The following is a 109,607-nucleotide window of genomic DNA, read 5'->3' on the forward strand; positions in this document are numbered from 1 at the left end:
GGAGCTAGCTATGACAGACTTATTTATTTTCTGTCTCATTGTGTTAGTTCTTATTTGATTTATTTTTCCATTAATACACCCTTCTTTCATTACTTATACCATACCCTTGTATTTGGGAAGTTTTCATCCAGCTGTTACTACTTATATCCACCTTAGTACCCACCAGGGCTAGTGTTAAGGACAGACTATTTCTATTTTATCCAATCCTACAATAGAGTAAAAGTAATCATTCTTAACCCAGCAATTCCTCCCAGAATAGACCGATTGAGAGTTATTCTTGCCTGTTTCCACTCTATGTAATTTTAAAATTCCCATCTGGCCACACAGAACGAGAAGCAGAGCGTAGATATGTTTGAAAGATTTCCCAGTTGCCTGATAAAATGTATGAACCGCCACCTCCAGAGCGCCTATGGGAACACGGTGCAAAAGGAGCTCTCAGGTTGTTTGATCAGAGGTAGACCATGGCAAACTTCCACCCCTACCAAGGCACCCACCACCCCTTGGCTTGCCATTGTCCCAGGCTCTGGGTGTCCAGCAGCATCTCCGCAAACCCACTTCTATACTGCTCCTTGAAAGGTAGACGGTTCCCATCAGGGCCAGTGTTTGAAATCATAATGTTATTGGTAATATCTATGAATGAGCTAAATTTCTTCCTTCCCATGTTTACAGTTCCGAGAAAATAAAGTGAATTGCTCAGACTATTACAGCAAATATTGCTGATTAATAACACTGACTGCGTACCCCCGTGCTGAAACTGGTTCTGTGATGTTTTTGGAGGGGGATGTCTCAGCTGAATCTGTACCGTGATGTCCATAGTGCAGTCTTGAGAGGAGAGGAGCTAAAAATGCCCTTGCCCTGTTGTATGAACGTACACAAAAGCGGCCTTTCCTCCAGAAAAGCTGCATCCCAACAAGCCAGTGTCCGCTTCAGGACTAGTTGACATAGTCACAGAGTGACTGTTGTCATCTGCTGCAGCTGGAAATGGGTGCTCCAGATTTCCCAGCTGAGCAACGTGCCTGTGTATGATAAAACTCTTCTCACATATTTGAACCAATGAATGTTTAATTATACTATGCAATATGAAAATTTCTTCAGCAAGAAATGTGACACTTTTCTTGATTCCAGAATGCACAAAAAACCAATGCTCAGGACAGGACACTTTCTTGAGGAAGTTAAAATCTTTAATCCAAATTGGATAAAGAGGGTTGAAACTGTTTTGTTTTGTTTTGTTTTTTCACATTCCTGGTGACCATGCTCACTGCTGAGCTCTGACGTCTAGAAGAGTGGTACTGCACAAATGTCCTTTTGTCCAGACTTTTTTGCTTGGTAGAGCGCTTCAGTATTTTGGTAGAGCTTTCACAACTTTAAATCCGGTGGCGGGGGAGGCATTTGTTGCTTCCCTGCCCTTAATTAATTTCCTGGAAGTGAGTGAAGTGACATAGCCTATAACCTTCCCAGCAATATTTTCTTTTGGATAATCGAGACACTCCACCCCTCAGCCCAATGGCTTCTGTGAATCCTGATTTTTGATCTTGTAGCCTCCCTGTGCCTCCAAAAAGGAAGCCTATTGTGATTCCTCAGGACAATGAGGTTCTTGATACACAGACTTTGTAAACCTTCATAAGGTGGCTGGAAACAAACATCAGTGTTGGGGGTATGGTTTTTCATTACATCCATTGCAGACGGCAGGCTATTTAGCAGCCTTTACCGTTGCACTAACTGTTGGATATCATGCTTGAAAAGAGACCTTGTGCTGTTCTGCTAGATGGTATATTCCTTTAGCTGGTAAAAAGGGGGCGTAAGGCAGTAAGGTGCCTTCCCTTGGTGAGAGTTCTCTGGTACAGAGTGCAAATCCCAGTTTGCTGAACACTCCCACTCTAAGCCAGTAAGTGTGAAGGGTAGAACAGGGACCTGACTTTATTCCCATGAGGAAACAATTGTTTCTGTACCAGGAACGCAGCAGCCTACCTAAGCCTCTGGGCAAAAGGGCAGCAAGGCGGGAATCCTCTCCAGTCTAAATTCCTCTTTAATAGTTCTGGCAGGTCAAGTTACTCCTGTTTAGCTATCAGACTATAGTTGCAGCTGAATTTCCGCCATCGACCATTGCTTTTTGTCATGCAGAATGACTTTAATTTCAGTAATGATGAGAACCAATTAGGTGTCCTTAAGGAACAGTATCACGGCCTTATGTTCTGTCCGAGTCTTTCTGCCTCAGTCAACAGCCCTGCGGTTTGCTTTCTGATGGGAAATCTCTGTCTTCCAGAAACAGTTCTGTGGAAATCAGTGGGGGTGACTTAGGGGGAGAGAGGCCTCTGGGTCCAGTGCACCTCCCTTCCCTGTCTGACAGGAGCCGGCAAGCGTTAGCAAATGCAGAAAATAAGCATCATGGCATCTCTGAGGCAGTGTGCTCTAAACGTACAGCTAGCCTGAGTCCGTGGAGCACATCCCTGCCTCAGAAGTGAGGGAAACTTGTTTGGATTCGTGCAACTGTAAGGGTTTGTGAAGTTTTGTGGTCGGTGGCAGGTTTGCACCAGAGTGGTTGTGGGCCAGGAGGCCACCATGCCGTGACGTCTAGTGGGGGCTGGTGGGAAGGGCCACCCAGGTGCCGTGGCCCTTTGGTCCCTCCTTGGCACTGGCTGAGGGCAGAAATCCCACTAAAGCCCTCTTTTGAAAAGCCTTGTGGGCTTTGGTGGGTTGCCAAAAATATTAAAAAAAAAAAAAAAAACAAAAAAGAAGTGAATAATCCTTGCTAATTTGGGTTAGAGTTTTCAGAGCTTGTCTCTGATCCCAGCGAGGAAACACGGGAATTAGAGCTGCCTCTGTGGAACACTTACCTCTCCCATACAGCACAGCCTCTAGGCAAAACTGCCCAAAAGGATTATTTTCCTAGGTAACCCATTCCCCATCGCCTGTGCAGAAGGGATCGTTCTCTCGCAGTGAGCACCGTTCTGCATTTGGGACTCTCAGCGCTGCTTGCTGTGCTGCTGCATGCTGAAAGCTAATCTGAAGACAGAATTGGGAGCTTAACTCAGAGGTCGGCCTCATCAGGTTGATTACCAGCAGTCCGCTATGACAGTGCTTCAGATGGATCTATTCACACAATTATCTAGCTTGATTCCTCCGAGGTGAGGGGTTGTCTCCATTTTACAGCTGAGCAACGAAACGTGTACCCAACCTAAAATGCTTACAAGTGGTTGTCACCGAGCATGTAGTATCTGGACCACACATTTGCCTTGTGGGAAATGCGTCTTCAATTCCTCAATGCAGAAGAGATGTAACTGGGACAAGTGGATTTTTGTGGGCATGGTAGGAGACATCTCCATGAGAGAAAGTTTTCCTTTTTGCTGTCAATGATATTCCTGAGCCAAAATCAAGTGAAGCACCTGAACTCCTCAAATAAAAGGTTCAGCATTCTTTAGGACAGGGTAAACATTATTTTTCCTGTGTTTTGCTTTCGGAAATGTAAAATAGTTTTGACTAAAATCTTCTGGGGATGAAAAGGAAAAAGGGGAAGAAGAAAGTGGGAACTGGCCTGAGGAAGTTTGGCGGGGAGCTTGGCTCAAAACATTTAACTTTGATAGTGTTCTATAGGCAAGTGGAAACACGCTTTAAATGGAAGATCTCTGTAAACAATAACAGACATTCCACCTGAAAACAAAACAAAACTTAATAAAAAAACCAGTCAGGGTGGGTTTATTTTCCAGTGAATTAAGATTACAATAAGGATTTTGTAGCAATTAAAAAAAAAAATCAAGCTAACAAGGAATAGGATGGCTATCGTGAGAAATCCAGGAAATTCAAGAGTTAAAGGTTAACGAAATCCAAATGTTTAAAAACACTGGAATGTGACAGTTAGGGTCACCCAACTTGTCACTTCTCCAAGGCCGTATGAGAGCAGGCTGGCCCCCAACAGTAGACTGGTGTCCTGAGGCTGGTCCTCTGTCACAGTGGGCTCATAAAGTACTTGCTAGGCCACCCTTTCTGTTACATATTTGTTATCAATTTTTCTATTATTTGATGTAAGACCTATTCCTCATATTAGCAGCCTTTTACAGCCCTCTGCTTTCATGGCCAGAAATTTCTGCTCAGATTGCTGTCCTTCCAATGAAAATGTTTGACTAAGGACTTGATTTGCTTTTTTTCATAAGTAAAGATCTTGTTCTCAAGAAATAAGTAGTTCTTTTATTTTTTTCCTTTGGGAAACAAGAATAACAAAAAAAATGTAATTCAGCAGAACTGGATAAACCATTTACATTATTTTGCGTTCTATTTATTAATCCAGGAAAACTGTGTTTGGCTGGAAGAGGCTATTTTAATTTATTTATTTGATAATTAGTCTAGCAAAATCTAATCCAAAATCTAAGGTGAAGGCAGAGATGGTCAAATGAGGATCTTCACCCAGGAACAATGTGGATATGGCTGCCTGAGGTAAGTCTTTGCTGCAGAAGTACTCTGAGCTGAGACTGGGGTTCAAAAGTCGTCAACTATTTAAGGGTGTTTGGATTTTGTTACCTCCTGTTGGCCCAATCCTCTATTTAACAAGACACTCAGGAGATTCCTGAGGCTAGGCTGTGGTGCCTGACTGAGGTCCTCTCCCAGCGAACTGCTCTCCTGGTCATGCGTGGAAATTACGGGAATGCCCCTGAGGACTACCAGGACGTGAGCTGTTAGGTGAGAGCCAACAAGTGACTTGACAGGGAGCTGAGATACTGGAATGAAACGTCTGAACACTCCAGAACTTGCTCAACTATTTCTTGATCTTGCTAGGTAGTTTTCTGCTAGACTTATTTCCTCAAACATTCGAGGCTGTGCTCCTTCGCTTGCTCTGTAAGTGATCTTGTCGGAGTATTTTGGTGGTCACCTTCATATCTGTGCCCAGTCTACAGGCAGGAGCTGAGTGTTTCTTTGTTGTTTTAATGTGATTTTTTTCTCAAAGACTCACACAGACTATGCATGAAAGGGTCTCTTGGCTCCCTTTATTTGAGATGTGGTGGTAGTGCAGTCTCTTGTATGCAGTAACTTATTACTTCAGTTAGTGCTAAAAAAACGCTGCAGTGAATCAGGCGAGCAACTACAATCTTGAATAACTTACTGGAGAGGACAGTAAAAGACATGTAGCAGAGGCACAAGCTGATAAAAAATAGATATTGGATTATATCCAAGACAGATGTAGGGTTTATTAGCTTGGATGTAATGCTGTGCAATGGTTGTTTTTCTGACAGTGAGTTAGTTTACACTGAGCAAATCCAGGTTCTTATGTGCTGCATTTGCTGGCCATTGTGGATGTCTGTGTGACTGTGCTGTAGGGACGCCTCATCTCCGTCTGGCCTCACTGCCTGGCATCTCTGTCTGGCCTCATCTTTAAGGAGCTCCTGTGAGGACTTGGGTGAAAAATGCAGGATAAAAGTTTACAGAAATGTTTAAGTGGACACTAGTGGAAAAACGTTCTCTCTAGCAAGCTAAGAAAAGCTTTCTGGTTCAGGCCAAATCTGGTATCTCTAAACCCTCCACTGCAGCTGTGTTTTGCTAATTGGATAACAGCCCTATTTTACAAAAACTGCAGCCATATCTGTCCTCAAAATGTCTTATCACACTCTTTTCATATCAAAGTACTTGTACCTTGTACTTATGTATATGATGACCTGAAACTTCCCTTTGGAAATAGCAGTCTATAGCCATGCTAGGTGTTTGGTTTAAGTTGCCAGGTTTCCTGTGACTCAATCCATTCAAATTTTGGCAATTCGAGGGTGAACAAGCATGCATGCACACACACGTGTTTTCCCTGAGATATTATTAACAAGAACGTAGAGGATTTATTACAGCATTCCTGCTTGATTGGTAAACGAGTTTGTTCTGGCTATAGGCTTGAATCCTATCCAACTTTTTTGTTTACAGAAATGATCTCCCAGCTTCCACTTAGGCAGTCATTTAACATTATTTTCCTTCAGCTATTGATATCTGTCATTGTATAAATGTCACGGTGTTTTCACTTGTCTTCCTAAAATACAATACACTGCTCTACATCAATTCTATCAAATCAAGTGAGATCCATAAAAACTTTGAGCAGTTGCTGAAACTGCCGGCCAACTCAGTGGGGTATGAACAGGTACCTCACTTCGCGTGATGGGGCCCGTGAAATGTTTGAAACCACGGATTCAGAAGGCCTTGCAAAACCTTACCACATCCTTCCTAATGCTCCTGTGGTCGCACTGAGCCACTCTTACCATGAGGAAAGCCTGGGATGATACCCACCAGTACAGTATAAGAACCAGTTGAACTTGCATGTGCCCAGTTACTGCAGAAAAACTACACTGTGACGTGACACCCACTGCACCGATATGGCCAGACTATGCCCTAGATCTTACCCAGCCTAGGCTTGCAGATTTTCTTTCCAGAAAACCAGGGAACAAGGAGAGACAATGGAGGATGTCTGGGTTCCATCCTAGACCTAAGTCATGAGTCTGGAGCGTGTGTCTCTACCTGTGAAGTGCTGGCTTTCTGAGTTACTGCTGGTGTGTGTTGTCTGCCACAACATCCACTGAAAACATGCCTGAATTTTAGAAGTAGCAGTCCAGAAAAAGGCTGATATCTTGCTCTCACTATATGTACTTGTCTCAGAGTGAAAAATGTGAAATACGAGTAAAGAAGGGTCACTTGGTACCAATACTGTAGGGTTTGCCTTTGTAATTGAAGCATGTTACCTCTGGGAGTTCTCTAGCAATTAGGCAGTGGCTGAAGAACTTAAGCCTTAAGCCTTAAGCATTGAGCGAGGTAATAGGCCACCTACTTCACTCTTCAGAAGTTAGTCCCAATGGCAGCCTCCCTCCTAGTCCCCTGGGATAACTATGAGTGGAGATGCGATCAGGGCATTAGAGACATCACTGAACCGTAGGATAATTGAGCTTGACCATAACAAAAGCAACGTGATTACCTTAAAGCTGGGCAGCTGACACACAGGGAAGAACTGGGTGTATTTTAAAATAAAACAGTACAATGTTAAAGAAAAGATTGACTTAAAAATAAATCTCTCAAACTTCCATCCTCTGAAATTTATTAAAGAAAATTGAATTGCATTGGAGTCTGTACCCTGCAGTAAATCAAATGTTAGCAACAAAGACTGAAGCTGACCATCTGGCTCATTTTGCCCAGTGCTTTGCTATCCCAGGCAATCACGTTATGTACGCCATTTAACATACTGACCAAGCATCGCTTTAAAACTGACCACATAGTTGCTCTGCTCTTGGTTCTGGAAAGAGGGTCTCCTGGAGCATCGCTGCTCAGTAGCAGCAGGAGCAGCAGCCTTCTAATTTCCAATTTCCAGTCCTGATGAGTTTACTTGGCTTTCTTCTTGAATCAAATGTAGTCTCTTGGCTTGTAGAAGCTGCCTAATCCCCTCCATGAACTACAGTCCTCCACAGAGATACGCTGTTCCTTCTTGTAGCCCTTCTCTGCACCTATTTAAGTTGGCTTTCATCTACATGAGCATAGCTGACCCAAATTGTGCAGAGTATTACTGTATTTGTGTTTATACATTGGTAGCTGGTGATTGAGACTAGGAAATATCAATCTGATATCTAACATAACTTTTATCCAAACTATTTATAGCAGTCACAATTATTTCTTATTATCACTTTCAAGTGAAAAAGCTCAGTTTCAGATTTGACTGTAGTGTATTTACTGCAGGAGGAATAAATAATTCAGTTGGTATTTCTAAAAATATAATTAGTTGATGAGTCAGAGAGGAATTTCATTTTCCTAAATGTTAAGGCTTGAAGATTGTGATCATCATGATCAACGTGTCTGACCTGTGACTCTGTCATGTCTTAGGACTCTGCCTGGTCATTCTTGCGTCAGTTTGTAACTAAGCTGGGATATTGTTCAGACAAAACTGAATAAAGGGCCCAAACCACATTCTTGCACTTTGCTGAATGTTATTTCACACAACACGAACAAAAGGTACACCCCACAGAGAAGCCTGCACCTGGTGAGTCATCATTTTTGTTTAAAAATTTAAGTTAATTAACATTTACTAATGGGCTAATTTCTGATAACTTGGTACACGTTTTTAGAACATCATACATAACTGTGAACCGCTATATGTGTGTGTGCGCGTATATATTTAAGGCAATGAAACATATTTCTATTTATGGGAATCCAAGTCTTACCAAGAACCTGTATCATCCATGTGAAATGTGAAAATAGAAATGGAGGCAGCTGGGATAAAATGAAAAGGCATAAACTAATCAAACTCCAGACTGCAATAAAAGCTGCCATGAAAGAAGAAACTGAAAAACAAAAATGAACACCATGTAGAGCAAAAGATCAATATTTTATTGACTAGAAAACAGACCGCTATGTACTTGTTGGTCAGTCATTATCCATTATTGATTTTATGCCACTGCAGTTCTGCAGTTCAGTTCTGGCTTAGCTATGCATGCATATTCTTTTTTTTTTTTTTTTTTTTTCTCTTTTTTTCATTTTTCTACCTAAAGTAATGGTTGGCTTCAGTATGAGTAAAGCCCGCTCAAGTCAACCAAATAACTATGCACTTAAGGTCAGAGTCTAAAGGAGAATGTACGACTTAAAGACATGCGAGATGAGGACTAAAACAGTTCTGAGTGGTGCAGAATCTGACGTCCTTCGTACCACTGCACCGCTCACAACAGCCTGGTACAGACACTGCAACACAAATCAGGTCGTTGTAGCATACAGTATGGAAGAAGTAAGAGAAATGCTTGTAACTCAGGTCCAGATGACCTTTAATAATAGACACTTGAGCACTGAAGCTCAGCAAACAGATATAAACTTCTCAAAGCCAGCTACCTAGAAATGAATACCTTGTACTACAAGCGAGGACTGCCTACCTTGCAGTGACAACATTACCAATTCTTGACATAATATCGGCAAATGTGTGTGGCATATGGCAAAACGCATGGGGTATTGATGCTGAAGAGCTTATAGCCTGCCATAGGCAAGCAGGCGTTTACAAGAAAAGTGATAGACTGTGGATCAAAAGACGTAGCAAGGTGGAAAAGATAAGGCCATTAACTGTGTTTTGATTGCTGGGAAATGGGCTCTGGGGGGAGGAAAGTACAAGGTTAAAGGGACAAGTATGAATTGGCGCTTGTCTGTACTAATAAAAATATATTTTATGCGTGTATTTGAAGGTCTAGTGAAGACAAAGGAGACAGAGTCTTAAGGTATACTAGCTATTGGAAAGTGTACATCAGCACTACCCAAGCTTGGGCAATCCTTACCTCTACAGTAGCTCAAAATATGGGTCTATTTATGTTTTAAAGCAGTTATGCCTGAAAAATTAAGTATAGTTAACCAATTGTGGGAAAGGACCTGTCACTCAGTTTGTTTGATGACTAAAGACTACGTTTCTGAGGAGCAATCTCAGTAAGGAGAGGAAAATAACCTTTTCTCCCTTTTTCTGTCCCTGGGATGGGCATCTCTGACTCAGTGGCCCTATGCATAAAAATATCTCCTCCTCCCGCTTTCTGCCTGCTTTGTCAGCAGCTTTTTTGCCCGAAATATGGAGGAAGTTGATATCTACAAGTCGTTCTCATCAATGTTACGAACCAATAGAAAAATGCACGTGCCCAGCTTTCCACACCAAGGTCTGCGTCTGTGAGGCAGTGCTAATGCCCCATCATTAGTCATATGCCATATAGACTTTTCACAATCTTCCTCTGTTCACGGGAGATGAGAGCTAAATTTTTAAGCTTCTAACAGCAGAGTGCAGTGTGTTACAGGGAGAAACATACCGTAGTTATGTTTAAAATACGAATCTTTTCTGTGTTATTTTCTTAGCCAGTTTGGGGCTGTTTAAAAATTTTTACAAGCACTTGAGAACTATGATAGAATTAAACTGCTGTTGGAAAGCTACTTGAATGGCTAAATAACTGTTATACTTTCTAGATTACTTTTTTACTGCAGAGTAATGAAGTACATGGTTACAGAGCGAGAATCGTGCAACTGTACAGCTCTCCACAGAACTACGAAGCAGAGCCACATTCATGACAAAGGACATCATCCTGCCGAGTGAGGAATCCTTGGCCCACCAGCGAGACAGAGCATTTTGCACAGTTAAAGCATTCCCCATGCCACTGGCGCTCTTCAAATGAGATAAATTTGGGACCTCCGAGAGCTGAAAGAGATTATGAGGAAGAAGATGTGAATCCAGTATTTCCGGTAATGGTTCAGAAATGCAACAGATGATTGTTTTCTGATGTGTGAGCAGGTTGTCAGCCATACAGCAACAAACAAATGAACAAAAATCCGTAGTCTGAAATATTGTTTGTTGGCTGAATTGTAAAACAGCTTTAAAATTAAATACAGTGAGAAATATTTTAAGCAAAGCCACAAGTCACTTGCTTGTTTTCATTTCCCATTATGAACTCTGAACAGAATAGCTTTATCAGAATGTCCATTCAGCTTTGCTGATCTTCCCAACAAACTCTAATGAAAAATATTTGCAATGCATATAGTTTTTATACGACACTGAGTGAAATGTAATTATTTCCACCTAAGTTTCTTAAAGATGGAGTCTTTTGGAAATCATCAGATCATGGAGTTCCTACCATGAGTATCTGAAATAAAACATTAGTGGGGGTTTGTTTTGTTTTCTTGGTTTTGTTTGTGGGGTTTTTTTTCCCCCTTTCTAAAATCGTGCCCAATTGATTGGGTATTCATCATTTTATTTGTCCACTTATATATGCAGCGAGCACCTGTAACCATCAGTACTCTTCAACAGTTGAGTCCACATGTAATAGAATTAGAGTGCAGATCACCAGCAAATGTTCTCAGAAAACTTCAGCTATCATAGACTAGTGACCTATGTATCTAATTATAAATCATCTAAGTACACAAGGATGCAGGCAACAGGGCTTTGTTGCATTTGGCAAGCTTTCTAATTTGACAGGTGTGCCTAACCAGCAGGCAGTTAATTCATGGCGAATTTGATCATATTTGCACTTAAAAACGAAGCTGAAGAAATTACAGACACGAGGGTCTTCTGTGCACTGTCCTGGCAAGAGCCAAAAAGTACCTTTTGATATATTCTTAGGGATGAATTTTGGTGCAGAAAGCACTAAATCAAACAATGGAGGAACTCCTTTTGGCAAATAAAACAGCTCCTCAGCGGTCAGGGAACACCTATGATCAGTGTGTCCTAGCAAGACACGTTACATGTGATGGAGAGAGGGTCTCTCTAGTAATTAAATCCCATGGTTTTTCATTATGATGGGACTACTTTTAATGCTGTTTTCTAAACTAAAGATCTGATTTGAGAGAAGACTCATAGTTCATCAGTGCCTAGCCCCTTCCAGAAGATGGGACTCACCTGTAATAGGTTTCTTGCAAGCAGCACACTTCTTAGCATACAATTTGCTGAAACAGTCTACACAGTATGGATATTCATCTTTGGAAATAAACCTTTGTCCAGACAGCTGGGTTTTACACCCAGCACACACAAAGCATTCTTTATGCCAAGGCTGATCATGGTAGGTCACTCCCCCGGAAGTTATTACCTAATGTATGGACGAAAAGGACAGAGCAGTGAAACAAAGGAGTTAATCTCAAAGGATTATCCAGTCCTTCGTAAGTCCTTCCACTTGTTTTTGCTCTTCCCATATGCACAAGAGAAGACAGTGTGGTCATATCAACTGTTTTTCATCTGGAATATCAACTTGACTAACTGCAGTTGAGCTGAACATGCCCCTGGTTTGTTATTCTATTTTCTATCATAGGATAACCTCATGGTTTGTAATAAACAGGTTAGCGTGTTATGAAATTTTTCTGTTACACATGTGGATAAGGCATACACATCAGGCATGCTCTCAGAAAAGCAATTCTCAGTGATGGACAGTGAAGGAAAGAACCAGTGCTGAGACTATGGCTAATCTCCAACTGGAACTGGTATTTTTCTGTCTCACAACTGAAACAGTATTTTAAGTAGGAAGGAAGAGACAGTAAAGAAGCAGAAGTGAGACAGAAATGAGATCTACAGTGCCAAAAGAAGAAATAAAATGGTGTTTATCAATCAGCACCATCAAACTTCTCCTTCCCTGAAACTCACTCACAGCTCTCTACTGGTTATTTCTGAAGAAGGAAATTTCCAGTTGCTCTACGGCTTCCATATGTGTGGTAAAGAGCTGGTTTCACAGAAGTTGTGAGAGACTGTATAGAGAAATTTCTCTAGAGATAAAGATGAGCTGTAAGATAGTGTTTCTACTGTCAAGTCACATGCAAGACAGTGAATGAATGAATGAATGAATGAATGAATGAATGAATGAATGAATGACTTGATGATCTTAAAGGTCCCTTCCAACCTCAGCAATTCTATGATTCTATGAATATAGTTGGAACATCAGGAGAAAAAGTTGGAGAAACTTAATTAAGTAAAAATAGCGGCACCATCAGATATCCCTGGGGAATACAGTTTCGGGGAAATAAAGAATAATAATGGGTGATGTCAGGAAATAAAAAAAACTTAAATAGTTCCTGATCCCCTTAGCATTCTAGTACTGGTCTACTTCTAACTTTTATTTGCTTTTCCATTAAAATATCAAAATCTCTGGCACAAAAATTCAAAACTCCAATTTGGCAAGTTAATTTCTTTGGGCTCAATTCCAATTTATGGGAACCGATGCAAGTTTAAGTAGTAAAATTGTTTTAGCTGTTATGTTTCTTTGTATTCCTAGAACTTTTAAGAAGAAAATCCCGATTATTTCACGTAAGTGCTGCTAACCTCAATGTCTCTAATAAACATAGAATAGTGTGAAACTTTGAGTATTTTCATCAGTCAGAGACAATTTTAAAACATGAGAAACTGAGCAAGGGATGAATTGATTTATTTGTATTTGGGGGAAAAAAGAAAAACTAATTTGAAATCAAGCTTTCTGGTACCCACAGGGGAAGCATTATGTATTGAAACAGTGTATTGGACTCTTGTCTAGTAGTATCACAACTGAATATTACTTAATCTGATTATTGCCTGATATATTTCAAGAGAGAAAAAGGCAAGACTGTGAATGCTTTGTTCAGCTTAGGTGGCTTATTATGCATATGAATATATTCTAAAAATGTTGGAAAGGCGGGCATGTTTATCAAGGCAAAGCAAAATCAGGTATTGTCAGGAAAGTAGAGTTTTACATGATTTTCAATGAGACAGTCAATCTTTGTTAAAAATCACAGTCAATAACAAAAGAATCCCAAAGTATTTGTTTTGGTCAATAAATTTATCTCAAATATAATCAGGGTTATATTAATATTAACTAGAAGGGGACAGCAGACACTGTCATAATTGGCTTTCACTGCCCAATGCCAAAAGGAAGACTCTGCTCTTACTCGTAGTTCAACAAACATTTTACATGATCCGCCCCCCTCCCCCACAAGCAATATTGCCTCATTAGGGCAATTTTTCCATTATATATTTAATTACCTTTTTGCAAGAGTAGCAATGGTGAGCAAATTGCTTCTCAAAACAGGGCACACAGTAATTCTCATTGTCTTTGGTGATCAGTGGTTTTGTTCCCAATGGTTGCCGGCAATATTGGCAAACGAAACAGGATTCATGCCAGGAACTTCCCTTAAATTCCATTTTACGGGAGCCTGCAAAAACCCAAAGTGAACATATATGTTATAGTGCTATATCCCCTCAGATATAGCATTGTAATGTAAGTTTTAAATGTTAGGAAGACTCATGGTTTTAATCTTGTATCTCAGTATTGTATTATCTAAGAAAGCACTTATTCTCAATTTAATAGAGTTTCTAAGTAAGTACTTGAAATTTCAAGAACACGTTCAGCGCCACATGATCACTTGGCAAAGGATGTGCTAAGTTGCCAAAGCTGTGATTTTTAGAGTCTGTCATGTGAATCTTTTAGGGTTATTTCTCTGTGATACGCTTCAGTTGCTCAGAGTTTCTCTCAGGCCAGTCAACTCTGATGATGTTCAGATACACAGGACTTCTATAAATTAAAGATGAATTTGCTTAGATGTTTTGTATATCTATTAATGTCCTGTCTTTTGTCTTCCTTAAACTAAGTCTCCTTTACTTATAAATGCATTATTTATCTTATTCAGCTTAAGCTGGCAACTTTTTTTTTAAAGTAAATATATTTTCTGTGATGAAGCACGCTACACAGTCTCTTCTTATAGCTCAACATTTCCGTCCTAGATCATCTGTTCTTTTTATTGTATTCAACTTTTTCTTTTGATCCAGTGCAAGGACAGATGGAATCACCAAAGAAAGGTACACAGTTATATGACTGCCAGAGGAGTTTCAGAGCCCTTAGCTCTGGGTGCGGGTGCCTTGTAACATGTAGGCCCTTTTCAGTGGTGCCCAGCAACAGGACAAGAGGTAACGGGCACAAACTTGAGCATAGGAAGTTCCACCTAAACATGAGGAGGAACTTCTTTCCTTTGAGGGTGGCAGAGCACTGGAACAGGCTGCCCAGAGAGGTGGTGGAGTCTCCAACTCTGGAGACATTCAAAACCCACCTGGACGTGTTCCTGTGCAACCTGCTCTGAGTGACCCTGTTTTGGCATGGGGGCTGGACTAGATGATCTCTAGAGGTCCCTTCCAACCCTACCATTCTGTGAATCTGTGTAAGTCTAAGATATGCACATATATCTGAGAACGATTTTTCCAGTGACTCTCCACCATAAATTCCTCCCCGTCTGGTACTATCTGGTGCCAGGTGCTTTACCATCCTTTCCACACAAAGAAGAAAATTGCTGATATAACTGATTAATCCTGCAATACCTGTTTCCTGGACTGTGGGGTTAGTGGAGAGAGAAACTGCTGATTGCATTTCAACATAACAGGGTTGCAGCTTCCTCCCAGTGAGCAGAAGGCTGACATCATTGTCTTTGCCCACTGGGTCTTTTCAACACAGAGCTAGCAAGCTGAAGACGAAGTTAATGGTTCAGAAACTGGTTGGCATCCCCATGCCACTTCAGTTCTCTTAATGCCCTGTTATTTCTACCCTCAGGACTTAGTGCAAAGATTTAGTGTCCTAGACTCTGGGGCAAAATCTGCAAGGTAGATATACGCTAGAGGACAGTAAGGCAAACTTCACTATATTTGGGTGCTATTCTCATCACATTGAGTAAAGGGTGCCTATCAGACAACATTCTTTTAACTATATCAAGCTTAAGCAGTATGTCATCCATAAACTGAACACAACTAAATTGCTACAACATTTATTTCCACTAATACAGCTTTTACCTGTCATGAAAAGGAAATAAACTGTAAAAGTACATAGTTGCATCAACACTACGGGTTGAACCATGACATCAGTGACCTACTACTTATACTAAGACAATAATTCTGTACAGCCCAGATCTTATTGTTTGGCATTAAGCTCTACTGAAAAATAAAATTCCAGTGTCACTGCCAAATGTACTGATTCCCTTGGCCAGAGGTTCCCAAACTAGTAGTCATGAGGCCATGGAAGATATTTTGCAGCTGGTATTTGGAGTTATACATGTCGCCTGTAAAACGGTTCAAGCATTGAGTGTACTTCGCCATTCCAAAAGTCAGTGACCCACTTTCCTGAGCAACCCACTTAATTTTGCCACATACAGTGCTGTTGCTTCTCTTAGATGTCTCTGCAGAGGCAGAGGATATCCTACGCAGACTTGATTAAAAGCTGGGAAGCAGTTTGTGGAAAGTGTAGAATTTTCAGGGTTGCTAACAGCAGGAAATAAACCCATTGTAAACACATCTGTACTTGTATTCTTTTTAATAAAAATGCTGGTAATGATTTGAACAGAGAATGTCATGTTTTGACAATTTAAGCAAAAAATATTTCTGGGTGAAAGAAGTGGTATAAAGAATGTGAGCCAGGTCTGATACTCAAGGTCTGGTCAACATGACAGACAAAATGCCGACGTCTTGTCTAATCTGGCACTCCTGCTAACGACAGCTCTGTTTGTCTACCTACACTCACAGCAGGATACGCTTCCTAAAAGCTGCAAGCAGAATCAAGGACTCAACATGAATACGTTTTATACTGTCTTGAACTCCAATATTTATAAGGATTCATAAGCCCTGTCACTGCTAGACCAGAGGTACCGGCCTGCCCTCTCTTCACTGCCGGGAGGGCACTACTCACAAAGGAGAAGTAGTCACCTGAAAGCTTTGCTGAAAGTCAAGGACCTTGTAACTCAGTTATTCAAGGACGTGGTTATAATTAAAAATGCAGTTCCATTTTTCACTGAAGGGTCCCTGCTGTCTTACCAGGCATAATGGTCTTCTGGCAGTGGAAACACTTAGATGAATACTCATCAGAGTAGCATTCAGTACACAGCAGGAGCTCGTCCTTGGCAGCAAACGGTTTCTCCACCAGCGAGCGACGGCATTTGGTGCACTTGAAGCACCGCTCATGCCAGTGGCGGCCTTTGTAGGCCAGATCCTTGGAGAAAGTAAGTCCATGTTAATGACAACATTTCTTTACAGCGTTTTTATCCCTCAGGTCCTCCAGAAATAAAGTGAAAAATGGAGAGCATTGCAATGGCGACTTGAAGAGATGACACGTGCATCTGCTCAGAGGTGATATAAGTGCCCAGCATCACTGTGTTGGGATCTTTTGTGGATCCCTTGAAGAGGCCATTAGGAGCTGCTTTGGCACAGGCAATAGTCCTTCCTTACGTAACATCAGAGATATGTTTTTATTGGAAGAACTGTTTTATATTTTACAGTTGGCCTTCAAGGGGAAACAAGTGATAAACATTTTAATGTGCACAGGACACCTGACAAGAAGTGCATTCTCTACAGACTTTGAAATGAACTTCAGGTATTTTTTAACGTCACTAATTTTTCTTCCAGCTGACAATACATAACAATAAAGAAAGTTCCTATTATTGCAGAAAAAAAGCAATTAAAATCTCATTGAGAACAAAATGATTCTTAGGAAGATTATTAAAAAATCATTGCTTTTGTTTACACCTAATATAACTCCTCCTAAAAACTTGGCAGAAAAATGTTTGTTTAAGACTCAGCAGGCTTAGGGAATGAAAAAGCTAACAGTATATGTACGAGACCTCCACTAAGAATTCAAAAAAAGAGCAAACAGCAGATTTATTTTTTCCAAGGTTAAAAAAACCAAGGGAATAATGCACACCCCCCCCCCCCCAAAAAAAATAAACCAGACCCTTCCAGGTCTCATTTATATGTATGAAGCACAAAAGGGCACAAAAGAACACAAATCCAATCTCGTTTTTCTCCTTTGTCAGATCCTCAACCTTTAAAGTGCTAAAAATGAACTATAGACCATGCCTTGTTTCAGGAGATGCTGAACGCTTACCACTTTCATTTGCTTTAGTTAGCACTCTGAACCTTTCAGAAAATAGGCTATTGCCCCAGAGCAGCCTGAGGCAAAGACTGGGTGAGATGGAGAGGAAGAGAGCCAAGCTCTAGCACTTTGGCAGAGGCAGGACAACCTGCTGTAGATCTCCGTGGGCCACTTTTCTAGCTGACTCTGGCCTGTTGCACCCCTTTCTTGTTACTCCTGTTTTGTATTTTTTCATCCCAATTTTTCTTTCCACTCAGCCCAAAGACATATTTTTTTGTTAATGATCTTTGGCACCAGTGGTCCTGCCGCTTACTTAATTTTAAATTTTAAAAGTGTAATTAGTGAGCTCAGAGCACATGTTCTCCAGGTGACTGACTGGAGCTACGTCTATAAATTTGCTGTTGAAAAATGCTGGTGAGAGCTTGAGAAGAGTCTTCATCCAAATCAGCATTTTCCGTGGATGATTCCTTTACAGCACTGAGATGTACTCAGACAATGTGCTTCGAAAACCATGAAGTGCTTTGGCCAGGGAGGCCTCCTGACAGGCTTATTTTAATAACTTTCTGACCTTTTATTTCAAAAGAACGTAGGCAAAGTGAGCATGGGGAGAAGGTAAGCACTACATACTGAACTTGGCAAAAAAAAGGCATTTTGGCAGGTTTAATCTGAACTTAAAATTCAAAGTGTACAGACTGTAAATTGAAGTATGGTGTACTGTAAACCCTGTCAAAGACCACAAATGAACTCATATTATTAATTAATATTCTAAAAAAGGGGAAAGGTGAAAGGAAATCCAAGCCCAGAAACACTGCCACTGACAGGCCTTCTGTGACATGAGCAAGGTAAGCACGGAATCAAGTTAAAATTAAAGTATACTTAATTTCCAAAAGACAGAGGGAATAATATACAAATTATAAACGGTTTCTTTTCAGCTTGATATTTGCGTGTCAAAACTCACAGTAAAAGTAATTATGCAATACTCAAAATACTGTTTTCAATGGATATCTCTCAGGAATTCTGAAGTTTCCTTTGACCTGACCCACTGAATTACACCAGTGCCCTACTGTCACTCAAGCACTGTGTAGTCTCTGCAGCCAGTGAGTGACAAGAAGTAAAGGATGGAGTCTAGCTGTGGTCCACACATACACCACAGCCTTGCCGTATGTCTGAAGTGTGTATTTGTGCAGATTTCCTAATCTTTGGCCTTGGAGCTTTCCTATTCTGGGAAAACAGTGCTGTTTCTCTCTGCACAGATGTACAGTGGCTATGCTTATGTCTCTTCTCCAGCACAGGGGTATGCAGAGGGTCAGGTACAGTCATTAAAGAAATGGGATTTGTGTGTAATTTAGCAAAAAACCAAGAAGTGAAAGCTAAATCTTTACCTTGGAATCGCACTCAATAGGTTGCTTGCACTCTTCACAGGGGTTGGCAAACAGGCTGTCATAACACGAAACACAATAAGCGTTTTCTTCTCTTAATGCATACTTCCTTCCACGAAGAGACTGCAGGCAGTAGTGGCAGTCTGTGTTACTGCTGGTCATTCTGGAGATGCTCTCCACGTGATCTGGAAAGATGGAAAAATCATGTCATTCAGTCAATGGCCGCTTGCTTGCCCAAATAATAAGTAATGCTGCTTTACCTGTGAAAGTTAGGACAGGCGTTTCTTGGTCTTTTGCAGTGCCCTGGATTTCTAATGCTGGGCTGTTCCGTACTAAACAGGTACCTTTTAACAACATATATGGTGTATTGTGTTACTTACGTAAAGGGCAGCAAGAAGGCTGCTTCAGCTTAATCTAATGGTACTAACATTTATAGGTCAGGTATGTTAAAATGAAGTTGTCTTCACACTCTCTATGTACAACTACTGACATTAGGAGCATTATGTGAGGCATGGTTTATCCAGAAATCAGGGAATGGAGATAGAAGCTACAGTGCAAAAATTAAACCAGCTGCGGAGGTAAAAGGCCAAAGAGGAGTGGCAAGCACTTTGTAGTGTGTTCCTGGCTTTCTCTTGCCATTCCTGCCTTCCTGCTCATTCCTTCCTTTTCAAAATACCCTGAAGCAGAAGGAAGACAAGGAACTCCAAGCTGTATGTCTTTTGCATAACCTCAGCTGTGCTGCTAATGTTTGGTGGCAGTGTAAGGTGGCACAAGTACCCCTGGATGGCAAAAGACCAAAATATAAAGAGAAATAAACTAAATAAAATCCAAACAAAATCATAACTCAAAGCAATTTCTTTTGTTGTTGTTGGAAAAGATTGTTTTTTCTTACATACTTCTGCATTGCCAGGTTCCATGTTGGCAGTGCCAAAATACTGTGAGATAGATTATATTTCTGTGCCAGACAAGTGCAGGAAATACCACAAATCTATTGAGAGACAATTGTATGAGTTTCCCATCCTTCATTTTTCCAGGCTAAAGAGGCTTGGATAAGCATCCAAACCTCAGCTTCTTATAGATATGCAATGCTGAACATTTTAAGGATTGTGGAGATGAAGACTTATTTCAGTCTTGTTGTTGCTGGTTGGATCATCAGCACTTTGCTAAAATTGGGTCTTGATTCCTGGGAAGGAAGAAAGAAGAGTCCAGAAAGTTCCCAGTGAAGCAAACCCAGAAACATCTGCTGGACTCATTGGACTGCACTCTTCATTAAACCCATGGAGTGTCGCTGAAGTCAGTGCCAGCAATCGTAAATTTTAGAGGATTTGAGAACAACCAAGGAAGGTCTCCTAAATATTTACATATCAGTGACTTTTGGCAGCTGAAATCCTTGCACTTCGAATAACAGTGCAAATTAGTTTATCTTAACCATGTGCAAAGCCCGAGACTAAGGAAGAGAAGCATTTGAAGAACAACATTTGAAGGACCACTTGCCATCACAGAGCTTACATCTAGTCCATTTGGAATTACTCCCTCATACTTGATTTTATACACTTACTGCCAGTCTTATACCCACGGTTCAGTTTTAAAAAGGTATTTCATCTTTTTCTGGGGTTCTGCTTTGTGAGATGTAATTCAAAATGATTGTTTGAACTATGAGAAAGAACAATCATGGCAGGTCTCCACTGGTACCAATGCATAAGGTCAGGCATTTATTCATCTGTTCCTGGAGGGATAGTAGTAAGACAGTGAAAAGGGAGCAGAAAGAGAGGCTATAACGTTTATCTCAGACCAAAAGTAATGACTTATTGATTTGGCACAAGCTATGGAAAACTTGTTCCTGTAAATCGAACGTCTTTTGAGTTCAATTGAGTTACTGTATTTTTGACTGCCCTAAATCTTTGTGTTAGCCAAGACAGTAGAGAAATCAAATAATCTATAACTCAGATCAGTGGGAAACATACTTGCTTAAAAATATTACAGATATGTTTTATGTGATATTTTTGGAATAACAGTATAACACAGCTTGAACCTGGACTTCCATTTCCTTAAGATCAAACAGAGATTTGAATGTGAAACGAATGAACCCATGAATATGAGAAAAAGACATCCATCAACCTGTACATTTACACAACATGACATTTAAAAATCAGACACAGTGTGGTAATCCAGTGCACGACCACTACATAGCCATCACCAAAATCAAGGTTAAGTTTTGCTCATTTTCTATATTGGGGAAGCAGCACAAATTGGTGGCTAGGGAGACAGTCAAGGAATGTTTGTGGTTAACTGGGCTCCATATTCAAGGTCATAGGACAGGCTTGAAACTGGGTTTCAGAGGAATTTTCATTCCTTTTTATGTGTGAGTTAGAGTTATGAACTGTCTCTGAGGATAACCCCGAGTAGATTACCTTTCTGATTTCCTCCCTGCTGAATCAGTACCCCAGATTCCTTACACAGTTTCATCTCAGCCTAAAAGTGTCGACAGGAAAATCCTAACAGAGAATGCACGGAGAGTTTATCTGTTATTTACAGTGGTTTTTGTTGTGCAAAGCTCACCCACAAATACCTTCAGATGTTTGCAGATACATCTCTCTTTTTTCATTCTCATTTTTCATTTTCAATGAATGGTGATACGTTTTTAAGCTACTGAAAACTCTGCATATACAACAATTTTCTTCAAAAAGTGGTTTTCTTGATTTTTTTTTTTTCTTCACAGGAAGCCAAGCTGTTCCAGGAAGCCTGGGTTATGTACACATACAAGACCTGCGATTGTAATACTCCAGAACATGTAAATTTGCAATGTAGTCATCCTCCTAAAAAACTATATGGATAGGGAAACAAAGTGCCATTACTCCTGTTTTACAGATGACAGTGGTTGCTTGAGAACATTAGAAGAGTACACCCAAAACCAGAGTCAAAGCCTGGGGGTGTCCTTGAGCTGCTCTTCTTGTAAAGTGCTCAAGTCACCCAAGGCTTTGTTTCAGAAGTCTTCAGGGTTTGACCACGATGATATAAAACCATATTTGGGAATGAAGCAATGATGGTATGAAAAAGAAGGATGATTTTTGCAAATCTCCTGGCAAAGGTCTGGGTAACCTTTGTGAACTACTTTTACCGTTAGACAATGCAACAAAAAAAGTGAATCTCGCCTCCCCCAGCACCACTTACCCTTGCTCTAATAAATAAGTAATGGTACGAGCACCACGTAGTTAAGTAGAATGTTTTTCTTGTGCTTTGATCCTAATCTCTAGAGAAATATGTTTACTTTAAGTTTGCTGGAAGCTAGACTTTGTGTTTTGAAGGTCAGTTAAGAAATCTCTGGAGGTCTGATGCTATTCACTCTCATGGAATGAAACGCTGACTCCAGCATTCCAGCTGCTAACTCATGTCCTAGGCACAGGGAAAGTCTGTGATGTCTTCATTCCTTGGGAAAAGAGGATTTTGTTATCTAAATTGGAACAAAGTTAATACCATTGATTTTTATGTATCTAGTAGGCACGGATACGTGATGCCATTTGTAGCCTTAGAATATGCCAAGGGGGAGCAGAGAGATGTTGCCAAAGATGCAAAGATATTGCAACTGGAGTCCCTGGGGTCAGATTCGAGAATGCATCAGTCTCATGGTATGAATTATAAAGCAGATGAAAATAAAACAACAGAGCTGGCTAGTCTGCCTGCTGTTCCAGCAGATTAAGATAGAATTTAGCTACAACAAATGAGGAGAGAGACTTTCTGTAGAGTCAAATGGTTTCCTATAAGATGCAGAGCACTAGACGACAGCCGTTAGAAAATGGTTGTGAAGTTGTGAACCTGATAAACGTGGAACCACCAGGAAAGGAATGCCCATTTTCCTCACTGGAGCTAAAAAGCACAGCCACAAGGTTAATATGTCATTCAATAATTTATCTTGATAATTTCTATAAGTGTATGTTAATCTCCCATAGGTTATATAAGTATAAAAACCCCAGAAATATTAATCCTACATAGATGGAAATGAATATATGTAGGCATGTAGGTATATACATAGGTGTAAAAATATTGTACCTTTTGCTTTATGGTAATTCTAATAGACTATTTCCCGATCTAAATAAGGCTGACATTGAACTGCATCATCTTTTTCCTTAAGAATACATAATGAATGGAACAAGGCTCTCTATTAGGGAGGCATAAAGAAAGAAAAATGATTGCAAAATAAATCATTGCAACAACACTGAAGGATAAGAAAAACAAATTAATCTATTAAGAGGGGGACACTCCTTCAACCTGTCCCAGACACCTGTTTATTTTCAGCTAAGTACTTTTTTATTGTCTTGGAACGCAGTTTTGCACAAGTTTGCTGATTTCATTTTCTCTATTTTGTTTCTTTTGGTGAGAACTGCTGAACAATTAATCACATAAATTTGCAAAATACATTAGCGACCCAAGGTTACAACTGCATTGTAAAGCTAACAGTATTATTATAAGGAAAAATGTCTAACAATATCATTATTTTATAAATAAAAGTTTCTAACAAGGTTCTACAAGGAAATCTTACCTCATTGCAGAGATCAGAGTTTCTTGATTTCTCTGGATGCCTGCTACCCTCTGGAAATCTCATATTTTGTTATTGTGACTAGACTTAATAAAAGTCCTGACCCTTTGACCAAAATGAACTCACAAGACATTTAAACACATGCCGTATTTTCAAAACACTGGCAATACTCTTGCTTTGTCTCTTCCTTCCCTCAGAGTAACTGCAATTTTCCCAGTGATGCCTTTAAGTTATGCTTGAGTGTTTAAAGATACTAGAATTTTTGCTTTTCTAAAAATGAAAGAGAGAGAAGCAATAGGAATGGAGGGCATATGTCACAGAAGGCAAAAGCAAGTACCTACAGGAAAGTAGAGACACAGGTGTTAGCTTTTAACAAGCTGTTTTATCTCCGTGGCACAGCAGAGTAATACAAAGTCAGGTCCTGGGAGCTTCTGAGTGGGTGCAGAGCTCTTGGTGATGAAGTTCTGCTTTAAGCAGCCAGGATGGATGCCAACCAGGACTGTGCTGTAAGAATACAACTATACTGCTTCAAGGTCCAAAAGTGACATGGTTTTGGTGGACCGCCTAGGCAAAGCAGCTCATTTAGAGGCTGATCTGGTAACTGCACCACACTGCGTTGTACTGTGTTTACACACCCCATGACCGCGAGCAAAAAGGGCAAGAGCTCTGGCTTAACTACGGGATCGAGCATCCCAGGAATTCTGTTTCGCCTTAATTGGTATTGCTGTCTGCTTTGTTTACACCACGCAAACTCAAACATTGGTGCCGTCATCTAAATTTTTCCCTTATCCCAGTACAGCATAATTCGCTACTTACCTAAACTTCAAACTAGGACAAATTAAAGCAGTGAAAGTACCTCAACTAAGCGTTCACAGTGGTGCAGACATACAGAAATGCTTTTGTGGGAGAGACCTGTCTAGACTATGTCCCTCAAACACTTTTTACTAGCTACAGAGTGGGTTGGCATAGCCTAGCCCCATTGCCTCTACGGCAAGCTAGGTATTTTCTTCAATTCACCCACAGGACTTTTACCAGAAGCATCCAGCTTGTCCAATACAACTTGTACTTGCTACTGAGGTCAGCCTGAGCAATTTAGTTGGCAAAATTCAAATTAATGGCTCTGTATGCATCTCTTTTAATGGATACCCTTCCTCTATTGCGAGCCTGGCTAGCAAAGCTCAAGAATTACCATCGCAGTAAAAACACTGTACTGTGAAATTAGAGGCCGTAAGTAAGCATGTCAAATGTAGTAGCTGAAAGCTACTAAAAGTTTTTCAGAAAGTTTTTCAGAAAGTTTTTCAGAAGAGGTAGACAGAAAAGTTGCTAACTGGCTACAGAATTAAACCTAGATTATTTGCTGGATTTTTATTTTTTTTTTTTTTTTAAATTTATTTTAACTAATCAACACGTGAGAGTCAGGGAGTGCAATTCATCATTTAATACAAGTAACACACTGGTGCCCAGAGATTCTAGTCCAGATTAACCGGCCCTGTAATTCTGAACACAAGAAGCTCGAGTGATGAGCAGTATTGCTGGTCAGAAACGCAGCTCCATGGTTAAGTAGAGACAAACTGTCTGTGGGGTGCTCGGTATTGATTCAGGTCTCTCCCAAGCTATCACCCAGGACCTTTTCACCTGCTCAGATTCCTGGGTGCTGTTAATATCTTCACCAGCAGCAGTACATGAAAAAAGTAGGTTAATGCTAGGGTTTAGCATTTGATTTCTTTTCTTTTTTTCTGAAATTGTTCTTACCCACATTTTTTTACAGGTTTTCACATAGTCTGGTAGAGCCAGAATTTTCTCCTGTCTTCATTATTGAGCTCATTCCTTTCTGACTACTGTCAGATTTACAGAATAAAATGAAGCCATGATATATTTCAGCTGTGCATTGGTGTACCTTTTCATGTAAAATCCTGGCAGTATTCTCAGTGGTACTCTCTATATTCAACCATAAAACAGGTTTGAGGATGGCATCTGGTAAAAAAGGGCCACGTGATAAAGTATACCTGAATTAGCTGGTGACTTACATGCTTAGAAGACATTTAGACAGTTTTAAATTGATTAGTTTCAGCTGACCGACTTCCAAAAGCAAAGCAGCCATGAGCCTAAGACGTGGATGAGAAATCATTAGTGAATCCTAGGTACAATATTAAAGGAGGCAATTTAAAGTAATGACACTAGTGAGGTACTGCCGGAGTTGAAATTGGGACCAATACTGATCAACATCTTCATTAATGACCTGGACAGTGGGACAGTGTGAACCCATAGCAAATTGACAGATGACACAAAACTGGGAGGAGTGGCTGATACACCCGGTGGGTGTGCTGCCATCCAGCGCAACCTCGCTGGGAGAACTGGGATGAGAGAAATCTCATGAAATTCAGCAAGGGGAGATGCAAAGTCTTGCCTCTGGGGAGGAATAACTGCAGGTACCAGCACATGCTGAGGGCCAACCAGACGGAAAGCAGCTTTGCAGAGAAGGACCTGGGGGTCCTGGTGGACACCAAGTTGACCATGAGCAAACATGCCCTTGTGGGTAAGGCCAACAGCATCCTGCAGGGCATTAGGAAGAGCACTGCCAGCAGGTGGAGGGAGGTGATCCTTCTTCTCTACACAGCACTGCAAGACACATCTGGAGTTCTGGTCCAATTCTGGGCTCTCCAGCACAAGAGAGATATGGAGCTACTGGAAAGAGTTGAGTGAAGTGCCACAAAGGTGATTAAGGGACTAGAGCATCTCTCCAATGAGGAAAGGCTGAAAGAGCTGGGACTGTTCAGCCTACAGGAAGGAAGGCTCAGAGAGCTTCTCATCAATGTGTACAAATACCTGATGGGAGGGAATGAAGAAGAGGGAGGCAGGATCTTTTCAGTGGTGCCCACTGACAGGAGAAAATGCAGCAAGCATAAACTAAAATACAAGGGATTCCATTTAAACAGAAGATAAAAACCCCTTTCACTGTAAGAGTGGTTGAACACTGGCACAGGTTGTCCAGAGAGACTGTGGAATCTCCATCCTTGGAGCAATCTGCTTTAGGTGACCCTACTTAAGCAGGGGGATGGACTAGATGAGCTCCACAGGTCCCATGCCACCTCAACCATTCTGTGATTCTGTGATGGACTACAGAAAGTTTATCACTGCTGAATGATAAAAGAGGGAGGGTGAAAGAGTCCACAAAAAGTCAGTATTCCCTTATGCACATTTGAGTAAGAGTGGGGTCGTTCCCATAACAAGAAAGCAGGTCTCCTGTAGACGACTTATTGAAATTCCACATTGAAGCCAGACATGTGCATAGTCTAAACACAGGAGAAATGCTATTGCTCTCAGCTGTAATATTAACATGCTTGAAGCCAAATGCACACTTTAGAGCTTTGCTGCCTATATCCTTGGAGCACAGTTTTTGAAAGATATTTTCAAAGATAAAAATGTATATAAGCAATTAAGTTCATCACTAAAATTAATTTCAGTGTTTCCTGATACTTTAATCATCTGGTAAACATAGTCTCTAAATCCTTCTCAATTCAAATACATTCAGTGGAATTCCACAAATTTGGTTATAGACGAAAGAGCAAAGGAAACTAGTGATTCTAGATAATTTCTGTCAAAGAAAAAAACAGTTTGAGCAGATTCAGCATTTCCACAGGGAAAAATCACTTCCAATGTTCTGAAGTCCCAGCCATGTGTGAAATTGAGAGACACATATTTTTTTCTGTGTTGTCACTGAGTGTGAAACATGATGAATATGTCCTTTGTCAACCATTCTGATACTTAGATATGAGTACTGCCCAAAAGCTGGCCCCTTTTTGATGGAAAGAGGCTTGCAGTAAAGAAGATTTTGTTATCTTTGTTGTTGTGGGCTGGTTCAAGTCAAACCTTGATTTCCTCACTGATCTATTTAAATTTTAAGTTGGTGTTAATTGTTACAGCCTAGGCTACAGAAGAGATGTGAAGGTCAAGACGCCTTCAGTAAACTTGACTTTCGATAACTTGGCCCAGAAGGAAACGTAGGCAGTGCTCTGCTCAGTCATTACCCTGTACAGAACAACAAGGAATAAAGGAGTGTTTGGGGCACTGACATCTACAATAAATATAGTCCTTACGAGAACTCAGCAGGGAAAACAGATCTAAAAATTATTTTGTGATGACTTAAAGCCTGTGCAAAAGAAAATGACTATAACTGTACAAAAGTTTTGTTTCAGTTCAGCAGGCAAAACCATCCTAAGGAAGATGCAAGAAGCCCTACAAGAGATGGCCAGGCTCATGAGGGAAGTTTCCTAATCCCTTTTAGAAGATTAAATTCATGCTCTGAATCTTGAGCATTTATAAGCTTCCAAAACTAACATAAATTAAAAAAAACGTCATTGCATCAGGGTATTTTTGGAAGAAAAAGGAGTTTTGCACTAAGCTTGATCCAAAATGCCCTAACACTTTTATTTTTAAAATGTTGATGTATTTTAACAGAAAATATTTGTGAATAAAAGAACCCAGCTTCATGGAAAATGTCAGTTTGTTTTAGAAAAGTAGGAATTCAAAAAAAGTGAAATTCGACTGAAAAATTTTGGTCTAAAAATGGATCTTAAATTCTCAACAGAAAAATTCCTAGTAAAACCTTAAATTTGATTTTTGATATAAAGTTTAAAATTTCATTTGGAGAAGCAATTTTATGCTAAATATGTTTTATTCTAGGAAACACGTGGGAATCTGAATTACAGTCATTTCATTTTGAGAGAAGAAATTTGGTAGCAAAAGGACATTTATGCTGGGTTACAGTTTCTTCAGTTAAAATGGTGGGACGGTAGAGAATAATACATTGTACTTGCATGGAAATACTAATGCATTTTTCTTTTATCAACCTACAATGCAGCAAGTACTAAATGTCTTTGAAAGAGAAAAAGAAACATTAAATATTTGGGGGTGAACTGGTCAGGATGAGAATTGATCGCTGAGGTCATCGCTGACCTCTGGCAGTGAACGCAAAGTCTTCCCCACCATCCTTTCTGCCTGGCCCTTCCAGTCCTCTTTCCTGCCTCCACCCTCACCTACAATCCCCTAATCATGGAAAATACTTTTAAAAGTACTTAAATGAAAAGGAAATTGAAGTTACAGATGAAGACGTGTGCTGAACTCCTGACCTGAGACTTTTACCAATGAGTTTATCCCCAAAGTGCAAATCAGAGCGGCCCTTGTGAGCCATCTCTGCCACAACAGCGTCTGCACATCAAATATCTGCCTCCCAATTCCCCTCTATACGACGCACTAAAGTCAAGATGCCTGCACAGCTGAGCAGGAGTCCACCAAGGAAACAGCAGCATCTTAGCAATTTAGTAACACCCCTGGGCAGGGACACATCTACCTGGAAATGACACAAGGCTTTGGGACTGCAAGCTTTGCTGGGGAAAACAACAGCAATAGGAAACGATGCCTGCGATACAGTGGGGAGGGAAGTGCTCACAAGCCGTGAAACAGAACAGCCATGCCACTAATGAGAGGTAACAGAGCTTCAATAGGCAACACTGATGCTGCTGACCGCAATCTTTAAGATCTTAATAAAAAAAAGGCCATTTCTTGTCTTTGCAGATACATTAACTGCACAGACTGGATTTCCCCCACTCTTACATTTTATTTCAGGGACAGGAAGGCGGTGGAAGAGTAGTGTGTCTCGTGAGAACGGGTACATGACATGAATTAAAATCCTTGTTAAAAAAAAAATAATAACTACAACTGATTACACAGTACAACTTTTTCTAGCTGGTTCTTTAAAAGCTTGTGACCTACTTTAGAAATGCTTTAAGTAATAAAATGAGCAGTCAGAAAAAGATGAGTAGCAGCAATGGTAGCATCAAGCTAAATTTGGAAAGGATTTTAATTACTCTCATTTAAAAAAAAAAAGACCTCCTTGCCCCAAAACCAAACATAAACCCCCCCAAGTGATAATAAAGCATTTGCTGCAGCAGCACAGCCTTTTCCTGTTCTCTCCCAACTGCACTGTGCCAACCTGACCTAGTTTTCTGAGGAAAAAAATAAACGGAGCTGCAGCACTTTTGCAATAAAATATGACACCTTATCAAAATGAACCAAATCTGAAGATTTCTAATCTCAGCCCTGTTAAAAGATTGTCATGAGCTAGGTGGCATTACAGCTTAGCAAAAGCAAAGGCTACTGCAAGGAGTACTGGTATGTAAGATCCCTACTTCAATTATCACTGTTCCCAGGTATTTAGATTTTTGGGCGCAATGAACGGTGTGTTTTGCTGCTTGCAGAGCTCCATCCATTTTAGCTGCTGCCTTCTTATCAAACTCTTCACTGAAAACAGAGATGACATGGCTCTGCAGACAAGCCCTGGACTGCTTATTATGCCCACAGGAATCACAGTTTGTGAAGCCACTGCTGCGTACGGTCTAAGAAATGCCGGCAACTGCAAATGTAGCATATATATCCTCTCTTCACATTCTGCGTAAGCTGTTCAGGGTGACCGTTCCGGTGGCAGTCTCCTCTTCGTGGAGAGGAACTCCATGATGTGCCCCTACAGACCTCCCCAAGGGAAAGCAGGCCTCAGGATGGGCAGTCCTAAGGGGCAGGGTCAAATAGAGAAGGAAGGGGCAAGAACATTGGGTAGAGCCAATAACAGCCTGATCTCAAAGCAAGGACTACCTACCCATTCTGGATTTTTACTGATGGTTAACACAGTAGGCATTGCTACAAGACCTAGAGGTAATGATCCGCTGCAATTGCAATCTCTTTGGAATACAGGGATCCAATAATAACACAGCCTTATTAAAATATATACGCATATATTGCATCTGCTAGGTGGACAGACCATGAAAGGTCTACTCTGGTGGAGAAAACCTGAAAGTTATGGTACTGTTTGTATTCTACTGCTTTTACAGTAATTAATGGGTTATACAATATAACTGAGACAGAGGGAGAGAAAGGTTTCCAGGGAAGAACACACCAACCAACCAACAGGAAAATCCACTGTGGGCATTAAATAAGCAGACTTCTTTAACTTCCTTCTGCTTCCCCTTAAGTGTTACACAAACATCTGCTTTGTCTTCCCTTAGAACAGGACCCCCAGAACACTTGCATACGTATGTAAATTAATGCAGCTGAACAATTTCACTCAATTCATGGATGTCAAATTAGGTGATTTAATGTTTTCTGGATTAGGTTTTTCACTCCGTGTGTTAGGATTGGTGTCCCCATATCTACTGGGGAGCACCGGGTACAATTCACTTTCCAAGTCTCAACATCTGCACCAAGGTTGCAGCACCAAACAAGTACAGTTTGTCTGTGTGTGCATTTCACTAAAGATGTGGAATTATAGCAGGGTGACTTTTTCCTTTTATTCTCTGACCTGTATTTCTTTTAAACATAATGTAAAACTGGAAATTAGTTTAGCTATGCAGATGCATCAAGGGCAGGCTGCTGGTCTTTGGCCTAGGGAACAAAAAAAGATAAAATATTTGGATAAATACATTCTTTTACGACATGTCCTATGTTCACTGCTGACAGTAAACCATCACATTTCATTCCAACACAGCAAAAGGATATATGACTCACAATGTATATGTTGAATTATAGAAGAGAGCTGACAACAGGACTTTTGAAGGCAGTGAACCTCTTTAGGAGAAAGGGGAGGAATTGGAGGTCTTCACTTTCTTGTTAGTCGTCTAGCAGGGAGGAAAAATAATGGGGTGCTACTAGGACTGAGTATAGCAAGAAGTATTGGGTTTGGATTTTTTGGTTTGGTCTTTTTTTTCTTTTTCTTTTTTTTCTTTTCTTTAAATAGGTGGCTTTGTGTATCATCCATAAACCAGAAAAAAAAAAAAAGTTAATTGAGGACCTCTTGAGTCTTGAGCAGTTGAGCAGATAATGTCCTGTCAAATAAAAGTATATCATGGCATCAACTCTGTTTTAACTTCAATCTGCACGTCCTGCGAACAGCAAAATCGACCAGTCCTTAGAGAGACTCAGCCCTGGGTTCTGTTCTTGTCCTGCCAGTGACCCTACGGTCACTGTGCTGTGTCCATGTGCTTGAAATCTTTGGGACTCATGTTACCTGTTCTGCCCACTTAAGAGATAAGGTCTGCTGAACAACTACATGACTGGGTATCCTAACAATTCCCTTAGGCCTTAAATCTCTGTGCCAGACATTAAACATATTTCTTTCTATTTTAACATAGTCTATCTTCCTAAAAGTGGTCATGATTTAAAATTAGACCCTGCAATGAGTAGACCATGGTATTCTGTCTTTCTTTATTATGATGTGAGGTTACTGACCCTTCAGTTACTGCCCTACTGGGATTTTTGTAATGTCCTGGCATGTGAAAAAGTACTTTTTTGGGGTTTTGGCACTATGACTTTCAGAGTGGGTTTCTTTCTATGATTATAAATACACGCTATCTAAATGCTGGTTCCAGTGTAGGGTTGTCCTTTTCTGATTGAAGGAAAATTAAGGCTAAAGTTTATCTGAACACCCAAGACAGTCAACATTTGACTGAGACAAATAAAAACCATCAGCAAAGTCTTAGAATTCTGGAAGAAATTTGTTAATAATGAAGAAATTCCTTTCTAACATTTAGGAACCTTTTAAGAACATGCTATTTAACTCAAGGATGTTGTGGAACAATGAGTCCACTGAAACTGGTAAAGTCCATTCAAGTGACGACGTGAAGCCTGACACGTAGCAATAGCAGAGCAACCATCTTTGCAAACCCAGAGTGGAACTGACTGGTTTCAATGCGAGATGACGCTCAGAGTTCGTAACTCTGACCTCTCAGAGAGACCTGATAAGGTCTCTCTGAGGTGGAGGAGGAGAGTGGTAAGCAGCTGCAGAAACTGCATTAAGGAACAAATACAGTTCAAGTCCTTTTTGCTAATTTATGTTAAATTTAGTAAACGTTTTCAGTAAAAAGTCCAAGCAAGTGATTAAACAAATTAAGAATTCTGCTACTGTATTCAAAAAACCCCAAAATGTTTGGAGCTTTTAATTTGAAATGTTTCTCAATGTTCTTCAGTTTTCAAGCACCAAACTAAACAAAGATTGACAATTAGAAGATCAGCATGAAACAGTTTTTCCTCTAATCTTTTCCCTCTTTTTTTCATGCAAATAGAATCCCAGACTCACAGAACGCTAATTATGCCACAATTTGGCATGTTATAATACATAAATGAATCATGATGTGGCTGAATTTAAAACTTGAAGACCTCACTTGAGGAAGACTGGGCTCCTGATAAATAGATTTACAGCCTAATACTGCTCTGAGCTTCTGATAAATAGAATTATAACCTAATTCTCTTTACAGCCTTCCTTTCAAAGGCTTCAGAATGCTTTTCTAACAGCAATAATAACGTAATCCTAGAACACAGTTGTGAGATACTTGGCTACAAAAAAAGGTTAATTACTTTTCAAAGCAAAGTAATTGACTTGCTCAAGGTCAGAGAGTAAACCTGGATGAGTGTGAAGAAAAGAGGCCAGTCACTACGCTTTTGCCATTAGCTAGGTCTGCTCCTCAGGCTGTATCCATGGCACTGGCCTGGGACAATCAGAAGCACTGTACGAAGGTTGCCGAGTGGTCAACCTCCAGTTCTGGAGGTAGAAAGCACTTCTAAGATTAGCTGAAGCAATAAAATGTTCCACTTGTGAACTTTGCAATTGTCCTTAATTTCTCTGAGGTTATGATGAACATTCTTATGCAAAATGTTCTGGGTGGAATTTTTCCAGTTTTGTGTCAAAACTCGTAGGGCTAGAGCAGGTGAGAGAGTTCCTAATTATGAAGGATTTTCCAGTCAGTTGGGGTTGTTTTGGATAACGCGGGTTTGACCTCCTTTTTTTCTCCCCAGTGTAACAAACGTGGTTTACAGATGGGGAACTGAGGCACAGAACAACTTGCTGGAGGTCACTCTGGACTGAATTCTGGTCTCCTGCGTGTGTGCTCTGTCCACAACTACGCCATGCTCTGTCACTAGGTTGTTCTTTCTATCAATTTGGCTACCGATGAACAAAGACATATTATAGGAAAATGAATATTTTTCTGACTTATAAAGCATCCAAGTGCGAGTCCAGCATCGAACTAGGGCAGCCCGTTCAGGTCCATTATCCATAATATGCTGAGATGTGCATGAATTTGCTGGTCCTTATATACAGACCTAGAAAAATTCAAACTCACAGGCAACGATGACTGAGAAGAAAAGTAACCTACTAGCATGAATGAATTAGAAAGAAAGAAAACTCCTGGTCTAAGAAAGGGAAACAAGAAGGGATGATAGCTGATGTATACCGTACAACATCAGAGAAGAATGGGGATATTCACAAAAGCTAACCTAAGCCTACAGAGGCTAATGAACGAGGCCCTTTTCATAGCTTAAAGAGAGAGATAAAGTCCTCTCCAGGGTGATTTCTAGCAGAAACTTAATTTAGCCATCATTATAAAGGCAACCAAGGGAGATCCGTTAGCCTTTGTAACAGTCTTGTCCCTCACTGTACCTCTGCTACAGAATTTTATGTCACAGAGTTTTATTAACCTGTTTTTCATATATCAATCCAGTGGTTTTGCAGTAACGTTTGCATATTTCTACAAAACTGTCCTTATTTTGTCCCTCTTTCATTTTAGAGGAAAATACAAATGTATGACACAAGGAGTTCACAGCCTCCTTTCTCACTAGAGCTGCGTGCCCCGTTCCCAGAAGCATGAGCTCCGCTGCAAGTGGAGAGTCGGCTGCATTTCGCCACGCTGACTTCCAAACCTGGGGCTCTAGAGATTTTAATAGATGAACTGGAAATGATTAATTTTACGAGCATCCTGGAATTAGACATAAGACATCCTCTTACCCTTAACTGGGCAGGGAAGCGTGAGGAAAAACTCAGGTGAGTTTTATTTCCCAGGTGATCTAACAGCACGAACAGCATCTAGAGCTTGTTTAGCCAACAGCAGGGCTGCTCATTCAAACAGGGTCAGAATTTCACCCTCTGATTTTGGGCTTGATATTTGGAAGCACGCTGGTTAAGATTTTCACATTTCTTTCTGCCTGTCCAGGGTTAGGCAACGCTAAAAGTTTTTAGCACTTTTTGAAAAGTAAAACTCAGATATGGAAAAAAATGAAGAAAGCTGGTATATAGCCCACAGAACATATGTCTTACTGAGTCAACCAAAAATATACACTTCGTGAAATATGACTGCCTGCAAATAACCTGGAGATACCATAGGTCACAAGTGATCAGAATGTCTTTCAAGCAGCTTTTGATTTTGTTTTGCTCTAATCCTACAAGAAGGTTAGCATGCCATCTTAAGTTTCTACCAACGACACAACTTTGAATCAAGTTGACTTCTGTGGCACTGCAATAAAATTACATGGCAAGACCATCAGCAATCTGTTACAACGTTAATACATAAAATCTGTTACAGCCTGTTCTGTTAAAATACTCTAGAAATGTCAACTCATCACACAAACGGAAGAAATATATGGGTGAAAATACTAACCACAAACAAGAAAAGGCATCTGAAACTTGTTTTCTAAATGCAAGAGATTTTGTGCCCAGCTCCAGATATAAAACCAGACCTTTTGAAAACAGGGACAGTTTAAGAAATATATTTTCAAACATTTATACTATTGAAATGGAAATTATATTCAATAGTTTTGTCCAAATTTAATTGTATCCTCATTATCAAAAAGACTGCCATTATGAAATCAGGTAGCAGTACAATTAATCTACATAGACTTCAATTTAAGGAATATTTCTACTATTACCCCTACCTCTTTTTTAATTCTGCAATACAGCCACATATTTCCAGCATCATTCCAGTAAACAGTGATACATCCTTTCAATAGTACTCTTTCTCTTCAAATTCCAAACCAAAATTATGATCCTAAAAATGTGATAGCTAAAAGATAAAACAAAGTGTCTTACAGAAGGAGGTTTTGGAGATAATACTTGATTTTTATAACACGTGGAAATAGTGCTATAAACACCAGCTTGGAAACTGGTTTTACTTCAAAAAAAAGCAAGAACAATCCATGTCAGGCGTTAAAATTAGTTATTGTAGAAACAAGTAACTTACCTTATCAGAAAAGACACTATCTAGAAAGTTTTCTTGCAATAGCAAATAGCCTTGAAAGCTTAATAAAAATGGTGATTCAAATGTCACAGGAAGCAGCATACACTTTTTTTGTTGGCTTGTTCTTTGGAGTAAACAAAATTAATCCTTGTCTCATTACAAAGGAAACATCAAACAATTTTCCCATAAATTAATAAGTGAGCCAATTAATAAAATGAAAACAATTGCATCCAAAGAGTGGTATTTCTTTTGGTACACAACATCAAATATTTTTGATACATGTGTAGAATTCTGCATATAATTTAATTAGGAGTTTTGTGCCTGAAGAAAAAAGTTCCTGCTTACTTGCTCAAAATGTTAAATTAGATACCTTCTATACTACCACATTTAAAGATCATAAAATAAAGGAATAATAGAAAAGAGCCTCAATACTCACATTTGGTTTTAAGCTGCTTCTCTTGGTAACTTGTGCAGCAAAATAAAGGAAGAAATAATTACACGACTTCACAGAAACAAGCATTCATCAAGTCCAAAAGAAACAGAATGCTTTGCCAGAGCTATTTGAGGGTCCCATCAGAATTTGGCTGGATGGAGGAAGGCTGAGGGTCAGTTTGTTTCCCTTAGACCTCATGACATGCAAATAGCTGGCTGCCTCATCACAGAGTCAAATCATTCTTTGACATATTGTGTTTACAAATTGCAACTACATACCATGTAGGAGGTTCTTAAAGGAACATATTTCAGACAGTTGTCAAAAGGAAAAAGATACGTCTGTTAAAAACTAAAGAATCAAAACCCCCCAAACTGTTTAGTACAAGAAAAAAAAAAGAAAAAAAAGATGGATCATCATTCATTCCCACATACACTTTTGTCCATGCATAATAAATCCAAAAGACCTCATGTGGGCTTGTAAATCAGAAAAGAAATAGAAAAGTCATGATTACTAAAGTCCAACTGTTGTGTACAGGAAATGGGAGGCAGGGAGAAACACTTTTCCAATTTGAGAAGAGAGTTTTGGGGACCCAGCAGAACTCCTCTAACACTACTAAAGCAGTTTCTAGGCTGGAATGATTTGCTGCTTTTCCATCACGCAGGAAGGTGTTCATATGGCGTTACCATCAGAGCCGCAACAATGGCCTCATCTAGGTTCTAGGTTGGGGGTTGGACCGGATGACCTTTAAAGGTCCCTTCTAACCCAAACTATCCCGTGATTCTCTCTCAGTATTTCTCTGTTCTGGCCTCCTTTAAATTGTTGTCATCTCTTTTACTTTTTGCTTGGAGAGAACAGGGGCCAGCTGACTTTCACAGACAGTCCACTGCATGCATGAAGCACGCAGAAGTGCTTCTACTTTGCGTACGACTCCACGCAGACCTTTAATGAATTGCAGCTGAAAGTAAAGATATTGTGTCCATTTACAAATGCAGCCTGAAGTTATGCCGAGTGAAAAAAAGGATGGCTGCTTGTGGTATGAACCACAACTGACCTCCAGGCAGATTTTTCCACAACCAAGAGCCAATAGATCTGAATCATTTAGTCTATAATGTCAAGAGGGTGGGAACTGCTTTATATTACAGACAGAAGAAAGAAGAAAACTTTTAAATGGCTTAGAGATGTATTACGTTTTCTGAAGACTTCAGTAAAATTGCTAAATCTGGGCAATGCATCCCGGAGGTTATCTGCGTCTAGGTAGTATCTTGCAAGTTACTGTATCAGACTGATCATTTGATTATTATTGCCAAGAATTCATCATCTCTATTTGCAGCTGACTGGTTTATTAAACCTCTATAGACATTTTATCATCTACTCAAACTAGATTGAATTATTTCCTCCTACTGTTATTTACACCAAGCACTTCTATGCTGATTTTTCAAGCTTGCGATTTTTTTCAGATTGAGAAGAGATAAGACACCCTAGGTCTGAATTTCAGTCCAGAATGAGAATAATGAATAGCTTCCTCTTGCGTTGACTTCCAAAAAAAAAAAATGAAAGTACAATTCTTGACCAAGAACCTTTTGAAGATCATGAAACAGAGAAACACAAACGTATTATCCAAATGGATCCGTTGAAAGAGCTAATGACAATTAGAAATAGTTCTAGCACAATACATACAGACATCTCCTCTAGCATATCACCTTCCTTAAACTTCAAAGACTGTCCTTAAATTCATCTAACTGTAGATAGAGATCATAACTATGTTAATAGAAGACACGTGCAGAGAAGCACCTCAAACAGAGTTTTTGCCCACAGGTGCAAATTGCGTGCAACCGAAGAGAACAATAAAAACTCTGCTGCTTCTTCGGAATATCAGTTTACTGATGCCTCATACAGCTTCCACATCTCTTCCTGAACTTCCTGAAATAGAAAGCAGCTTATTTCATCTGTCCTCAGACATGATCTACCTTGACCTAGCTTCCTCTTCACATTGAGGATTTGGGAAATTCATCAACAAAACGGTGTTTCTCTTTAAACTTCTTAAGTCACTCTTCCTACTTAATTTTTTTTTGTAATTTTTTTAAAAAAGATGTAATTCCTTAACAAAATTAATTAATTAAATTGATGTTTTCCTCAGAAAACATCTTTGGCATTTACCGAATATGTTCTGTTATTTGGCCCTGCAGAGAAAGGAATCCTGCTCTCGCAAGTATCCTGTTTATCCAAAAGCCTCAGATAATTGGCGTTTTCTATGTTTAAAGTACAATCATCGTTCAAAGTTCAAGTAGCACATATTTGGAGGCTCAAAACGCACTCAAGGGAAAAATCACTACGTGCCTTGTTCTTATATTCCTCCCTAGGCATCCACTTCTGGCCCTTGCTGGAGACACAATACTGGGCTACACAGACCTTCCATCTGAGCCAGTAGTCACTCTTGTGGCTTCTGCAAGAGTACTAAACTTCCTATTAAAAAAAAAAAACCACGAACCCAAATCTACCCAGTTTTGTAGAAATTTCCATTTTCCTGCCCTACGGAAAATGTAACTGTTACTTATTAAAAAAAAATAATTCAAGGAGCCACCACTGCATCAGTAGCCTACTCATGAGCCTACACAGAGAACAGAAGTCCTGTAGTTTTATCTGAACAAGCTGCAAGATATATTCTCACAGACAACGAATCCCAGTGCTATTACTTAGAAACTTGTGCCAATTAGTAGCTTTTTGAGAAGCTGCGTGATGAAGAGAATTGGAAAGAAGGCTGCAAGTTCTAACAGAGCAACAGTTTGCTCATTTACAGCAGACCTGCACATAACCAGCTACAGAAGTCACATTTTGCCACTTAAAAACAGGGAAAGGAAAAGGTGCTGCTGAGCCCAAGCACCTATGGCTAATGTACCCATTCCAATTTGCTGAGAGAAGCAGCAAAATAGGCTATGAGATGCATGTTTATAAATATTTGTGTATTTACGTCAGCTTTTTCAGTCTATAAAAATATAATGGTGGTGATTAAATACCATAGGTGAAGGGTATGAGAGGCTGACACGAAATACTTAAAAGTAACTTTGTGTTGCCTTTCATTTTCCTAGATACTCCAAAGGGCAGTTTTGTTTTGTGAACTGAACCTCTGATTTCTAAGACAAGATAACTTCCTCCTGCATATGTTCCTCCTAGGGAGGGGAAAAAACCCATGAATTAGCAAAATATTCAGGAAATTGTGAATATTCCTTTTCGTTCTCTTTCAAAATACTTCTATTTCATAAACTAAAGACTGTTTTTACACATCTAAGAGACAACAAAACACCTGGGAAGGTTTCCCAACCTATGTCTCCTTGAACTCTGTTAGTAGCCAGAAGATATCTCTGAATTTTAGTGCTTTCCTCATATCTACTTTGAAGAATGTATTTTTTTTATCATTCTTATACCATTGTCTACAATATAGCAAGTCTAACACATGATATGGTAAATTTTATAATAAGATCATTATTATTCCAGCATAAAAAAGTATCAAACAAAAATACAGGGACACTCATAATGGCACGTTAAATCAAACGGTGCATATTACCAATTGCTGTTTGAAAGCTCCAAGCTGCACGATGATCAACCATTGGCTAAGTCAACAGAATGCATTTTAAATACTTCATCATTTAATATTATTAAAATAATTTCATATTTGCATACAGAATGTCATATGGCATATTATTTACAAAATAGCTCAACATAATATAAAATTGTTTACATTCAGTATAGGAACTTAATTATTATTCTGGCTAAATATCAAGAAAACAAACCTATTCCCTGTATGCAAATTCTATTTCTTAAACAAAGTTAAACAGCCTGAACATTTTTCATCTCTTACTCCTCATTGTCAGCTATGCTAGCCTCCAGCCAAGGAAAGAGAAACAGCTACCTTTGCTTCTGCCTTACTGTTGGTAACAGATAGCATTGATGTGAACATTGTTAAACATGACTGTCTTTTATATATGTATAAAATTCAATTTTTTCCCTTACCAAAATTAACTTAACCTTCATTAATCTGTTACTGAGCTTCCATACTCGGCCTCCTCAACTTTCATTTGTTGTTATTTCAGGCTTGGATATATTTATGAATAATCTTATAGAATGTGTGAACTGTTGGAAAACAGAAATATCTGAACAGAGCAGGGCTTGCACAAATCTGCTTTCTTTTGGTCAATGACATTTTTAGTGAAAATAATTCTATTTATTGTCTTACTACTCAAACTTCATTTTATGCAAAAACTTGAAGTTACACACATGAAATCAATGGGCATTACTGAAGTAATAAAACTAAAATATTTTTGGTTTGAAAATTATCTTCTCAAAAATAAGTTAGAAGTATATTTGACATATAAGAATTATGTCATTAACAGCGGCAGAACTCTATTTTACACATTTTTCCCCTTTCCTCAAGACATAAAGTACCGCTCATGTAAAAATAAGGCTGGTAAAAAACTTGAGGGAAACATTTTAGCCAATATTTTGGTCTATAAAGTTTATGTAGAAAGACGATAAACTACATTCTTTTGAAAAACTCAGGATAAACAGGATACCACAAGTTCTCTCAAGGAGCTGACAGAACGCAAGCAAGTGCTTCTAACTGCTATGGGAACTGGATTAAGAACTCAGGTCTGCTGAATGAACATAAAGCATACAAAATATGGCAGGTTTAACAGTATTTATGCACTCCCAAAACACCAATGCAAAAGGGTAACGCCTCCTCTGTCCCAAATGCAAGTTTTAAATGAACTGCTATTATGGACATTAACAGAATACATTAATAGCATGAGTGTGCTGATTTTCATAAGCTTTCAGTACAGTTAGAAACTCATATTAGTACTGGGTTGCTTCTCTTAAGTTTAGCAATATATGCTTCTACTCAATGTTTTTACTGTTGTGGTCCAGTGAACAGAAGCTGAAAACATCCACTAATGATATCAAAAAGTAAAAAATGGCCTTTCATTGGTATACTATTAGGTTTCAGTATAGGTCTCAAAACTACTCTTTGAAATTAAGATATACAGGCTTGTATACAGTTATATACAATCCTTAGATCACTACAAATCCCAATTAGAGAAGTAAAATTATAAGCCTGTGTGTGTACGGAACAGAATACAGTTATTTGAAGAATAACGCATTTCTTGAGGCCTCACACTAAGATGCCAATTAAAAACCACTAATTTCATACCTGAAGTGTCCGCAACTGTGCTCTGTCACATATACATTCAATGTGCATCACACAAACACTGTAGTAGCGCATTACAAAACTCCATTTGCCACAATCACCCAATAACCGTGTCCCCTGGGTGTGAGGTGCAATTGTTAGAAGCCAAATTTTAAAGTTTGTCAAGCATTTGCTGCTGTCCTTTCCTACAGAATCAAAAAAAAAAATAAAAAAAAAATCGGACTTCATCATGGATGTGGATGCACTGAATAATAATTTTATTCCTCTGTTACAGAAGACTTCCTAGGTCTGAGAACAAGATCCTTGATAGAGGTAGTGATTTCTTGGAGCTCTTTTCGAATGGCATCTGCTCCTTCCTCCTCCTCCAGGTTATCTGTTGTGTCACCGTCTCCCTGTTCAGTTTTCTTAGTCTGACTGATCAGTTGTTTCACGACTAATCCCTGGTATTTGACTAACAGAGAATGCTGATCCTGAGGGTAAAAAAGCAGAAAAAAACCAAAAGGAATGTCAATATCATGGAGAAGGTACACAGACCTTTAATTAAAGATTAGATTTTTAGAAAAGCATTCTCCCGTTCTTGCCTGAAGAGGGTTAGCAATACATAAATATATTTCCATCAAGGTATTTTGCAACCTAAATTCTGAGAGACAAAGAGGCAGAAAGATGAACGTACATCCACGCTGCAAGAACAGGACAATTAACCACTGAAGGAGGAAAGCAATGCAGTTACTGAACACCACCAGTTTTGGCAGATTAGAATACAGACTTTCAATGTTTTTATTTTTGAAGATGGACATCTTTCTTTAAAACTGAACTAGAAAAGTTTAAAAAGCAATCACGCTGTAGCTAGGAGGGAAGAGAGTGTAAAAAAAATTTCAGTTATAAGAATTATAACATCCCCCGATACATGGCTGTCTCTATGGAAAAGGAAAAGCTACAGTACTAATAATGGACTGATTTTCATTTTTATTAAAATAATATTGAAGACAGATCCCTGAAATTATACATTTGAAATATAATACAGATCAGAGAAACTGCATATTCTGTACAGAAAGTAATGATTAGTCATGAAACACAAATGTGCCAGTCTTATGCAGCAGAAATGGTGTAAGGCACAACTTTTACCTTCTGTCATAGAAGAAAGGTACTTTCCCCTTAAAAAGCTAGAAAGGAATACCTCTGGGATCTTGCCACTTAGGAAATTAATGATCTGCGGTACTGATCTTCCTGGTGCATGAAGCATACAGTGGGTTGTAAACTGAAATAACAGTACTGATGTCAGGTGCAGAACAAGAGCTGGATCTTCTGTGACTTTCAGCTGTTCAATCAGAGCTTGTCTGTGCTGAAATAGGACTTGCCTAAGGAACAGGAATACATTATATAAAAATATGTTTCTTGTTCTGTCTTATAGTAGTTGATGGTAAGACTCTAAAACCTATCTAACTTCAATCAATTAATTTTAATTTTCTTCTCTGACTGACCAGTTCTTCATATGAAATTCCACATTAAAAAAAAAAAAAAAAAAAGCTAGCGAGATTTTGAAAAGCCCACTGGAGAATTTATAAACTAGTATGTTGTAGTAAGTGGTCAGTCAAGCAAATTAGCTCTTCCCTGCTCCTTCTCCCGTGGAATTAGGACTGCTTGGCTTTGTAGTTTTCAGTTAAACAGTTTGGAAAGAAAGACTGCCTTGTACTTACACATTCTGTGTGACTGCTACCAAACTAACCATCTGACATTTGTGCAGCAACCGAGCTACGTTTCACATACTGTGCATGGAATAAATAAAATTAAGGTACCTTTCCTTCTTTTTGTCTCCTTTTTTCACCATAATACCACAAATATCCACTGCAGAATCAAGGCATGAAAGAAAATCTTCTATGCTCTATGAAAAAATGATACAAATATTTAATCTTAGAAGATTATAAAAAAGGCTAACTACTGTTCACAATTAACCACACGAACAGATGACTGTGAATACATCTGGAATAAACTATGGAAGAAAAGAAGTAGTAAAAAGTATTTAGTAGAAATTAACTTTATTCATCTTCCAATAGTTCATATACTTAAATATCAAAACAAACGATAATCTGTCAGTCTTAAAAATGAAATTAAAAAAGGAATGCATGTTCTACAATTATTTACAGATTTTTTTTGCTTAAGAAACATATCAGTATGGCCATTTGCATAAAAGAATTAATAAATTACTTTCCTTTGTACTTACACTGCCATAATCTGAAAGGTTTTTTTTTAATAAACAGGATTTTACTAGTTAAGAAATACATGGGAAGACAATCAGGAACTTCAGGAACAAAATACAAGTAACATCAACCACTTTAAACTGCAGATTCTCTCTCAGCTTTTAATTTTCTCACCTGCTCATAAAAGATATACTAGATTCCATCTGGAAGCAAAGAGCTAGGTGACTATCAGTATAAAAATATAAGAGCACCTTTTCACCTCTTAAAACTCACAGATATGAAAACATATTAAACTTACTGACTTACACAAGTTCAAAAGATTATTTTGCTTTCATCCTTCACAGAAGCAGCAGTTACATACTACAGTATGTATGTCAGCTGTTTATTAGCGTTGTATCAGCAGAACGGAAAATCTCAACTCAAAGATTCTGGATCACTTTACCTTGCCATTCAGAGAAGTATGCAGTTTAGTTAAAGGACCTTTGGTGTCTTCTGGCAATTTACCTAAAATCTTGGTCCGGACCTGTATGAGACAAGAATGGAGACATTCCATAATATTAATTACCTTTTTAGCTGCAGGCATATTTAAACAGAAGATACTTGAATAGAGACTGTTAATAAGGAACTGTTAACTGTGTACCTCATTTGTGATTGTAGAATAATTTTCTGTTGTCATCATTGAATCAGATGCTAGGAAGTTGAAAATAAGATTTGTAATGTCTGTACAGACAGTCTTCAACAGGTGTTTGGCAAGATTATTCTGAGTCTCATCTGTTAAAAGAAATAAGTGATTAAAAGTAACTTATCATAGTTCCCTGACTCCTCTAATCAGAGCACTTGCTAAAACGTGGACTCTATCAATCATGAGTAGTATGAGAAAGTCATCTGGATACATGAAGCTAACATCCCTCATTTGCAGTTGCTTATGGAATATTCTTCAGTGAAAACCGTGAGCTTTCAGGTCTGTATGTTCATTTTAATGCATTGTTAGTATTTCAAAGGTATATCTGTATAAGCAGTAAACTAGTCCCTGTACAATACTCCCGAATCACAAATGAGCCACCACTGCCATCCATCAACAAGTAAAAGGTATGTAAAGGAAAAGTCTACAGGATAAGCAGTTAAACAGAAGAGCAGGCACATGACTTAAGGCTGAAACAGTAGACTTTTAGAAAAAGAGGCAATAGAACACATGTACAAGAACAGAGGCTAATGGAAAAGAGTTCCATTTATTCCTAAACATGGGAATATTGTAGGGGGGGGGCGATTGCTACTGTTTCCTTTTGTTGTAAGCTTTCCACAGGGAAAGCTCTAGAAGAAAGCTGAATACAGCAGAGAACGCTGGAAATGTATACAATATTTTCCTAATGCTTCATTTCTGTCACAAAATACAGGTAGCTAAAAAAGACACCTTACGAAGTAACCCATTGCAAAGTGAATCTACACCTTGTTAAAAAACTACCCTCGAGGAGCAACTACTTTCAGTATCAAACCTAAAAGAGGTTTTAACAGGGGCTTCTTAGAATCAGGTAGTATTCAATTCTGGCACAGGTGACAGAATGAAGTAAGTTTATTAATTATCCCTCCCCCCCGACAATAAAAACTACAAAGGGATGTAAACACTTTGGAAAGAAGGCCAAAACACCACAATTATCTTGACAGACGATATAACAGACTACAGATCTGAAATTAAGAGAACATATTTCAGTAAGTGTGCAAAGGTGCACTCCAGCGTAAGGTGAGTGTTAGGCAGTGGAAACACATCTCTAAGTTTTTCCTTTTGAAAGTGTTTCTCTTCTTTGACCTTGAATGTAGATTCAGGAATAAATTCAACATCCCTGAAGGAGCATACTCATTTTTTGAAGTACATATTTATTGTACCTGTGAAATGCTTTGTTCCCTTTTCAAATAACCGAATGTTGTTGTACAAGTTTGAGAATTCCTCCTGCAAGTCCTTCATAGTCTGTCTTCTGCTAGCTCCAGAGGATGATGTTGAAGATGTAAAAACAGAACGCACAACTTCCTGATAAGTTTTTGTTAAAGGTCTTAGAACAGGGAAGAAGAAAGCAGAAAAAGGGAGCATTAAACAAAGCGTAAAACTGTGGGTGGTTTTTCCAAATATATCAGCAATAGTAAAAGCTACCTCATTACACAGTAAATGAATGGGACATGAATGCCACAGAATGGTGAGATAAATAGAAAGCAAATAATTGAAATCAGAAAAAAGGCACACATTAAAAAAAATTAAAATGTACTTTTGTAATTGCAGAAGTACTATTGGTTACAGTATGCATGGTATGTAAACGCTTGCCAAGGTTTTAACTCATAACAACTCCTAAATGGAAACAACATGAAAAACAGAAAAGCTTTCCAGAAACAACGCTTTTCACAAACTCTTTTGTCTGTGGATAAATTTCAGATCAATGACAGCTGCAAGAGGGGAAGACTTAAGTCGCATTAAAATAGCACAGGCCCTTCTAAAGATGGAGTTACCATTGCACTCCAAGTTTATTCAAACTTGGGCTGTTACAGTCCTATCATGTCCTTTTTGCCCTGAACACACATATTCACATCCTCTCTTGTATGGAACATCATTTAAAAGAAGTTATTCATCTTTGCTTAGATCGGTTTGCTGACCTAGCTTGCTACCCAGTTCACACAGGTACCAGCTCCACATTTACAGAGGGCTTTACAGAAGACGGGACTAGTGAAACCCCAATATGGATCAGTGTAATGGGGTGGAAATACACTCACAAACCTGAAAATATGCTTGTTGACAAAGGACGCAGAACTACCTACTGCTAAGCAGAAGCATGATTTCTCATCAGTGTGTCAGCATGGCTTTCTAATACTTAAGTATATAACATGGAGCTGTATAGAAAAAGAATATTGTGGTTCATTTCCATTAGCAAAACATTTTTTTTTCTAAGCAAGAAAACAGACTGAAGGGAAGATTAATCTGAAGTGAATCACAGACATTCTAACTCCAGCTGAATTCTCAAATTACCTTATTAGGTGTTCAGCAAGTTCTGTAATCAGCTCTTCAGGGCAATCCTGCATGTGAGCCTTTAAAACATCCTGAATTTCCTCTTGTGACATGAAAGGGAACTCTGGCTGCTTATTCCTACCTGTAGCGGCAATGAACAACAGTCATTGAAAAAACACTATACTTAACTTTGCTGCAGTTACTCTGTGGCATAAGACAGTGAAATGTCTCAAAGTTCAAACTTCCACAGAAGAAATACATTACCAACAATGCAAAAAAAAGGATGACTACACATGACAGTTAAATTTTACACATATGAAAAACTGACAAAATTTCTCTGATGATCACTTAGCAGTTATTTTCTGTAACAGACAACTTAAGTAGTATATGAGAGCATACATTTTTGCTGAGAAACTTCAAACTGTCTAACCCATCCATTATTTTACAAATGATGATGTCACCAAGACCAAATAAATGCCAAAACTGAACAGAATGTTCCTATTTGAAGGATTTCACAAGGTTGTTGGGAGTTTTTTTAACCCCGTTTAGTAAGGTACACAACCATATAACAGAGAGTACCTAAAGTTGAGGTTACAGTACAAAATTTGAGGCAGGATAAAGCAAGAATATTAAAACAGTCAAGAAGTTCCAGTAAAAAAAAAATCAACTTACTGATTGTAAATGCATATAAATTTGTGCATCTGTATTTTGATTTTGGACAAGATATGAAGTTTGCCTGCATGCGGCAGAATTTAGTTTTTACATATAAGAAGGAGACCAGGATGATGACAGGGACCAGAAAAGGACGGGCATTAGATGTTCCAGATGCAGGATAAAACAGGTTTATTCTGCATGTAAGATAACTGAATGAATGGAAATCAGTGATGTTCCTAGTTGTGCCACAGGAGCCACGAACAACATACAAGGCTATATAAACAGGTGGAAAGGGAGCCTAAATCAGGTTTTGGAAGGGTCTTATTTATATTTGAATGGTTACAGCTGAATTTATCTTGGGATTTTCATTCAATCTATTTACGACAATACAGCAATACAAACAGCAACAACTGTAAAACATGAAAGGCTACACCAAAAAAAGGCAGTGTAACACTGTTCTACTCAGTAACAGCAATCTTGAAAAATAACTTCATTTATATGTGAATTACAGTAATCTATGAGAGTAGTATGATACAAAATTAAGATGCTGTACTTCACAACTTCAATTATCATGGTTAAAAGTATTTTTTCAGTCTAGATATTATATGTAAAATGGAAGTACACATTTAGTCCAAAATAACATGACAAACCAGTGCTAGTTGCTTGTGACTCTTCATCACTGTCGGCATCCTTTCTTCCTTTCTTCTTGGTTTTCTTGATCTTGATTTCTCTAGCATTACCACCTCCTCCTCCTCTCACGCTTCCACTGCCCTCTGGTGGAGAATTATTTGCTTAGTACACAGTGAAGTTCTAGCACTTAAAATTATTTTACAATATTACGGTAATTTATCTGCATTACTTGTTAATGCTGAACTAAAAAAAACACAACCTGATTCTAAATGTAACCTATAATATACATATTCCAGAACCATAGGGACATAAGTTTCATTCCTAAGAAAAAAGCTCAACTAAGCCAAAGCTTTGCTTAAGCTAATGTCATTAATAAAGACAAATGCTAATAATACAAAAAGTACATATCATTGAAAAAAAAAAAAAAGCAGCACTATCTTTTTCCAGCTGAAAACAGATGAGATACTAGTGTCCATAATGTAATGGGAGAATTTCTGTTGGCTGAAATAGCATCTTAGCAAGCATTTAGCGTTTGTATTCAGTGATGCTGAATAAAGTAGCTACTCAAAAATATTCCAGATAATGTAACTTTGTTAACTTTCAGAGAAAGAATCCTACATAGTAAGCATTTATCCAAAATAATCAAATGCATGCTTCCAAGAATAACTAGAACACTAATTCTTTTTCAACTATTCCTAGATGCCTATAAAGCAATGAGATGTTCCAGTTCTGACAAATGTAACAAATGACTTAGTTCATAGTTCCTGTAATCCATGTATTCACACTGCAGATTGGATCTCAATTTGCAATACAGTCCCTTTCCACAAGGTAAGCTGCTCTGCTGTGTGTTCCCTTTATCACAGCTTGTTCCCTTCCTTTTTTCACTTGAAACAAATTTGAACTCCAGAATAACAGGTTTTATACATGCACTAAGCCTTGAGAAAGTAGTTATTTTTCCATTTAAATATAAGGTCCAAGATTTCAAGTAACTACATTATGTAAGAGTATTACCATTTAAGAAAAGAAAACACAAGGACAAGATGCTACTACTCACAAAGCTAACTGCATCTGTTATGTGCTACAGATGGATTTTAAGCATTACTTTGCAGGAACAGCAAACTAGTTCACTTGCAGCTAGGAGTGGATAATGTACTTCTGCGACCTTCAGAGTTTGTGACCTCTTAAAGAAAAAACCAAAAAGACTTGGTGTTTTTCACAAGTTTGTCAACTGTGCAATACACTAGTTATTTTGGAAACAAGTCCCCTTCATTGTGTATTCCACTTTATAGCCATATAGAAAAAGCTGCAATCTGCAGTCAAGATCTTATCCACAGAGAGACGAAGCAGGAGAGACCACTGCTAGAAAAGCCGTATTTTATGACAATAGGATACACAGACTGTAATGTACACAAAGGATTACATGCCTCCACAGATACTTGTTTGTAACAGACTGTTGCAAATGGTATTATAAACAGACAATACAGAATTCGACTTGAAAATTTTAATTAATCCAATACATGGCAGAATCTGTATTTCTGATGAACTCCATTAACACTACGCCATGTCAGGTTACACTTGAACAGCAGATATTGATATAGTCACGTACAGACCTTAAGATAGGCAATGTGACATTGGCCACATTCTGCCATTACACAATAACAACATCTAATCCTTAAACCATGATGCTGACTGTTTTAAGGTGATGCACCTAACAGTCCATAAAAAAACCACTTCAGGGTAGTGCTTTCTGAATATGTTACCTGCAGATATGAATGTGTCTAGACACGTAGTACATGCTCAGCAGAGTCTCACTCCTCAGAGGGTTGGAAACTGAAGTTATTCTGACAGTGCAATTAAAGTTCAAGCTTTTCTGCTTCAGCTCTGGCCTAGAAAAATCTGCTGTCTCTTATGGCAAGAATAAGTTTAGATTCCATGTTGACTCAGTAATGGCCTTTTTAAGAGTAGAATGTAATGTTTTATTTTTCAGATGAGTATACTCAATTAAGCTAGATGCATCAGTGCTCTAATTCTGTTACAGAAAGGTTTGAAAGGGTTAAACCCACACATTTTTATTCCTCCTCAGATTAAGATCTATTCTAAACAGCCACCACACAAATGGAATAAGACTTGGGATTAATTTAACCTAGAATATACCTTAAAGTAAACTGTGTGAATCTCCAAATATGTTATGTGTGCAAACAACAGAAAATTGTCTGTCATGGGATTCTTAGAAAAGATGTACAATATTCTCAAAAGCCCCTCATCTTAATACCTCATTTCTCATTTCAGACAGAGTAATTTTGGAAGTAACTTCTTAACACTATTAAAAAATATTTTCATTTTCCTGGGTCCCTGGAAAGCCGAGAGTAACTGTATCTATACTGTGTAATAAAAAACGGTACAGAGGTTCCCAAGCTAATACTGAATCATAGAATAGTTTGGGTTGGAAGGGACTTTTAAAGGTCATATAGTCAGTCCTCATTGCACAACTCAATATTATGTGACTATACCGTATACACTAAGAAATCAATATGGATTCCTTACTTCTAAAGACAGCTGCCTCGAGTTGGACTAACTGAAGATATCTTTATGGTACTTCCTTTGCAATTCTAAATCTGAAATTAGTTCTCATGGACGTAGCTCAGATATATCTACACCTACAGTATAATGATGAAAAGTGGTTGGATTATGTCTTAAATACCGTCAGCAATGGACTGGAGGTAAATAATGGACTACAAAATATAGTAACTTCATATTTGAGTATTTCCAAGACTAACAAGCCCTTTTTTTTTTTGGCTTCAGCTAAATATTGATGCCTTACCTGTTGCTTTCTTTCTTCTTTCATCCTTTTTGTCCTTTTTATTAGCATATGAATTCTCTAGACCAGAAGCCTGTTTTAAATCTTCTTCAGTGATTAAATTAACAGGGTTACTTTTCATCTCCTAAAATGAAGAACATGCACTTCATAGCAAAAAGATAAACACAGCAACAAAAGATACATGCGGAAATATTTAAGCCATTTGGCCATTTTTAACTATACTAATCTAACACCGTGTTTTCCAAGTGCAACACATGACGAGACATTTATTCTTCTCTTCAAAATTCAATATTTGATCATACTGTTAGTGTGATAGTGTTGAGTGCAACTGAATATAAATTAAATTACACTAATTACATATACAAAACTTTTCTTCACCTTTGCCCTTCTTCTCAAGATGTATTTTAGATGAGATGTTAAAGAGATGGCAACAGCAAACAGAAAATAACATAAACTGTACAACAATCAATGTATATTGCATCTAGACCAATAAAAAAACTGTACCTTTTCAGCTTTCTGTTGCATTGTATCAGAAAACAGATCAGCACAGCTGCTTAGAAATTTCTCACTGACCACAATGGTGTCACTGAAGACCAAACCTGAAGAATTTTTGCTTAAAGATCTCATTACTTGCTGAAGCAAAATCCCAGTATCTTCTACTGACAATGAACTCGGCAGAAGAGTCTAGGGTAAAGAAAATCAAAATCACTTACATACAATAATCCGTTCTAGAATGAACAGACATACTTGTATGTGGATAAATAGAATCCACAGACACCCCATCACCCTATTTGACAACTGTTAACGATTTAGAATATATTGCACTTTTTAAATTAAACCAGTGATTTAAGAGCAAACGCTATAAATATTCTAACATCACAAAGCAACACTGCTCTACAGTATGTGCTGCCTCTGGGAAAACACATGTCAATTTCTTCTAAATGCAGCTCAACAGATACAGAGTAACACCAAACAAAAAAACAACAGTAGACTTTCTTACAAGCAGCTGAGTAGTGGTGTAAGGCCTGAAATTAGGATTCAGCCAGGACAACATGGCTAATATGTGTCTGCTTACTGAAACTGTCACGAGAGTTCAGTTCTAACTTTTTTCCCCCAAAAAACCCCACTGAAATATATTGCTCTCTATCAGAATACGTTAGCACTAATTTTGAAATGAAAGTTAGTCTTAGCTATCTAGCAACTGAATACTAATATGTCCTTCCTGTGTTTTCGTTCAGACCAACTTAAAGGCAAATAATGTCTTTTTACTTGTTATTTTACTTAAACTGAATATTCTTCTTTGGTAACACGGAATTTTCATTATACCTATGTGTAGTTTCAATAGAGTATCATTTGACACTAAAATAAGACAAAATAAATAAATCCAACAACAACAACTGAAAGGATTGCTTACTGCTATATCTATCCAGTTGCCAGAGCTGATGGCTTCCTCTACAGAGGCTTCAACTTGATCCACAATTTCTTGACCAACACAAGCTGCTCTCAGAAATAAGAGTTGTGTAGACTTGAATCTTTTTTTAATGTAGCCTGATGGGTCGGTGATGCCAAGTCTGTACAACGCATCAAATTCTATAAAATAGTGAGATGTCTGTTACACTTAAGTACCTTCATATACATACAGGATCTTATGTGGTAATTTTTTTGAAAGCAGGAAAGGAAGAATTACATACAGTTTATATAAAAGTAAATGCAGCCTCAAGCTGATGCTGAGCTAAAATTTAATTCAGCACAAGCTACACCTAAACACAGTTAACAGGAGTATGAAGATAAATCGTGGACATGACTTTGGTCTGAGTTTTGGAAAAAAAATGTTTTTTTCAGATTCTTATACCATTAAGTTTATCTTCGCAATTCTATCTTTCCAAAGTATTCTAACATAACATGGACAATATTTATAACACATACAATGACAAAATGTTTTGTTTTCAAAAGTTACTCCAATATACTCATAGAATCATGCAATGCCTCACAAGGAAAGAATTTCAACTATTTGCCAATTTATACTTAGACTTTCTGAAAACATTCAAAGACTTTGACAGATACTCTATCAGTCAAGCAATATTACAGAAACAATACTACTACAGTAAATTATGCTGAACCTCTTTAAACTGCAAGACTAACTGTTATTTAGGGACCGGCCCTTTGGGACCTTAAGGGTACATTCCTCTGTTTATTCAGGTCCACATTTTCCCATAGCTCCTGTTTTAAAACACCATCATCCAGCATCACTCAGCTTTAAATTAGACAGACTTGTTTGGATTCAAATCAGGACGCTAGTGCTACCCACTCCAGTTCTACAAATCTTATTTTGGAAAGGTTCTTCCTGTGCACTGCACACTTGCCTATACAGACTATTAACAGCCAAAGTTTGTTTGTAAACTGGACACCTGGACTGAAACTCCAACCATGTGGGTCAAACATGATCATCTGAAAAGTATACAATGAGCAGTCAAAGCAATGTCTTCAGGATAGTAATAAAAGTAGCATTTGTAACTTGGTTTGTGAGAAATAAAGTTACTGTTTAGCAGTATGGCTCTCTCCGCTGAAATATGGTTCTTTGTGATAAAGTAACACACATCATTATAAACGAGATGGTCTTTTAACAAAGGAGTATCAACTACTGTATTGATTTCCACTTATTCTTGTGAGGCTTCACTCTAGACACTAGCTATATTAGGATAAGACCAATAACATAAACTAGTTTTAGAAAGATATTTTACCTACAAGAATAAAGATTAATTACCTAAGTAACCATTCTGCTTGAAAAAGGAATCCACCCAGTTGCTCTGCGTCCTGGCATAGATGTCTGGAACAAACACAGCCTTATCCTGTCTCCCACCAACCACGGTGCCTTTTAGACGACCAGTATTAACAAGCTCTTCTAGCACAGCTACAAGAAGAAAAGAAAGAAGAAAATAAATGAAGTGACATTTTCCACTTTGATATATCCATTAGTCAAAACACAGCAATTATTTTCCCTGTTTTGTTTCTTCTTTTTTCCCACCCATTAGTTGTTTTTCTTTTTATTATTAATTGAAAGAAACTATAGACCAAACTACAAGTGCTTGTTCTAGTGAAACATTCCCAAGTTCTATCAATTATTTTTAACACTTCTGAGAATGTCTTGATAAAAGCTCTGGAAATCATACAATGTTTCAAAACAGTGAGTCACAATGGCAAGATCAAAACAGTTTTTATTGAACATATACCTAGACAGTTTGAGCTTTTAATTTAAAAAATATACTTATAAAAGAATCTTTCTCTGGGCAGGCAATAAAATACATGAGCAATTTATTAATATGTTCTCGAGTTCATTACTTGCATGATAACCAAGATGGAAAAAAAGAGATCTGAACATACTAAAATACATGAAAAACTGCTACCTAAACTGCATAAATGTGACCACCTCCAACAGGTGACCTTCTTCAGGGTTTACAATGTTCACACTCTTGTTGCCAGTAATAAGCTCCTGATAATGCACAAATATTGTTGACAAAGGACATATCGGTAACTAGTAGCACCAAAGTATTAAGCCTTTGTCGATGCTAAATAAGGTGTTTTCAATCCATTAAAGGTGCACAGGAATATCTGATTTGTCTTCTATGTTCTGCTTATGCGTTTTTGTAAGTCACTAGGTATATTTAAAAAGTCAGTGACGTCAACTGCCAAGCTCTGATGATTTCTAGAGCTTTGCTAGATGCCCTTTTTATCTTCAGTTTGTGTTGATTTCTATTTCATGAAAAGACAGATTTTACCCTGGAACAGAACATTAAATGGTATCACATTGTTGGCTCCTTCCTCATTAAACATCAGTAGCAGTCAACATTTCAACATGCTTAGTACAGCATGTGGAGGTTTAGCTCACCTACACAGAAAAACCTGGTTCCAGAAGAAATACTACATTTTACCCATGATTTTTTTTGTTAGATATGCCAGCAGTGTAGATAAACCTCTATAAGCCAGCAGCTACTGAACATCACTGCCACTTAACAAATCTGAACAGTAGTTACACTGAAAAAACATAGAAGAAAGAGAAACTGATTTAAACAAGATGCAGTTTTATGTAATCTAAGAGGAGCTAGAAATCATGTTCTGCTATGGTTCGGTTACATTGTATAAAATGGAGCTTATAAAACAGATTCTGAAAATGAAATTAGATTTTTATACTTACTAATAGTTTAGTTACCCTAGAAAATAGAGTCAGTGTGCCTATTCTACTATTGTCACACAATACAGTTTGCAATCTCAACCCGTTTTTATTCAAAGTTTTCAGGAAAAAAAGAGCAAGACTCTTATAGGTATTTCAAATCATTTTGTGGAGCACTAGCAATAAACCAGAGTCTTTATGGAGAAAGGGGGAGAAATGACAATGCCAATTAATTTTTGTATTATTTCAAGTGCCAGTTCTAAAACTCCAGGGCAGAGAAGGTGCTTTCACAGGAGATTTCACAGCTCCTACTACAGTTATGCCTAGATGCAGGACATCTGCAGAACTACTGTAATCTCACACTTATTTTTAAAGGTGATTGAGTAGTTTGCAGTGTTCTGTAAAAGGTCTCTGCAGAAGTCTGGCAAAGATGACAAGCATCTCTCCATGCCTATCCTACATCAGCAACACAATATTCAGAAACGAAGAACACCTGTGCTTTCATATGCTTTCATAGTGTTTTAACTTAAAGTTTCTAATTTCTAAAATTATTTATTTTCTATCATAAATTCATTTCAGCTTAACATGAACAGCAGCACAGCTATGTGACAGAACTAAAGACTATTGTTCATCTTGTCTAACACTAAGTGTTGATTAAATAATTAGCTGTTTGTAAACTATACTAACAGTAAACTGAAATTGCAATTTTTTTCTGTAAGAGATACAAAACTGACAAAGATCACTTTAAACCACCTTACTAATAATGACAAACATAAAAAGCCAAGGGTATAAGTAACACATTAAGAAGATATTTTTCAAGTTTCCAGCATTTGTGGAATTGAAATGGTATCTCAGAAAATGGATAGAATAAAATCAAACACGCTCTGGCAGTGAGTAAAAAGCTCTTTGAAACTCATGAAACTGCAGAGGAAATGAAATGCAGCAAGATAAACTAAAGAAAAAGATTAACTAACTCACTAAAAAAAGAACAAACAAGAAAAAGAAAGTATTAGAAATACACTTCGCCATCGTGATGATTACTGGTGACAGGAAAGCACTAGAACTTCAATTCACATGAACACTGTACATGAGCAATACATGATCAAGTACTTGCAGGACCTGTTTGAAAAAGACTGTAACCGCATACTGAAATTTGCTGGGTACTGCAACACTACTATAATGCAGTTCAGCAGATTTTCCTTTTAATCTATGAATACCTAGATGGCACATTCCAAAAAAAGAAGAAACCTAAATTGATTATGTGAAAGTAGAGTGTTTATGTAATTTTATTTAAATGCTAAGATTTTTCTTTTTAATGAACAAGCTTGCAACAAAGAACAAGAAGGTAAGCAGACAGATATTATAGTGGAGCTAAAGCGTGCAATACCCTGAAGACAAAAGACCCAATCAAACAAAAAAGAAATGTTAACTTTCATGAGAGGAGATAGAAAACCATTAAAGAATTCTGAAGACCAGCAGCACTTGGTCAGCATACAAGACTAATGATGCTTGAAGCAGCATTTTGGACAGATGAGAGCGGATTCCTGGTAGTCAAAGAAAAGCTGCAACATTAGAAATGAGAAACAATTAAGTAGTGCCTAAAAGTTTCAGCAGTTGGATAGGAAATCTTTATGTATTTCTATTTTAAAAAGGAAATGTGGAAAATAAAAACCAAGAGTTTAAGGAGATGCTTTATCTCTCAGGACATAAAGACATTTAACTAGGAGCATAACAAAAGCTCTGTTTCTGCTACCACAGAGAATCATAGAATCATAGGGTTGGAAGGGACCTCTGGAGATCATCTAGTCCAAACCCCCTGCCAGAGCAGGGTCACCTAGGGCAGGTTGCACAGGAACGCGTCCAGGCGGGTTTTGAATGTCTCCAGGGATGGAGACTCCACCACCTCTCTGGGCAGCCTGTTCCAGTGCTCTGCCACCCTCAAAGGAAAGAAGTTCCTCCTCATGTTTAGGTGGAACTCCCTATGCTCAAGTTTGTGCCCATTACTTCTTGTCCTGTCACTGGGCACCACTGAAAAGAGCCTGGCCCCATCCTCCTGACACCCACCCTTTCAGTATTTGTAAGTGTTGACAAGTTCCCCCCACCTCAGTCTTCTTTTTTCCAGACTCAAGAGACCCAAATCCCTCAGCCTTTCTTCATAAGAGAGGTGTTCCTGTCCCCTCAGCATCTTGGCAGCCCTTTGCTGCTCCCTGTCCAGGAATGGTGACTCAACCACTTCCCTGGCCAGCCTGTTCCAATGTTTGTAACCCTTTCTGTGGAGAAATTTTTCCTAATATCCAATCTAAACCTCCCCTGGTGCAACTTGCGGACATTTCCTCTTATCCTATCACTTATTACCTGGGAAAAGAGACCGAGACCCACCTCACTACAGCCTCCTTTCACGTAATTGTAGAGAGCGATAAGGTCTCCCCTCAGCCTCCTTTTCTCCAGGCTAAACAACCCCAGTTCCCTCAGCCGCTCCTCATAAGGCTTCTTCTCCATAAAAGTCTTTTTCTCCAGAAAAGTCAATAAATAAAATCCAGAGCAGCTAATGCTACTTGGCTACATAAAATCTGTCCCATTTTTGTGTGCTTCACTGGCAGGTCCAGAGGAGGGCCACAAAACCAATCAGAGGGCTGGAGCACCACTCCTAAAGGACGGGCTGAGAGAGTTGGGGTTGTTCAGCCTGGAGAAGGGGCGGCCCCGGGGAGACCTTATTGCAGCCTTTCAATACTCAAAGGGGGCCTACAAGAAAGACGGGGACAAACTTTTTAGCAGGGCCTGCTGTGATAAGACAAGTGGCAATGGTTTTTAAACTAAAGGTGAGCAGATTTAGACTAGATAGAAGGAAGAAATGTTTTACAACGAGGGTGGTGAAACACTGGAACAGGTTGCCCAGAGAGGTGGCAGATGTGCCATCCCTGGAAACATTCAAGGCCAGGTTGGATGGGGCTGTGAGCAGCCTGATCTAGTTGAAGATGTCCCTGCTCATTGCAGGGGGGTTGGACTAGATGACCTTTAAAGGTGCCTTCCAACCCAAACTATTCTATGATTCTATAAAACTGCCAGCAGCTAAGGACAAGTAACAAACAGATGATAAGTACTGTACTTCTTGCATCATTCTACCCCCAGAGGCATTTCATCAATGTATGCTTTCGTTGCTGTAGCTACAGAAAACATCTCTTCAGTTATGGATAGCACAAAAGGTTTAACACTTTTTATGCTAGAGAGAAACATATTTTTCTTTATTCCAGAATTAAGGCTATGTACTAAAATGCTTCTTTGAAAGCATACATCTTTCAAGAACAAAGAATCTATGTATTAACTAACAAAAATACAAACCAGCCTGAATGAAACTCACAGTAAAGTAAATGTTCTTGAAATCCATACCGAGTGATCAAGGTACTTACAGGTGTAGGCCTTGCAAAAAAGAAAAACAAAACAAGAAAGTTAATGACCTGAAATTGATGTGGAGAATCTAGAAATAAGAGGTACTCCAGAAAGACAAAACTACATAATATCTCAGCCCCAAGGTGCTACACTCATTTTTGACACAGCTTAGTAGGTTTTAATTTTGAATTACTATGAAGTTATATCTTATAACAAAGCTAAAATAATTATCGTAAGGAAACTTCTGCTCTCCCAAGTTTTTATCTTCATAGAAATCGAAACAGAAGACTATTAATTTAATAAGAAAAAACCTTCTATAATCACACGTAGTGGGTAAACATCAACATGTTATTGACAGTGAGGATAGATACTCTCCACACAAACAAAAGAACTGCTGATTAACATTTTTTTCAGCCAAAAAACTTAAGTATGTTTTATGTGGTATATTGTTATATTTTCCTTATTCTCCTTTCAAAAGGAGCTCCCCATTTCAAAAAAGTGAGTCTAATATAACTAAATATTTCACCCTAGGAACTGAACTACACTGAAACAAATCTACCCATACATCTTTATTTTCTTTTCTTTCTCAATCACAAGTGAATTTGGTCCATAAAGACCTATGATAAAAATATTTTAATATGTTGTTGCAGGTGTTGCAATTTACCGAGTAATTGCAGTGAAGAGACCACGAATGCGTGCTCGATGCCGGGACACAAAGGCTTCTGTAAAAATTACCCCACGGTTTTCCTGGTCTAGTTGTCCATGAATAATTCTACCCAAACGCCTGGATAATGCCTGTAAATAGAAGCTGGGATGATTGCTAAAACTGTGTATTAAAGACGTTAAACAAAAATTAATCAAAAAATCCGTATTAACAGATCAGCAAATTAGTTTTGCTAAGAGAGACAAAATATTCAGAAATGAGGACTACAAATGGAAATTATTATTTAGGTACATTGAGAATGTGTCTTATGACACGTAAGTAGATGCCATTATGGCCCACGGTTGAAACTTCAGGGAATTCAGCTTTCCTAACAAAGCCCTCTTCTGTCAGATAAATGCATATCTAATGATAAAAGAACACTTTGCAAAATAAATAATTATGGTTTGGAAACGCACAACGAAAACTAAGATTTAACCTTTCTATTAATTTTGTATGAAACAGTGGCAAAAGAATTCACTACCCATTTTTTCAAACCGTCAAGACAAAAATTAGCAACAATAAACAGAAAAGAGAGAGGTGCAAACGGTTTAAAATGTGCATCCTTGCGAAGTGAACTTAACCTAGGACATATTGCCCAGGAAACAGAGAGAAACCATGTAATGATTTTTGTATATTAGAAACATTTTTGTAGAAGCTCATCACACGACAAATATTAGAGGAAATCTGTTCATAAATTGAGAGGCAATAAGTTGTCTGTGGTACCCACTATAACTATTCACCTACCACATGTCACAGGATTACACTTTGAAAAAATATCTTCCAAACAAAATCCAACCTTGACTGAAAGTGAGAAAATGCTTCCTAATCCTTTTAAACACCACAACAGCCACTAAGAAAGGTAAATATTTTTTTGTTTCTACTCTGAACGTCTGGCTTCAGCTTCTAGAAATGAACTTTTATTTAAACCTTTTCTGAATAAACTGAAAGGTCTCTACCATTGTATTTCTGCTTCCTGAGTAGCTAATGAGACTGATGAAATCAGAATCATAGTATCATAGAATCATCATTGAATCATAAAATGGTTTGGGTTGGAAGGGACCTTAAAGATTATCTGGTTCCAACCCCCCTGCCCTGGCCAGGGACACCTCCCACTACACCAGGTTGCTCAAAGCCCCACCCAGCCTGGCCTTGAACACCTCCAGGGATGGGATATCCAAACTGCCCCTACATCTTCTCTCTAATATTTCATACAAAGACATTTTCAGATCTTCCACTAATCTAACCCATTCCTAACATTCCTAATTCTAATCTGTTCCTAACAGTCACGAAGACTCTGAAGAAATTTTGTCCAAAAGCAAAAAGGCAAATATCAACCTCAATCTGTAAATAGCTGTTACATCGCAACCTTTATGTATCTAATATTTTTCTGCTTAGAATGACAAGCAGCTCATCACAGTTAACGCCACAGATATTGAAAAGATGACAAAAGAAGGTGAACACAATCAATTCTACATTTGCTATGTTGGTGGCTTGCGTCACCTGTATCAGGAAGTCTCCTGGGAGGTCATATGCCTTGCAGAGTTCCGATATTGTCACCTGGCCAGTTTCTTGTAGTTTATCATTTATTTCTTCTGCCAATTGATCCAGGTAACTCCTTATTTAAAAACAAGAAAAAAAAAATCCCAACACATTAAGCGTGAAATTCAAGATCAACCTGTTATCCACATGCTGAATTCTTAACTGACCTGGCACTAAACCTCCTTCTGTTGCATCTTTGCAAAAATAAAGTGAAAATTATTTTAAATGAATAAAGGAGAACAATGTAAGTTGAATTGTGTTTTTTTTTAAAAAGCCTGCTCACCAGGTACCTAGTATTAAAATTGGTCATTTATCTGCTGTATGAAACTGTCAAAAAGCAGGAACAGGAAAACACTGTATGTCATTGAGACACAGAAGTAGGCTTTAGTGAGCAAGATAGGTCTTAATTATTTCAAGAGAGCCAGGAACTTCACATTCTTTGCCAAGAATAAATCCTGCAGCGCAATCAATAATAGAGACAACCCCATAAAGGTATTACTTCAGTGTGCCGAATGTCATGAAATAACTTGCTTATACATCTTAGGCTTTCGAGGTAAAGCAAGAGGCGGGAAAAAACGAGAGGGTTTGTCAATAGCTGAAGCCGATAGCAAAGCCACAGAGCAAATGAGATCTGTCTGCTGTACACAAAGATGCTGGGTAAGAAATGAAGCCTCTTAAGTGCAGGATACTGGGCAGAGACATTCAGTAAGGGCTTTGCTCCATGGATTCACTGGATGCTCTGCTGAGATAGGCCTCACTCGTCATTTGGAAAGGAAGCACTGAGCACCAAGCAGCCTAGTAGCAGTCAAGAAAAACGTATTTCACTTCAGAAGCAACAAAGGCTGGCTATGACTTTTAGTCTGCATTTTAAAAAATAAATGCAAATTACTCATGTCGCTCCTGAAAGTACTCACTGGTTTATAAGCTGTCCCAGTACAAGCTGAATAGTTTTTTCTGATTTAACAATGTCGTTAGCTCTGTTTTCAATGTGCAGAAGGTCCACATTTATTACCTAAAAAAAACCAAACAACAAAATCTCTTATAAGAACTTTAAATTGAAATTAATTCTCAAACATTGAGATATTATACTTACACATTCCTATGTCTTGAGGAAAGCTGCTTTTATTTTTTTCTACTATTGTATATATATATGGTTAATCTGTGATTTGGAATAAAGCAGCAATGCTTTAGGCAGAAAAAACTCTCTTTGTAACTGTGACAAGGTTAAAAGAAACTTATAAAACAAAAAATTCCAGGAAGCTATGAACAGAAAATACTAAATTGTCTTTCAGAAAGGTTTTCTTATTCCAAGTAATTTTACTCAAGCCAGAACGGAAAATTAGTCACAGAGGAAGACTACTGGAGGATAAAGATTAGTAGAGACAAGAGATTAATGAAGGAAGAGGGAAGACCCAAAGAAGCATGCAAAGTTAATTATGCATGCTCCTGCAGATTTAAATTTAAATGAGAAACACATTTCTTTTCTGTTTGCCCTTCTTAGTTTACAAAGGAAGAGTTCAGAAAGAAAATCTGTATATTTTAGTGGCTATTTCAGAGGTGGTAGATTATCATTAAGCAGAGAGGAGCTTTCAATAAAGCAGTAAATGGACGGATTAAATAGCTTGCGGTACTCTGACATGAGCCACCAGCTCTTCATAAAGTTTGTTCTCTCTTAAAAAAGAGTATAGCTGGAGTATAACTGATGAACTTCATATTTACAATATACATGGTGTGGAAAAGAAAGAAGTATATAGTTTTTTATTACTAAAAAGTTACCTGTTGTAAGTCAACAATGTTTACTCGACCTTCAAAAAAAAAAGTACAAATATACTTTTAGTATATAAAACGTTTGAACAGATTTAGAATATAGCATAGTCCATCGCGAACAAAATACTTCTTCATTACTTTTTTTGTAGACCAATTAAATCAAAGTTTGTAAACCAATTAAAAGATTTATAGATTGCCAAATCACAGAAATCACGGGTGGTCAGTACAAGATATCACATATTGTTCTACCCTATGGCCTTGCTGACAATCCAATACAGAAACTCCAGAATGAAAAATCACTGTTCAAACTCCCTCCAACTTGTTTTTCGCTTTGATGCTGATCTGGATGTGACCATTAGGCCATGAGTATCACAACGGAGATTGTCAAAACTTTCCACCTTTGCATGATGCTGCTAACAAAAGACAGCAACTTTAAATTCAATTCAAGCTATCATAATGATGTGATACATAAAGGCATAACGCAAACTGAGGCATACTTGTGGTAACTGTAAGAAAATGACCAATCTCTATGAACATATAAAGAAATTAATTTTCTAAACATATGATGTTGTGAAATTCATCCTTAAATTGTACTTAAAAGTACAATATACCGTCTTCTCATTAAAACCATTGACAAAAAGCAATGTGACCATATTTATTTCCCTGTATATGTAAGTCAGATCTTACAAAGCAGACGGCTCTTCATACTGGTAAAATAAAAGACCCGTCAACAACAATTTAAAAATATTATTATTACTAATGATGTGAAAGGAGATGATTGATTTTGAAATTCTAAGTCGAGACTAAACATCCAGGCTAGATATTTAACCATACTAAAATACCAAATTTCCTTCAAAAGTGTTCTTAGACCACCTCTACTTCAGAAATTCTGCATGGGTGAAAATGAACAAAGTAACATGTCTTGATATGTTTACCTAAAATAATACAGATTTGAAGTGAAAATAAAATAATACTAGATGAATTCATGTGTATATGTAGCAATAGGAGGCAAGCTCACTTTTTTTACAACATTAAGGGTGCTGAAGAAAATATTCAAATTCTTTCTATAGTCTGCAAAATTAACTTCCAAATCCACAGGAAGAAAGCAAATGCCACGCTTACCACCAGAAACATGAAGCTCATCCCGGATCTCCCTACTAATCTGTGCTGGAGTGACATACTCTTTTCCATCAAGCGTGTGCACTACTTCCAACTGCTTTTCTGCGATCAGTTTGGTGACAATTTCTATACAGTTCCGTTCTGACAATCTATCAACAGCATAAAGAATAATCAGTTATTCTAAGTACCTGCTAAAATTATCTTTAAATTGATGATTCAAAAATACAGGAAATACAATGAAGATTTCTTGCTATTCCATGTGAATACTTTTCACAACAAAAAACTAATTTCAGGATCCTACTTATCACCCCCATTCATCCATACGGCTTCACTTCTGTGGGTCATCTCTCTAAAGTGACTTTTACTCTTCTCCTGAACAGCTGTCAGCCCCTTTTGCTGTAAGGCTGCATCTGCCCATGAATGGTCACGCTTAAACAGTTTGTGTCTTTGATCCTTCTGTGCTTTTTAATTTTAATTTGCTTTTGTTTGGTTGGTTTTTTGTGCCTTTTTTTAATAATTAAAACCAGGTTCTGGGCAACCGCCTCAACTGCTGTACACCACGTACGGAAGAAAGAGCGCACGGGAGCCGTGACGATGTACAGGAGCTTGAATTTAAGGGCAGCTACACACTTTCGTGGACCTCCATATTCTCTCTGGGGGGGGCCTAAACGCCCCTTCAGGGCTCACAGGCACTGACACACCGGTGGAAGAAGGACCGCAGGGGGGCAGTGCCCGGCTGAACACCCCCCCCCCCCCCGCTCCCGGGACCCCGCCGTGCGTCAGGGCCGCGGGCCGGACCTGGGGTGAGGAGGGCCGCCGGAGCGGGGAGGGGAAAGGGCGCCGGCAGGCTGTCCTCAGCGACCGAAGGAGACGGCGGCGAGTTACCGGCGCCTCCCTGCTCACCTGTGGGCCACCTCCGCAAATTGCGCCCGCTGGAAATCGGCTGCCAGGCGCCGGATCTCCTCCCAGGCGGCCGCCATCGCCGCCTCGCCGCTACACGTCAGCCCCGCCGGGCGGGCTACGGGCAGCGCGCGGGGACAAACCGCCCGGCCGCCGCCGCCCTCCGCAGCGCCACCTGTCGGGCGGGAGCCGCTCACCTGCGCTGCCGGGCCACGCCCCAGCCAGGGTCAGTAAAAAAGTAAAAAAAAAAAAATAAAAAGGAAAAAAGCAAAAACCGGTTTCCCCACGCGAGCCCGGTGGATGTAGCCAGGTGAGCAGACGAAACCGTGTGGCCACCAGTGAGGCGGGCTTCACCCGCCGCTGATGTGCTATGGGTGTGAGGCTGACACCTCTGCCAGGGCGAAGGGCTAAAGTGGTGCTCCCCGGGGCTCAGTACTGGGGCCCGTTCTTTTTAATGTCTACATGAAAGACCGGGATGAGGGGATCGAGTACATCCTTGGTAAATTTGCAGATGACACCAAGTTGGGCGGGAGTGTTGATCTGCCTGAGGGTAGGAAGTTCTATGCAGGGATGTGGACGGGCTGGATCAGTGGGCCGAGGCCAATGGTACGAGGTTCAGCAAGGCCAAGTGCTGGGTCCTGCGCTTGGGTCACAGTCACCCCGTGCAGCGCTACAGGCTTGGGGCAGAGTGGCTGGAGAGCTGCCTGGCAGAAAAGGACCTGGGGGTGCTGGTTGACAGCCGGCTGAATATGAGCCAGCAGTGTGCCCAGGTGGCCAAGAAGGCCAACAGCATCCTGGCCTGTATCAGGAACAGTATGGCTTAGCAGTACTAGGAAAGCGATTGTCCCCCTGTACTAGGCACTGGTGAGGCTGCAACTCGAATTCTGTTTTGGGCCCCTCGCTACACAAAAGACATTGAGATGCTGGAGTGTGTCCAGAGAAGGGCAGCGAAGCTGATGAGGGGTTTGGAGAACAAGTCTTATGAGGAGCGGCTGAGAGAACTGGGGTTGTTCAGCCTGGAGAAAAGGAGGCTGAGGGGAGACCTTATCACTCTCTACAATTACCTGAAAGGAGGTTGTAGCGAGGTGGGGGTCGGTCTCTTCTCCAAGGTAACAGGCGATAGGGCAAGACGAAACAGCCTCAAGTTGTGCCAGGGGAGGTTTAGACTGGATATTATGAAAAATTTTTACACTGAAAGGGTTATTAAACATTGGAACAGGCTGGCCAGGAAAGTGGTTGAGGCACCATCCCTGGAGATATTTAAAAGACGTGTAGATGTAGTATTGAGGGACATTGTTTAGTGATGGTTTTGGCAGTGTTAGGTCAATGGTTGGACTCGATGATCTTAAAGATCCCTTCCAACCTAGACAATTCCATGATGCTATGATTTTGTGATAAAACTCGGTCTAAAATGTAAGCCGAGCTTTCAGCGTATTCATGGAAATACAAGCAATATTAGAAGCTGTTGTTACTGAAAACTGAAATGAAATTTAGACTAAGTGAGGTACCAGGTATGTGGTGTCACCATTTAATGGCACTGCTGTTATGCAGTGAAGGGTGAGCTGAATTTAGTTCGCTGTTGCACCAGTGTTTGGCCACACTGTTCTGAATGCCTTTTCAGCTGTTAGACGAGATTGACTTGCCTGTGGTAAGGAATAAGAGTGCTGGCACAAGAGGAGTCCTTCTGCCCCAAGGCAAGCAGAGGGAGCCTTGGCCATTGGCACCCTCCATGTCCTGGCCCAAATCACAGCAGAAGACTGTGGGCTGCCTGACTGTGCTGCGGAGGCTGTGACACTGGGCTTTTTGTATTTCTTGCTCTGGTACAATTCTCTGTATTGACACGGATCCTGCATAGCCACTGTTTTCACTGACGCTGTTTTCTCTGCCTGCCAAAAGTTGCAGGAAAATTTCTCTGGCGTAGCTTGTGTAATGCCTTGTGCAGTTTAAAAAGTGTGAACAAATACTTTGCAAGGTAGTGGCATAGTAAATTATAACAGCATGTTTATAGTGGGGTAAGTATGTGGCTTTGGTTTTGGTGGTCATTTCCTTTGTGATGAGAAACTGTGGGCAGGATTCCTTTAGCTTGGGCATCTGAAGCTAGCTGTTGAAGTCTATTCTTGGAGCTCTTCACAGGCAGTGAGATAGGCTCCTCAAATTGCTCTTACTAAAACATACATCTTAGACAAGTTACCTAATTACTCACTAGAGGTGCCTGTTTTTCTCCATTGTCAAAGACAACAGCAAGGAAGATTCCTTAGCCAGATCCTTGATTTAAACATCAGTGTTTAGGCAGAATGAATAGTGTATTTGAAGAGTAGGGAAAAAATGTGAGAGCAACTGTGTATGCAACTTTTATAAAGATTACATAGAAACAGGCTATCCCTGATAGGGAACATCAGGAAAAAGAACTGGGAACTTAGAACTGTATTCCTCCCACCTAACTGTAAATGTATCTGAAGTGCTTTAATTATGCATATAGTCCACAGGCTGTGGAGAATCCCACCTAAAATCTGAATCTCTCCTTGGGCTGTCCAAATTGTACATTGTATTTAAGATCCAAAAGTGAAGTAAGATGTTTTTGACCTTCACTTGTGTGTATGACACGAATTCAAGCCACAGTTGCAAGATCTGTGAAGTAGTCATCTGTAAATAGAGCTCAGTTGTTGGTTTTTTTTTTTAAAGTTTAGAGTTGTGTTTTGCCAGCATGCAAAGAAGGGGTAGATGAATCATATAAGCACACACAGTTATAAGCATATTGATATTTCTAAATTCCAGGTTCAGAGTCTGCAATCAAAGAGACTTTAAACGGACCCTTTTCTTTCGAGATGTATGTACACGTGCACAACATGTGCATTAATATTTTCTATACCTAATTGTTATTCAAGTAACAATTCAGATTTTTTTTTGGTAGAAATCAATGTTTTCTTTAGACAGTTTATAAATTAAGTTAAATCTTCTGTTAAAAATATACTAAGTGATTCATTTTACTATACACGCACAAACCTCTTGCAGTTAACTGAACTCTAATGTTATTAGCATCTATTTTATGCAGTATGTTGTGCAAAAATAAAGTTCATACAATTTATTTTACTACAGTACTCCAAAGTTTACTGATTCCAGGGTCACCATGGTAACAGAAATGTTTTTGTTTTGTTGTTGGTGTGAAGGTTTTTGTAGCTCTAATAATAGCAATGGTTTAAATAAACCTTTAGGTAACAATTATAATATGGAATGATGGCCACATTTCATTGACACAAAACAAAGCAAATAATTTCTTATAAAGGCCATGTACAATATTGCATTGATTCACTCTGGGAATATCAATTACCCTGTCTTAATTAGGGACAATAAAAGAAAACGGTGAGATTATTAATCCTGTCATAATGAATCAATGCTGTCTGTATGACATAAAGTACATTACAGAAGTTCATATTGTAATATTAATGTATGTTCTGAGCTCTCCTTGGGAACTTGGAATTTCTACCAGTCCAGTGAAGGAGCGCGGGTTAAAGGAACAGATTTTCAGTTCTGTCGTTGTTCTTACTTGCTGATGCAATGCATTAACCACCAGAAGAGCAAAACTTGGAGAAATGGACCGAGTCACTGCTGGCTGCCAAGTATTACAGAAAGTTATATCTAATGGTTCCCCGTTTCAGTCAGCGGAAGCTATTGTTTTCCAGCTAAAAGACCAGTAAAGGTTCATGTAGTCATTACAACATTCAGAACAGGAGAAAAACATGATGCTCAAGTCCATAATCTTCTGTTATTATTTGTGTAGAAACACATAGTTCTCCTTCAGACTTGTGTCAAAAGACTCCAGGCATGTGTATTTCCATACTCTGGAGCATTGGCTCCTGAGGTAGAATACGAGAGTCCTTTAATTTTTTGAGAACTCACCTTTCAACTCTAGAATCCTTGCTGGAAGAAGGCAAGAGCTCTGAAAAATCTGTGGGTTTCTATTTTCCATTGTGATCTCTGCATACACACATTCTTGGTTCTTTGGTTGCATATTTCATGGTATCTGTCTGTTGCTTTATAGCAATTCTCCTGAGAAAGAGCTTAATTAATAAAAAAAAAAAAAAAAAAGAAGGCATTGGTACAATGCCTGTTTGAAATAATTGGTGATCCAGCAAAAATGCCCCTGGTGCATCCTCCTTTGCTCTTCAAACTTTGATGATCCTGTCTGAAATTTTTAGTATTTATTTAGGAAAGGAGAGAATGTAAAGGTGTAGTCAGGCCTCCCATATTGAACCTGTCATAAGAAAGTATTGTTATTAACACTATTGAAATCTGAATAGCTAGGGAAAATATGTTAAATGACCCCTGTGTCACTTGATGTAGCTCCTGTTCATCTCAAGGTAGATTTGGAAATGAATCTACTGGTAAAGGTAAATCCACAGGATGAGAGGACAATGCTACAGTGTTAAATTACCATGCAAAGAATATGGTAAATGTAATGTATAAATTGCTAATATAGTAGGTGGGGTTTTTGACCACATGAAGTATTTTTAGAACTATATAGAAAATGCATAGAAAGAATAAGTAATGCAAAATAGAGAAGAAAATGTTCTTAAGAGAAGTGGTTTATCAGAAAACTTTTTACTCAGCATAAAAAATGAATGAGAGGAATTGTGATATGCATAGTATATTTTCCTTTCACTCAGAGCAGCACCACGCCTTGTTCATCTAGGAGTGGAATTGATATGATATTAACAGGGGAATAAAGCATGAAGAAGTGATTATTTGGTATACTGGACTGTGTGCAGACTGTATGTTTTTGATATGGGGCATTTTGTTAAGATACCTGCAAAGATGGGAAATAACAGTGTAAACACTGTAATGATGAAAAAGTCGAAATGATGCAAGTGGAAATGAATAAATACTTGTCCAACAGGATGTCTAAAAATAGTTTGTAAACTGGGTGAAATGGAGTATAAATTAGAATTTTATTAAACAGTTCTTTCATTCCACATACGTCGTGATATTATCTTCATCACTTTCTGGTCATCTTTTCCTACCAAACAGCTGAGTTTGAGCATTTAAAAGGTTTCACTGTCGGGTTTTGCTCATTCATGTGTTTACCTCGATTTTAGCAATTGAAAAGCTCGCATCTCATTTGGTTTTCATCGTGCTGGTATACAAAATTTAAGTAACAATTTTGATATGGTGATTTAGAGGGATTACTCTGATGGAAGAACAGGTGCCTAACAAGCTATTCCTTTATCAAAGTGAGCTGGCAAGATAAAGCACAAGCTTTTTTAAAATGATCACTGTATATTGGACATATATTAGAAGGACAGGGTTTTCATCCTGGCTGTGTGCGCCATGAGGAGCTTTGCCTTTTTTTTATTTTCACAGTCCTTTAATGCACAGTTATAAATAACATAACGTTTTGCTTTTCACTGTACTCTTGTCTCTTTTCCTGTCCTGTTGCACAGTGGCTGTGCTGTATGCTAATGGGAGGGTGCTTAGTTCAACATCAGGCAGCCTCTTCTACATAATTGGTTTAGTTATGAAACACCATACTTTCAATTAATTAGTGTGATTATCTACCTACCTGTAGATAGGGGAAATCTGGTATTCATTTGGTTCTTCCTTTGCACTGAATGTTCATATCAATAATAAAGCTGAGTAAAATATTTATAGATGTACAGGGCATGAAACAGCACATGCATGAGGAAAATCTCACAAGTAAAATTGAATACTAAGTGCATCAGCAGCTGCCTTCTTTATACACTTTTTGCATGTGGTTCAGAAAGGTATTCAGAAAATTATATTCATATAGATACCTTTTTTTTTTTACCGTTTTAAGTAACTGTTTTCTTTTTGTTAGTGTATGTGTAGGGCTAATGAAATTTTCTGAGCTTCAAAATATTAGGTCCAATTTATATCCTTGTTTGTCAAGGTTGTTTTCTCTATTTGGATTAGAAGACTAGATGTACTGAAGTGTTTAAATGAGCAAATTCCCGCATTGTGTTTGACAAAACCCCCTTTGATCTTTTTTGAGAAATGGTTAAATGTAACATACAGAATTTAGAGTAACCATTTGTTTCATCTGATCTTTGAACATAATACAGAATATTTAGGGGAAGGGAGACATATTTCTGCAGGTTTTCAGCCATATGCCCAGTTAGAAATCAAATGTACTGCTGTACTTGTAGAACAAATTGAAAAGAACAAAAGCCACTGTAAATACCCATATTTTGCCATTTGACTGAATATTTTGATTAATGCTAAATAGAAGACCAATTTGTCAGTAATAGCGTAGCATGTCATAGTGAGATACTGCAAGCATCAAGTATATCTTACTCTGATATACTGAGCTGTCATAGAGCAGAGCATTGAAGTAGCATATAAAATTTTTATTCATAGTAAGCTAGAAGCACTTGTAAAATACTGCAAACAATATAAAATATATGCTGTTGCATAAATAAACAAGCATTTATACTACAAAAGGATACAGAGAAACTTTTAAGGGGTCTGTCAACAGAAATTCTCATAATCCAATGCCAAGTAAAGACTCGAGTAGTAACTAACACCAGAGAAATAAAATAAAAGTACTTAATGATAGAAGGGAAGTGCAGATTTATTTTTAATATAATTTCAAAATGCAATATTAACAAACATACAAATAAAAAGAAAACCAGGTATTTATATCCCCAGAATATTTCTTTTCACAGTGATATATTTTCAAATAGCTCTTTGTGATACTTCCTCTGTTTTAAGCTTACATTGCAGTTGAGGTGTCATCGATCCCATCCGAAAGCAGCAGTGAACGGAGCATATTCTCGGCAGGCACTGAAGCTTCAGCAGAGGTGCCAGCTCAGGGCACAGTGTAGGTTCACGTATTAAAGGTGCTGGAAGTCCATTGCCATAAAATGGAAGAGTACTTCATACAAGTATAGCATTCAGTGTTTCACATGGGGGGTTGGAATTTTAATGGGAAGGGAAGAACCAGGTTTCAAGCCTGCCTGCTTCTCTGTCACCTCCTGACCTTTGAAATTGCCCCTTTGAACCATGTGTTTTCCATCATTTTACAAGGGAGCAGGCTTTTGACTGCAGTTTCTGTTTCCCATCCTCCTTGAGCTGCTTTCAGCCCTGAATGAGAATAGGGACTTTAGATCACCCCTTTGCTTTCTCTCATACCACTTCACAGGTGACCACACTATGTTTCTCATTTCAATGTACGAATAGTAATTAGGTTGTTCCTCACGCTTTCTTCTCCCTGGAAAGCTGTTTTGGAGACAGTCTATCTAGATGATTAGAAGTCCTCTAATTTCCAGACTGAATTAATTAATGAGCATCAGTGTTTGTGTCACCATAGCGCTTTAGCTGAATTAGTGAATCACAGAATCAGTATGGCCTAAAAATGTGTAATATTTGTGAAAATGATGAGTGCAAAGGTGCTGAGGGTAAGATATTTCTGATAGAGATGGCAGTGTTAATGCCACACTGAAACACACTGGTAATCAGAATCATGTGTCCAAGCTGAAAAGAAAAAACCCTCGTAAGATCTGTAGGTGGAATTTATGAGCAGAGGGGAATGGAGGGTCTGTTTACAAGAAGGATCTGTCTTGTCTAATTTAAAAAGGCTAAAATACGGTTGAGCCTTTATTCAGAAGGTAAACAACTGATATATAGGGAAAAGCTATAAATAAGTTAGAGACAAAATTGGCACAAACCCCCAGAACAACGAAGTTCTGGAACTACCTCAAGGTGTGAGTTATGAGGCAAACAACTGAACTGGTTTTCAATTGGAATTTTCTAAGGGTGAATTATGAGTCTCGGTTGTCTAAAATATCCGAGGTCTGGATCACTGTAGGAGATCTCTCTCTTACATGTGGTCCTATGTGTGGTTAAGTGACTTTGTAGGAAGAATGAATCACAAATGATTCAGAGCTCATATGATTCAGAGATGTGATCATGTTGTAAATGTGAGTAAAGGAAATTGAAAGTGATCAACCTGTTTCAAGATCTGATCTAATACGATCATTTGAAATGTATTGTGACTCTGAATTCCCTAGTAAATCAATGTATATTATATATAATAAGTTACTCAGCTTTATGCGATATTTAAGTCAGGTTCTGTGAGTGGAGACACAGTCAAAAAGCATGGTAACATCCAAGAATGAACGTACTCCGTCTCTCTCCAACTGAAAGAAATCGCAGGGTTGGAACAACTGTATCTTATGTTGCAACTGGGACAGGTTAGGAGCTTGCAGTGGTCAGTTGTCACATCTCAGTCTGTGTGTGGTAACTTGACAAGTTGCAGTAGCCCGAATGCTTCTGATTTTGTTCTTGCATACTGTGTGCTAATCCGTTTCCTGACTGCTCTTAGTAAAATTTCATTTACATTTGTAAGTTAAATAAACAATCCTACACTTTGGCTTTTCTTTTATGGACTGAACAATAAAATTATTTGTAAAAGTTAATTCTAACAACTTTCTAGAAAACTAATTAAATGGACACAAAGAAGTAAAAATATTTGCAGAGGAAGCATTCACAGGGTTAATGTAAATTTTGTATGTTTTTTTTTTGTTTGTTTGTTTCAACTCAGTCCTGCACCTCAGTCCTGCAATCCTGCAATCCTGCACCAAGCCTCTGAAATTATAGGCATGCTCAAGCAGAACAACTGTGTTCTATTTTAGCTCAACATATTAATCCTTTCCATTCTGTATCATTTTGTTAGAGGGTGCCTTCATGTTGCACACACTGCAAATAGCACAGATGTGCTGGGATAAAAAAACTCCAGTATCTTTCAGATGGATCTTTAGGAAGTGCCAATGTATGCTGAGAAGCAAATTCATTCTTCTATTAGAAACAAACACAGCAAAAAAAGAAATAAAAATAAATCCAAGCCGCCTTCTGCTAAATTTGCATCTGCAAGTATTAGATTTGAGGAAAAAAATAAATCTTACTAAGTGCTCAAATAATAACCACTGACGCTAAAGAGTCAGATATTAAGGTAGGAAAAAGATCCCTTAGATTTTGGTCTTCTGCACAATATATTTATTATTGCACTGCTTTTTTTTCAGGAATTATGCAAACTTTAAATCTCAGAAAATTAATTTGTAGAGATTTCCCTCCTCTGTTTTCTCCACATGCCACGTCTTCTCGGTATTTTGAGTATTACATGATTAACTCTTTCCTTACAGAAGTCACCCTCTTTTAGTATAGTGTCAATCTGATAAAGGAGCACAAAGGAAGCTGCTGCTAGAGGGTGATGGGAAGATTAAAAGCCCTCCCCGCAAAAGAAAAAAAAATCCTAGAATTCATGAGTTCGTCTTACCTATCCCTTTATTCTGGAGTGTGAAATCATGTAAAGAGTAGTGGGTGTTCTGGTACAAACTAGATAAAATCTACATTTCTACATTTTTTTTTTTTAGATCTGTTTAACTCTGTGTCTTTATTTCTTTGTTTTTGTTTTTTTTTTTTAAATTACTTTAAAATAAAGAAGAAGCTTTTAGAAACTAAGAACTTCTCATAGAAATTATGTTTTCTTACAGAACTTAACACTTAGATTGTCAGTATACAGAGAGCACTTGACATTGCAAAGCTGTGTCATGGTTTAACTGTGCTTCCGCTATGTGCCAGCCAATCTCCATTTGCTATCTACTGTCTTATTAATAGATTGCAAGTTCCTAGGGCAGAGGTTTGTCCTTTTGTTGGCTATATATATCACATAACAAAATGGAGGCTCAGTTTGGGAAAAGAGCACCTAATAGTCATGATGGTGCAAAGTAGCAAAACAATGTTACTCAGTTTTTAGAAACAGAGGAAAGCACTTTTGTCTAAGGAAGAGCCAACAATTACATTGATGTGCAACTGAAGCTCTGAGCATAACATTGGCTCCCATAACACAAGTACAAGTTTCACTCTTCTTACTAGTAACAGCATAATGTTCTTGAGTAATGCCCTCAACTGAAAGTCCTTTTTTTTTTTTTCCCTCTTCTAACAGCCTTTTAGGTAGTTAATTTTAAGTATTAGATAAGGGACCTTGCATGGGATTCAGTTTGAGATTAATGTACCTAAATTTGTCATCTGTGTGTAGGTACCTGTAGATATACTAGATGGCTCAGCTGCTTCTATAGTCAATGGAGAGCAAGGGCTTGATTCAGCTACTTAAATAAGGGGAAGAAGAGCCATCTGAGGTGCTATTAAGTATCCAGAATACCTGCATGGGTCTGCTAAGTATGACAAAAGGCCTAAGGGAGCCTTAGCATTTCTGGAGGTCACATGGAAGACCTTTAGACATCTCAAATCGTATTAGGTTCTTAGGCGACTAAAATGAGCATCTAGTCGATATAGTCAATGGAAGTGGTTGCACAAATATTTAGTGCTATTTGAGATACTAAAGAGTTACCCTGCTGGCCTCCAGCCACCACTCCAGAAGAAAACTGGTCTTCCTCAAGTCCTGTATCATATTTGGCAGCCATGAGTCTTAAATACCTTATGACATCTGAAATAATACTAATATCTACAGAAAGGCAACTAAATCAAGCTGTCAGTATCTACTCAGTGCTTGATAGGGTCCTTTGATTATGCTGGTTAGATCTTTATTTGTTGCAATGAGAGCTTAAGGAAACAGCATGCTTGTAGGCATCTACCTTGTGGAAGGATTCAGTTGCATTTATGTAGATCCCTAGCATCATTTAGGCTCTGTGGGATATTTCCTCTGCTCTCTTGCCGCCACTGTAGAAGCATGTGTATTCCTCAGGCATTGTGTCATATTTACCAGCCCTATGCAGGTGTTTTGAATAGCTGAAAGCACTGTATACGCACTAGATGTCTGCATTTGAGCAACTGAATTATTCTCCAGGTTTCTTAAACTCAAGCTGAATCCCAGCCGTTATCTCCATTTTATTCGCAGTTTCCTAAGATGGCCCCAAAATGTTGCAATCAGTAGTAAATTTCCAAGTCCTGTCAGTGTGCACTGACAAAAAGACTGGGGGGATGGTCCACCTTTTAACAGAAAGGATAACACCAGACAGTTTAACATACCAAGTTAACAACTCCAGTCTGAGGTGTTTATGAGCCATCTCCCTATTTCAATAATACCTCTGTGCTCTTTTGCTTTGTTACATCCTTCTCTCATGAGACATGCTTATGGTATCAGTTCTTTTGGCATTTTCTGTATAAGAAAACTGGAAAATTGCCTTGTCTTACCTTGTATATGCAGAATTCCAAGCATGATGATACTAAAATGAATAGTACATTTTAAATAGTAAAACCACACATAAATCGGGTGCTTTAAATGTAGAGTTTGTGCTTTGTTTAATTTCTCTAACTACTGCAGCCTTGTCAACAGCTCCTCTCCTTGGAAATGTATGTTTGCTCATTTTGCAGTGTCTGAAACAGGATATTTGCAAAGTCCATTTGCAGAATTCTGCAAAATTGTGCGTTTTTATTGAACGCTCATATGTATTATGTAGCACTGTATATAGTCTCTATATATATAGTCTTCAGATACTAGTAACTACTGGCTATATAATAACTGTGCTGGATTCTGAAAGAGTTGCACCCAGAACCTGCCTGTCATTATGGAACCTGCTTTTCTAGGTGTTTCTGGACATATATTCCCAATGAAAATGCCTATGAAGATGTCAGATATAACAGAGTTCATATAACAGATGTTTTATGCAACCTTTATCCTACTCGACTTACAATCTTGGAAGTTGTCTAAGTTTAAACTCTGAGTTTTGTAGTCAGTGAACTGAATCAAGTGTCTGCAGGGAGAGATTCATCTTGTCTAAAACATCAGATTTAGGATGAGATGAATTACCCTCTGGAGGTGTTTTATTCATTCCCTTGATACACATAGGGCTTAAGGTTACTCGTTTTGAAGTAGTCAACTAACTTTCAGGTGACTGAAGTGGATGATATTAATCTTCCTTTTTGTAATTGGAATGTGCACAGCTGAGAATGTGCTAACAAGCTCTTGGGCTTTTCATCAAAGCTGCACTGACACTGAATGCTCAGATTTAGCTTACAGATGGTAGCAGTTTCTAGTGGTCTTTTGGTATTGCCTCCAAAGGAGTATCACAGGAAATTATTCAAGTTTGTCCATTACTCAGCCATGGGAATCCATAACAAAGGTGCTTTAGAACAGCTTAAATGCATTCTGGAAAAAGAAAATATACATTGTGTTTGATTATTGGGCACTCACTGAGACTATCACACCAGGTAAATTGAGAAGTATTTGTTTAATTTGTACCTGATTTGTTCCTTTGAAATTCCTTATTATTATACTTGATTTTGCTGTGAGGTCAGCATGGGCAGAAGGAGCATGTGGTGGTAATGGTGTTCATGAGCTAAGCGAGCTGTGGCCAGGAGGCACGTGGGGGGCACATTTAGTTTTACAAGAAGGAACCTACTGAGGGGAGGTCTTGCACAAGAGTGGGAGATGCCTATGCCTCGCTTCTGTTTGCTCTTTAACTGGCATTTCAGGAGTGCTGGAAACAGGAGCCACAAACAGAGACTTGGCAGTTAACTTCCTTAGTGACTGGGCAAGCAATAGTAGTCCCTAAAGTTCAGCAAAATCTGAGTTTAGCTGCAAAATTATAAGTTTTAACTTTCTATCTATATTTTTGTCTTTTTTATTAAAGACTGTTTTTTGAGTTCTTTATTTTCCTTCTTGGTTTACAGTCTTTTTGGTTCACCCCTTATGTTTTCTCGGAAGCTATAGAGGTTAGAGCTATGGAGGCTGATACTCTTCCACAAATAACAATTTAAACTCATGCAATTAAGATCAAAGTAAGAAAGATGCCAGATTTCATGGCATTCATGGTTCTGGACTCTAAAACCAGAAGCAGCAAAGGAATTCCAGACCACTTTTTAAAGACTGCTTTTTAAAAAACAGCTTCCTCCATCTCAGTGGCAGGTGTCTTCACAGAATCACAGGATAGTTGAGGTTGGAAGGGACCTCTTGAGATCATCCAGTTTGACCACTCTCAGAGTAAAAAGATTTTTCTTTTGTTTAAGTGGAATAACTTGTATTCCAGTTTATCCTGTCAGTGGGCACCACTGAGAAGAGCCTGGCTCCCTTTTCTTCATTCCCACCCTTCATGTATTTATACACGCTGATTAGATCCTCTCTGAACCTTCTCCAGGCTGAACAACCTCAGATCTCTCACCTTCCCCTCATGTGTCAGATATTCCAGTCCCTTCATCATCTTCATGGCTCTTCGCTTGACTCTCTCCAGTAGCTCCATATCTTTTGTACTGGGGAGCCCAGAACTGGACACAGTACTTCAGGTGTGGCCTCACCAAGATTGAGTAGAGGAGACCTGCATCAGCCTGCTGGCAGCACCCTTCCTAATGCAGGCCAGGATGCTCTTGGCCTTTTTTTGCCACGAGGGTGCATTGCTGGCTCATTGACAATTTGTTGTCCACCAGGATCTCAAAGTCCTTCTCTGCAGAGGTGTTTTCCAGCTGTTCAGCCTCCAGCATGTACTGGTGCCTGGGATTATTCCTCCCCAGAGGCAAGACATTGCATTTCCCCTTGTTGAGCTTCATGATACTCCTTTCAGCCCCATTTTCCAGTCTGTCAAGGTCCCTCTGAATGGCAACACACCCATCTGGTGTAGCAGCCACTCCCCCCAGTTTTGTGTCATTTGCAAACTTCCTGCAATGCACTCTGTCCCATCCTCCAGGTCATTAATGAAGATGTTGAACAGTATTGACCCCAGTATCAACCCTCAGGGTACATCACTAATGATTTGCCTCCAACTGCAGTTTGTACTCAGATCACAACCCACTGGGTCCAGTTGTTCAGCCAGTTTTCAATCCACCTCACTGTCCACTTATCTAATCAGTAGTTCATCAGTTTGTCTGTAAGGATGTTGTAGGAGACAAGAGTCTGCCTTTGTCCACCAAGCTCGTCACCTCATCGTAGAAGGTTACCAGGTTGGTTAAGCATGATTTCATCTTTGTAAATCTGTGCTGACAACTCCTGATCACCTTTGTGTCCTTTATGTGTTTGGAACTCTTTTCCAGGATTAGTTGCTCCACCACCTACCCAGAGAATGAGGTGAGGCTGACTAGGTCTTCCTTCTTGCCCTTCTTGAAGATAGGGGGGGGCATTTGTGACATTTTACAGTTGTCTTGCACAAGTCAAATCTGGAATAGGAATAGGAATCTTCATCTTGGGTGAAGAGAGGGAGCAATGTCCTCACTGTTTCTTTATTCTATTCTATTCTTTATCCTTAGCTGTTTCACCATGTAGTAATAGGGAAAGCTTGTCAAGACAGCACAAGATTCCCTGTAGTGTTGGCAGGAACTTTTCATGTGAGAAAAGGAAATATATGTGGAGGCAAAAACCATCTTGTGGCAGAACTCTTAGGGAATGGAATTTTTAAAAAATGGAGAAAAAAGTTAAGTTGATTTCACAGAAACCTGATTGTAGGGGCAAAATCTGATATTTCACTTCAAGTGCCCTGTAACAAACCCAGATCTGCTTGCTGCTGCTTTGAAATGTCAGAAATCAGCTGTGACTTCTTTAACCTTTTTTCCTGTCCTTGCAACAGTTTATTTACTGAATTCAGGGGCCCAGACATTTTTTAAGGCAGGCACTCTAGTTTCATGTAATAAAAAAAACCCTCATGGCATGAAGTATGCAATGCCTAATGAAGTAAAATGTGTGTGCCAATGGATGAAATATACTTTTATAAAACTCTGATTATTCTGCAGTGGGCTATGAGATGTGTAGGTTACATGACAAGAATGCAGCTTGCAGGTAGCTGAGGCAATAATTTTTTAAAAGACTGGCGAGCACAGTTCACAGAAATCAAAGGTACGGTTTATAACCATCCAACCGATAGCAGGTTGAATGGTTTATAAATAAGTTCCACTATTTTAGTCCTGGATTTTGCACAGAAGAAAGCTGTAACTGAAATGCCAAGGAATTTGAGTAGCTGCTAGTACAGCTTTTCATCCCCAAGCCTTTCAGACACACAAACATCTGTATTATAGAAAATAAATTCACAATAGAGAAGACTTCTTAAAAATAGAGGAAAATTAACACCATTTATAAATTTATAAGTTAATTCTGAAACCAAAAGAGTTATCCACTTAAACACACTTGTTTTTTCTGCATGAAGTAACATCTGCAAATTAGAGCCAAAGCTTGGATTCTCGCATTCTATGAATCTAAATTGCATTGCTTATTTATATAAAATGAAAGATCCCTGAGGTGGTGAACATATTCCCTTCTGGGTTTTTCTTTGCTGTTTTTATTTTTCTTATGTTTTCCATGGCCAGCGAGCTGCCTTAGTAGAATGACTTCGGAGGTGATTAGTATGACTACGAAATCAAGTGGACTGACATTGCATAAGGGGAATAGAAAGGGAAATCTGAGACCACAGATGTTGGGTGGAATCATACATTAATCTGATGGAAAGATTTCCATCCCCAGAGAACAGATGAAAATTTTCTTAAATCTTTTAAAATGTGAGATCTGTCATAGGAGTTCCTTTGGATCAAAAGTCAGAATTTGTAATTCTTGTAATGGTGTATTTTGTCCATGCTTCCCAGTGGGAGTGAATTGATCTGGATCATGCAGTCTACAGTTCCCCAAGATGTATAAAAGATGCTCCCCATCTAAGTGCTGTTTGTTTCCTGTTAGAACTGCATTGTCAGAAGTAGTAAAGCTGTGAATGTATGTTGAACAGGCGCGGCTGACCTAGAGCAGAAAGCTGGTCATCCTTTTTTATGTATTTTGGTCCCTGATGGAGTGCTTATGAGGAACATTGTACTGATCATCTCAGTTGCCCCTGTCGCAAGCCCAAAAGGTGCTAATGTTCTGCTGTTCTCCAGTTCTCTGTTGAATAAAAAATCAAAACGAAGATGAATATGAAGAAAGAATAAGCATGCTAAATTTTTGTAACCTTTGGAAGTAGCTAGCATGTGAGATAAAGAGCAATTCAAATGCTTTAATAAAGATATGTTTAGAAAACAGCCCTTTTTGTAGTTAGTTTAAATATGCACATGCATGCCTACATTAAGCACAGTCTTACAGGTGTAAGTCTTACAGGACTTACTGGGGAGCTAATGGCTCTGTAAACTCAGAGTAGGATTTGCCTCTGCTTTTCTAGCTATGTGGGCAGGGAAGCCCTTTTCTTGAGGGTAGGGTGCCGAAGGAATGTATGTCTTCACCTGCATAACGTGTTCATTATCTTTCCAAAGAAAACACAGCAATATTTCCTCTTGGATGCCTGCAATCCTGCTGAAATTGCCTTCCAATCCCATGAAAAATCCTCAGCTTTTAACCACACAGGGAATTAGAGATCAAAACTGTTATCTAGAACAGCACTAAAAAATGATGCGCCGAAATAAATATAGGCCATCTGAGTTTCTAAAACGCTTCATTATACTGCCACATGGAATACAGTGTCACTGGCGTTGCTCAGTGGAAGCAGACAAGAGTTACTGGGAACACAGACCTAATACTCTCTTCTCTGATGCTGTAAGGTGAAGGGAAATTAATGTTCCTTCCAGTATGCAATCTTAGAAATAATTTCTATTTGTCTTAAACAAATAAACAAAACCCCAAGCCACCCCCCCAAAAAAAAAACCTCCCACCACCTAAAACTTTAATATAATCTGATTTAAAGCATTAAAGCTTGTCTGCATGTTTTGAGAATTCATCACTGCTCTTAACTTCTGGCATTTAATTCTCCCAGACAGCTACCTTTTGGATTTTACGTGTTAATTCTATCACTGTCTGAATCCTGTCATATTTATACTTCCCCGTTTGTTAGTTTTAACTCTAGAGAAAAGGATTGAATATGAAGCATCTGTTAGAAACAGTATGCAAGAGCATCTGTTAGAAACAGTATTGCAATATAAATTAAAGTCTTAGGAAAACGCTAAATAGGAAATATGAGTTTAAGGGGTAGATGAAGAGGAAGGGGAGTGGAAGAGTGGTCCTTTCAAAAATGTTCCATTGGCTCCGCTGCCTCTCATCTTTCTCTGATAGTGTGTCAGTGCTAAGGCAGACAGCTTAGTTTAAATAGAATGGAAGAATCACACAGGCCATTTAAGGCATTCGCTGTCTGTCTGCTGGTTGCTCGAGTTGCTCTGAACTTACTGGCCAAGCGGCATATCAGACACTCAGGCTTGCTTCTGATCTTTCTGGAGTGTTTCCATGAGTGGTCAGCAGGACGCAAAGAGGGCTAGAAGGAGGTTCATAAGTTGGGCAGAATGGAGGATCTGCAGGTCAGGTTTCCATTTCAGGCATTCAGGTGATAGTCTGGTAGATATCACATAGTGATATTGTCTGGTCTAATAACCCTCTATTTAACTAAAATTTGGTTTGCTTATGCCCTCTCACAATCATTTCTAAAGTACCTCTAACATCATGTGCTTTGTGAAAACGGCATACAGGTGGGTGCTTTTCAGAAACGTCCCTATAACTTTTAAAACTTATTTCCCCTATGGACTTAGTTTCAGGATAAGTTAATCTCATCACCGTCTCTTGTCACTGCAACTCATCAGGCCTTTGTCCTCCCATTCTCGCATTTGCTGAAGTAATCAGAGATGTCTCTGGCATATAGTTAATTCCTTCCTGCCACAGTTAATGATAATTCCTCATGCAAATCTGCTGTGAGGCTTTGGAAATGTTACCTGTATGTCTCACTTTCTCTAGTCCTTCTTTCCTCAGTTGGCTTTCCATTTCTCTATCTATGCTCTAAACTCCAACTTTTTTCCCAATGATTTTCTGTACATTTCAAAGAACGAAATGTACACTCAGACTAGGACTCCATCAAATAAAGGATTATCAAAAAGTCTTTTGGTTATCCATCCAGGTTATCAAAAAGGTTATCAATCCAGACTAAGAGACTGCATATTTTTATGCTGTTCTTGTAGAAAAGGGGTTTGATTTTAGTAGTCTGCTGAGTTCTGTGGGTTGGTAATAGCTATCCAGAACACTGGTGCAAAAAGGCAACAGATCTTCCCTTACTCTACAGGATATAAATAAAATAGCGGTGAACATACTGTAACTAGTGAACAGAAATATGTGAATGGAATGAATGGGCAGAATTTGTCATCTTTCCTTTTAAATTCATCTGGTCTGGGGGGCTGTTTGCTTTCCTTTGCAGAAGAGAAAGCTGGCCTGAATGTTGTGGCAGATGCAACAAAATTGCCCATCCGATGCCCCATTTGGCAAAATTATAACTAGTGCGTTGTCTGTGAATCATTTCCATACTGTTTGTGCCAGTGTATTGGCAGTGTACAAAAATGGTGATTTCCAGAACAGTGCAAACTGATGCAGACTGGTTCTATAGGTTGAAATAGTCTAAGCATGTGCAATCCATTGACTTACTATGTCATGGCAAGGCCAGGTGTCTATATAACAAAAAACATCACCAACCACCACAGTGATACAGGAGGAAAAAAGGTAACTCTACCCAGATATGTGCATTAATCATTACTTAGTCAAACCTATTTTTATTTGCTTTGTCTTCTCTCCATTCTCTGGGATGCCTATTATTTAGAATTGAAGAGGCTGCTAAAGTAAGACTCTCTGCCATGTCCTTTAAAGTTTCTTGTGTGTATTTATACACTTTGTAAGGAAGGAAATTATAGAGTTAGCTGCTCACCATCAGATAGTGAGAAGAAGAGTGGTTCAGGTAAGTGACGTAACTGAGCAGACACATGTGTTGAGCTTCAGGGTTTATGTACCCCTCAAAGTGGGATGTGACTGTCTGAAACGGCAGTGGCAATATCGGTTTTGTCAGAAGTATAAGCATATATATACATTTTTAGATACCATCCTGTGTGATTTCTTATATTTAGTAATCCTAAGGAGCTTAATTTTTCAAGAGATTAGGAGGAAAGGAGAAAGATAAAGGAGTAGCTGCTATCTCTGACACCCTGTCTTCACCCAGGTCTCGTAAGGAATATATCAGGTAAATTGTTGACAGTTTGTTAATATAAACACTTACCCTCCTTGTCCCATTCCTAGCAACTCCTGGAGGATATTGTATGGGACTGAATGGATTTCCTGATAGCATGCCTCTAAAACATATGTTAAATACTTACTCTCTTACCTGTAATGAGTGATTATTATCTGTACCAGTAATGGTTATTTATAAAGCCCCTAGAAGGAAACAGGCAGGATAATCTGCTTTGCCTTGTTCTCACCTTCTCCAGTCAGTGTTTCTGTTTTTTCACAGGAGGAATCGGGGCACTTAAACGACAGTTAAAAAAAAGTAGTTCTTAACAAAAGAACAGCATCCTATTCAGAAACAGTTGTACACCTTCTTTCACCGCTGTCTTGAGTTCCTGCTCTCTGAGGACACAACACTACTCAAGACCAGGGCACAGATCCAAAGCCCAGCAATGTTAACACTCTTTCTAGCATGATTTTGGCCCATGTCAGATAACAGCTTCTCAAACTTGCTGGACATGGTCTGGAGAGCAGTACAGGCCAGGGAGTGTTTCCATTTTGAATGAGGCCATCCTGTTTGGTGGAAAGAAAATTTAGCTGCGTGGTGGCAAGTTGTACTTTGGCATGTGCCTCTGTGACAGTAGTCTCTCTCTAGTGCAGGCAACAGAGGCTTGAGTCCACTCATTAGAAGAAAGCTGAACACAATCCATGCTGTATCCTCAATTTTACACTAAGGGGCAAAATCAGTCCAAGCTCTAGAGCTTCCTGGAGAAGAGAGAATCTGAGCGTGTGTGGTTCTGCAAAATGACTCTTTTAGGTGCAATCTGACAGAATGAGTGAGGCTTAATCACCTATTGAGCAAGATGTGTTGGAAGTTGGCTCTTCTTCAGCTACCGCCAACTATGAGGATCATGGGGCTCAGTGAACAGACACTTTCTTCTTAAGCCTGTCCTCCACCTTGCAGTGTAGACAGAAGCCCAAGTAAGGGAGTGGTGGCTAGTTCAGTCAAGCAGTATCACAGCATGGGAACAGCCTGGGAACAACTGGCTTAACCCTGCCGGCTCAGCAATCAAATACAGTAAAGACCTAGTCACTGTCATTCACTAGCAGGCAGAATAGTTGCAGCTCCCAGCCTGTTACCGGGAGCATGGCCATGTTCAGAGCTCAGGAGAACTAGAAACCATCACTTTGACAACAGGCCAGCAAAGGGAAAGGAAAGAAGGACAAAGGTACGTTGGAAAAAAGCAGTACTTGAGTGTGAAGAAACAGTAGCAATGTTGTGAAGGGGAGAAAGAAACAGGAGACTTTTCCATCATTTTACTATTTCTTGCCCCAATTCTGCTTGATAAAACATGCATGAAAAAGTATTACCTCGTAATGATTGTTGCTTACTCCTAATTGAAATCTATAATCCCATTACAAATGCATCTGGACACATTTAATCAAACCATATCCTATTGTGCAAATTGAGATCCAAGTTCATAGCTCATTTCTAAACAAATTACACACAGTGTGAGAGTCCAGGCACTGAATTAGGCATCTTGTAGCAAATGCTGCCAGTTCCTTCAAGTTAACTTAGAAACTGGGTTGCTGCTGTTTGCAATTTCTAAAGCATAGCAGGATAACTCATTTTCCAGGCTGCCTTGGATTTCCAGTTAGACTACCTCATGGGGATATTTTGTCTTCTGCAATATTCTACTAGTGGAGAGAGAGGAGCTTAAATATACTTTCTTTAAGACTTTCTTGAAAACTGGCAGGATTTTTCATCAAAATTGAAGGCAAGACTGCTCAACTAGAACATCTTAGTCTGCTGAACATTATTTTGCAGACCTGGAAATTAAACTGGAAATAAATATGTTTTTAAAATATTCTGGTAAACGTACAGAATGGCAGCTCCAACTTGCTTTTTGGTGCTAGGTTCCACCGTTCCATCTTTCAGTGTAAGATCTGAATTTGTCCATTACAGATTTTGTAAGGAAGACACTTACAAAGTTCAAGCTTAAGATTACCTGCTGCTTGCTTGTCTGCCCTTTCACCTTCTCCTGCGACATACTCCCCTGAATACAAACACCTTCACCTTCATCTATTACTTAAAATAACGACACAAGTACAATAATTTTGCTTGAAAGTTAGTCTGTTATCCATGTTTTCATGTTACATTGTTGGACTCTAGGTGGCAGCATATGTGAGTGAATATTAGATGTTTGTGCTAAAGTGCTGATTTCAAACATGTCTCAATCCATAGCCATTGCCGACTAGTTTTCCTTAAAAACACTTATTGTTTGCTTCCCTTAGTCTTTATTTTCATCTGATAAAACCTAGTGATGTACGAGTGTTGAAAGGGTTCAGATCGGCATGTTAACAGAGCTTTCATGATGGTTCAGAGCAGACTCCTGTTGTCTACTGTAGTTTGAGACACAGATGAAGGAGAGCAGCACAGGGCACTCAGCCATCCTAGTCTGGAACAGAATGGCCAGCGCTTGGGTAGAAAATGTGCTTTTTTACTGCTGTCATAGAAGGTAAAGTGCATCACTGTGCCCTGGCTTTTCCAGTAGCTGCTTATGCTGTAACAGATGATGCCTTGTCAGGGTTACAAAAGGCTGGGGGCATGTCTATGCAAGTCTTTTCCACCACAAAACCTAATACTCAGAAGCTTTTCTAGATGTCCCTGTTTAAGTGTACTGGAAGTGAAGGAGGGTTAGAGAACGTTTGTGGACTATTTTTTGCACAATATAAGCCACAGTTATGTCCTGATGTCAGATTGGACAGGTGGATATTGATCTTCTCTAAGAAAAAGCCATAGGGAATATGTAAAGGATCAAGCTGATTGGCACTACAGAAAAAAGGATCCCATTCCATGCTCATTCTTTCTTCCTGGTGTGCACAGCTTTTGCTGGGATGGGAGGAAAGTCTCCATTTCTTAGCTCTCACCAATTTCTTCTTAGCTCTCACCGGCTAATCTGATGAAGAACCAGGTCTGACTAGTAAAAAGTGTACTCAGGTATCAGCAGCAAACAAATAAGGCCAGAAACATTTTTAAAGACACATGGTGAAACTAGAACAGTAGCAATTTATTGTGCTTGGAGTATGTGACCTTCACTTTCTGCCTGTGGTGGGTTGAACCCAGCCAGCAGCTGAGCACTCATTCAGTCAGTCACTCCTTCCTCTAGGATAACATAGGAAGGGTGAGCATAACAGCAGAAAAAAAGTGTTAGGTACTACAAATTTATTTTGTCTAAAATAATTTTAGGTCTATTATGAAAAAGACTGAGGTAGAGTTGGAGAATAACAAAAGTGGGACTCCTCCACCAGAGAAGACAAGCCAGGAACAATGGCGCGAAGAGGGGCAGAATCCATTCTGACAGAGGCATAGACCTGACAAATACAGGGATGGTGACCATTACAGGACCCATTTGCAGTCTAGTGATAATCTGAGATACACAAAGCAACACACCAAAACAAGCCAGGAACAGAATTGAGCACAAACATACCTAGTGCATAATTCAGGCCAGGAGCTTAACTGAGTTCCTGGACCAATGGGCGTGGGTGGAGGTCAAAGCAATTAAAACCTGTTGGTGCACTGAGGGCCATGAGAATTAGTTATCTAATTCAGACTGTTGGACTACTGCAACTTTATTGGAATAAAAATACATTCTTATTTTCATTTATATGGTATGTTCCTTTTTGCCCATAACAAGAGTTCGAGTGTAACAGCGTCTTTTCTAATCCAGAAGCTACAGCTCTAATTATAGCCCTGTTGCCACAGGGCAAATATGTGGACAAGCCTGTGCCCTGATTATAGTATAAATATGACCACTCGCACTACCTGGGTAAATCTGTTTTGGGCTGTTTCCAGTGATACTGTGTAGTGATTAAATCACTTCTTTAGAGCGTTTGTACAGATACTGCCTTAGGCCTGGACAGTTGGATCCCTGGGTGCAATGAGCACAGCCCCAAAATATTTTTTCTGTAGCAATCTGGTGTTGCAATACTACGCAGCACTACTGGCCCTCAGGAAAAAAAGATGAAAAAATGTGTAGATAGGACACCAGTCCAAACCCTTATCCACATGTGTACACATACACATACAGCCACATAAAATAAAACAGAGGACTAAATTTACTTGCTTGATGTTCCAGAATGGGCACTGAGAAGAGAGTGAGCTTGATATGTGAGCAAAATCCCTTAAACTTGGATTACCCTCAGCTAACACTCCTGCTCACCTACCACCACATCTATGTAAGCAGAAAGTTACTCTCTGTAACCTATAAAATATGAAATACAAAATCTGCTAAAATTCATATTTGTCCTTAAAAATTTCATTTCTTTCAGAAGATATATCATCTTCTCATTAATACCAAATGGGCAAGGACTTTAAAATGACACAGATACCTTTTTCCAGCTGTTAACATCTGTTTAGACTTTCCATTGTGATGTTCTTGCTTCTGTGATTAGCACGTGGCTGGGTATGCACAGATTTACGGACTAGAATCCTCAGGATTCCTATAGGATTCCTATACAGGAAGAACAGCAAAACATACCACATACCTGCCTTTGCCTCGGTCTTATGCTCTAGGCGGTAAGGCTAGAGTAAGGCGGTAAGAGTCTGAGGAACTTTTCAATATCATCTATCTGAATGCTTCAGTATCATGTTTTCTTGTTCTGTAATATCTTCATTATAATCATTAGTGATATGGCCAGTGATACTATGCAATTTTATAGGATTTATTTTGTACATGGAGCACAGTGGATATACATTATGTTTTCATTTGAATATATGCAGTCTTGAGTATAAGGATGTTAAATATTTTGTATACACACATATATATTTAAATAATAATGAAAAGAGGTTAAATGGGGAGGTTAACAACAGTCATTTCTTGGGAAGTAATGAGCTCATATACTTAAAATATTGCTTTCAAGCTCTGAAGATTGTCATGCAGAAGGTAGGAGAGGATTTCAAGTGATGCTCAATGTAGAATGCAAAACAGTGGTCTGAATTCTGTCTTGATAAATGGATGCTATGCTCAAGGAAGCAGTAAGCAACATAGGCATAAACTGGGTCAGCTTCATGGGAAGAAGTTAGTCCAATCCAAAGAAGCAAACCAAATATGAGCTGTCAGTACAATACTGTTAGGATTATTCCCATAATGATTACTGCCATAACCATCCTTATTTATGTCAGAGCCTTTCAGAGAAGCTCCTTATTTTGCTTGTGCTGATTTGCTTGTACCTAGGCGAGAAGGTGAGATAGGTCTCGATCCAGTCCTAGTACGAATGCACTAATCTATTTGGTCATATTTGGATGTGGGTCTCTGTTGCTCTTAATGAACTAAGCTAAAAAACAGAATCTGAGCTCCCTCAAGTTATGAAAATTAGATACTGGTTCTTCCTGAGGAAAGCCTAAAGCATAAGCCTCTCCTGAGAAAGGAGGTTTTTATTATAAAAGACCTCCTAAATAGACACGCTCAGGCTAACATTGCTCAGTCATCCTCAGTTTGTTTATGGAAGATTATCCATGCAGCCAGAAGCAACAAAAAAGTTATGTTCTCTCAAATATAAACTATCTCGTGTGTGCTAGATTTAGTCTTGAAGCTGTTAGTTTGATGCTTTGCTGTAGCATATAGAACACATAAACACATAGATACTGTGATGAATTATGTAGAATAATTATATAGAATATATTTATTTCCTTGAAAGTAAGTAATTGAAAACACATTCAGTTGCTTCTAACCACCAGTGGTGGTTGTAAGGCTTTTTAGTTGTTACAGTTCTCAACAGAAAATGCTGGAGCAGACTTCTGTGTGTGAGCATGCATATAGTGCGACAGAGGGTCAAGAAAACAGTATCTTATAGAACAAGAACGTGTAGGATTTTCATTGTCAATACTAAAAGATGAAAGTATTTGCTGCTGTATGTTGGAAAATGGAAAAACAAAAAAAGTCCATTCCTATACAAAGGACCTCGTAACTTTCTCCTCCACACTTTTTGCTTTTAGCTTAAGTGAATATATGCCTACTCTGTGAGTTTATGGTTAGCACAAGGAATCCTTACTGATGGTACTACACAAACACATGAATGCATCATTACTCTGCAAGTTATTTAAGGCTAGTAAAAATGTATGCATGGAAACATTTTACATGTTCAGACAAATTATTCTGTTTCTTTCAACACAAACCCTAATGCAAGGTGAGCCTCAGGAAGAAGCATGCCAGCCTAGTCACGACAAAAATTTCCTCATGGGAGAATCTGAGCTTCTTTTGGCAGTCCATTCCCAGTCCCCCTGCAAGTGCAGTTCTGAAATGTCTTTCTCTCAGCTCTAGCCTTAGGCAATAACTCTAGTTTGAGCTGTAGGACAGGGCTAACACTCCAACCCAAAAGAATCAATATTCCTAAGAAAACAATTTTCACATTACTCTTTACTTAACTTTAAAAGATGCCTCCAAAGTATCATTGTAGGATTCCTCTTTCTCACAACAGTAACCAAAGCCCTAACACCAAATCCTACACCTCATTTGAGTGTCACAAAAGGCCAGATGGACATACTGAAAACTGGCCAAAAGAATTCTTTTTTGGAAGCCCCTTTCCAGACCTCACCCCCCTGAAGCTCTGGGTTTCTTTTCCTCAGCAAACCTAACCTTAAATGGCTACCATAAGCCTAGCCTAGGTCGTAGGAGGGGAAACCCTCTCCATTCAGAAATATGCTTAGATAAATATGATGCAACTCTCCAGTTGTAGCACCAGCTCTTACCTAACAGTGGAGGGTATGTTGCAGCCCCACTACAACTTCATCTCTGGGTTCCCTTTGTCTCTAAACCTCCTCTAGCTCTAACACAAGTGCGTGGCTGGTGCATATGCCAAAGGTGGTGCTCCATGCAAAGATTCGGTGTTCTTTTGAGGAGGATATTAGAGTCCGCCCATGGGTTTCTTTGTCAGCTGCTGTCCAGAAGCAATCAAACTTTGCTGTCGACTTTCAGTCAAAAATAACCTTAACCCAAACCCTAAAACGAACCTTAGAAAAAACATGCCAGTGAAGATGAAAAATTCCTAAGGAAACAATTATTTTTGCACCACTCAGTTCCTTTAACAGCTCTCTAATGATTGAGAGAAAGAGCCTACAGCTACAGCTTGAGTGGTGCAGAAGAAGGGCTGTCTGAAAAAAAATCCTGTAGGCTAATTTTCCCCCTTGAATAAATCCTTTTCTGGGTAAGATGAAGGAGGGCAGTGTCTAGGCTTATTTTATGGTTGGTGTTGTAGTTAGGAATAAAATTACACTTAAGAGGAAAAAAGAAACTGTGGGATAACTGTGGTTAGGAGTCTGTAAAATCCTCTGAGAAAAAGAACAGCTGATACTTGAATTTCCCTCTCAGGAATGTGGAGCCTCTGGTAGGAGCAGGAACCAGGGCCAGGGCAGTCAGCTATGACTTGGGATTCTTCGGGTTCGAGAAAAAATAACCACAGAAATCCAGTCAGAGTGGAGCTGCAAAGGGACTGCCACAAGAAAGATGTAGGCTGCAGAAAGGCTTGTTCCCTGGAAAACTTTTTCATCTGGGCCATGGCGCTGGTTCTTGGAGCGGGACTCAGCCAAGGCAAAGGCCAGGGCCAAGGGTTTGGAAAGGGAGAAAGCCGCAGTGGGAGTGGAGCTGCAAAGGGGCTGCCCAAGGAAGGCATAGGCTGCAAATAGAATTGTCCGCTGGGAATCTGTTCACCTGAACCCTGGCTCAGTGTGTTGGGATAGGAGAGAGGAAAGGCCAAGGTCAAGATTAAACCTTAGATTATGGTTAGGAAAGAGAGAAAGGCTAGCGCTGCGGTTGGAGTGGTGCAGAGGGGCTGCCGAAGGAAGGTGTGGGCTGGCAAAGGAGTTGTTGTTTTCCCAGAGAACTTTTTCAGCTGGCAGATCTTCAGCAAAGGCTTAGCTGATACTGGGATTAGGGCTAGGAAAGAAACAAACTGTAAAACTAAAACTAAACCATCCAAGGAAATTCAACCCTTGTCCAGATAAATTTTTTTCACTACAGAGGTCTTTTTGCAGATCACACATTTCTTTGTCATCCCCTTTCCAGACACCTTCCACTGGAGCTCGTGTTTTAAATTTTTCTTTTATATATACCAATTTGTTAACCTATCTTACCAGCTAGCCAGTGTGTATGCTTTGTCCCAGTGTGCAGTGTTCATAGGTATAAATTCTATGTGTTCATAATTTTTTTCTCCAGCCCTGTCATCCTACAGTTGTATCTCTGGTTGTTATTTCTTTCTTTTAAATTGTTACTTCCCTTTTAAAAGTTACCTCTGTTGCACTATGGCAGCGTTGTATGTCATTAATAAAACTGAATATTAAAGGAACATTTGAGGGAGAAGCATAGATTTCTGTTTCGGTTTGGCATTTTTGCCCCTATGGAAAAAATGTCTTTGAATTCCACTATGGGCTGCACTCTGTAAGAAAGACAGTCATGCGTGTGGGATTTTTGGGAGCCCTCAACAGCTCCAGCTAGGTCCTTGTATCAGTCAGTTGCGAGGCCAGTATGCTGCAACTTTTAACTGGTACTCCGTTATAAGTACCATCTGAGAGATGTGAAAAGTGATGCTGTTTTTTGGGTAATATTAACACTACTTGCTGCCTTGATATATGGGTAAAGAAGTATGCAAAAAAAAATTCTTACAATGAGAAACCTGTGCTTTTCTTTTTGCTTCTTTTGTTATGTGCTTATGAGTGGTTTTCCATTACTAAATTACTGGTTAATAGTGCTTTTCATTTAACTCCCAGCAAGTTACATTCACATCTGTAGGGAAGTCCAGACCTGTAGGGCTGTCAGTACAGAACAAAATTTAGTATCCATAAATTTGAATCTATTATATTTTCAATTTGACTTGAGGGGATGAATTTTTGATGGAGTAAAGAACCGCACAGATATTTTTTTCCTTCTGAATTGCATAGAAATAACATTATACAAAGCACTTTTCTCTCATTAGGCACCCCATTGATAATATTCGCGTTTTATTTTTATTCTTTTGCTACATAACTAACTAGAAAGTCATATTTTGTTTAAATGGTTTGACTATTTTGAAGCTTAGAAGAGAATTATGGGTTGGACTGTGGCTGTTTGGCAGTGCTAGATGGCATGTTTGAAGAAGCTTTCCTTTTAAGCATTAGATAAAGTCAGTGGCAGGAATAAAATTCTGTTAAAAGTTTACTGAAGGAAGGGTATAGTTTTATCTGTGTTTGAGTCTTCAGTAGTGCCAGTGGGAGTTTTGTTCAAAACCCTGAAGAGAATATAGCTAATTAAACAAGGAATATTTTTGCTTTTCCTGCCTCCCTTCCCTGTCTCTTCCCTGTCTCTTCAGATTCCTTCAAAAAATAATCTTCCTACCTGGAAGTGCAGTAGTAATCTCCCATAGTTGGAAGGAAGTCAGCATTTCGGCAACAGTGAGGTGACTTTAAATGGTAAATTAGTTGTCATTTCACCAAGCCTAAGCTTGCATAACTTGTTCAGATGCCTGCATATTTTCATGCATGTCATTCCTCCCAGGTGGTCTTAGCTTCTTGGGAGAGGTGATTATTTTGAGCAAACAGGTGGTTTTTTGGAATTATGCAGGTAGTATACACTGTGTGCTATTGCCCAACTAGTACAAGACAGAGTTGATTTTTCCTTGTTAGCAGGTACATGGAAATATGGAAAAATATTTCAATGGTTATCTGAAGAAAGCTAGTTCAAGGAATGCAAAAGAAGCTGGCTTAACATAAAACACCTATGTCTGTGTCCTTTGTTGTCTCAAAGATTTTCTTTATTTATAAGTTGGATCAAGCACTTAAGAAACAAGTAGGACAATCTGAAGCTTTCACCAAGAGAACTTGTGCTGTGACACTTTTAATATTAGTTGTGATTTCATCACAAAATAGATATAACTCAATGAAAACTTGCCGTGTATTGAATTGTTGTTCAGGGAAGCAAACTACAACTGTATATTGCTACCCCTTATAAAATGTTTCAAGATTTTAATGAAAGTTCCATATCACTGTAGCACATTCATTCACTTGATAGCAAAGATTTACACTATGAATTTCATGCGGTGTCTGGGGACAAAAACTTAAGATGCTTTTGATTAGCAAGGGTTGCACTTGGGAAAACTTGCTTTTTACACAGATTACTATTATAATTTTAAGTAATGTTGCAGAAGGGGATTTCAGCCTTCTCTATATTCCATTTTGATCCTCAACTTTTTCCAGAGGTCAGTACAACTTCATAAATTTGAATTACCTATATTCTGCAACTTCTGTTAATACAAGAGGGCTAGTAATCAAAATTGATGTATATTCTTAATTTCTAGCATAATATGGAGAATGATTATTGCACGAATTATGTTCATATAGTAATATATACTGTGCTATTCATTTCTCATGGCCTGAAATATTAATTAGATCTTATTTGTAGAATGACAGTTCACACATTAGATGACTTGAATTCTTAAATGGTTTCAAATAATAGATGTCCAACAAAACCTCTGTATCTATTAAAAATATACTTCCCCTTCTAGGGCTATATTTGCAAAGAGTGTGTGTAGAGAATTTTTTGTCACAAGGCTTTGGCATAAATTGGTATCTCCTCTTACACAGGAAGTATGTGTTGTACATCTATATGACATACACATATGAACATATGTTTGAGCAACAATAATGTCTGTCTCGTTACTTACCGAGTTATTTCACAGGAAGAGTTCATTAATTACTTCTTTTACTAAAACTGTCTGGAGAACTGTCCTAAAAATGGACCTTGCGTGAGCACGTGGGAGCACTGTCTCCTAATGGTGTTAAGTTCTGCATGTAATTCTACTCTGTTATCTCTCCTTGAATATGAAAGAATGGCCACTGCAGTCCTTTAAACCAAGACCTCTCAAAGATCTTTAGACCTTTCTGTTTCCACAGCAACAAACCTATCAAGTCCTTCAAGTTTGTCAGCATCTCTTTTAGTAAAGTCTTGGGAGATGAGCATAGAGTACACCATGTGCTATCAGTGTCCTATGCCTTTGTGGTCCATAATGTGCTGCATTTGTGAATACAACCCTAAATTGTATAAATATAATATTGCCAACCTCTATCTCATTCACTTTCAGCTTTCACCCTTGGGACTTCTCCATCATTAATCTTACCCAGACTTCTCCACCTGACTGAGTATTTTTGTATCCATTTTTAATTGGATTTCCCCAGGTATATTAGGTTGCATTTTTTTTCAGAAGAGAAAACTCATTTTGCTCCTTTGTCACTGATTTCTAATCTTTCTAGGTCTCTTTGTGTCATGTCATCTAACTCATTGCTTTTCACTGCTCTGCTCAGCAGGACTGTTTTCAAATTACTGTCCTGTTCAATCTATCTCCCTGATCATCCCTGAAAAGCTAACTGAAACCCACACTAACTGATCTCCAAAGCCAATCAGTAGGCCATTATCTTTCACTCCTGTTTAGGATCTGTTAACCCACATGATAACCATTTTTACACTACCCAATTTGAACGATTCCTCAAAGCAATTTCAGTTCAACTTTTTTCACCCTATATTCTTTCTCATTTCCAAGTATGAATGAAGCCATTCCATATCTGTCTGCTGAAAGCAGCGGCATGTCTCTTAAGTCCGTCTTTCAGCATTGGCTGTGGACAGTATAGAATACATTTCAGTAAGGTGAATATAATTATGGAAACCAAGTATGGAAGTTACAATCATTAATTTATTATCTTCATTATTAGTTTATGACTGCAAGTAATGATGAAAATGTTGGGTTTGCAATACTAAAATGTCTCCTGTGTCCAGAGTATCCATTATGGTATATGTTGGTAGTTATTCCTGGATGATTAAAATATAAATGGGGAGGAAATAATTTGATTTGCATAATAACATGAATGACTGATTGTTTTTTGTTTTGGTTTTTTTTTTGGTATATCTGTGAGCAGTAATGGTTTTTTGTGTATTATTAAAAATTCATTTTTTCCTGACATTTAAGTGAGACAAAGGTTGAATGCAAAATGATTCTTGTGCTCTTCAGCTGGAACACCTACAATATAAAGAACTTATTAGAAGGAGGAAAAATGTGGAAGATTTATTTGATTGAATAATTCAAATCTTTTATCTGATTAATATTAATTGCTCATATTATTTTTATTGGATACATAGAAAGAGGTGAATAAAATCAGGTTAGAATTGAACTAATAAAAGGTATCTCTCCTGTAAAGTCAAATTTTAATTAATCTGTTAGTGTACCAACCTTTCCATGATAGTATTCTGCAGCTTCGGAGTTATTAATTTTATCCAAAAGCCCTATAGGCTGTTTTTCATCTGTAAGTGCTCCAGATCTGGAATACATCACTTGGTACTAGCATTCTCTAGTTTAATCCCTGCGCTGGAATGAAAAGCCACAAATTGTGCTATTGTGCTATTGAATAATGTGGAAACGATATCAGATGCTATAAGCAATTTCTGTTTGGTTTTTTTTTTTTTCCCCATCTTTAGGGGCATGGTTTGGGTTCTAACCTGCTGCAAGGCTGTGTGATGCCTTGTTGCCATGCAGACAGTGATTATAGTGAAGATGGGTCGCAATTACATGGAACTAGACTGCCCATATTCACTTTTCGTTATTATCTGCATGTGGAGTGTTTTCATTAACTGTGTGCTGGAAACACCCTGACTGAAATAAGCATCTTCTGCCATTTGATTTGTGCCTATGTACGTGTGCATGTGTAGTGATTACTGCAGTACTTAGAGGAATGCCAGAATAGCAGGTAGTCAAATGTGAAATTCACCTCAGGGAAATTATATGCTGTCAAAGAAATCAGTTTCTACAAAACCTTTTAATTGCTAAGTAGTCAGAAAGAAACCATCAAAACATCCATAGCAACCACTGTCAGGGTGGCTGACCAAGTGAAAAAGTCTGCTGTGAGCTCTGTTACTATGGATATATATATGGAATACATGCAGGAGTTCCTAGTTCAGTTTCATTTCTTATAAATTCCAGACCTTTGGCACGTTGCTTATGGACAAAATGGAGAGCCAGATCTTCAATTGCTGTATGTGTCCCATTCATCAGCTGCACAAAGACAACAAAAGGGCACTGAAAAGGAGTAGCTGACAATTCCCAGGGAGAGGAAAATTCTCCATTAGGATGTGTTTTGGAAAGATATGGAAGGGAATAGGAGGAAAATCAAAGGTGTGTAATAGGCAGAAGCAGAGCGAGACCTCAGATGGAAGTAAAAAATGGCATTGCTGGAGGATTGAGACGTGTCCTCCTTAAAAACAGTACAATTGTACTCTTCATGCCTGTGTGGTACCATACCTGAGAATACTTCTCAGGTTCACACCATGTATGGAGGAGAAAATTTGTCTGCTTTTGATGCCAGGATGCTTATGAGCACTGAAGAATCTGTCCTTTGGGAACTGAATTTAGTAAGTCCTCCTACAACCAGCTGACTGCTGCAAATAACCTTACATAGGTCTTTCTGCTCTGTAGGATATGGAGAGTCTCACAATTTTTACAAGGTACTGTACAGATACATCAGGCTTTTGCGTTATGAGGTAGATGGAAAATACTGGCTGTATTAATGATTTATATTTTCTCATCTCTGAGTTCAATGTGTGAAACACTAATGCATTAACGATATTTATGGATGGTAATAAAGAAGATTAATTCACTTGTAACGACCACTGATTAGCTGTTTTTCCTTAATGCTTCCTTTTTTATAAGAAGATTTAAGTACCTAACACTTTGTATTCCATGGAGAAAACACAAGGACTTTATTCCCTTCTTGTATTATTCAATATGGACATGAAAGAAGGCTAATCGTGTCCTGTGCTGCAGTAAGCAGAACATTGCCAACAGGTGGAGGGAGGTGATCCTTCACCTCTACTCAGCGCTGGTGAGGCCACATCTGGAATACTGTGCCCAGTTTTGGGCTCCCCATTATGAGAGGAACAGGGACATACTGGAGTGTCCGGTGACAGGCTACAAAGATGATTAAGAGACTGGAGCATCTGTCCTATGAGGAAAGGCTGAGAGAGCAGCTCAGCCTGGAGAAGAGAAGGCTCAGGGGGATCTTATCAATGTACAGAATACCTGAAGAGAGGGTGCATAGAGGACAGAGCCAGGCTTTTTTCAGTGGAGCCCAGTGACAGGACCAGAGGCAATGGGCACAAACTGAAACACAGGAGATTCCCCCTGAATATCAGGAAACACTTTTTTTCCACTGTGAGAATGACCAAGTGCTGGGACAGGTTGCCCAGAGAGGTTGTGGAGTCTTCATCCTTAGAGATATTCTGAAGCTGTCTGAACATAACACTAGGCAACCTGCTCTAGGTGGCCCTGCTTGAACAGGGAGCTAGGACAAGATGATCTCCAGAGGTCCCTTCCAACCCCAGACGTTCTGTGATTCTGTGGTTAAACTAGAGTGGTATGGATCAAGATGGGATTTCAGAAGAATTACAATAGACTTCTACCCAGAAATGATGAACGTATGTGCTGAAATTCCTCTAATGGGACATGGTATATGGCTTCTGCTTCTCTAAAAAGAAAGTCACAAATACTTCAAAGAATAAAATGGTAGGTGTGGCTTTGTATGTTAAATATTTGCAAGAAATTAAGAATTTCCAATATATGTGAAGAGTCTTGCAGATCCCACTAGTTTAATTAATTTTACCACAAGTATTAATTTATGCTATGCCCTCTTATTAATTGAAACTCTTTTGTTTACTTTCTTCTGTTTCACCAACCAAGGCATGAAAAGTAAAAATCCCAACAGCAGGTCACCTGCTTTCTATTAGAAATAGACTCAACCACTCGCTGTGTCCAGCTGATAGAAGTGGCACTCTTCTATTAAGATTTGCCCCTTTTTTCTCTTCCTTCATAAATGCTGCCCAGAACATTCATATAGTAGTTGGTAACCAGACTAAACCATTCATACCAGACTAAGCCAGTTCGTACCAGAATAGCTTCATCACTGTTGAAAACTTTAAGAAGCTGAGAGAATGCCCAAGTATAGAGGTAGCTCGCAATACGAATGCATGTAGTGGCCAAAAGAAAGGATCAGCTGACTGGAGTCCTGTTTCTGCTATCCAGTAGCGTAGGACTCAAGAAAAAAATTATTAGAGACTGTTTCTTTTTCATGCCTTCTCTCAGTCAGTAGTGCTGCAAGTTTCCCGAGCTGCAAATTCCATCCAAGTCAGTGACTTTAACAGCTGCAGTGAGTCGAATATCCTTTAAAAGCAGATTGTTGTAAAAGTAACTGGTTTGCTGAGAGCCCTTGCAGAAAATTAATTGTCCAACTACTATGCATGATTTGATAACCAAAAATATGGCTGGATTCCTGATGATCTTTGCATAAGTTGGAGCAATTCTTATCAGGCACACGAGACCAGTAAATAAAAATTCCAACTCCTGCCTCACCTGCACCACATTTATATTTTACGTTGCTAAATGAATGCATGAAAAATGAGTGCTTCATTGTAAGGGTTCAGCATGCTCCACACAGGCTTATGTGGTGGTAATGGAACTGGCCTTTGATGACTTACTGACATTACAGAAGACAACCAGCTGTCTAGTACTCCTTGCTAATCTGCCCTGAGAAACCTGGAAAGGCATATAATTTAATAAAAGTTACTAACTCATTTAAAGCTAAATGTAGATCTGAAGGGTGCAACCTATTATATTTCGGTCCAAAGCCCTCTAAATTCAGACAGAAGAAAGAGTCTCCTTGAGACTTCAAGTTTGTAAGGGTAAAGATGAAAGCTCTAACAACCTGAATTCCACTTCAGTCTCATTGTACAGTGCTGCCTATTAGCCACTCATCTCTGAGGACCTACCAGCTGAGAGCAGAAAATGCTGGGCAGGAGGATTTGAATGTAATTTATGCCACCGGAATCTGTGCTCATACAAAAGTCATAATGCCTACCGTAAGCTTTCAGAAGCCCTAAAAGACATAAAAAATAAAGTCAAAAAAGTGGAAAATCAGTCATGGGAGAGGTGCATGATAGTATAAGGCTGTCTCTGAATAGATATGCACCACACTTGTTAAAGGATCATTTCTTTTGGAGAGAGAATATCAGGCAAAAAGTTTATTTCTGAGGGGAAGAAAGGAAGACAGAAGCATCATTAGCAATCTTTCTTTGTGATTTGTGGGTTGCTAGAGGCAAAAAGCAACATTTTTAAAGAAAGACATATGATGTGACAATTTCATAATAAAAAATGGAGTGAAGAGGAACAGAACAAACAATACATCTTCATTTTTTTCTAAAACCTATATCTCAGGCTCTGTTTCTGTCACCAGTGCTAATAAGTTAGGTGGTCCTTGTTGAACAAAGGTCACTGTTGTAGTTTCACTTACAGAACAAAAAATGTCATTGTTGAGCAAACCTAAAGAGAACAAAGAAAAAAAAGGAATAAGGCAAGGTCTTGCCACTCCCGCTGCTCTGCCTACCTTCAAACAGGGAAGCGTGCAAAGTTGAGGTATGGAAAAGAAGCCAAATATTTTTTAACTTCTGGACATGAAAGAGTTTCAGGGCTTCCTGCCACTAGTTTGAAAACAGGATCTCAGAGAAAGACCATCAGTGGCTTATCGCAACTGAGGAGCTGACTTGCTGCATTACTGTTTTCAAAGTTTGGTGAACAATTTAAAGATGTGCATTGCTGTCTCACAGCTGTACACCCAAATGAGTGGCATCAGCTTGAGGAAGGGTACTGATGTGCTGAAGCAGCGATTTGCACGTGTGCTTGTTGCATTCAATGAAACATCTTTTGCCAGTGGGATCTCCATGTTCCTCCTAACTGTGAGTACAGTTTTATGAGCTCAAATTAGATCCTACCATTGAAAAAGACAACACTGTTTCTTGGCAATTCTTAGTATTTTGCCTTCTTCCACTCCCCTCTGGTACTGTTGTGCTTTTATACTACTAATCATTTGTGCTTACTGTTTATTTTCTTCAGGTATCTGAGATATGCTTTGTTTTGTCAGTTTGAGACAGGGACTGAGAAAACAGTGAAGATGCTTTGCACTTATTTATAGTGTCTTGAGGTACTTTGCAATTATTAGTTAACGCTACAAATAGTAAAGGTTCAAAGTGTTGGCAGTTTCAAACAGTTGTATGAGTTTCAAACACTCATACAATAATTAATTACCTTACACATAACAACCTCACAAGTGTTTGCTGTAATCATAAATCATTGTATTCTCATGCCTTCTGCTAGTTTTGCAATTCAGAGTTGTTTTAGGAATCAGTCCATATTATCTGTGTCCCAAGTGCAGAGAGAGCAAGAGAAGTTGTAGATCTGCTAAATGATATCAAGAGACTAATTTGTGGTAGACCCTCACATCATAATTTTTTTGGATGTCTTATTTTGGAGATTTGCAGTTCCAAGTGAGTCTGTGGCATTTCCAGAGAGCTTCAATTAATTTTTTCCTGTCAGCTACTATTCATCTGCTTCTGCAGAGGGGAAGTCATGTACTGTTAATGTGCATGGGATTACTAAATTATCGGTCCATAAGAAGAACCAAAGCTACTGAATATTGGCAACACTGCTGCTTGCTTGTTTACCCTCTAGTAAACTTTGCATTAATTAAAAATTCTGGAAAATTCTTAGAGAAAGAAACCATCCAGTTTGCAGAAGCAAGCTGTTGAAAGGGAGACTGAGAAGCCAATGTTTGGCTAGATTGCTGGCTACAGTTCCAGAATATCTCTAAGTCTTAATAAATAGACAAATGGGCCATCACAAAAGAGAATCTTCTTATACATTACTTAACATGTAATGCAAGAAAAACAATAGCAATATTCAGTTTTGTGATGCTCATGCTGAGGAAGAGCCTATGATTAACAGCTGAACACTACAGTCCTGAGAAAAAAATCAAACAGAAACCAAATCAAACCACCAAATATCTATGCATAAAAGCAATAGATTGCCAGAGTTGAGTTGGTATACAGAGCTCCCTGTGACAAAGATTTTAAAAAATGGAGATAATACCTTTTAAATATTTTGATGAGAGAAAAAAGAAAGCAAATAAATGGGACACTATTGTTAGAAATGGTGTCTGAACACAGGAGAGAGCAATTTGATGAGTTCTGAGACAAAAACTGCAGATCAAAAGGTGTTCCAGAAACTTTCACAGTTAAGAATTTTTCCATTCCCATATGCTTTTAGAGAAAGGAATCCCTAATCAAAGGCCGAATCTTTTGTGGAGTGTGTGAATCCAGCTTACTAGGGAGATTTATGAGAGGATCAGCTTTATCTCTGTATCTGTTCTATCTCTATTCTATCTTGAATTTCAGGGAGAGCAATGAAGTAAAATAGCCATCAGTTTGGAGTAAGTGTATCAAGCTAAAGGAAGACAAGAAATAAGACAAAGATAGAATAATGGAGAAAATAACCCTCATAGGCTAGCATGCTGGAAAGAACAACAAAAAATTCAAGAAGAAAAAGGACTATCCTTTGGGCTCTCACACAGAGGAGGGAGGCAAACAAATTCAAGTCAAATCCTAAACTGCAGGTAGCCCAAGGATAAAAAATTCTCTCTGTACACTAACTGAAAATGTGGTGCTTAGTAATGCACAGAAGCGCGTGTCTAGCAGATATATATGTTCTCAATGCACAGACTTTGCTGCCAGCAATTCTACTGACGCATTTAAGACCAGTCCAGTGATCAGTTAGCTATAAAATTATCTCAGTGATAATGATAAGTGGTAATGTTAGGTTAGAAAAATGTGATGAAGTGGTGTTGATATTTATAAAGCACTGTTCTCTGGACAAAAAAAGAATATAATAAAAGAAAATTTTGCTAGACTTTGGGAAAACCTTTTTGTTCAAATTTCCTTACAATAGAAATTTGTTAAAAAAACCCTTGGATGTCAGCTACCTTAAAATATGCTAAAGCTTTTCTTTTACAGGTGAAAATAAAAGAGAAATTAAAAATGAAAGACTTTATGTTCAATAGGCTTGCTATGGAAAAAGACTTGGGATCATAAAATACGTGCATGTTTGTGTCCTAATATGGCCTTTGGGGTTTTTATACGTTGATGATGACTAGCATTCAGAGTCAAGTCTCCTTAACAGAAGACTCATAATGTGTTTATGTTTTCACTCCTAGCTAAGAAGTGCTCTTAAAGCAGCTGGCTGAATTCCCTCTGGAGTTGAGGCAGAGTTGGTGCCTTTAGAGATCTCTGTGAGGAGAGATCTTGGTGACCATAGTTTAGGTATGAAAGTTAGTTGCACAGTAAGGGCTTCTAAAAGCCTTCAGAAACACCTACTTCTTTCCATTCAGTGATTATAGTGCTAAAGCACTTAAAAAGCATCACTAGGTACCTGAAACTGAGGTGCAAATGACAGACTTGAATTTGCTTGACTAGACTGCAGGCTAGTTCTCCTGTTTTAGGAAAATAGGTGGATAAGTGAAGGAAAAGTACTTTGCATATGGAATACCTGAGGCAAAAGCACCTCTGGGAGCTCACCCAGTGGGGCCACTGGACAATGCATTTGGGAAGGAGATTGAATTTCCAGCTGAAAATAGCATTTTTTTACGTACTGAAGTCTATGACGTAGGTTAAAAGTTCATGGGAAGCCAGGCTTCCTCAGTGCTGGAGCCTGTGTAACTACATGCTTGTTTGGAGTGATTTTTTACTTTACCAGAAGACTGATCCATAATGTAGTTGACATTGATGATGGAGTATGGCAGAATTACACATATTAGTAGTGGGAAAGTACGTATCCTGTGGAGCAGCTTGAGGTGCTACATTTGTCACTTGAACTGATTGCTGAAGAACATGACATACTTGAAATGTCTGATACACTTCAAAGACCTGAACTGCATCAAACCTTCTTTATTTTACAAACTAATACAATTCATTTTGCTGGAAATGTTGAAGGTTAATAACTTGATTTTAGCTATGTCAGTGGTTCCCAGGCTACATGATTGCAATCCAAGATGAGATCATGAACATAGAAGTAATGTTACCTAAGAAAACTTTGGAAATTGTTGGAAACATTATTTCTCTTGAAGACATCAAGTCTTCACTTGAAGAGAGTGAGGGAAGATGAATTTTACCATTTCCCTGGTGTTTAGATTGTTACAAATGTAAGACTTTTTCCAATTTGAATGTGACTGACTTTTTCTGTTACAGTTGGGGTTGTTCAGCCTGGAGAAGAGAAGGCTCTGGGAAGACCTTATTGCAGCCTTCCAGTACCTAAAGGGGGCCTATAGGAGAGATGGGGAGGAACTCTTTATCAGGGAGTGGAACAATAGTATGAGGAGTAATGGTTTTAAACTGAAAGAGGGGAAATTTAGATTAGATATTAGGAAGAAATTCTTTACTGTGAGGGTGATGAGACACTGGAACAGGTTGCTCGGAGAAGTTGTGGATGCCCCTTCCATGGAAATGTTCAAAACCAGGTTAAATGGGGCTTTGAGCAACCTGGTCTATTGGGAGGTGTCCCTGCCCATGGCGGGGGGGTTGGAACTAGATGATCTTTAAGGTCCCTTCCAACCCAAACCATTCTGTAATTTTATGATTCAATGATTCTGTGATTCAGAAACACACACACAACCTGAAATAGTCACCAGCCATCTGAACAGGGTCTGCATCCACCCTCTACTGCAGTAGTTGACTCCGAGAGTGGGAATCCTAAGCCCTGTTCACAACTTCTGTGTCCACAAAATAGTCCCTCCTTCTGTGCTATAGGTGTTGCACCTCCTACACATTTTAGTGTAGTGTATCCTGCCTGAATTGACTCAGTTTACTCAGAAGTTTACCTGGTGCGATGGTGTTTCTTCATCATTATTTAGCATTCCACTTACTTTTGATATTTGATATGATTTTATCAGCAGTGGTTTTATGTTATTTCATTACCACTGAAGAAGGTACTGATTAGTGTCAGCTGTATTGTCAGACCCTGCAGAATTTCCATAGGAAATTGGCCTGGGCCAGTATTTTTAAAGGTCTTTTTTCACTGGATTATATCAATACGTTCATATATTGTGCTGGTTTTGATGAGAATTTTACAGAGAGATTTCCCATATTCAGAAATGTGTAGTGAAAACTAAAGATAACAGAATTCTTTTCCAAAATAATGAGAAATACACCTCTTAGGAATTTGGAAAGTCCAAGTGCAGATTTTTCTTTTTCTTGATTTAGCCCAAAGATTGGATTTCAACCCAGATTACTCACATCCCAAATGAAATCTCTTACCATACTATGTCATTCTTAGAAGGGTCTCAATACCTCCTCTTTGCTTTACATATATACCTAAATATTCACTGGGTGAGAGGGACAAAGTCCTCTCTGGTGAGAAGTTCTGTCTAATTTTGTAACAGTTTCCACCACACAGTGCTAATGCTTTTTACATTGCAATTGTCAGAGATAAATAAGCTTTTCTAGTTTGTTCCAGCAGAAGCACTAAGTGATGTTCTCCACTGACTTTAGGGGGTTTGTCAGTAGGATTATTCTTAAGTCATTGATCATACAGGCAGCTAATTTTTAAATCATAATTTTAGATGTCGATACTTAACAATTCAATTATACCTCTGCAGTTATATTCAATCAAGCCTGTAATCTCAGCCAAATGAAATCCTATCTATTTGACAAGACCTATTTTCCTTCTAGCCACAGCAAGTGACATTAAATGTACTCTTATCCTTTAATTCTTTCTTACCTGCCTCTTATTCCAACCTTTTCATAACAGCAAAGGCAAAGGGCATGATTAAGAAATTATGAGTTACTTTATTACAACAAATAGGAAACATGATGCAATAGGGGATGAAATTGCTAAGAACAGAATGCAGTGTAATGAGAGACATGACTCTTTCATGTTCTCCTCCACATTTTCAAAAACAAAAGCAAAAAAAAACCCGTGAGCAAGAAAAGTATCCTGTAAAGTATATTTTTTTAATAATTAGAACATTGCTGAAAGTTTTCCAGGAATCATCTCATTTTTGAGAAAGAGCTCTGGCATTAAAAAAGCAAATGCATAGGAAATGTATCAAAGAGCATAAAAAGACCTCTCATCTCCAGTTTTCATATTGGACTGATTAGAAGATTATCTTTCTTTGCCTTTTTTGTTAAGAGTTGTTTATGCTTTTGTTAGGCATAAAGCAACACCTCAGTGACCCTTGGTTCTCAACATGCCCTCAATTTTATTATGCTTTGATATGTAATAGTTCTTTGCTGATGTGATTCAGCGTAGCTCAGATAAATTGATTGCTCAGATGAATTAGCTGCTTTAAATCAGTTAGCAGTCTAGCCTGAAATAGATCATTCCAGTTACAGAGTTATCAAGCATCATAGTACTCCAGCCATGTTGCCTTACATCCTGCCATCAGATTTTTCTTAGTAGTCCAGCTATTAATGCCCATCCTGCCTTTCTGAGGCAGTGCCTCATGTAGAAAGTCTACACAATTATTTCCTGCCAGAATAAAAGGGAATGAGTTCTTTCATTGTTTATAAGTATCTCCCATTCTCTCGCATAGTCTCAAGTAATCAACTTGCATTACACCAAGAGATTGCTGGGAAATTTTTGTATTGTTTCTTCTAGGTAGAGGAGAACAACTTGTACACAATATAACTTTTCTATAAAACTATGTTTTTATGTTGGTGATTTAAAAAAAAATCCATTAGGAATACTTAAACACTCCTTTTTGACAAATTTGAAATGTTAGCTTCAGTTTAGCATTAACCTGGATCTCCTCCTGTCACTGAAATTTCGTAACGTCTGTAGATTAGGTGTCCTGCCTTAGAGTCCTGCCTCTAGGCAGTCTGTAATCTATGTTCTGCAGATGGATTATAACTCTCATGATGCCATATAGTAGCCTTTTGATTGAAACATGTGAAGATTCATAAGTGTCAGTGTATTGTGAAAGATGAAGTCCTGACACTGAGCACTGCTTATGAAGTAGATTATGAGCTGGGGATGATACAGCTCCTGTGAGACCATGTGGGATGGCAGATAATCCAATTTAATGTCAAACTGACTCATAACACAATATTTAGGTATTTCTGAATCAGATATTTTCTGAACTTTTTGATGAGAAAAAGCCTCAATATTTTGACATTGATTTGGAATGAGAAAATGCTTTTCCAGAGGATTAGAAATTCAAACTTTTGCTTATATTATTTTTGCAGTATAATGTGATACTCCAAGGGCTACAAAATCCTACTGAAAGGGCAATCTGACTCACAGAATCCCTTAGATCATCTTATTCCCTCCTTCTCCATCATCTCACTAAATCTTTCTTTTTTCATTGTCTTCCTCCTACTACATAAGTGATGAATTTTGCAGGCATCAGGAGTCATGCCTTTCTTCGTTTTCTTCTTTCCTTTACAAAAAAAGCTTTGGTCAGTGAAAGTAACACAGCCACATTTGAAACACTCTTAAGGGAAACTACCAGTCTAGATGGAGAAGATATATTTTTCTTCCTATTTGAAAGATATGACAGACCAAACTTGATTCAAAACTACTACTTCCCTTTTGCTTCCTAACCAGTAACTCTTAATGGGAAATTGGGCTTTTGTGGTAATTCCCAATTGAAATGATAAATGAGCTACTACAAACAGAAAAAATTTAGTACAGCATGATCACAGAGAAAGGGTCCAAAAAGGTCTGAAGAGCCTTGCTGCAGGATAATGACTGTCAAATAGTGATAACTCTTGCTGTCAACAAATAACGTTAACAGCTCCTTTTTAATGAATGTAACATGAACTAGAGTGTGACACTGCAGAGATTAGAAAGCTCAACACTTGCGCAGTCTACAGTTCTGTAACCGGACTGCAATTTGCAGTTTTGACTGATGGATCAGGCCTTAAGTTAAAAGGATAAAGGTTTCTAGCAACAGTAGCTTTCTATGGTTTGACTTAAGAAAGGGAAAAAAAACAACAGTAAAATGAAAGTGCCGTTATGGCTTCACTCAAAAGTTTCAGGTATCAAATAAAAGAAATCGTATTTTCATATAGAAATTGGAGCATTTGGATTTTTTCCTAATGTTATTTAAAAAAAAAAAGTTAATGCCATCATCTAGCATATGTAAAGCTTTAGAGTTCCTGAGAGTATTATGTATTTTTAGATGTTTCTATCCAGATTACATACAGAAAATTCTTAGTTGTCAGCTGTTCTTGGCCGCCCTCACAAAAAAATTTGTAATCTCTGTGGCCAATTTTAACTAAATTTGACAGACAGATAAAGGTATGAAAGACATTTGTTCCCTGTAATTGTCATGAAATAGAAGGATAAGAAGTGAACCAGAGCAGATCTCCACTAAAGAAAAGGGTGAAGCCAAAGATGGATCATAGAATCATAGAATAGTTTGGGTTGGAAGGGACCTTTAACGGTCATCTAGTCCAGTCCTCTTGCAATGACCAGGGGCATCTTCAACTCGATCAGGTTGCTCAGAGCTTTGTCCAACCTGACCTTGAATGTTTCCAGGGATGGGGCATCCACAACTTCTCTGGGCAACCTGTTCCAGTGTTTCACCACAGTCAGAGTAAAGAATTTCTTCCTTCTATCTAGTCTAAATTTTTGCTCTTTTAGATTAAAACCGTTACCCCTTGTCCTATCATAACAGGCCCTGCTAAAAACTTTGTCCCCATCTTTCTTCTAAACCCCCTTCAAGTATTGAAAGACTGCTGTAGGGTCTCCCTGGAGTCTTCTCTTCTCCAGGTTGAACAACCCCAACTGTCTCATCCTGTCTTCATAGAGAGGTGCTCCATCCCTCTGAGCATCCTCGTGGCCCTCCTCTGGACCCACTCCCACAGGTCCATGTCCTTCTTCTGCCGAGGACTCCAGAGCTGGACACAGTACTCCAGGTGGGCTCTCATGAGATTGGAGTAGAAGGGCAGAATCACCTCCCTCAACCTGCTGGCCACGCTTCTTTTGATGCAGCCGTATTTTGTTTTGCAGTTCTCCAAGGCCAAGGAGCAAGGCAGGAAGCATTTTTCGGTGTGCCCTTGTCAGTGACTGGATATTGGTAGGGGAAGGAGGGAAGGAAGGAGGAGTGGGTCTTCATGGCAAGAGCAGCACACTGCAGGGGGCCTCCATGGTTACGAACAACTTTCTTATGCCTGTCATTTTAAAAGGCTGATTAGACCTGAGACCTTTCACACCAGCTGCACAAGAGGATGACAGTTGCTCAGCAGCTGCAGTCTCAGGCGCCAAGAGTTGAGTTTCCAAAGCTCATCGTAAAAGCATCAACATAAAAGTGAAAAGCCTTCAAGGGGATTTATCCCATCTATATTATCCTATCCATTGTCTTTGCACATTACACATCTCTATGGCACCAAGCTGTGGATATATCATTCCTAAATCAAGCACCACAGATGGAAACAGAGTTGAAATTAAAGTCCCTCTCCAAAAAACCCCACATCTGTCTGCAGATATCCATAAGGAGTGGGAATTCATATCCTTATTTTGAGAAAAAACACCAAAAACCCCACATGAATTCCTGTATATCACATTCTTCCAGTCTCCGGTCCCTGCCTTCCCTTATGGAAAGCAAGGTGCGTTAGGCTTCCCCCTCTGATACTTTATGTAAAACAATTGAAATTACATCTAGTAAGAAGCTCATTTTAGTGAGGGTTGAAAGCACTCACCATCTCAGTGAATCAGGTCTTAGGTTCTGCTTCTACATTTTCCTCTGGGAAAGTGCAACAGAAAAATGATTTAATAATCTTTCCATTTAGCTCTGTTAAAAGGGAAGTCTTGGAAACTGAAATTATCAAGACATAGAATCTTATTATTTTTTAAATTTGCACCTATTTTCACCTGTGTAACTAAACTGGGGTTTTGTCACACAGTACTATTTTTCTTTCTTTTTTTTTTTTTTTTCCCCTAGTTAAGGAAGCAATAGAGCTCAGAGCAGACAGGCAATATTGTACAAGTTTCTTCTGATTTCTTCTCCTTCTTGGCATTTTCTTTAGGAGGTGACAAGTCCTGACATAAAGACACTTAACTCTATGCTTATTTAACAGTATGAAAATCACCTGCACATGGTCAGACAGCTTCTGTCCCCTCAAGTACTTAATATTCTGAGATATATAATTCAGCCCTATGAGTGATTTTCATGTCTAATATTCTTTTGCATGCTAATGCTTTGATGGGAAATGCAAAGTCCTGCACCTGGGGAGGAATAACCCCATGCCCCAGTACATGTTGGAGGCTGCCCAGCTGGAAAGCAGCTCCACAGAGAAGGACCTGGGGGTCCTGGTGGCACAACAGCTTGGTCATGAGACATCAATGTGCCCTTGCAGCAAAGAGGGCCAACAGCCCCTGTGTTGCAGCAAGTTCAGGGAAGCAATCCTTCCCCTCTACTCGGCACCAGTGAAATACATCTGGAATGCTGGGTCCAGGTGTGGACTCCCCAGTACACGGGACAGACAGGAGAGGGTCCAGCAAAGGGCCAAGAAGGTGATTAAGAGATTGAAGGATCTTTCCAATGGGGAGAGGCTGAGAGTGCTGAGGTTGTTCAGCCTGAGGAAGGGAAGGCTCAGGGGGATCTGATCAATTTGTATAAATACCTGATGGGACAGTGTAAGAAGGCAAAGGCGAACTCTTCTCAGTGACAGGACCAGAGGTAATGGGCACAAACTGAAACACATTTAAATGTAAGAAAAATCTCTTTTACTGTACCTCTGAGCATGACTGGCAATCAAAGAGTACCACTCTGTTATCCAGACCTTGTGACTATGCAGACAGAACACAAACGAACAATTAGCTTTTGCAGGGATTTCTTAGGGAAAAACCTCAGTTGTACAATTAGGAGCATGGCTACATTAGTGAAAGGAAAAGAATAAGACACCCCTAAAAAAATCTGTGATAGAAAGTAATTATTCTGTTAGCATGATCAGCGAACATGAACACTGCTTAGGATAATCGCTTGTGTACCTAATATAGCCCTTGCATGTCGTTTTCCTCTGTTGCATTTAGCTGTGTTGTAACATGCTCTCAG

The 109,607-nt window shown here is 38.8% G+C and overlaps 2 protein-coding genes across 4 annotated transcripts; both read right to left on the reverse strand.

Moving 5' to 3' along the window:
• Nucleotides 1-8,310: 8,310 nt before the first annotated feature.
• Nucleotides 8,311-39,099, reverse strand: FHL5 (four and a half LIM domains 5). 3 transcript variants are annotated; one of them, XM_054195196.1, is made up of 7 exons: nt 35,709-39,099; nt 18,946-19,029; nt 18,689-18,870; nt 16,253-16,427; nt 13,448-13,617; nt 11,348-11,534; nt 8,311-10,153 (listed from the first exon to the last, which is right to left on the reverse strand). In XM_054195196.1, exons 3-7 carry the CDS (start codon nt 18,845-18,847, stop codon nt 10,002-10,004), a joined length of 843 nt encoding a protein of 280 aa, XP_054051171.1. In that variant the 5' UTR covers nt 18,848-18,870; nt 18,946-19,029; nt 35,709-39,099; the 3' UTR covers nt 8,311-10,001. The 3 variants fall into 3 exon arrangements, with proteins under 3 accessions (XP_054051171.1, XP_054051170.1, XP_054051172.1); XM_054195195.1 differs by lacking the exon at nt 18,946-19,029 and having other exon boundaries at nt 35,709-39,095; XM_054195197.1 differs by lacking the exons at nt 18,946-19,029; nt 35,709-39,099 and adding an exon at nt 35,276-35,683.
• A 232-nt stretch (nt 39,100-39,331) lies between these two features.
• On the reverse strand, nt 39,332-63,896 carry UFL1 (UFM1 specific ligase 1). Its single transcript, XM_054195188.1, has 19 exons — nt 63,778-63,896; nt 62,878-63,023; nt 61,765-61,793; nt 60,903-61,000; nt 59,950-60,064; nt 58,411-58,541; nt 57,718-57,776; nt 52,956-53,102; nt 51,606-51,781; nt 50,696-50,875; nt 50,195-50,315; nt 47,394-47,516; nt 46,111-46,231; nt 44,985-45,148; nt 43,744-43,874; nt 43,546-43,626; nt 42,702-42,787; nt 42,083-42,263; nt 39,332-41,375 (listed from the first exon to the last, which is right to left on the reverse strand). The coding sequence occupies exons 1-19, from the start codon at nt 63,852-63,854 to the stop codon at nt 41,163-41,165; spliced, it is 2,379 nt and encodes a 792-aa protein (XP_054051163.1). The 5' UTR covers nt 63,855-63,896; the 3' UTR covers nt 39,332-41,162.
• Between the last annotated feature and the right edge of the window lie 45,711 nt (nt 63,897-109,607).

Source organism: Rissa tridactyla, chromosome 3, assembly GCF_028500815.1.
Source record: "Rissa tridactyla isolate bRisTri1 chromosome 3, bRisTri1.patW.cur.20221130, whole genome shotgun sequence".
Classification (NCBI taxonomy): Eukaryota; Metazoa; Chordata; class Aves; order Charadriiformes; family Laridae; genus Rissa; species Rissa tridactyla.

Excerpts from the sequence above, each read along its gene's own strand:
- FHL5 (XM_054195196.1), bottom strand. The coding sequence starts at position 18,847 with ATGACCAGCAGTAACACAGACTGCCACTACTGCCTGCAGTCTCTTCGT. Across the intron at positions 16,428-18,688 it reads CTATTGAGTGCGATTCCAAG|GATCTGGCCTACAAAGGCCG; the intron begins GTAAAGATTTAG and ends ACTTTCTCCAAG. Across the intron at positions 13,618-16,252 it reads CCAGAAGACCATTATGCCTG|GCTCCCGTAAAATGGAATTT; the intron begins GTAAGACAGCAG and ends GGGTTTTTGCAG.
- UFL1 (XM_054195188.1), bottom strand. The coding sequence starts at position 63,854 with ATGGCGGCCGCCTGGGAGGAGATCCGGCGCCTGGCAGCCGATTTCCAG. Across the intron at positions 63,024-63,777 it reads TTTGCGGAGGTGGCCCACAG|ATTGTCAGAACGGAACTGTA; the intron begins GTGAGCAGGGAG and ends TGCTGTTGATAG. Across the intron at positions 47,517-50,194 it reads AAGAAGAAAGAAAGCAACAG|AGGGCAGTGGAAGCGTGAGA; the intron begins GTAAGGCATCAA and ends ATTCTCCACCAG.